Consider the following 142,985-nt stretch of genomic DNA (forward strand, 5'->3'; position numbering starts at 1 on the left):
GCAGGTCACTTCACGTACCTGGGCCTCAGTTTCCTCATCTATTAAATAGGGGAGTTGGTCAGAATAATCTCCGTGGTCCCTTCCAGTGGTGACACTTTACAATGCTATGATATTTGGGTTTTCTTTTTTTCTTATTCTCTCTTTTTTTCTTTTTCTTTCTTTTTTTGAGATGGGATCTTACCCTGTTTCCCAGGCTGGAGTGCAGTGGTGTGATCATAGCTCATTGCTGCCTGGAATTCTTAAGTTCAAGGGATCCTCCTGTCTCAGACTCCCAGGTAGCTGGGACTACAGGTGCACGCCACCACACCCTGCTAATTTTTTAAGGTTTTTTTTGTTTTTTTTTTTTAGAGATGAGGTCTCACCATGTTACCCAGGCTGGTCTCAAACTCCCGGTTCAAGCAATCCTCCCACCTCAGCCTCCCAAGATGCTGGGATTACAGTCATAAGCCACTGCATCTGACACACTTAAATTTTTTACCCCAAAACAAATAAAGCCATGGTGGCAGGTCTGGTAAGGGTGGAGAGAGGATGCCAGGTTTGCAGGGAGGTAAGGATTGAGCCAGGGAGGGCCTGGGGCTTGCAGTGGGTATGCATGTCCAGGGCAGTGTGGGTTGAGAGGGGCTGCATCCTGCTGAGGCTGTGGTAGTGGGAGGTCACCAGGGTTTGGGGGCGTTGTGGGAGGCTGAGAGGACAAGGTCCAGTTAGTGGCCTCCTTAAATTTTGCTTTTATAACTGAGTGTCCAGCAGAGCCTATTGGTGTGTTTTCTTTGAAGCTGCAGGATGGTCAAAACTTTAAAGTGAAAAACAAACAAACAAACAAACTTTAAAATGGCTAGTGGTATTTTTTGTCTGGAAGTAGAGGCTGAATTTTTCTCTGATGGAAGGGTCCCCTGAAGAGAGAAACCCTCCAGTGTCCAGGGTCTTTAGGGAACTTTGAGAACAGAGCCCCAGTCTCAGAATGGAGATCTGCCACTAAGAGGAATTGGGCAGGGGTGCACCTCGGGTTCCGGGAGCCTGATAGGCATCAGGAGCACCTGGGGGGCGTCCGCACTGTGGGAGGGGGCACAGGCCACCCCAGCAGCGTGGGAGCTGGCTGAGGGTCAAGGAGAGTGAAGGCCTATTGGGGTGACCAGTGGTGGGACATGAACCACCAGCTCCAACACCAGACACATCCAGCGTCCGGGTTCCATGTTTTATTTTCTATATTGTATGTTCCTTCCATATCCTAAGTAAAGTTGTGGGAACTGTTACCCCATGGTCTTAGCCATGCTTTGGGGAATTGAGAGAGGTGGTCTGACAGGGAAGGAAGGCAGACGGAGAGCTGCAGAGCTTGGCAGAGCTGGTTAGGAGACAGCAAGAGGTGAACTGCAGGCCTCAGAGCAAGAGGCTGGCAAGGGACGACCAGAGGAAATGGATTCTCACACTAAGGACATCCTAGAAGCTCAGGGAAGAAGAACCTCAGTCAACCAAGCAGGCTGGAGTTCTCCTTCAGGGGCCTCCTCCACATTTTTTGCCCCCCAAGTTTGAGATGTGGGGCAGGCCTGTCCCACGCAGGTGGGCCATGCTGGAGGACAGGGCAGGAGGAGTCTGCTACAGAAGGGGTATCAGCAGGACCCACGGCTGCAACCCAGGAAGTGGACCTGTTGCCTGGGAACATTCCACAGAGCCCAGCCGGCCCGTGTCCCAACATGCCTGGGACCGGGTCTGGGAGCCGCAGCAGCCAGGCCTGGCTCTGGAACGTCAACAAAGTGACAGCAATAAATAATGGTCGGGGAGGTGTCCGGAAGGACAAATCCAGGCAGCTTGTTTGGCCTTCAAGGTTCTCCAACCCCACGTACTCAGGACAGTCCTTGGAAATGATAACACGTTTCCCAAATCCGGTTTGGCTTGCCCGTCCTAGCCTCTGGCCCTGGAGCCCCGCAGGCCTCCTCCTGCCTGCTGTTGACTCTGTGCTGGTGTGGTCCTCACCACCAGTCTGGGAAGCTGCGACAGGCCCCATGTTTGCTGCATTCTCTCCCAGCCTGTGCTGACCGGCTGCCTGGGCCTTCTTGTTTTCCTAAAGGAACGTTTTTACATTAAATTAAATGTTCTCAGTAAAGTCTTTTTCTGTCTGGCCCTGTTTCTCGCTGGAGCGGTCAGAGGGGCCATGGAGGAGGATTGGGGTGTGAAGGGCCCCTCACTGCACTCCCTGGATCCCTGCCACCGGCCCAGCCCCCGCGGCCTCCCGGCCAGCCTGGCCTCACACAGGCCCCTCACATTCCAAACTGCCTGCCTGGTTTGTTTTTTTAAGAAAGCAATAACCGCAGCACATTTGCTGTGGTTCTTTATAGCTTTCCATATGTAGAATTGCTCTTTCTCTCTTCAGTTTTTCCAATGCTTTTTTCTTTTAAATAAATGCTCATAAATTTTGCTGGTGTAAAGGATGAAAAAACATACCTAAAAAGAGCAGTTTGTTGGAAAAAAAAAAAAGAAACCACCACCAAGCAGTATGTTGAAAAACGGAGCTGCTGTTTAGCATTATATACTTCAGAAAAGGGGGGAAAATGTTCAGGGTTTATAAAAAGGAGAAGGCTCTTCTGTAACAGCTCTACAACTTGCATGTCTACATCTTGAGCTTTTATTTGATAAACTTAAACCCCCGCCATCAACTCTCTGGGCTTGCTGAAGGCTGAGGAGACCCAGAGGGGTGGGCCCTCAATCTGTGGTGGAAGGAAGCCACAGTGGGGCTGGGACTAGAGCACCCCCCTGGCTTTAGTCCTCTCCCAGCTGTTAAATTCACGTGGGGCCTTGTGCAAATCTTGTGATCCAGAGGCCCCTGTCTTCACAACTGCAAAAATGAGCGGGTTGGGCTAAAACATCTGGAAAATTCTATGGCTTTAGGATTAAGTCCTTGATAAACTAGAGCAGGAAACAGATTCTGAGGCCTCTTCAGATCCTCCCTGCCCCTCAGAGAAGCTGCTACAGATTCTGCTGGCTCCTTCCAAATATCCGTTCTTCCCTTCCTCCTTGCCCACAGAACTCCAGTTTTCTTTGGGGCAACAATATGCCCAGGTATAGAACAATTTCCCAGTCTCCCTTGCAGTTGGGCATGGCCACATGACACAGTTTCAACAAATATAGTGTAAGGCAAAGTCTCTGGACCCGCCACCTCTGCTGGCTCACTTGTTTGCCCCTTGCTCTTCCTGCCTGGAATTCCATCACAAGGGAGGTAGAGCAGCCATCTTGAAAGTAGAGGTCAAAATAGAGCAGAATGGTGAAGCAGAAGAGATCAGAAGGGTCTGGGTCCCCAGTACATCCAGGAGTCACTGTCCAGCCCTGGACTGCCCACCTCACATGGCTACTTGTTATATGACAGAAATAAAACCCCTATCTGGTTAAGCCACAGTAAGGTGGACTTCTGCCACATAAAGTGAAACCTAGTCCTAATTTTACTAGGCTGAGGAGAAACCGTCCTTTAACAAATATAGAGAATCTTCTGTGTGCCCAGTGCTGACAGGTGCAGAGAGAGTGAGCAACACAGACACAGCCCCTGCCCTCATGTAGCTTACACATGAGGAGGGTGACAGACAGCAGTAGACAATTAGTTATTTATTATCATTGCATTGTTCTGAAGGAAATAAATGAAGTATTGGAAAAGAGAATAACAGGAGAAGCTCTACTTCCAGTGGGTGGTCCTAGGATTTGTGAGGAAAGGACATTGAAGGAGGAGAGAGGGAGGAAAGAATGTTCCAGGAAAGCAGCACACACAAAGCCACCAGTGGGGCCGCTGGACAGGAGCATTGGTGTTGAGGGAACTGAGAGGAGCCGGGGAGGTTGGAGCTGGTGAGCAGGGAGGCAAGAGGAACTGGCACAAGGCAGGAGAGGTAGACAGGGCCACCAGGTAGCACCTTGGGCTTTTTAAGAAAAAAAAAAGGGGGCCGGGCGCAGTGGCTCACGCCTGTAATCCCAGCCTTTGGGAGGCCGAGGGGGACAGATCATCACCTGAGGTCGGGGGTTCGAAACCAGCCTGACCAACACGGAGAAACCCCGTCTCTACTAAAAATACAGAATTCGCCTAGCATGGTGGCACATGCCTTAATCCCAGCTACTCAGGAGGCTGAGGCAGGAGAATCACTTGAACCCGGCAGGCAGTGGTTGCGGTGAGCCAAGATCATGCCTTGGGCAGCAAGAGCAAAACTCCATCTCAAAAAAAAAAAAAAAGAAGACCTCTGTCTGGACAGCAGTTTCAGCCTCAACTTTTGTGAGCTTGATGGCTGCTCAGAGATCTGGCCAAGCTGGCTGTGAGAACAAGTTCCTCGTCCCTGATCCTGCAGAGCCTTGGCCATGAGTCGGGTTCAGGTCCTGAAAGCAGATGATGATCTACCAGCCTGCAGGTCAGTCCCAGCCCTGCCACTCAGGACCTGTGTGCCTTTCAGCGACTATCCTCTCTGAGCCTGAGTCACTTCCTTGTCTGAAAATAAGGACAGTAATAGTCCTGCTTCTGAGAGCTGTGAGGAGGCGACGTGTTGAATCCCCTAATGCACTTGGCACTGTGCCTGGCACATTGTAAGTGCTAGAAAAGAGTTTATTTTGGCTGTTACTGGGAAGCTCATCAGAGTCCAGGCCTCCTGCCCCTAGGCCAGTTCTTCTCCAATTTGGCATTCGAATCTCCTAGGCCCCACCCCGCAGAGACTTGGATTTAGTAAGGCTGGGACTAAGCTCCAAGGTGATGTGATGCCTGTGGTCTGCAGACCACACTGCTTTAGGCTAGGGCCAAGGCAGCCCCCAGGAAGTACTCTAGAGAATGACTGGCCTCCCTCTGTGGCAGCCACCTCCAGCCCCAGTGCACAGTGGCAGAGCTGGGAGACCCAAAGCCCAACTCCCCCCAGGCTGACTGGAATATATTCTTCCTGGGAGGCAGGGGAACAGGGATCAGTGGGTACTTGAAGATACCTCAGAACTCCTTGGGCAGTTGGTAAAAATGCAGATTTGGAGTGTCTAGCCCCAGATATTCTAATTCAGTCTGGAGATGGAACCAGATCCCTTCCTGTTAAACAAGTATCCCTGGATTGTGCTGCAGATGGGCCACTGGCCGCGCTTGGGCAAATGGTTACAGTGGTTTTGGAGTTCGACAAACCCAAGTTCAAATCTTTCTCAACAATTTTCTCTCCACGTGGCCTTGTATGACTTTTAAAACATCTCCAAACCTTGCTTTCCTTACCTAAAAAAATGAACTTATTAATACCAGGAATACCCTCCCCAAGAGGATGAAATAAAAACAAAAATATTTGTATAGAGAGCATAAAAGTTACAATCACAGACTCCACTGTGCAAAGGTATAACTTGCTTTGTTTACCTCTAGCTTATATTAACTGAGCCCATGACCTCGAATTTCCACTAGCAGCAGAAAACTTTGGGTTGGAAATTCTAGCTCACTCAGACCAATCCTAGCTTTAAAAAAAAAAAAGTCTCCTGTGGGAGACTTCAGCCAAAATCAAGATTTTCTCCTCCTCCACTGCTGGTTGTTCCCCTGAAGATGATCTGGGTTGTTCAGGGGTTAATTACCCTCACTTCCTCAGGGCTTCCATGTGGCACAGCTGGCCTTGGGCATCTGCATGTCCAGCCAGTGCCTGCTGTGCCACCATGGCCACTGGCTGCACAGTCCCGGCTTGGCCTTCCGGCCTCTGTCCTAGGCCTCCTCACCTGCCAACCTTGTTTCTTTGCTCAGAGCTCTCCACAGCTGCACCACTGAGAAGTGCTTGGCCCCTATGGCTGCCTCTAATCCTCTGTCTAGTCTCCTTCTTCAGCCATTAGTCATTTGCTGCTTAGACACCATATTGGATATGAACCTTACTTGGGGTTTTGATCATCTCCCATCCCCTTCTTCTACCAAATAGCCCAAGCACTATCTCCTTTCACAAGCTGAATGGAAAGGGAGGCTAAGTTAATATATACTAGAGATAAATAAAGCAAGTTACACCTTTACACAGTGGAGTCTGTGATTATAACTTTTATGCCTTCTACACAAATATTTTTGTTTCACTCTGTTTTCTTCTCTGTCTCCGTGTCCTCCAGGGGTTGGCTTGTGGTCATCCAGTTTCACTCACACACACACACACACACACGCACACGTACACACGTGCACACACATGCACACACACATGCACACACACACACACGCACACACAAACACACACACAGCCTGGCTCTTGCAAATGCAAGTCTTGCTCTCACGACTAATGTTTCTGCCTCAGATTTACACAACCTCATTTGGCTCTTCCTGTTTCTAGGGGTTATCTGCCTTCCTGAGGGCAGAGCAAACAGCCCCGCTATCCCTGCTGCCCAGTACAGCCTGCCAGTCCCATCATTTCCCAGAACGCAGCAGGCGGAATGAAGAGGCAAAAGGTACAAGGAAGCCTGGGGCTGGAGGAAGGTGCCTCTTCAGTATCTCACAAGAGTGCCCCTTTAACTCTCTTGGGGGAAGTGCCTACTTAACACAGCTCAGGGATGACAACCAGGATGGTGTCGGTGATGATGAGGATGAGGAGAAGCTCTTCTTCCTGGATATGCAGTGCTTTGATGTGCTGGCTCTGACTAGCTCTGAGCCTGTGTTCCCAAGACCAAGGGAGCCTTTGAGGACACCTCAGGGGGAGCAGGTCATAAACCAATGACTCATTCGTGTTGGGTTATGGGGTGAGTGGTAACTTCCAAAATGTGTTCCTGCCCCCTCCCTGCATGGGAAGTGAAGCCAACCGAGGCGGAGATGGCCTGTCTGGGACAACCTTTCCCTCAAGGTGGCAGAAATGCCCCCATCAGAAATGCTCTCCTTTAGAGCAAACATTGTCCCCTCCAGGGGCATCTTAAAATGTAAATATGCTGGGACAATGTGTGCCTTCTCTGTTCCAGGCCCTGAAAACACTGCAAGAGGAGAAAAGCTACAGCCTCTACCCCCTTATTTTCCTGAAGGTAGCATGGAGAATAAAGAGGCTTCCCCCACATTTCAGGCTCCCCCGGGGAATGAGAAGAAGCTCTCTCGTCCCCTTGTCAGTGCTGAGCCCATAGGGGTGGTAGCCAACATGAGAGGCAGCGAAGCCTGTTCAAACTTGTATTTATTTTCTAAGAGGTCAGGATGAGGGCATGGGGATGGGGATGCATAACTTGGGTTTCAGGAGGAGCCGCAGACCTTGGGGAGAAGGATGGAGCCTCCCGCCCTGCCCTCAGTCGTGCTGCTAGTAAGGGTGATTCAGGGTGTGCTCCATGATGGTCCGGAGCGCCATCCACGTCTCCTGGGCCGTGGGGATGATTTGTGTGGCGGGCAGCAGGAAGCCATAGCGCCCAGTGTCCCGGAGCTCAAAGCTGAAGGCATACTTGATGCCACTGTCGTAGGCCCAGTCAACGGTGATCCCACTGGCCACATCTAGAAACAAAAAGTCCAAAATGTGACTCCAAAAGGAAGAAGGGGATGTGGCTGCAAGGTACAGAGGCATCCTGAGTGGAAAGTGGGCCCTGGAAGCCAAACCCCCACCCACCCCAGGCCACACCGGGCTTCCTGCCCAGGCCTCAACCGGGATCACAGCCATGCACCCAACCCATTCTCTACTCCTGCAAAAGAAAACTCCTGCAGGCTACCAGGCTTAGGAACCTTGCAGTAAGCCAGGCATTGGGAGCTGTGCACAAAAGCTGCCAAGAAACAGCTGCCTGGGTACCACTGTTACCCTTCTATCCGGTTGGGAGGCAGCTTTGGGCCAGCCCAGCTAGATCCATAGCACTGCCCTGCGGCCAACCCCAGGTGGATGTGGTGTCTGAAGCAGGGCAGGGGAGGCTCACTCACAGAGGGTGGTGCTGATGCTGCCAAAAAAGTACTCGATCCCGTGGACCTTATACAAGGCCTCCACCGCATCCTTGGCAAGATCGTACTGCAAGATGACATCGGCAGGGTGAAAGGCAGGGGCTCCCCAGGGCTCCCACACATTTCCCCACCCTCACCACCTGGTGAGAAGCATGGATTTAGGAGTCCTGGAAATTGAAGGTGGAGATGGCCCTTGTGAGAAGGGAGCACAGCATCTCCGGCTTTGAACTTGATCACACATGAGAACAGCAAGCTCCCCCACCCCTCCCCTGCACCATGGGGTCTATCAGTCCAGACCCTTGTATTCCGAGTAACAATCTGAGCCCTCTGGGAGTATGACAGATATGGATTTTCCTGAGAAGGGGTCTCTTCTCCCCAGGCCCTAAGCAGCCAGTCTCACCAACTCCCTCTGATTTGAAACAGGCTCCAGAGATCGGCCGTAAGGGTACATGAGCATCTGAGAGTAGCTGTGGATGGAGATCAGAGCCTTGAAGTTGCCATGGGCTGTGATGAAGTTCACTATGGCAGCCACCTCTGGCTCCGACTGAGGGGAGGGCCCATGATAAGTCTCTGAGCAGGGGTTGCTGTTAGAACCATTTCCTGGAAGTAAAATAAAGCCACCCAAAGAGTCGAATCCCCATGTGCGACACAGATGGCGCTCACAAAATACCCATGTGTTCCCCTGCATTTCCCAGCCTCCTTTGCAGTTTGACTGAGGTCATGTGACTACTTTGACCAATGAAAAGGTGAACAGAAATGACATGGCACTTCTGGGTTGAGATTGTTAAGAGCAAGTGTGACTTCTCCATGTTCTTTTCTGTCTGTGTGGCTGGAAGCAAAAAAAAAAATTCTAGATAGAAACAGCCTCCTGGATCCCTCTCTCACTGCTAGAAGAAAGCTGCCAAGGAGAGTCATCTATTCATATTGGACTTTGTGCACATGAAAGACAAACTTTTGTTGTGTCAAGCCACTGAGATCGGGATGGATATTTGTTACTGCTGCAACCTCTAGTCTAATGTCAGAGGACTGCAGCCACACCATACCCTGCAGTTCTGAAGCCCTGCAGGGAGCCCCCTCGGCTTGTCCTGTAGTCCCTTTAGGAAGGTGCGCCTGGCTCAGAAGTTGCATCCAGAGGAAACTGTGTCTCTGCGCCAACCCTGGCTTCCCCTACTGAGCAGCAACACCTTTAGGCTGATCCTTCCTGGGTGTGCCGTCAGTCGAGGGCTCAGACTCAGTGTCAGCTCAAGCTTTGCCACAGCCATGGCTCCAGGTGAGCCATGAACTTGGGGTCTGGGGATATGGGAAATCAATGTGGGAGAATAGTTCTGCATAGTTGCCTGAGGCTGTTCTGGGAGCCAGAGGTGCAAAGAAGTCTTTGAAAATTCTTCTTGGGGACTTAAGATGAGGGAGCGAACAAAGAGGAGCAGGGCTTTTATTCTTTTCCCAAGTTCCATTTGTTCCCATCTCCCCCCGATTCTTTGCCCTCACCCCATCTCTCTCTTCCTCTTCCGCTCCTCCTCTGCTTTTCTCTTATTCCCGAGGGGAGGGTTGGGCTGCACTGAGCTGGTCAAGACTTTGTAGGCTAAGGACACACTTGGAAGGAGTCCTCCCAGTTTCTCCTCTCACTCCTCTTCCCTGGAATGGTGGCACCGTCCAGAGATCAGGGATTGCCTCAACTTCTGAAGTCTCCTGAGGAGGCCACAGCATTCCTCTTGACTGCTGGGGCAGGGGGCTGGCCCATGGACCACTTCAGATGATGCTCTAGGAATGCAGCACACGGGTCCTCCCCAAGAATGCACGGGAGGCCAGGCACGGGTGGGAGGGATGGTCTACAGGTTACTCGTTACACAGCCATTCAATTAAGGCAATAACAAAATCATAAATAAAATCGTGCAGCCTGAGTCACCAACCCAGACACACAGTCTTGCTGGCCCCAGAGAGGCCCAGGGAGCGCACCCTCTCTCGGTGTGGTGGTCCTCACCTGGGATGAGGACCCTGGTTAGAAGGGGAGGTGCCAGCAGACCTAGGGGGTGAAAGGCAGCCCCCAGGCTGGAATCAGCCCAGCTAACAGCGGCCTTGTTTATTGTGTCTGCCAGGAGCTCCTGCACCTGCTCCACTTGATGAATGACAAACAGCAACAGATGCGCAGAGCGGGGGAGGTTGAAGGCTTTGTCTGCCTTTGCGGCCCACGCACAGAAAGCCGTTCCCCTGCCAACAACCAGGTGGCTTTGCCCAAATATGGAGAAACACTTCAGGCCATTAGTTCTGGTGTGAGCTAAGCAGAATAAACTAATCTTCCCCTGGCCAAATGGGAATTAGCTGCCTGCATCTCTGACGCTCACAGTCAAGGTCCTCTGAGTCTGCCTGTTTCACAAGTACCTGCTAATGGATTCATTAGTTATTTATTTTTCCTTCTCTAAAAATGTAATTTGTAGCAAGGGGAAATCTCTGGAAGGACATGGTAAATTATTAAAAACAGTGATCTTTGAGTGGTGGGATTATGGGAGCTTTTTGCCCCCTCTGGGCTTTTTTTCCATAATTGTTTTGTACATTGTGTGTATACGGATTTTTTTTTTTCCTGTGGCGAGACCCACAGCGGTTATTTTCTTTAAGAGGTAATTTCTCTTTCTACTAGCCAGCCTATCTTGGGGTGCATGGGCACTCACTCCAGTCAGTGCTGAGGGGCCTCATGGACGCCCCCGCTGAGGCAAGCGTCTGTTCATTTGGAGGTGGAAATGCCTAATTTTGCATGGTCTGGTTCCCTTACACAAGCAGTTAGAACCCCCACACTCTGGGCCAGGGGCCTCACTCTCAGTGCTTAGGGGCCATCCTTATTTTTCAGTGAGAACAGACTCCAAGAAGCCAGATTTTTAAAGCAATGGGCATCCAGATTTAAATGTTCTACCTCCTTGGTTTGGACACCAGCCTATAGGTCTGATTATCAACAGCAATGACACCGTCCCTGTGGAGCCAAACCCTGACCCCGGTGAAGTGCAGATTCCACGTCTGGGGGCCGAGGGCTGTGTCTGTTCTGGAATCTCTGTCTTAACTGGACCCATCAAATTGTCCTGCCCATCAAATTGCTGTATTTCCAGGGTCCATGGACCTGTCTCTGAGCTTTCTGGAGGCCTCAATTTCCCAATCTCTGTGCCCCTTGCATGGCAAGGGAGATAATCAGGGAAAAACACACAGGGACTCAGGAGAAAGCTGCCCCCTCCCCCTCACTAGGATGAGACAGCTCTGCAAGTATGCACCAGGGTCATAAAGTAATGGGTCAAAAATAAAAACCAGGCTCAAGCCAGCCTTGATGATAAAGAATTTGCTCGAGGCCGGGCGTGGTGGCTTACGCCTGTCCCAGTACTTCGGGAGGCCTAGGCGGCTGATTCCCTTGAGCCCAAGAGTTCAAGATCAGCCGAGGGAACATGGCGAAACCTTGTCTCTACAAAATTTTTTAAAAATACAAAAATTGGCTGGGCGAGGTGCCTCATGCCTGTAATTCCAGCACTTTGGGAGGCCGACGTGGGTGGATCACCTGAGGTCAGGCGTTTGAGACCAGCCTGACCAATATGGGGAAATTCTGTCTCTACTAAAAATACAAAAAGTAGCCGGGCGTGGCGGTGGGCGCCTGTAGTCCCAGCTACTCAGGAGGCTGAGACAGGAGAATCACTTGAACCCAGGAGGCAGACGTTGCAGTGAGCTGAGATCACGCCACCGCACTCCAGCCTGGGTGACGGAGAGAGACTCTGTCTCAAAACAAAAACAAAAACAAAAATTAGCCGGGCATGGTGGTGCACACCTGTGGTCCTGGCTACTTGGGAGGCTGAGGTGGGAGGATCACCGGAGCCCAAGAGGTCAAAGCTGCAGTGAGTCATGATCACACCACTGCACTCCAGCCTGGATGATAGAGTGAGACCTTGTCTCAAAAAAAAGAAAAGAAAAAAAAGTGGGTCATTCTATTGGACTCTTGAAACTATTGCCCTGGCCTCCCCAAAGGGCAGATTTCAGTCCTAGCTCTCAGGGAAAGAGCTCAGAGGCATTTCTTCGTGTTGTGCTCCCTTCAGGGCAGGGCTAGGGATATTTTGGGAGCACCGTAAACTCTGGATTTTGAGCAACAAGCAAGGCTACTTAGTACCTCCTTTAAGCCTTTCTCTGTCATATTTAGGATTTGACCCATGTAGTTAGTCCTCATTTCAGGAGCTGGAGGCTCCCCTAAATGTTTCCCATGAAGGTTTAGCACATGTGTACATTCAACACACACACACAACCTCTCCCATACCCACGGCAGTCTGAGATATGTGCTTGCCTGTCCCTGGCCGTGACTCATGCATATCAGCTGACTACATTGTCCTGTGCCTCCCAAGTTGAGTCAACATAATCTGACTGAGTGGGAGAACCTGCCACGGGCCAACACCTCTTCTCCAACCCTGCCCCAGGACAGCAGGTTGCCATACCTCCAAAGCCCGACTTCCAATTCCTGTTGAGATCCACACCAATGCAGAAGATTCCAGGTCTGATGGACTTGTTCTTCCGCCATAAGCGGTTCTGGGAAAGCCCAGGTCAGGTGACCTCATTCACTGGGCCCATTCCCAGGAATGGGAGCCTCTGATATCCTGGCCTATAGGGGTAGGGGACCCTGGTGGGGCAGGGAGGAGCAAAGGGAAGGAATTGCCAGGACAGGAAGGAGCTGGCATGGGGCTGGGCCAAGGATGCAGCTCAGATACTGTGTAGTTGAAGTCAGGGTCTGGGGAGAGGCTGGGCATAGGCTGCCAATAGTGGCCTTCCCTGGGCAGCAAGAAAGAGGTCAGAGGGCAAGAGGCTGCAGGTGCAGTACCTGAGCAGCCTTCCTGCCCTTGGTGAGGACTTCTGCAAAGAGGCTCTGAAGGGGCTGGTTCCCAAAGTACAGTGACCTTTTCTCCATCCCCCTAGAGCTGACCCCCTCTTCCATCCTTCCCAGGTGCCCTCACCATGCTGTGGGTAAAAGCAAACCCATCAGGGTTTGTGACGAGCTCTATAAAGATGTCCATGGCCTTCAGTATATCTGTCAGGACACGGTCTTTGCCATAATCACTGACAATCTGCAAGAAAGAGTGAGGAGGGATGGGAGGCCCCACTGGTCTCCTAGGAGGTGGCTCAGGACATTTGCACAGCCAGTGGCTGCAGGAAAGGGTGGCATGAAACCCCTTAGGTATATCTTTTATGCAGAACCAAAGGCTTGGATTTTAAACAACTAGAAGGCAGGGGATCAATGTGGGCTCTGTGCTGCAAAAGGTAAGAGTGCACGGTGGCTGCCCCAAAGGGCAGGAGGGAGACAGCACCCTGAGTGTAATTGTTCAACTGGAGGCACCCTTAAATAGTAAGTCGCTGCCCCTAGTTACAGCCCCCATCATGGGTGCACCTTGGCTACAGGTCCATGCTGACCTTATTGGCAGTCCAGATGCCGGTGGCATGGGTGATCCACTCCCGGGAATGAATTCCAGTGTCAATCCAGATGGCTGGGTGCCGAGAACCTCCAGTGCTGAACTGAGAAAAAGAATCAGGCCCTAAACACAGGTTTGAACTCAGACAGCTACTGCCTCTGGGCTACCTGGAAGGAGGCCCCCAAGGCATCCTCACTGCCTGGGGCAGCTTTACGCACTAGGTAAGAGGGTGTGTGTGCAGGTACCTGTCCGTGTGCCCCAAAATGCACATTTGTGAGGGCCTTTGAAAATATGGTGGTGCCCTTGGGGAGCAAAGTGATCCATCCAGAAGCACAGAATTTCCCAGGATTGAAAGTATCTTAAGACCAGGGTTTCTCAAACTCTAATGGGCACATGAGTCTCCTGGGGATCTTATTCCAGTGCAGATTCTGACTTAGTAGGTCTGGGGAGGGTCTGAGGTTTGGCATTTCTACTAAGCTCCCAGGTGATGTTGATGCTGCCTTGCAGGGGCCGTGCTTTGAGTAGCAAGGCTTCAGACAGCATTAGAAAGAGAAGACCACGGCCCCTGGAGAAATGGAAGCAGGGACAGGTTAAGTCAAATCCCAAGTTAGGTGGGTCCACTTGGCTGTTCAGAAGAGCCCACCAGAGAATTGTTGAGAGCGGCAGCAAGCACCTGTCCTTCCTGACAGCTGATGCTAAACGCCCCGCAGGGTCCACACTCCTGGGTGCCCTTTTGGGCTCAAACTAAGAATTGCTTTCTGATGGGCTCTGCATTCACCTCTCCTACTTCCTTCATGACCCAGGGAACTGCAGGGTGCTGAGTTTGCTTGATTTCTGTTCCAGTGGCTCCTGTGAAGGGCTGGGAGGCTTCTCTATAGACTCAGGCATATCTGCAGGGCTGTCTGAGCCAGATGAACTCATTAGCAAATGGGCCCTCTGTGTACCTCTCTTCCCATTGAACGGATGAAGCAACTGAGGTAATAGAACGCCAACTCACCCACACTCACATCCCAAGTCCAGGGCGACAACTGCCACTCTGCAGCCCCAGCTCCTTAGCCATCCTCCCACCTACTTCCTGACCAAGGACAGGCTAGGTCACCACACTGTCACCTCTTCATACCTACAAGGGTGGATCTCTGAATGCGGCAACCCCAAAGCTTATGGGTCACCTGGAGACAGGAGTAGACATATTGTCCTTCTCCCTGAAACTCCCGCCCAGCCACTGCCCCACATGAGCTCAATCTTATGCCAGAGGCCCTTAATGTAGAGTGCGCAGGTTGACGCTGTTGGCTTTTACCTTCAGGACAAGAATGGACCGGTTTTCAAAGCTGTTGCCAATCTGAATTTTTGAGACAATATCGGAATGCTCCGTTACAAAGTTGTCAATCCAGCTATATATCTAAAAGGAAAGACACGTGTAAGATTGGCAGTTAAGCAGGAAGTGGGATGAACACCAGGGACTCTCTGAATGTTCTCCCTGCCCTTTCCCACTCTCATCAATGGTTTCCTACCTCCTCAGAGGGTCTAAAAGAACCAGATAAAGAATTGCAAAAATAGAGCATTCCCTCAGAGCTAAAGGAAGTGAGTTGTGATCTTGCTGGATTCCCAGGCTCCTTGCTCTGTGCAGAGCTATGCCTTAGCCTGGGAGAACAGTGTGTGCTGAGCCTGCTCAAATCCCCAGGCTTGACCCACATGGCTCTCTCTGGTTGGAAATTCTCTCTTGCCTCCATTCTTTGGCCCATTCAATCCATTTGATAGATCTCACAGACCTTGTAATGATGTTTTTATCTTCTTGCTCTTTTTAGACTGTAAGCCCCTTGAACGCAGAGTTCTTGTTTTATTTATCTTTGTCATCAATAAATAGTGCCAGACTGTATTATTTCATTCTCATGTTCTTTCAATACATGTAATTAAATTAACAAATATATGAAAGAAAATGGATTCTCTATTGCATGACTTGTGAAGTGGGAAAAGTGATGATGATAATAGATGAATGATATCAAGAATGTCATATCCTTGACACGCAAAATGAGAAGTGTGCCTTGATTTCCTTTCTGGAATGGGCATCCCTGCACCCTCTGTGTACATTCTCCTTTATAAACAAGTTGCTTGCCCTGGCTGACTGCAACTGTGATCATGAACTTTCTCCAAGTGAAGGCACCTCTCTTTTATTCTACAAACATGACTGTCCAATGTGCCTGGCTTCCTGCCCCTCGTATTATATACTCCAGCATGGCTGGGACCACTGAACACCAGGACTGGTCACGGAGAGGCTGAGAGCCCTAGGTCCCTAACTGGAGGACTGGATATGTGTAAGAGTAAAAGAAAGAGGAAAGAAACACAAAAGGTGGCTTCACAGTCAAGGACAGGTTTATTTTAGAGAAATCAACCTGAGAGGGGTTTCTGGAAGATTTTTGTCCTTTTTTTTTTTAACTATAAGCACTGGAATTAGGCAGTTTTTTAATCAAAGGGAACTTAGAATGGTGGTGTTTGTTCAAGATGGCGATGCTCCTGCTCTGTCAAGATGAGGGTAGCTTCTACCTGCTCTATTCTGGCCCATAATGGGTCCCTGACTTAGTGTTCTGCCTAGTAGACCCATTACTCTGCTCTGTACCTGCCTAGGGCTGTACAATTGAACTACTGTCCCCTCTATCTGAATTCTGGCTTCTGGACATCTTTGAATATGACTCTCTGCCTAAGAGACCTTGAACTAATGTCTGTTGTACAGTCCCCAAGTGTCAGTCACAGTTTTCCATAACCCTGGAGTCCTTCACTAGTTTCTGCATGAGTCAGGAAACCCTAAGGGGACCAAAGATACAAGAGAGCCCAGAGCTTGACTGGCCAGACTTACCTCCTCCAGGGTGTGGTATGAGGAGTAACTGAAGCTGCTGGTGCTGCGCTCCAGCCGGCGGGATTTCGCCATGGCCTCTCTTTCCTCATCCAGCAGCACCTGGGTGATGGGGAACACATATTGGAAAAGAAGGGGAGAGCTGGGCTGCCTATGCCTCTTCTGAGCCCTGCCTCCGCTGTCTGTTCATAAAGACAGCAGCAACACAGGAGAATGAGCCACCATGAGTGTGAACTGCACAACAGAAGGAAGGTCCAGATTGCTGGGTAATTATTCTGCCTGGCAAGCTGGCAGTCATGCTGCCATTTCCCAAATGAGCACAGGGCAAGGAGTCCAGAGAGCTGGGTTCTAGGTCTGCCTTTGCCACTAACTGGCTGTGGAACTTGCTGTGGCCTTAGTTTCCTCAGCTTGAAAATTGGGAAAGCAATATCTGCCTTACCACCTCATAGGATATAATGTAATAATGGATTTGAAGGTGTTTTTGGGGGAAAAAAGAGTGCTCACAGTCTACTGCCAACATTGCTTTTGCACTTAATAAGCACTCTGTTGAGTCAGGACCCAAGCCAAACCATGCGCACTGACCCCGTTGGGGGAAGCAGAGGGTTCCTCTGACCCCCAACATTAACTCCACTTCCAGGAAATAGCCTAGACAACTGGTATGCAAGCCATTCAGAAAGCCAGGCATGACCAAAGTCAGTCTAAATAATTATGATTAATGTGCCAATGGTCTTTCACTTACCTCCTAAACACAAGTCCGGGTGAGTCAAAAGCAATGTCCTTGGGTATCAACGTGGAGTTAGCATTCAAGCTTTACATGGTACTTCCCGCTGCCCATACAGAGGGCAGTATAATGCCTGGCTGGGTTAACCACTCACTCGCTGCTCAGACCACCTACATAATCTTGAGACATTTTTCCCTGCTTGGGTCACAGTGAGATGAGCTAGTGTCCTTCACCCAAGCTCATGCCCTTATAATGGCATCCAGGAGCCAAAGCACCCCAGGATTCAGCACAGACTGTCCAGTGTGGGAGGTACTCAGGTCCTCTGCCACTGAAGATGCTGAGAAAGCATCTTCATTAACCCAAATTGCCCTTTGTTTGCAGCACTGGGCCACAACTAAGTCTTGCCGATGACTTATTTGGGGCTAGAACCTTAGTTAACCAAGCTTCATCTTCATGATCTCACTTGATCTGGTCAGATGACCTGATAACAGAACAGAAATGAGCTATTTGTGTTTTAGAGCTAAAGCAGATTGGAGTGGTAAAGGGACATAGAGGCAAAGATAACAAGTGGCAGAGGTGAGACAAGAACCAGGCATTTTAGTCCATACCCTTAGGTTCCTTAAGGCCAACTATCAAAACTAAAGGCCAACAGTAATAACACATATACAGGGTGGGCATGGTGGCTTACGCCTGTAAACCCAGCACTTTGGGAGCCCAAGGCAGGAGGATTGCTGGAGCCCAGGAGTTTGAGACCAGCCTGGGCAACAAAGCAAGACCTCATCTCCACAAAAAATTAAAATTAAAAAACTAGACAGGCTTGGGGACGCATTCCTATAGTCCCAGCAACTTAAGCTGAGGCAGGAGGACTGCTTGAGCCTGGGAGTTGGAGGCTAGAGTGAGCTATGATTGAGAGTGACTTATGATCATACCACTGTACTCCAGCCTGGACAATAGAGCAACACCCTATTTCTAAACACACACACACACACACACAAACGCACGCATGCACAAAAACACACACATACACAGATATGTTTATGTCTGTGTGTGTCCATATGTGTGTGGACAGAAAGAGCATGTAAATGTTAACAACAGCTAAAAACTCCATTCTTGCAATTTGAAAGTTTTTTGCGATAATGAAAAATCAAGGACCCCTGAGAAGAACCCAAGAACCTAAGACACTAAAATGACAAAAATATAAACCAAAATGTTCACAATGCCTGCTAAGATAGAAGAAGGCGGATTTGAAGTAAATTTTTTCTATCCTGTATTTTCACATTTTGGCAATGTGCTTATATTACTTCAATAAGTAAGAACTTTTTTTTTTTTTTGAGACAGAGTTTCTCTCTTGTTGGCCAGGCTGGAGTGCAGTGGCGTGATCTTGGCTCACTGCAACCTCTACCTCCCGGGTTCAGGCGATTCGTCTGCCTCTGCATCCCCAGTAGCTGGGATTACAGGCATGCACCACCACGCCTGGCTAATTTTTTGTATTTTTAGTAGAAACAGGGTTTCTCCATGTTGGTCAGGGTTTCATCCATGAGGTTGAACTCCCAACCTCAGGTGATGCGCCCGCCTCAGCCCAGAACTTTTAATAGCAAAACCAAAAGCCCTAATGGCTGCTGTGGCGTCTTCCACCCCGGTCAGGAAGAGCAGCCTCCCCGCCCCACCTGCCACGGATGAGGCAATGCCTAATGACTCACTCATCCCCGAGGCCTAGTCGGCTTGCTCACAACGCTCAGGTTCATAGATTTCAAAATGGGACTGGAAATTGATGTTTGGGGCTCACTTTACTTTTGAGCACCGACTCCATGCAAGGCAATTACAGTTGTGATATTTTCCAGCTGCACTGGCTGGCCAGGGGCAAAACTGAGATTGCTGGGTAAGTTAGACATGGCCGGAGGAGCCCGGGGCCTCTCTGGCCCTTCGCAAACATTTCTGGGAAGCTCTAACAAAAGGAATTTGTCTTCTCAGGAAGCCGACCCAAATCACAACAGCCTACCATGACCAATGTGTGCCTGATGCCATCAGCTGTGACGAGCAGCTGCAAGGAAGAGAACAGCCTGCCAGCCTTGAGGACAAGGCAAAGGGTTTCCAAGGATCTGGTGGAAGCCTGAAGTGGGGGTGAAAGTGGAGGACAGGGAGGAGAAATCGGGAAAAAAAGGACTAGAGGACCCAATTCTCCCCACACAGCCTGGGGCACCCACAGGAAGACAGGACCCAGGAGATTGTCCTTTGTTCCACATAAGAGCTTGAAGGCAAATGGGAAGTTAGCACCAAACTGCAAATAACTTTCCAGACACCCTCACAGCCTTGTGAATGGAGGTGACACCCTCTTTCAAACTGGAAATTCTCAGGCCTCACAGCGGGCCCCACTTCTCCAGGAACAGGAATCTGCCTTGGCCTGGAAAATGCAGCAGCGTTTGCTCCATTCCTGGGACTGAGGGAAGGGGGTGGGTGACCGAAGAATGCGGTCTGGCCACAGGCTGAGGAATGCCTAATGACAGCCCTGTCAGGCTTCTCAGGAAAAAATAACAAAACACAGAAACCAACCAACTCAGAAGTAAAAGCCATCTGCCTCGCTGGAAGCCATAACCTGACAGGGAAAGCAATACCTTGGTGTGAATTAATTTACGATGAGTCAGGAAGGATGGGGGCCCTAAGGGAAGAACAGCCCTCCCGGGTTGGGCAGGGGAGGAGGCAGTGGGGCCCCAGTTCCTGTGAGAGCAGGATCTCTCACAGCCGAACCCCAGCCACAGATGCAAAATGGACACAGCTCCTGAAAACAGAGTGGGCTGGGGGCTCTGGGACAGCAGCCGCTGCCTCTCCTCCCCAGTTCCTGGCCTTCTCTTCCAGGACTAACATCTGCAGTAGCAGCTACGTGGCCAGTAGCAAATCCAGTCCTGTGGCACTGGACGTTGGGGGAGGCTGCCCATCTGATGTTTTCAGAATGGACTCCCTCAGAGGTCAAGGCCAAACCACAAGGCTTCCCTGTCTAAAAGGCGAAGTTAAAACACCACACGGACAACAATGATGACCGCTGAGGGGACAGGTGGCTTGAGAGTGGAGTCTGAGGGTATAGGACCTAGGTTAAACCCTGATCCTGTCACCAATGCCATCAAATTACTAACTTCTCTGTGCCTCAGTTTCCCCTTTGTAAAATGGAGGTCATGTTATCACATACTTTAGCATATACTTTAAAATGTTCTCATGAGGGCCAGGCGCAGTGGCTGACACCTGTAATCCCAGCATTTTGGGAGGCTGAAGCAGGTGGATCACTTGAGGCCAGGAGTTCAAGACCGGCTTGGCCAACATGGCGAAACCCTCTTTCTACTAAAAATACAAAAATTAGCCGGGTGTGGTGGCGGGCGCCTGTAATTCCAGCTACTCGGGAGACTGAGGCAGGAGAATTGCTTGAACCCAGGAGGCAGAGGTTGCAGTGAGCAGCAGTTGAGTCACTGCACCCCAGCCTGGGTGACAGAGCAAGACTCCATCTCACACACAGACACACACATACAGACAGACACACAGACACACACACACACCCCAATGTTCTCATGAGGATTAGAAGGGCTAATACATGCTAAATGCTTAGACTTTTGCCAGGCATGTAGTAAATGCTAGTGAATGTTAGCTATGAGGAGGAGGAGGAGGGTGATAATGATAAGGAGGATGATAATAACTTTGGGGTGACTCCAGGGCTCTGTGAGGGAGTATTACAAGGCAAGACCAGGAAGTCTGGGTTCTCCAGAGGTAGGATAGCTTCTGTAGGACTTGGAGGGCAGAAAGCCCCCACTAATGGTCATCTGGGTGAGTCAGTCGGCACCTGCCTTTCATATGGCCCAACAGAGGGGCCTGGTTCCTCTTCTGTCCCTACCCCCATGACGCAGCCAGGCTCCACCTCTCCCAGGGTCTTGCCCATCACTGCTCCTGTCATCCCTGGCTTCTCCTGCAATCTTCCCTGTTGTCTTCTTCTCCTCTCTGGAGCTGCCACTCACCCTCAGACCAGCCAACAGCATTTCTACCTTTAAAACTCTGCTGTTCAAGCCAGGCATGGTGGTGCATGCCTGCAGTCCCAGCCATTCAGGAGGCTGAGGCAGAAGGATCTCTTGAGCCCAGGCGTTCAAGGTTGCAGTGTGCTATGACTGTACCTGTGAATAGCCACTGCACTCCACCCTGGGCAACATAGAAAGACCAAAAAAAAAAAAAAAAAAAAAAAACCTCTGGTGGTTCATGCCTATAATCCCAGAACTTTGGGAGACTGAGGCAGGTGGATCACTTGAGGTCAGGAGTTTGGGAACAGCCTGGCCAACATGGTGAAACCCTGTCTCTACTTAAAAAAAAATAATAATAATAATACAAAAATTAGCCAGGTGTGGTGGTGTGTGCCTGTAAGCCAAGCTACTCAGGAGGCTGAGGCATGAGAGTTGCTTGAGCCTGGGAGGCGGAGGCATGAGCCGAGATCATGCCACTGTACTCCAGCCTGGGTGATGGAGTGAGACTCTGTCTCAAAAACAAAACAAACAAACAAATAAAAACTGTACTCTTCAGCTAGCAGATAACAATTTAAAGAAGTAAAGAATTAAATTATATAGGCAATGAGAAAATGGTAAATGTCAAGAAGAGTGAAATGGGAAGGAAAGAGGAAGTTGGGGAAGTGGGGAAGAAGAAGGGTACAGTTTAAAACAAGATGAGCAGTCTGGTGTGGTGGCTCACACCTGTAATTTCAGCACTTTGGGAGGTCAAAGTTGGCAGGTTGCCTGAGCCCAGGAGTTCAAGACCAGCTTGGGCAACATAGTCAGACCCCATCTCTACAAAAAACAGAAAAATTAGCTGGGTGTGGTGATGTGGGCCTATAGTCCCAGCTACTTAGGAGCCTGAGGCAAGAGGATGGAGTGAGCCTGGGAGTTCGAGGCTACAGTGAGCCATGATTGTGCCACTGCACTTCAGCCTGGATGACAGAGCGAGATCTTGTCTCAAAATAAATAAATAAAATAAAACGAAAAGAAAGCCTTATGACCATTGCAAGGGCTTTGGCTTTTACTCCAAATGAGTTGGGTTTTAAGCAGAGGAACAACATGCTTGAATTTGCAATAGTTTTAAAGGACCCTTCTGGCTGCTGTTTAGAGACTAGGTAATAAGGAGTCAAGGTGGGGAAGTGGGGAGAGCAGTTAGAAAGCGAATGGAAGAACCCAGGTGAGCGACGAGATGGCGCATGGGCCCTAGGGGCTGGTGTGGGATGTGCTAAGATCTATCCTGAAGGCAGCGATAAATCTGTTGTTGATGGGGGGGTTTGTGGAAGGGGTCAAGAATGGCTCCCAGCTTCTGGTCTGAGTGACTGGAAGGATGGTGTTGCCATTTCCTGAGATAGAGAGGGCTGTGGAGGCACTGATGAAGGGCCAGGGGAACTTGGTCTGGACCTGGAAAGTTGGAGATGCTCATAAGACCCCCCGGTGGAAACACTGAGTAGGCGGTTGGATCCAGGAGAGGAGGTGCGGGCTGGAGACAGAGCACAGAAGTCCTGGATGCCAGGAGAAGAGACAGACTCCAGGAGGCAGAGAGCCACCAGTTGTGCTGTTGGAAGAGGAACATTGAGAGTCGGCCATTGGGTTGGATTTGGAAGTTGTGTGTGACTTTGTCGAGGGAAGCTTTGGTGAAGTGAGGGGATAGGCAGCCTGCTGGCGGAAAGGGATGGAGATGACAGGGAGAGTCAGTATTTTCAGGAGTTTCACTCTATGGGGAAGCATAAAAATGGGGTGATGGCTCAAGGGGAGAGGGAAGGGATCAAGAGAGAGTTTTTGTAAATGGGAGAAACAACTCTATTTGCATGGTGATGAGAGTGATCCACTAGGGTGAGGGAAATTGGCAAAGCAATATTTACACCCAATTGTATTCTGCTCTGGATGGTCAGAGCATGGGTGATTTTTGTTTTCTCCTTGTGCTTTCCACTATTTTCCAAATTATCTAACATGAATATTTATTAATTTTGTAATCAGAAAAAAAGCCATTAAAAGCCACAGAGCTGATTGCTCAAGTGAAGCTTTTCCATGGTGACTCATCCTAGGGGGAAAAAAAAAAACCAAAGGGCTGAAAAGAACGAGGAGGTGAAGAAAAATTAAATGCAAATAGAGCTCGCTCGGAATCAGATAATTTCTTGCCTGGCCCACTGCAATTTCCTCACCACCCTCCTGCCTGTCAGTCTCTCCCTGGCCCTGTCCCCAACTCGACACTGTCACTGTCAGGGTGGTTTTTCTGAAAACCACCAGGTTTTCATGCAAATCTGATCATGTCAAAGCATCTCCGGTGACTCCTCCCTAGTTTTCGGGATAAAATCCTGACCTTGTCACATGGTGGAGGGCACTCTTTGCGATGGGGTCTGGCTTCATCGCCAATCGGGGTGGGGGCCCCCCTTCCTCTGGCCAGCCCCCCTTACCTGCTCTTCAGCGCACCGTAATTACCGCCTTCTCAGAAGCGCAGCGTGCAGTGCCTCTTGTATGCGCTCCCATAGCAACCGCCCTCACTCCATCAGCCCCTCATCCACTCCATTGTAACCACCGGCTTACTCCCCTCCATCCCTGACCCCCGCGACCCTCCGGCTCTCCTGGATACAGGGCCAGGTTTTTTATCTCTGTGTTTCCAGCCCTTTGCCCAATGCACAGCACACAGTAGGGCTCTCTGTGTCTGTGAGTGGAATGAATGGCCCTGCCTCATGTTTCTCAAGCATCCCGCTGATCACAGGGCAGAGGGAGGGAAAGATTCCAAAATCTCCCCTGCCTCTGGCCAAAGTGAAAACCAGCATCGAGGTTTTCCAGCCTGGTCCTAGCCACCAAACACGACCACTCCTCTTTCCTTTCCTCCTCCTAATGAATGTCCATTTGTTCCTCTGACATTTATCAAGCCCTAATGAAGCAGCAAGTCCTATAGTGGGTGCTGGGGTAGGAAAATGGATACAGAGCGTGGAGCTGAACCTTGGCTGAGGGGAGGGGGCCAGAGGAACAAAGACCCACATGTGAATAAGGTCGTTCCTGTCCTGAACTCCCCAACTGAGCAAGTCATTCAGCAGACAACCACCGAAGGCCCACCCTGCAGGGGACATTGGCAAGTACTTGGCTGAGGGGATCCAGAGGACAGGGAGAAAATCACGCCCGTGCCTCTGTATCTGAAATACAAGACTGGACGCCAACAACCTGAGGGGTGCAAAGCCCTTTCAGTCCTGTTAGCAAATCTCAGCTTCCCTCCTCCTGGACCCCTCCCCATCATCAACCCCTCAACACATCAACACACCAGCCACCCCCACCCCCAGCTCCCTCTAAGCCAAAATATGATCTCAAGTATGGCAGTGAGTGCTTGATCCCTGCAGGAAGAGCGAGTTGGTGAAAATCCTGCCTGGCTGGACCAAGGCTAAGAGGTCAGAGCATTTTCCTGAAAGGGAGGGCAAAGCCCTAGAGGGACTCGGGGCTGCGGATGTGGGGAGAGGACAGGCTAAAGCCAGTGGGGGAGGCTCAGAGGGGACTCTGGGGCAGTCCCTGATGTGCAGAAATCAACAGAAAGTTTTTAGAGACCTCTGTGTGTCTGTTTGCCAAATGCTGTGGAGTTCCCAGGGTGGGGCTGAACCAGGGAAATGGAAACTTCAAAATAGAGGCCTGGGCTAAAAATGAGAATTCAGTTCTATTTCTTTTGATGTGGTAGCCTCTTTTGTCTGTGGGAGTTTCCCCATTTTTGCTTGTGGGGGATTTCATTAGAGAAATATCCCACCCCCACATGTTGAGCGGGAAACAGATGTGCCTGATGAGGGATAAAGGTCTTTGAAAGGACCAAAGTGCCCCAGCCCTGTGCTCGCATGGGAATGGAATGCTGCCTGATGCATTGATCCCCTGACATACAGTGTCAAGTGTGTGTGCTCCGGGAGGCTCTGTGTTCCCACACTCGGAGCACTTAGGGGAGATTAGCACCGTACAACAAGGTTGGGAATGAATCTTTATGGATACACTTCCACAGGTACATGGCCAGCAGCAGCAGCTGCAGAAAGATGCAGCCAGGGAGGCTTAACCAATCAGTGGTACCCACAGAGATCTCTAGGAAGGAGGCTGTGCTGCCAGCACCTTTCAGGGGCTCTTTAAGATATCCTGGCAAATAGAACAATTGAAACAGAATTTCATGATGTTCAGAAAAGACTCAGGGAAAGCAGCAGGGAGACTGGGGTGTCCAGGCTGAAGGCTGCCTTTGTCCTACCCAAGAGCGGTTCTGCTCTCCCAAAGTGGTTCCTCTGGGAGAATCCTGCCTGGGGGAGATGCCCTGTGCAGACAGCCATGCGGTGGAGGTCAGGGGAAGGCAACCACACCAGTGATCTCTCTGCTTCTTTCACCATTTCCCAATCCTCTGGAGTAAAGCCGTTCCCCTAGGCATGGGATGGCTGAGACACAGCGGGAACAGGAGGGAGTGGTCAGATAAGCAAAGGAAGAAGTTATCCAGGGGCACCTTCCCACGGTGCCCCTGGGAAGACCCCAGCTACATCCTCCTGTCTCCCTTCTCCACGCGCCTTTGCTGTTTATTGCTGCAAATCCCTCCCCAGGAGGGCTCATCACAGGCGTCCTCTCCACTCCCACACTGTGAGTGCTTCCCCCATGAACTCTGTCCTAGCTTCAGATTCTGAGAAGCGTGTGGCTCACTTCCTTCCACAGCATGTTCACAAACACACCAATGGGGACCCAGAAACCACATGTCCGCTTTTAGCCCCGAGAACATCTCCTCCATATTGGGCCCCAACCAGAAAGGCAGGCACAAGGCAGAGCCCTTGCTGGGGCAGGGCCTCACCTGGATGTCCTTTATCATGATGCTGTAAGCAAGGCCATGGGACTCCAGATAAGCTTTGATGTATTTCAGTTCAGAGAAAGGAACTCTCATATCCACGGGGAGGCTGGGCCTGGCTGGGCCACGCCAGAAGTCCACCTTGTTCACCAAGGAAAGAGAGACAGCTGCATTACTCCATGTCCTTCCACACAATCCTGTAGGTGACCCCAGAGATCCAGAGAATCTCTCAGCCAGTAGAGACCTTTTTTCTACATAGGAGATGGGGACAGGGGTGTGATGTCCCAAAACCTCCCAGTGGATGCCTGAAACAGCAGATAGTACTGAATCCTATATAGACTATGCTCTTTCCTATACATACAGACTTGGGATACAGGTTTTTTGTAATTTTTAATTTTTGTGGGTACATAGTAGGTGTATATATTTCTGGGGTATATGGGATATTTTGATACAGGTATACAATATGTAATGATCATATCAGGGCAAATGAGGTATCTATCACTCAAGCACGTATTCTTTGTGTTACAGACAATCCAAGTACTCCAAGTATACTCTTTTAGTTATTTTAAAATATACAATTAAATTATTATTGACTATAGTCACTCTGTTGTGCTATTAAATACTAGATTTTATTCACTCTACGTTTTTGACAGACCTATAATAAAGTTTAACTTATAATTTTTTTTTTTTTTTTTTTTTTTTTTTTGAGATGGAGTTTCACCCAGGCTGGAGTGCAATGGCATGATTTCAGCTCACTGCAACCTTTGCCTCCCAGGTTCAAGCCATTCTCCTACCTCAACCTCCTGAGTTGCTGGGACTATAGGTGCGTGCCACCACGCCTGGCTAATTTTTGTATTTTTAGTAGAGACGGGGGTTTTGCCATGTTGGCCAGGCTGGTTTCGAACTCCTGACCTCAGATGATCTGCGCACCTTGGCCTCCCAAAGTGCTGGGATTGCAGGCATAAGCCACCGCACCTGGCCCTAACTTATAAATTAGGCACAGTTAGAGATTAAAAACAGTAACTAATAATAAAATAGAGCAATTAGAACAAATGCCAGCATCACTAGCCTTACACTTTGGGGCCATTATCAAGTCGAATAAGGGTTAGACAAACAGAAGCACCGTGACACAGCGACAGTCGGTCTGATGACCCAGACGGTCACTAAGTGACTCGCGGAGGGGAGCGTGGACAGCGTGCAGGTGCGAGACTTCATCACACTACTCAGAACAGTTTGCAATTTAAAACTTATGAGTTTTTTCTTTCTGAAATTTTCCATGTAATGTTTTAGGTTGACCGTCAACCAGGAGGGACTGCCATACACTTAAAAGGGCCCCAGTTCCATAATGAAACCCTAAGGCTGAGCGGAAAGACTGCGACAAACAAAATCCCCAAGGCACTGAGGTTCTTTCCCTAATTTCAAGCCCTGTCACCTCCACACCTCACTCACACTCATTGCAACTTCACCTGGATCCAGAGAACCTCAAGAGTCCTAAAGAGTCCTCAAGATGAGGCCGCTCATCATCTGGGACATGAACACGGACAAGGGCCCTGGTCAGGAAAGGGAAGGATAATTGCTCCCATCCCCACAGAAGTAGGAGGGGCCGGATCTGGGTCCCTAGGTCAGCCTTTTGCAACACCTATTTTTCAATTAGTAAAATGGAGAGAATGATCATAAAACGTCATGAGTCCCAGTCGACGGGACACTCAGACAAGTAGGAGCAAGGGCTTTGACCACATCCAGAAATATCTGGTGGTTCCAGTGGCCCCCCAACAAAACCCTTCTATGTAATAGTCAAAGTCAACAAAAATGTTTTCCATTGTGAAAACCTGCAGAGGACAAGTGTTCTCAGAAAAGATGCTCAGGCTGACAGGGACAAACTCAGATAAGATACAGGTTTGCCAAGCTAAGCCGTTTCACTCGGGAGGCCAACGTGTCCAATCTCCACGCGACGTGGCATCCCACCCAGAGACACTGTGTTCCTCCCGCTCCCCCCGCCATCCGTGTGGCTTTAGGAAATTCCTGCCGTTTGGAGATCAGTGCCCTGACGGGTTGTGTAGCAGCTCCCTATCCAGGAGAGATTGGGTGGCTAGAGGAGACACGGCCTAAAAAGGCAGCCCAAATTTCTGGGCAAGTGTCCCTGATTTTTCCTGAAGAGGAGCCACATGTGATTTCCCACAGGTCTGTGCTCTTTGCAGGGACCTCAGGAGGGCAGGTTTGGGGTACAGGGGGGCAGGACAAGGAGCTGAAGGTGTGAGCCACTGCGGAGGGAGTGGGGGGTGTCCTCAAGCCTGAGGAATCCTCACCTTCTGGGGCTTCAGGCCCTCCAGATCCCTGAGAAGTGAAAGCTGCTTCTCATCCTTGGCCAGGACTCGAAGAACCTGGTCCCTAGAAAAACACAGGGAGGGGCGGAGGAAGCTGTGGAGAAGGATCCCTGGAAGGCTGTGTCACTTGGAAGGTACAGAATGGAGCAGAGGCCCTGCTGAAGGCAGAGCGTGAAGGCCGGGAGGCACCACACGAGAGGAGGCTGAAGGAGCCCTGAGCAGCCGGGACTCGCAGGCAGCTCTGAGAAGCACATGGTCCTTCAGCCTAGAGCCAATGAGCTCTCCAGCCCCAAGGACAGACCACCCCAGGGGCTAAATAAAGCCTGTCAGTGCTACTGCTGGACTGAAGGCCAAGCTAGGGGAAGAAGGAAGGGAAAGGAATGGGGACGGGGGCAGTGTGTCAAACGAAAGGAATGAAGGGGAGAAAGGAGTAGACACAGGGGCTGGGGGGACCAGTGGTGACCCCAAGGGCTCTTCGCATGGGGGCCCCAAGGCCATGGTCTGTCTCAATGCCCAGGAGGTGAGATCAGATAACCTCACCCCACCTGACATGGAGGAAGCTGAGCTCCTTCCCTTCCCGATGGAGGTGGGCGGGAGGTGGCGTAACCAAGAGGCCTGTGGTGTGGGCTCTGGGGTGTGACGCCGGGGATGGGGTTGCTGCCCTCACAGGCTGGCTCTGAGACCGTGGGTGAGGAACCCCTCTCTACGCTTGCTGTGTCTCCCCTTCTCTACTGTGGAGCGTGGTGGGGCATCCACCTGTGGACCTTGGGGAGGCTCAAAGTACATCCACAGAGGGCCTGGCGTGTAATACTGGAACTTCCTGTCATTCAAAGGAGGACGACACCCACATCCATTTTTGGTAGAGGTACATAGTCTTGTGGGGGCTACAACTTCCTTGAGAATCAGAGGAAAGCTAGGCATGCTTCCTCCCTGAAGAAGCCCTTGTTGTATATGAAAACTGTTGCATGTGGTTTCAGGGGATTCTTGGAGCCCCGGGGGCTTCCTCCTGGACTCTGGATTAAGAACTCTGGATTTGGGGAGGACCACCAACGAGCCAGCCCTGGAGCATGAGAGTGGGAGGCTGCAAAGCTGGAAGTGAGTTCAGGGCAGGAACCCACATCCTGACTCTCTGCCTTGATCAGGCACCAGTGGGGCAGCCACCTCCTGCTGGGACATCCAGTCCCCTCCTCCCAACCAGTCCTCCCTCCCGCTGCGGAGCAGCCACTCACCCTGTGAAATTCATTTGGCCCAAAGCTGATGCCAGGATCAAACTGAAGACCAGGAGTGTCTGCCTGTCCATGGGGGATGGCCCAGGGCGCGTCCCTCCTGCAGGAGTGCCCTGCATGCGTCTTCCTCCTGGTGAGCTTCAGGGGCTTTCCTTGGGCACCATGGACCGGGCTTCAGGACAGCACAGCACCTAGAGGCTGGAAGGTCCGGCCTGAGAATGAGCATTAGGCTGTCTGGGGCACCCAGCATGTGGCTCCCACATGCCAGGCCTTGGGAGAGCTAGGGCTGCCCTGCCCCAACCCCGCACATCCTCTCCTGGGAAAGGGAGAGGGAAGAGAGAAGGAGGAAGACAGGCCCTTAGCTTTTCTTTTCTCTCAGGAGGTTTGCCAGGGCAGCCCCTTGTGAGCATCAAAGCCTCCAGCTCTGGAGAAAGACCAGAGTAGCCAGCAGCCCTGGGACACCCTCCTTTCCTCCCTCCTCTATAGCATCCTCTCTTTTGCTCTTCTTCTCCCCCTAGCCCACTCATGCTTTCCCTGGGCCATATCCTCCTTACACATAAGGGTGTGGACGCCGTTGAAAGACCACTGGGCTTAGAGACAGAGACTGGGTGCTCACTTCCCGTCTAAAATATCTGGGGCAGCTGCCCTAATCTCTAAATCTCAGTTTACTCATCCATCAAATGGGGTAAATCATACCTCCCCTCCCTACCTCACAGGGTTTGGAGGGGTATAGATGAGGCAACTTGAGTGAACTGGCTTGGTAAAGCCTGCAAAATGCAATGTATTATTATTTCAAAGGCATTAACTTTTAGTCACAGCCACATTTGAGATCAGTCCTCCAGTGGCAATGGGGAGAAGGGGAGAGAAGAGAATGGAGAGGAGAACAAAGGAAATAACTATATATTGTATGAGAAGGAATTCAATCAAGATTCCCTTTTCTCTGTCTTCAGGTGGTCATCATTGTGCTAGCACAGATAGTGGGTTTTCTGCTACACATGAAGGTCACCGCAGTCATTATTATAGTTCTCCACAGACAGCAGAGTCAATTTCTCAGTCCTGCTGAAGCCCCACACAGTTCCCTTTATAGTGTGGGAATAGCAGGAGTAAAGCAGGGGCCAGCACACAAAGCAGTCATCTTGGAAGGAGAAAGTGAAAGATGATGCCTGAATGGCAAATGATGAATCTAACAGAAAATCCACAGGGGGTGGGGGTAAGGCAGAGGCTGAATCCAACCAAGTCGGTCAGCAGAGGACGTCAACAATAGGCCACTTAACTGTCACCGGCGATTCTCAGAAGCCCCCTCTCCCCATCCATAGTATCTCAGAATGGCCAATTAACTGGCTATGTGTCCAGAGAAGGCAGCTCTTTTATCGACAGAATGCCCTGCTCCCCCACCAACCTGCCCTACTCCATTATTTTGTAGTTCAGCTGTTCAGACTCTCCTAGAACCCTGGCTTTGGGGACTCTCAAACAGTAACATTAGCAAAGGGTTTAAGGACGTAGAAAAGAAAGCAGTTATGCTTTCCACCCAAGTAACATTCAGCTTCAGTAGCAATGGAGATAAAAGGGTGTATTGCTAAACAATAGCTCAGGAGTTTAAAAGGAAATAAACAGAGATAGTGCTAGTCACCAAAAGTACCCAGCGTCTTCTTGTTCAAAAACATCATTTTAAGCCACCAATAATGAGGCAACTATCCTTGTACTTGGCTTAAGGGTGGGAAAAGAGACAGAGAGTGAGAGAGAAAGAATAAGAGCAGAAGAGAGAGAGAGAAGCAGTTAGGAATTTTTGAGAATTCTATGACACAGCTTCCAATAGAACTTTCTGTGATAATAGAAATGTTCTATGTCCACACCCCCCAGTAGGATAGCCTACTTGAAATGTGGCTAGTGTGATTGAATACTGATTTTGGAGTTGTATTTAACTGTAATTAATTTAAATAAAATTTAAATAGCCACATGTGGCTAATGGCTACCACATTGGACAGCAGAGTTCTCTGGGAATTCGCCAACACTGAAAGCACCATCTCCAATGGCTGGATTTGTTTTTGATTTTGCTTCCTCTAAGTTCATGTTGGACGGATAATGTGCTGACATCGTAACAAGGTTTGAGGGTGATACATCTCACACACGCATGCGTGAGCACCCAATTATCATGCTTATGAACTGCAATTATCAGCTTATGGCTAGATTTGAAGCAGAGACACATAGCTATGCTTGACCTAAGGTTGGCTTTTCACTCATAATTAATTACTCACCTAATCATTTACTCAGTAAATGTCCACTGAATACCTACTATTTTCCAGGCACTTGCTAAAATCTGGAAGCAAAATAGAAAGCAACACATATCTGGCCCTCCCATTTCTAAAGGGGTAAGTAGACAATTAATTTAAATAGCATGCAGATAATTGGTGATTGGAGCCCATCTCACTCCAGATAAGTGTAAAACTGTAGCTGGTGTTTGTGCTACAAGGGAAAGGCACATTGTACCATGAGGACGGGTAACATGGGCTCCATACAGACTGAAGGAGAGTTTCCGTAAATTAGAAATTTTATTGGAGGACTTTTATTTCCTGCAGGTAGGTAGGTTAGATACCTAAGCAATCCTGCCCAAATGAAAGAACTCAAATGCAGGATAAAATATTTTGAGTAACAACTTTTTTAAAGCCATCGCTGGGTTGGCACAAATACAAGAATCTACAGATCCCCAAAAGGAGGAAAAGCCAGACAGACACCAAAGAGGTAAGCAAGCTTTGCCTCAGAGAACTTCTCAGAATGCTGGTGTTCTTGATTTTCCTACTGGATGCATGTACCATGCATCTAGAATCACCTTCCCTCTGCTTCAAATCTATCTTTTCAAACCTTCCTTTAGTGAAGGTTTCTGTTTTTACTTATTTGAAAATTCTTGGCCAGGTGTAGCAGCTCACACCTGTAATCCCAGTCCTTTGGGAGGCCAAGGCAGGAGGAACCCAGGAGTTCACTTGAGTCCAGGAGTCCAAGACCAGCCTGGGCAAGTCAGGGAGACCCTATCTCTGCAAAAATAAAATAAAATTAGCTGGGCATGGTGAGGCATGCATCTGTAGTCCTAGCTACTCGGGAAGCAAGCAAGAAGATCGATTGAGCCCAGGACTTTGACGCTGCAGTGAACCATACTCCAGCCTGGGTGACAGAACAAAAACCTATCTCAAAAAAAAAAAAGAAAAGAAAGAGAAAAAAGAAAGAAGGAAGGAAGCGAGGGAGAGAGGAAGGGAGGGAGGGAGGGAGGAAGGAAGGAAGGAAGGAAGGAAGGAAGGAAGGAAGGAAGGAAGGAAGGAAGGAAGGAAGGAAGGAAGGAAGGAAGGAAAGAAAAGAAAGAAAGAATTATTTTGCTCTCATTCTTGAAAGGGTTTTTGGGTATAGAAATTCTAAGTTGATTACTGTTTTCCTTTCAACACATTGAAAATATTATCTCCCAGTCTTCTGGCTTCCATTTTTGTTGCTAAAAGGTAATCAGTTGTTGACTTACTGTTCTTCGGAAGGTGACCTCTCTTTGTTCCTGGTTTCTTTGAAGATCTTCTCTTGGCTTTTGATGGTCCACAGTTTTATTATCATGTATTCTTCAGATGCACCATCACATGTCCAGGTATGGAATTTTTTGTTTGTTTTGTCTTGCTTGAGAATCATTTGAATTCCTCTATCTGAGTGTCACTCGCTTTCCATTATTTTCCAAATTTCTCAGCCATTATATTTTTAAACATTGCCTCTTCTCCTCTCTGTTACCTTCATCTGAAATTTTTGACTGGATAGATGTTAGACCTTCTCATTCTAGCCCCCAAGAATCATAACCATTCTGTTATATTTCCATTGTGTGGTCTCTCTGGGCTACATTCTGGATAATTTATCTGTAAAAAATATTTGTGTCTTTATTCCAGTCACCTGATTTTTTCATTGGCTGAGTTTAATCTGCAATTTAATTGATCTGTGAAGTTTTACATTTCAATTGCTAAGGTTCATTGATTCTGCAACCTTTTTTTTTCACGTTTTTAACACTGCTAAAATCAAGATACATCTTATAATTGGTGGCATCTTGCAATGATAATCAGCAGTATTGTTGATGGCACATAAAATTATGGTGCATCTTATAAAATCAATCCTGTAATATGATATTCATTTTTTATTTTTGGAAGTTCTATTTGATTTTTTTTTTTTTTTTACTTAAGCCCAAATGACTTGAATTTCTTATCTATTTTAGAATTGATTATTTCTTTAAACGTATAAGACAGATATTTTATATTCTGTGTCAGATAATTACAGTTCCTAGATATTTTAAGTCTATCTCTGCCGCGTATTCTTTCTGCTGGTTCTCACTCATGGTGCATTTTCTTTCATACCACGTATCTGTGAACCAATCATTTTCCTTGAACATTTATCTGTGAGAATTCCTTGAGGCCTGGGTTGAAGGTGGGTTCTTCCAGAGAAGATTTGCATTTACTTCTGTAAGTTGCTGGGGACACTACCAACCTGAGACCACTCTAAATTAAATAATTTAAGATTTTTTTTGGACTGCATAGTTACCATAAATTTAAACCACAGACTCATGTTGGGGAGCTTACTTGTAGTTATGAAATCTCAGGCAACATTTTTCCCAGCATCATCTAACAGCAAAGTTTTAAGTCCTGGACAAGAATAGTATGTTATCTGCAAGTGGGTCATCAGAGTTAAAGTGTCTTCAGGTCCTGGAATTGTTGGGAGAACGGAGAGATATTGACAATTTTTTAGATTTTGGTAAATATGCGTGTTCAAATAGCTAGAGCAACAACTAGAAGAATAGGCCCAGTGCACACAACTTTCAAACAGGTAGAAAGGATAAAGATAAAAAGAGATGAAGGAGGAAACATAAACCAGAAAAAGATGAGGAAAAAAGATTTACAAAAAGGAATTTTTAAAAGTAGAACATAAAGATACTCCAGAGCCTAGAAAAAAACCAAAGTAGAACAAATTGAAAGGGCATAAAAAGAAGAAACTTGCCTAATAATAATAGTAAATGTAAATGGATTCAACTCTTCAATAAAGGACAAAAATGATCAATATGATTTATTTAAAATCCTAGCTATATGGCCAGGCGTAGTGGCTCAGGCCTGCAATCCCAGCACTTTAGGAGGCCGAGGTGGGTGGATCACTTGAGGTCAGAAGTTCAAGACCAGCCTGGCCAACAAGGTGAAACCCCGTCTCTACTAAAAATACAAACATTAGCTAGGCATGGTGTGGGAGTAATCCCAGCTACTCAGGAGGCCGAGGTGGGAGAATTGCTTGAACCCAGGAGGCAGAGGTTGCAGTGAGCCAAGATCATGCCACGGTACTCCAGCCTGGACGACAGAGCAAGACTGTCTCAAAAAAAAAAGGAAAGAAAAAAATACTAGCTATATGGTTTCACAAGAGGCACTCTGAAAACATAAGAACAAAGAGAGACTCAAAGTCAAGGATGGAAAAAAGATATTCCAGGTAAATACTAATAAAAGAAAGCATGTAGCCAGGTGCAGTGGCTCATGCCTGTAATCCCAACACTTTGGGAGGCCAAGGAGGGAAGATCACTTGAGGACAGGAGCTCAAGACCAGCCCCGGCAACATAGGGAGACCCTGTCCCTACAAAAAGTAGAAATAAGTTAGTCAGACATGGTGGCATGCACCTGTGGTCTCAGCTACTCGGGACATCTCTTCTTAAAAAAAAAAAAAAAAATCAGGAATAATTCTAACAAGCAATGTGCAATCCTCCCTGTTCTGAAGTAAGCAGGTATATGCAAACCTGCCCCCAAAGTCTTAGGAAGCTGAGAGGTCCAAGAAAGAGGCCGACAAATCTGTTTTTAAGAAAGAAACATTTAATAGGGACTTAGAAGCAGAAGTCATGTCTGTGTATCAGGTATTGGTGAGATAAGCTTGTGATTCCTGCACCACTACCCCTGAGACCCATGGCCCATACACCACAGGGACAGGATAACTCCGAAGGGATTTGTAGGACAGTTGAAGGGTGATAGTATCAAGGCTGTACCAACCCCAGGGCAGGATTCACGGCAAGCACATACTCCACACAAGGAACAACAGACAAACTGGAAATCCTGAGGCCTTCCCCGATCTGGGGGCAACCAGAAGTCAACATGGCAGATTAGCATCCAAGATGGAGTTGCTTTGGCCTCCATGCTTCCTGGAGACAATTATAAAACTACTGGAAAATGCTAACATTCCAAACAAATCTAACAGTATACTCTATTCTTAAACAAGAAAACTCGATGTCCTCACGCCACTGTGCTCCAACCTGGGTGACAGAGTGAGACCCCATCTCTACAAAAGTTAAAATTATCCAGGTGTGATGGTGCGCACCTGTGGTCCCAGCTACTTGGGAGGCTGAGGTGGGAGGATGGCCTGCACCTGGGAGGTAGGGGCTGCAGTGAGCTGTGATCACACCACTGTACTCCAGCCTGGATGACAGAGTGAGACCCTGTCTCAAAAAAAAAAAAAAAAGAGAGAAACTCTTGCACATGTCACCAGAACATATGTACAAGATTGGCTGAATAAATGGAGATGTCATACAACGGAATACAAAGAGCAGAGAAAAGGAGTCAACTACAGCGCCATGCATTCACATGGTTGAACCTCAAAAAATGTAATGTTGAGCGAAAGAAGCGAGTCAGAACACACTGTGTTTCCATTTACATACATCCACAAAACAGCATATTGTTTAGGAATAAGTCCTTATGCAGTAATTATAAGGAAAAGAAAGAAAATTAGTAGCATGATTAGTGGTTTTGTCTAGAAAAGGAAAGGAAAGGGAGTACATTTGAGGGGCATGTGCAGGCTACTCGAATAATGTTGCATTCTTGTTCTTAAGCTGAATGATAGGGTAAGAGTGTTAATTTTTTTTTTTTTTTTTTTTTGAGACAGAATCTCACTCTGTTGCCCAGGCTGGAGTGCAGTGGTGTGATCTTGGCTCACTGCAACCTCTGCCTCCCAAGTTCAAGTGATTCTCCTGCCTCAGCCTCCCAGTAGCTGGAATTACAGGCGCCTGCCACCACACCTGGCTAATTTTGTATTTTTAATAGAGATAGGGTTTCACCATGTTGGCCAGGCTGGTCTCAAACTCCCGACCTCGGGTGATCCGCCCGCCTCGACCTCCCAAAGTGCTAGGATTACAGGTGTGATCCACTGTGCCCGGCTGTTAATTTTCTTTTTAACAGCCACTGAAGTTTTATACAGGATCTTGTACATATGATATACTTCACAATAAAACATATTTTAGGCCAAGTGTGGTGGCTCACACCTGTAATCCCAGCACTTTGGGAGGCAGAGGTGGGCGGATCACGAGGTCAGGAGATCGAGACCATCCTGGCTAACACGGCAAAACCCTGTCTCTACTAAAAATACAAAAAATTAGCCAGGCATGGTGGCGGGCGCCTGTAGTCCCAGCTTTGCGGGAGGCTGAGGCAGAAGAACGGCGTGAACCGGGAGGTGGAGCTTGTGGTGAGCCGAGATTGCGCCACTGCACTCCAGCCAGGGCAACAGAGCGAGACTCCGCCTCAAAAAAAAAATCATATTTTAAAGGAAATACGGGGAAGTTAATTTACTTTTTATAGTGAGAATCAATCAAAAATGCCCAAAACTGAAAAATCAAGAAGTAGCAATATAAGCACTTTACCTAGTCTTACGAATGTTGAGCATCAAGGCTAGAAGAACTCAATGTGGTTATTGCCAGAGAGCAAGACCGGTGAAGAAAGAGAGGAGCAGGACTCTGTTGCTTCTTATAACAAGTCTTGTAGAACTCTGACTCTTCATACGATGGCTGAGTAACCCTTTACATTAAAGAGAAGTTGTAAAAGTGGCATTTAATACCTAGAGTAGTCCAGCTCATAGAGACAGCAAGCAGAATGGTGGTTGCCAATGGGCAAATGGGAAGTTATTTAATGAGGATATAGTGTCAGTTTAGGAAGAGGAAAAAGTCCTGGAGATGGATGATGCTGATGGCTGCATAGCAGTGTAGGTATACTTAATGACGCTGAACTCTACACTTAAAAACAAAATGATACATTTTATGTTAAGTATATTTTATCACATACACAAAATTAAAGCTAAAAGCACCCAGCCAAACAGTAGCATTTGAGCTGAGTTAGGTAAGATGTGAAGGAGTTAACTCGACAAACCGTGATGGGGAGACTGCAGGAAATTTGATTCTAGCCCTGAATCCCGTCCTCGTTAAAGGCATTAATTCCCATGTCTGGCTGGGGACCACCTGGGGGTCTCCAGAGATCGAGTGAGGTGCTCCAACATCCGCAAACAAAACTTCCAAACTAAATTATGTTTTAGTCTTCAAAAGTCCCCTTTGGGTGTTTTAGGAAAATAAATACATCGAGTGTAATCTTTAAAAAAAGAACAGCAGGATCATCATCATTCCCTTTCTAAAAGGATTCTTTGATTATTGAGAGGATTTGCCACTGTTTCTTAAAATGAAAGCTCCCCTAGTGCAGTCAAAATGTGATTTAATTAACAAAAAAACAGGCTTATCCCACCTTTCAGAAATATGCCAAGCAGGTGCTTTCAGGAAATGGAATATGAAAAATCCAAGAAAACAATGAAACGCCTAAAAGGTAGGTTAATGCTGCTCTGGATTAGAGGTTCCAAATTTACTTGCTCATGCAAAATCCCAGTCTGCGGCCACCCACCGCAGGGAACCCGAGCCTACTGACCACATCTCCCCAGTTTAGCTAATCATGCCTTTTGCCTCCATCACACACCATAGATTCTAATTCTTTACAGGCATTGCGAACACAAAACAAAGTCTTCGTGGGCTGGGGCTGTGTCATATTCATTTGCATCATCCCAGGAACTCTTGGTATAGCCAGGCCACTGCCCAGGACCTATTTGTTGACTGATTTGTGGATTCACTCATTCCAATGACTCCCCAAAGCTTAGGGAACAAACCTTCACATCCAGGACCTTCACCTTTGCCTGCTCCACTCAGCTCTGCCTCTGTCAGTCCAGAGCTCCTAAACCTTTGCTTTGAGCTGCTCCCCATGTTTAGTTACTGGACCTCACTCTCACCACCCACAACCAGGGACCTGCCTCCCCTGGTGTCATCCTCAAATGCAGGCCTCTAACACCAAGGTCTTGCCTCCCTCTCCTCCAGGACATACGTTCCTGCCCAGATATATGCCCAGAAGTTGATGATAGACTATTGGGCAACCCTCCGCCACATGGCTGCCTCCATCCAGGCACCCAGTTGGCCTCCTCTCAACCGTACTACACCCACTCCTTCCCTGCCAGCTGGATTTCTGGATGGAGGCCAGACCCCCCTACCAGCCACAGGGCAGTAAGAGCTACGGAATGGCTGGCCAGGACATGTCACTTGCCAAACTCCTCAGAGATACTGCAAGGAAGTGGGCTGGGGCTGGGGGCTCCCTGGGTGGGTGCCTAGTGTCTGGTCATCTGGGACTTAGCTATTGACTACCATGAGGTGCCCAAGAGCACAGGCTGAGGGCCTGCTCCCAGCGAGAGCGTGGGTTGGTAGCCTACAGGCCAAGGAAGGGATGCAGCTGCAGCCATGGCCAGCCCGTTGGGCCTGGAGAGCCACCTGGACAGCCCTGTGTGGAGCTTTCCAAGGCCTCACCATTTAGAGGAAAGGTAAAGGTGACCCACATGCTTTCCCTGCCCAGGGTCCAGCAAACTTTTTCTGGAAAGGGCCAAAAAATAAAGATTTTAGTCTTTGGGGTCCAGAAGGTAAGATAGAGCAACTGTTCTCACTAAAGAGTCTGTTTTTTCCTTTAATTAAAAAAAAAAAGAAAAAGGCTGGGCGTGGTGGCTCACGCCTGTAATCCCAGCACTTAGGGAGGCGGAGGTCAGGAGATGGAGACGATCCTGGCTAACACAGTGAAACCCTGTCTCTACTAAAAATACAAAAAATTAGCCAGACGTGGTGGTGGGCACCTGTAGTCCCAGCTACTCAGGAGGCTGAGTCAGGAGAATGGCATGAACCTGGGAGGCAGAGCTTGCAGTGAGTGAGATCACACCACTGCACTCCAGCCTGGGTGACAGAGCAAGACTCCATCTCAAAAAAAAAAAAAAATCATAGAGACGGGGTCTTGCTGCATTGCCCAGGCCAGTCTCGAACTCCTGGGCTCAAGGGATCTCCCACCTCAGCCTCCCAAAGTGCTGGGGTTACAGGCATGAGCCACTGTACCCAGCCTAAAGAGTCTTTTTTACGTTTAAAAAATGTAAAAACCATTTTTAGCTTGAAGGCTATGGAGGCTAGATTTGATCTGCGGGCCGTAGCTTGCCTACCTGGTCTGCTTGAAGAGGCAGGCATTCGTTTATGAGATTATTCACATCTATTAGAGAGCTCAAGGTAAATCGGAGTCAAGAATTAGAAGCATTTTCAATCAAATCCAGTGATTTCCAAAGTGAGGCATTCATTCCTACCAGGGGGTAAAGGAAGGAGCTATTAAGACTTATAAGCTCTATTTTTATCTCATTCTTTTTATTTTAATTTTTATGTTTTACAAAATATATAATATGACTACAGTGGCATTTGTACAGAATGTATAAATACATAGTTACATATGTTGGGTGTGACAAGCTAGATTTTTTAAAAATTATAGGGGTGCAGGATGAAAAAATCTGAAGAATTCTGCCTAGAGTTCTTACGTCAATTTATTTTGTAAGCTTGCCACCACTATGCTTTTGTTTCTATAAGTACCTCTTCTTTCACATATTTCTGGGTGGCAAAATCTGATTTTTAAAATTGAAATTTATTTAAATTCATGGTGATAGATATTGCAGAATTTAACAGTCCTTGAAAGCTATGTATTAGGAAGCAAAAGGCTATTTGCTGAGCACCACCGTGAGCGAAATTCTGCCTTTGTAACCTCATGTCTGGCTGGGGAAAGTGGGCAAAAGTTCACTAGTTTTTGATCAAATTCCCCCCCACCCACTTTTTTTTTTTTTTTTTTTTTGAGACAGGGTTTCGCTCTTGTTGCCCAGGCTGGAGTGCAATGGTGCTATCTCAGCTCGCCGTAACCTCCACCTCCCGGGTTCAAGCGATTCTCCTGCCTCAGCGTCCAGAGTAGCTGGGACTGCATGTGCCAACACACCCAGCTAATTTTGTATTTTTCAGTAGAGACGGGGTTTCTCCATGTTGGTCAGGCTGGTGTACGAACTCCCGACCTGAGGTGATCCCTCCCACCTCATTCTCCCAAAGTGTTGGGATTATAGGCGTGAGCCACCATCCCCTGGGCCAAAGTTCACTTTCAAATAACACTAGACTACTTCACATGTAGAGCAGATAACCTCGTAAGGAAGTATTCCCAGTTTTTTTCTCCTGCCCCTTATGACATTGTTGAAATTTATTTCACTTATCCATATGTTATAATCACATAATACATTGCTACTACTATTGCTTTAAACAAATAGTTATCTTTTAGATAAATTAATAAGAAAAATAAGTTATTTTACTTTCATTTATTCCTGCTCCTTCCCTTTCTGTATGTAGATCTGAATTTCTGACTTATACTATTTTCCTACTCACTTAAATGCTTCTTTTCTTTTTTTTTTTTTTTTTTTTTTTTTTTTTTTTTTTTGAGACAGAGTCTGCATCTGTCCGCCCAGGCTGGAATGCAGTGGGCTGCCAATCTTTCGACTCCTGCAAGCCTCCTATCCCGGGGTTCCGCCATTCTCCTGACTCCAGCCTCGAGTAGCTGGGACTACAGAGGCGCCGCCGCCACGGTCCGGTAATTTTGCATTTTAGTAGAGCGGGGTTTCACCATGTTAGCCAGGATGGCCTCGTCTCCTGACCTCGTGATCCATGCCACCTTCGGCCTCCCAAAGTGCTGGGATTACAGGTGTGAGCCACCGCGCCCAGCCCCTTAAATGCTTCTTTTAACATTTCTTGTAGAGCAGATAGGCTGGTGATGAATTCCCTCAGTATCTGTCTGCGAAAATAGTTATCCTTCACTCTTTTTCTTTCTCTATTTTTTTTTTTTAAGCAGAGTCTGGCTCTGACACGAGCTGGGGTGCGGCGTTGCAGGGCTGATCTTGTCGCTGCAGCCTTGCTTGCCTCCGCACATCACTGGGTTCCAGCCGTTCCTGCCTCCGGCATCCCTAAGTAGCTGGGATTTACCCAGTGTAACACCACACCCAGCTAATTTTTGTGCCATTTTTGGTAGAGGCGGGGTTTTGTTGGCCCGGGATGATGGTCTCAGACCCCTGACCTCAGGTGATCATCCTGCCTCAGCCTCCCAAAATGCTAGGATTACAGGCTGGAGCCACCGTGCCCAGCTGAGCCTTCACTGTTGAAGGATAATGTCACTGGGTATATAATTCTAGGTTGGTGGGTTTTTTCTTTCAACGTTTTAAATAGTTCACTTCACTTTCTTTTCTTTTTTTTGAGATGGAGTCTTGCTCTGTTGCCCAGGCTGGAGTGCAGTGGGGTTTCCAGTTCACTGTAGCTCCACCTCCCGGAGTTCACGCCATTCTCACCTCCAGCCTCCCAGTAGCTGGGACTACAGGCGCCACCACCACGCCCGGCTAATTTTTTGTATTTTTTAGTAGAGACGGAGTTTCACCATGTTAGTCAGGATGGTCTCGATCTCCTGACCTCATGATCCACCCACCTCGGCCTCCCAAAGTGCTGGGCTTACAGGCGTGAGTCACCGTGCCCGGCCTCACTTCACTTTCTACTTGCTTGCATAGTTTCTGACCAGAAGTCTGCTGTGGTTTTTATTCTTGTTCTCTATTGGTAAAGTGGTAAAGTGTTCCCTCCGGCTCTTTCAAGACTTCAATTATTTTTTTTTTTTCAGTTTAATTATGTTATGCCTAGGTAGAGTTTCTTGGTATTTATCTTTCTTGGTTTTCTCTGAACTTCACAGATATGTGTTTGGTATCTATTAATTTTGGAAAATTCTCAAGCATATTACTTCAAATATTTATTTGGCTCTGTTCTCTCTTCTGCTCCTGGCATTCTAATGACGTGTACATTATACCTTTTGAAATTGGCCTCCAGTTCTTGGGTGTTCTGTTCTGGGTTTTTTCATCCTTTGTCTTTTGCATTTCAATATGAGAAGTGTTTTCCCCCCTTCAGTTTCACTGATGCTTTCCTTGGCTGTCTCTGGTTTACCAATAATGAGCCCATCAAAGGCATTCTTTGTTTCTGTCACAGTGTTTCTGATTCATAACACTTTCCTTTAATTCTTTCTTAGAGTTTCCATCTTTCTGCTGCTTACATTACCCGTCTGTCTTTTCCCTTAGAACACTTAACACATTAATCATTGTTATTTTATTTTTATTTATTTTACTTTTTTTCTAGAGACAGGGTCTCACCATGTTGCCCAGACTGGACTCAAACTCCTGGGCTCAAGCAATCTTCCTGCCTCAGCCTCCCAAGTAGCTGGGACTTAGGCATGAACCACCACACTCAGCTCTAATCATTGTTATTTTTTATTCCCTGTGTGATAATTCCAGAATCTGTATCATGTTTGAGTTTGGTTTCTTTTTCTCTTCCGATAGCTTTTGTTTTGTTTTGTTTTGTTTCTCCAGAGACAAAGTCCTGTTCTGTTGCCCAGGCTGGAGTGCAATGGTACTATCATAGCTCACTGCAGCCTCGAACTCTTGGGCTCAAGTGATCCTCCCCGGTAGCCTGCTGAGTAGCTGGGACTACAGGCATGTGCCACCACACCCAGCTACAGACAATGTTTTTGATTTTGGTTTTGGGTTTTGTTTTGCCTTTTAATATGCCTTGTAAATTCTTTTTGAAAGCTGGACATGATATATTGACTAATAGAAACTGAGGTAAATAGGCTTTCAGTGTGAGACTTGTATTAGTCTGGCTAGGAGTTGGGCTGTGCTTAATGTTTTCTGTAGTTATTGGTGCCAGAGGCTTCCAGTTCCTCAGGGATCTTTGGTTTTGTCTCCCCAGCTGTCTTTTGGTTTCCCTAAGTACTCCTCCTCTGAGAAAGTCAGCATCTTCCAGTTCTTTCAGCTTTAACCCAGTTTCATTATACCTCTTGGTGTGGTGGTAGGATGTAGGAGGAGAAAAATGTTCTATCATCTTATGATTATGAGATGAGCAGGTCTCTGGGCTGTGACTTTCACAAGTGTTTCTTAGTTTTTTTCCCCCTCTCTTGGGTGAGATAGGAATATCACAGGGGACTGGATTTGGATAATTTCCCTTCCCCCAAGTAGATAAGGCTCTGGTAAAGTCTTCTCCTAGCAACGTAGGCCTTTGTTATGAAGAACACTCTGGGCATTTCAAAATGGTTACCTTTCCTCCACCCTGCCAGAAACACCAGAGATTTTTTTCTTGGTTCTTCCTTATGAGAACCTGGTGGAGTTCCTAGAGGTAAGATCCACAAACAAATTGGGGGAGCCCCTAAGGCTACAGGCCCCCGGGAGTTTCTCAATCTCAAGCACGTTCACACTCAGCCTCCAATTGCATCAAAATTACCATGTAAGTGTTTTTACCAGCTTATGGCTTTAACAGTCTCTGCTCCAGGTACACAGATCACAGCTGTGTACCTGGAGCAGAAGGTTGGCTTCTCTCCAGATTTGGGGGTGGCAGGTGCCTTGGGAGTTCAGTTCTCTGATAGGTCCGAGAAAAGTCATTAGCTTTCAGCATATTCAGCTTATTTCTTGTTGAAAGAGTTTCCAAGTTCTTTACGTGTCAGCACTAAAGCCATAAGTCCCCAAATCTTTTATAATAGGCAGTGAGCCTAACTGCCCTTTGCTCTAGAAGGAACATTACTTTTATTATAATGGACAGTAAAGAAATCTGTCCTTCACTCCAAAGGGAGATATTGTCTATCTTTCAAGGTTGTTTGTTCTTCTAACATTCTTGAAAAGATCATCTGGAATTATCTAGATATGCAGAAATATAAAAGGCCCAAGGAGAACTGTCTCTCAACAGATGTAAAAAACACTGGGAAAATGGTGCCGGAAATAGAGTTTAAAACGGTTGTCCTCAACCTTGGCAGTCCATTAGCACCACCTGGATGGATTTTTATAAAACCAATGCCCAGAGATTCTGTTTCCATCGGTCTGGGGTAAAGCTCCAAGCGTCAGTAGTTTTTAAAAGCCCCCGTGTGATTTTAATGTATAGCCAAGGTGGAGACCACCTGTCTAAAAGTTGATGAGGTGAGATATAATTAATAATATATTTTTTACCTCAGTGCTTCCCAAGCTTTGCTGTGCATGTGAATTACCTGGAATTATATTCAATGCAGACTCTGATGCAATAAGGTCTAGAGGAGGGCCAGAGATTCCGTTTCTGACAAGCTCCCTGGTTTTGCCTGATATTGTCATTCTGTTTGAGCAGCAGGATTTTGGCTCACTGGAAACAGACTTCTCATTATAATCTGTGTCTACTGCTAGACTTGCATCCTTAAGGCTTTATATAGATATACATACATATAGATAGATAGATAGATAGATAGATAGATAGATAGATAGATGATAGATAGATAGATAGAGGTGTGGATATGTTCAGGAATGTATCATGTAGGGAAGGAGAAGGTAGCCTGACTCTGGAAGATGATTCTTGCAGTAACAGTAAGGCCCACATGTATACATGTGTAACAAATCTACACATTGTGCACATGTACCCTAGAACTTAAAGTATAATAATAATAAATTTAAAAACAAAAAACAAGGAAGGCCTATCCTTTCCCAGGACCACAGAAATACCCTAAGCATTGAGACCATGAGAAATTTGAGAGATGCTTCAGGATGTTGAAAACAAAGATTTAGAACACAGGGCCGTCAAGTCCTAAGTAACAACTTCCCTCTGAGCCTTACATTGCTCAAGTATCAACAGTAGCTGTTGGTGAAGAGTATTTGGATCCAAGTATCAGAGAAATAAAAAGTAAAATCTTAGTATTGCTGGAGTAAAAGCCCTTTCCAGTATGAGTGACCCAGAAGAACACTGATCAATGTTGTTTCTATTTCTTCTATTGGGAGTAAGGGAAACAGCTCTGGCCATCCTCCTCCCGATCTCCTGATTTAATTTCCAAAGGTTATGATGCGGTTGGCCTCCATGACGGCAGAGCTGGCGTCTGGGCCTTCCCATCTCTCTGCAGTGCTGGCAGCAAGAGGGAAGGAAATACCCTCTTCCAGGGCCGGCACTGCTCATGCACAGGCCTTCCCCGGCCCAGCAACATGTCCACTTTCCAGCTTGAATGAGTCTCTTTCTGGCTACACGTATCTTTCATCTGTTTTCCAGAGTAAACAGAAGACTCCTAGATAGGAGTCAGGTTCCAGAGAGCCCATAAGGACCTACAGAGACATGTCTGCTAAATATTGATTGTATTGGTGGTCCTGGGGCAGGAGGGAGGGAGGAAGATCTAGTGCCTTCTTTAATGTCTCTTAACCAAGTTAATACCTGTCCACCCGCCAGCTGCCTCTGGAAGCATTTTAGAAATACCACTTCATGGCCGGGCGCGGTGGCTCACGCCTATAATCCCAGCACTTTGGGAGGCCGAGGTGGACGGATCACGAGGTCAGGAGATCAAGACCATCCTGGCTAACACAGAGAAACCCCATCTCTACTAAAAATACAAAAACAAAATTAGTCGGGCGAGGTGGCGGGCGCCTGTGGTCCCAGCTACTCAGGAGGCTGAGGCAGGAGAATGGCGTGAACCCGGGAGGCGGAGCTTGCAGTGAGCCCAGATCACGCCCCTGCCCTCCAGCCTGGGAGACCGAGAGAGACTCCGTCTCAAAAAAAAAAAAAGAAAAAAGAAATACAACTTCATAGTGAGGAGACACGTTATCCTTTCCCACCGAGCCTGGTGTCTCTGAGTTTTCTAATACAGATTTGCTGAAATGGGAACAGGAGGTCTTTGCTTTTCCTAACCTCTGTGCGTCTCACATCCATCAGAAAGAACAATGCAATGGCGAGGTACTCAGAGCTGAGGGAGGAAGATTGCTGCAGCCTGTGAGCTAAGCCGAAAGAATATCCCGGGCTTCTTTGGGATCCGATGTGGACTTGGTCCCGCTGCAGGTCCTCATTCAATACCTCTTTATGATGCGCCATTGTGTGCTTAAGTGCTGAGGATTCTCAATGACTAAGACCTTGGCTCTGCCCGTGAAGGGCTTAGAAGCCCAAAGCCGAGGTTAATGGTAAAGCTAGGCCGAATTGCTTAAATACTCAAACAGAATACATCTATTTGCTTGTTGAGAGAAGTGAACATATTGTCATCCAAGGATGTGAGAGGCTAATAAAGATGGGGATAGGTGGTTCCACAGGCCGTGAATCCCTATGAAAAGACACAAAGTCCCTTGGCTGAATGCGGTGGCTCACATCTGTAATCCCAACACTTTGGGAGGCCGAGGCGGGCAGATCACGAGGTCAAGAGATCAAGAGCATCCTGGCTAACACGGTGAAACCCCGTCTCCACTAAAAATACAGAAATTAGCCGGACATGGTGGTGGGCACCTGTAGTCCCAGCTACTTGGTAGGCTGAGGCAGGAGAATCGCTTGAACCCGGGAGGCAGAGGTTGCAGTGAGCCAAGATCACGCCATTGCACTCCACCCTGGTGACAGAGAGAGATGCTGTCTCAAAAAAAAAAAAAAAAAGACATAAAGTCCCTGAAGGTTGGAAATAGTCTTCAGCCCATTCCAGATGTTTTGCATTAAAATATTAGCCATAACTCTCCTGATGGCAATCCTGAGCCCAGACCCATAGTGGGAGAGCCTATAGGAACAGCAGGATGCCCCTCAGCCGGCGAGGGAGACCTGGCTTTTGCTCTCTAAATTCCCTCTCATCAGTGCAGAGTTGAAAACTAAAAGGTTTCAGGAGCCAGGCACAAAATACAAAAGTGTGAGACCAGAGGGACTGCAGGAGCTATGTGTATTTTAAAGGCATTCAAATTCAAAACCAAAGTCAGCAAAGCATCTCCTGCCCTTTTGCTACCTTAGCAATAATCTGTAGAGCCGCTCTTGACAATCTGCCTCGCCATTTCCATCGCCTTAAGTCTGGGCATGTCCCTTTGCCTCTTCAACACTTCAACTGCCTCAACAGTTAAATAAGGATGATAATACCCAGCCTGCATCTATCACCGGGTAATTGTGATAATTTAATTATCCAATAGCTATAAAGCACTTTAAAACTATAAATCACTATAAAGCTGCAAGCAATTTAACCAATACCAAGCCTTCCTTATCTCTGAATATTTAATTTATGCTCTGTCTCTCTTAGAACGTAGGGACATACATTCCAATATATTTTCCAGACTTCCACTGATAATATTGGTTGGAAAAAGTACCTTTTTCCTGTTGCCCTGACTTGTTGAGAGCGTGGCTTCTGCAACTGTTACCCGGCTGTCCTGCAGCAAATCATATCAACAAATATTTACTAGCTGCTGAGCTAAGCCTTGCAGGAGATACAAAAAAGCATGAGATTCACTTTCTGCACTAAAGGAGCAAACTGCCCAGCTGAACCACAGAACCTGTGTATTCTAGAGACGAAAAAAATGCCTGTGCTCCCTGGATGCCCCCAATATACCTGAAGCTTTACTTCAAATACAAGAAACAGCTGGTGTTCGTGATTTAAGGCTCAGTACAAATAGCAGAGAGAATTTATTTTACAAGCTGCCTGGGTTGGCAAAATTCCAGAATTCATCAAACAGAAAGATAAGGATGATGTGATAATGATAAAAATGATTCTGCATAATTAGTCTTCCTATAGTAACATAAGAGAAGCGCAGTCTACATAGGACATTCCAGAGTTGGAACATGCCCTCAACATCACCCAAAACCGATTTACAACAGGGCCTTTCCAAGACCTGTAAAACCCAGTGAGCCTTTATGTTTGACGTGGTTGTGTTTGGAAGCTGGACCTGCGAAGGTTTCAGGCAGTGATCCTTTGTCTTAATCTCATAAAGGAAACTCGATATCTATAGAACCTGGGGAAAATCCCAGAGAAAGAACCCCAATATTTCCAAACCCAAATAATAATAAAAATTACTTAACATCCAGCTAGTGTTTTTCCGTGATCTGTTGAGATCTTTGTTGTTACATTTCATGAACAATCTGAAGCAAATAAGTCTCTCACTTTAGGGAGAATGCTGAAGACCTAATTTATAAATGAATTTCCACCACTCAGTGAGAATAATTCTTTTTTGTTTGTTTGCTTGTTTGTTTTTGAGACAGGGTCTCACTCTGTCACCCAGGCTGGAGTGCAGTGGTTTGATCATGGCTCACTGCAGCCTCGACCTCCTGAGCTCAAGCCGTCTTCCCATCTCAGCCTCTCAAGTAGCTGGGACTATAGCCACCACACCTGGCTAATGTTTGTATTTTTTTGTAGAAACAGGGTCTTGCCCTTTTGCTCAGGCTGGTCTCAAACTCCTGGGTTCAAGCAGACTGCCCACCTTGGCCTCCCCAAATGCTGGGCTTACAGGTGTGAACCGCCAGGCCCAGCTGAGAATAATTCTTTTACTTTTTATCTTTTTTTTTTTTAATTTCACTTTAAGTTCCAGGATGCATGTGCAGAACGTGCAGGTTTGTTGCATAGGTAAACGTGTGCCAGCTGAGAATAATTCTAACACATACCAAGAGGTATGTGCCAGGTAAATATCTGAATGCTTTAATATTCGCTTAGTTAATTCTCTTGATAAGTCATTGCAGATACTGTCGTTATTCTTCTAAAGATGAGAAACTGAGGAGCCCAGAGGTTATCTCATGGGCCAAAGTCATGTGGGTTGGTGAAAAAGTTGGTCCATTCCACAGCTTTCCACCACCTGTGACCCAGAATACAGAAGTGGCTATGGTCTACTCCCTGCCTCCCAGGGGCTGCAGTCCAATGAAGGGCTCTGGTGTCAACTGGACAACAGCTAATGCCAAAGATATCCCTCATTCTGTCAGCTACTTCACAAAGATCTTCTTTTGGTCCCCAAGAGAATTGGGTGCAAGACCTGGAGGTGGCTAGGAGAAACCCCTCCTCCCCAGTACTGCAAAAAAGAGAACTCAAGACATTTTTCCCCATTATTGATAGATTATACTTTTTCCATCCTCATTGATGTCTTACTGGTGGAAAATTCCCTACAGACTGATTTGATGAGGTATGAAAGCCTTTCAGACTTAAATGTGCTTCAGAAATGTAAGTCACTACCAGGCATGGTGGCTCATGCCTATAATCCCAGCACTTCGGGAGGCCAAGGCAGGAGGATCACTTGAGCCCAGGAGTTTCAGACCAGTCTGGGCCACATGGAAAGACCCCATCTCTACAAACGATTTTTTTTTTTTAAATTAGCCTAGCTACTCCAGAGGCTGAGGTAGGAGAATTCTCGAGCCTAGGAAGTCAAGGCTGCAGTGAGCTGTGGTGGTGCCACCGCATTCCAGTCTAAGTGACAGAGGGGAGATCCTGTCTCAAAATAAAAAATCTAGCCCACTTTTTTCACATGTTTTGGGGAAGTAAACAAAGAATACAAAGAATAAAGTTAAGAATAGTTTATATTACTATCTTCCCTAGCTTTCCAAATCTAGACAGGCTCCGCTACCACCCATCACTCTCCTGACAGCAGTCTGTTTTCTTTTATTTATAGCAGCTCTCCTCACCCAAATTAGCTTCTTAATTTAGTTACTTGAGTACTTTACTTGAGTACTTCCAACTACAGTGAAATTTCATGCAATAACAGATTTTATCTTCTTGTTTGCAATAATAAAATAATAACACTGTCTCAAGAGCCAGGTGTCGTGGCTCGTGCCTGTAATCCCAGCATTTTGGGAGGCTGAGGTGGGAGGATGACTGGAGCCCAAGAGTTTGAGGCTACAGTGAGCTATGATTGCCCCACTGGACTCCAGCCTTGGTGACAGAGCCAGACCCTGCCTCTAAAAAAAGGAAAAAAACTGTCTCTGGCACGTAGTAGGTACTCAATAAATCCATGTTGAATAGTACAATTTTTGTTTAAAATTAGTATCTTTATAAACATTTTTAAAATTGTTTTTCAAGTCCATAGAAATAGATTAATTACAACCCATGGTTAGTGACACACCCTTCATTGATCTATGCATGCTCCTCTTTTTTTTTTTTTTTTTTTTTGAGACGGAGTCTCGCTGTGTTACCCAGGCTGGCGTGCAGTGGCGCGATGTCCGCTCACTGCAACCTCTGCCTCCTGGGTTCACGCCATTCTCCTGCTTCAGCCTCCCGAGTAGCTGGGACTACAGGCGCCTGCCACCACGCCTGGCTAATATTTTTTTTGTAATTTTTCAGTAGAGACGGGGTTTAACTGTGTTAGCAAAGATGGTCTCGATCTCCTGACCTTGTGATCTGCCCGCCTCGGCTTCCCAAAGTGCTGGGATTACAGGCGTGAGCCACCACGCCCAGCCACATGGTCCTCTTTTAATTATTTATTTAGCTACTTAATTAGGTTTTTTAAAAAATCTTATAATAGGCTGAGTGCAGGGGCTCACATCTGTAATCCCAGCACTTTGGGAGGCCAAGGCAGGAGAATTACTTGAGGCCAAGAGTTCAAGACCAACCTAAGCTGCATAGGGAGACCCTTATCTCTACTTCAAAAAAAAAAAAAAAAAAAAAAAACAAAACGTAATAAACACCTGAAAAAAAACAGAATCTAAAACAAAAGCTAAGGTTCATCCTCTAACCACAGGGCCCTGTCTCTCTCTCATCCTTTACCTCTCTCCATTTGAAGGAATCATCATTCAGGAATCCCAGGTTCTTCATTTCCTGTGGTCTTAGTCTCCCTAGAAGCAGAACCCGAGATGGAGATTCTTATGCAAGTGATATGAAGGGGAGTGGTCTCAGGAGGCGAGTGAAGGAAACAGGCGGGGCACAGAAAAGGCTAAGCAAGGATGACTTGCCTGAAATCGTCTGGAGCTCTAGCCCAACCCCATGGGAGCTCGGGAACATTTGTTGTGCCAAAGTGTGGATCTCACCTGGAAGCAAAGAGCTAGCCATGTGTACTCCTGAGCCAGTCTGTCATGGGTAGACATTTGGGAGGATGGTAAAAGAAAAGACAGGTGTGCAGCCTCCTGCGTGAGGCAACCCCCATTTGGCCAAGAGCAATTCTCTAGAGGGGGACGTAGCCCTGAACATTGGCAGGCAATACTTAGCTGCTGGGATCTGTGCACTCAGCCAGGAAGTGGGGTCTGGACATGTCCACTATGGCTTGCTTCTCTTTTTATATAGTTTCATCAAAATTTGTATATCTTCTTTAAAAGTATGCATGTATTTTTTGTCAGGTGTTTGGATCTTTCTATAAAGGAAATCATACTAAATTTTGTTTTGACTATTGTATAATAATCTCACAGTATGTGAATGTACCACACCTTTTCACCCATTCTCCCACTGATGGTCTTCTGAGTTATTTTTAGGTTTTTATGATTGTGAACAATGTTGCTATGAACATTCTCATATGTCTCCTCTTGTACAATTGCAAGAATTTCTTGAGGTCATGCCTAGGGTGGAATAGCTGGATCATAAGGTGTAAACTTGAGAAGATAATGTCAAACTGTTTTGTAAAGTAGTTTTACTAATTCAGCTGCCCACCAATAAGGTATGAGACCCTGCCACTCACATCCTCTCCAACTTTTTGATTTTTGTAAATTGAATGAGTATAAAACGGCATCCCATTGCAGTCTTGATTTGCATGTCCTCAATCACTAATCATCCTTTTATATGTTGATCAGATATATCTGCTTCTTATTCTCTTTTTTTTTTTTTTTTGGAGACAGGGTCTTGCTCTGTCACCAAGGCTGAAGTGCAGTGGCGGATCATAACTCGCTGCAGCCTCGAACTCCTGGGCTCAAGCAATCCTCCCACCTCAGCCTCCCAATTAGCTGGGACTACAGGTGCATGCCGCCACAGCCAGATAATCTTTTTCCTTTTCTTATAGAGACATTGGGGGCGGGTTCTTACTATGTTGCTGAAGCTGGTCTCAAACTCCTGGGCTCAAATGATCCTTCCGAACACCTCAGCTTCCTGAGTAGCTGAGATTATAGGTGCTTTCACCACACCCAACTAATTTTTTGTTTTTATTTTGTTTTTATTTTTGTTGAAACAAGGGTCTCACTTTGTTGCCCAGGTTGGTCTCTAACTCCTGGGCTTAGGCAATCTTCCCACCTCAGCCTCCCAGAGTGTTGAGATTACAGGCATGCACCACCGTGCATGAACTGTGCTTCCTCTTTTGCGAAATGCTTGGTCAATTTGGCGCTTTTTTCTATTGGCTTATCTGTGCTTTCTTTATTGATTTGTTGAAGTTCTTCATGCATTCTTTGTCTGTTGTGTGTATTAGGAATATAGTGAACATCCTCTCTTGGCCTTTAACTTGTTTTCTCCCTTTCTATAGTATCTTTTAATGAACAAAAGCTCTTAATTTCATTATGGTATCTGGCATTTATGTCTTGTTTAAGGAATCTTTCCCTTGGCCGGGTGTGGTGGCTTACACCTGTAATCCCAGCACTTTGGGAGGCCAAGGTAGGAGGATTGCTTGAGACTTGGAGTTCAAGACCAGCCTGGGCAACATATCAAGGCCCCATCTCTCTATAGAAAGAAATAACAATAAAATTTTAAAATTAATCTTTCCCTTAAGGAATCTGAAGGCTAATCTCAATCCGAAGGGAGTGACCACAATTAGGCCCAGGTTACAGGCCAGCCACAGAGGCAAGCTTGGTTATGCTCACCAAGGCACGGCCCTGTCTGAGGCAGCCCTAACCAGCCAGCACAAGTGACCAGCTGGCTGACTGGCAGGTGTGCTCTGGCTACAGAGCTGGATATATTATGCTATTAGAGCTGGGTGCTGTTAAAAATTCTAATCATAGACTTTAATTAACTTTCCTTGCTCTGACGCCCGCTCACTAAGCAACCTTCTGATTATAATTTGGCTTCCCATGTATCTTGCCTACAGGGAGAGAATGTACTGCTCAGGCCGACGTGAGGATCCAATCCACTCAACAGTTACATGCCACGATGTAAATTAATAAATTCGCATTCTGATTTTATCATCTGCCTCATCTGAGGTCTATAGGCGTGAGTCAGCATCCCCTAGTTTAATCAACATGGACACTGAGACTATCAAGCTTTTGAGCTGAAAAGCTAAGAACTAGACCCAGGACCACAGTGAAATCACCAAGGTAACATTGCCCTGGAGGCCCCTTGGCCTCATGAAGGAGGACTTCTTACGTGTCATGCAATACAGACAGGGATTAAAGTCGACTTCTGACATTATAAAGAGTTGCATATTCAAAACCATGGCTTGGTTCTATTCAGGTGAAGGCAAAGAATAGAAGATGATCATGAAACTCACATTGAATATTTATTGGCTTATAAGCACACACCAGATGCTGTACAAATCCTAGGGAGGAGATTAAGATTTACAGAAATGTTTGGAAAAAGCAAAAAAACAAAAACAAAACAACAACAACAAAAGGACAGATGGTACGTGCTGAGGTGAAATGAAACAAGAGGCAGCTGGTTGATGAATTCTTGCTCTACTTAGGGACTCGCGGTCCAGGATACAAAATAGACAGACAAACACACACACAAACCAGGACAAGGAAACACAGGATACACCACAGCACAAACGGAAATGTGCCAGGGTGGTGAGATTATCCAGGCCAGAGGAGTGATTTAGGACCTGTAAGATGAGGCCTAGATCTTTGAAGTGAGTTCAAAAGGCAAAGAGGAGGTGAGCCCATTAGGACAGATGGGGATAATCTCACCACCCTGCAATTTAGATGGTCACTTCACCCAGCCTTCCTGGGTGAGCAGTACCTACAGTGACACAGATCCCCTCCCGCCATCCTGGTCACACTGAATAATAAAGGGAGGAGAGGGGTAAGAACTGTAGTATGTAGAAATTCTCAGCGCAGGGAAGGGAAGTGAACTTCTACTTTGTATTCAGGCCTAAAAAAGGAGGGGAGGGGCCCAGCACGGCGGCTCATGCCTGTAATCAGAGCACTTTGGGAGGCTGAGGTAGGCAGATCACCTGAGGTCAGGAGTTTGAGACCAGCCTGACCAACATGGAGAAATCCTGTCTCTACTAAAAATACAAAATGAACCGGGCATGGTAGCATGCGCCTGTAATCCCAGCTACTCGGGAGGCTGAGGTAGGAGAATTGCTTGATCCCAGGAGGCAGAGGTTGCGGTGAGCCAAGATCGAGCCATTGCACTCCAGCCTGGGCAACAAGAGCAAAACTGTCTCAAAAAAAAAAAAAAAAAAAGGACAGGAGGGAGGGAAGAGACCTTCACTGATACCCCTGTGAGATTTGCTGCTCAAAGGAAAATATTTTCCAGGAAGACTGAGAGAAATTAAAGGAAATTCTATGTCATCTTTAAGACCCACCTGAAGACAAGCAGTGCCTCCCACAGTGCCACCAGAGCAAGGTCATTGGCTTGGCTAGATGTGGATGAGGCTAGAGAATCATCTCAGATTTTCTTTGGTTCTAAAAATGAGGTAGAGAGAGACATGCCGCCCAGGAAGGGGTGATGCTAAGTGCAGCTGCCCAGCCAGCAGGGTGGAAGGAGAGACAGACAAAAGGCTCATCAAAAACAGCGGGACGAAAATTGAGCAGGCTGGCAGAACCACTCCTTGCAGGGACACTGCCAGCACACAGGACTCCAGGGAGATGGCTGGAAAGGGGCAGGCCTGTGTGCTCTACAAACCCAGAGGGCTCTGACTCACACGGGAAGGAATGGCCTCCTTTAACAGTGGCCTCAGTGGGTGCATGTGTGGGTACAAATAAATGTAGACAGAGCGGGGCTGTCGCCTAGTAAAGGTTGTCCCGCACGTGCTCCATGATGGTCTTCAGCCCCAGCCAGGTCTCCTCCGCAGTGGGGATGATCTGGTTAGCTGGCAGGAGGAAGCCATAGGTCCCGGTATCTCTCAACTCAAATGTGAATGCAAATTTGATGCCATTATCATACGCCCAGTCGATGCTGCTCCCACTAGCTGGATCTGTAAGTCGGAGGACAAAACACTCTTGAAGCCCAGTTCCCTCCTGGGTTAGACGGGAAGGGGCCAAGAACTCTGCCTGCCTAGGGTTCCTTCAGGAATCCAGAGTTTGATCCTCAAGTCGTCAGTCCAAATCATCAGCCTGATCCCTATGTCTCAGACCATCCTGCATTGGCCTGAGGTGCATGCTGGTCTCAAACCAAGAGATCTGAAACCCTTACTCCCGCCTTATTACTAACTTACTGTGTCCGTCCTGTTGGTCCCTCAAAACCAATCTCTATAGAGAGAGAGTATAGCAGGCAGCCTCCAAGGTAGCTCTAATGATACTTGTATCCTAGAAGTCAAGTCTTTGTGCAGCTCCCTCCTACATTAAATAGGGCTGACCTCACCAGTGTAACTGACAGGATGCTGCAGAAATGAAGCCGTGTGACTTTCAAGGCCAGGTCATAAAAGACACTGTGGCTTCTGCCTTGCTGTCTCTTGGATTACTCACTCTGGATAAGCCAGTTGTCATTTGGTTTTGTAAGGACATTCAAGTAGGCCTCTACAGAGGTTCATGGTAGTGAGGAACTGAAGTAGTGAATGAAAAATGCAAGCTGATATGGTTTGGCTGTGTCCCCACCCAAATCTCATCTTGAATTGTAGCTCCCATAATTCTCATGCATTGTGGGAGGGACCCAGTGGGAGATAACTGAATCATGGGGGTGGTTCCCCCATACTGTTCTTGTGGTAGTGAGTAAGTCTCATGAGATCTGATGGTTTTATAAGGGGAAACCCCTTTTGCTTGGTTCTCATTTGCTGTTTGCCTGCTGCCACGTAAGACATGTCTTTTGCCTTCTGCCATGATTGTGAAGCCTCACCAGCCACATGGAACTGCAAGTTCATTAAACCTCTTTTCCTTTATAAATTACCCAGTCCCAGGTATGTCTTTATCAGCAGTGTGAAAACGGACTAATACACAAGTCTTAGGTTGACTGTGACCCTGGAAGGCATCTTGACTGCAGCCTCATGAAGGATCCTGAGCCAGAGCCATCTAGCCAAACCACTGAATTCCTGCCCTACAGAAACTGTAAGAAAAAGTATGTTGATTGTTTTAAGCTGCTAAGTTTTAGGATTTTTTTTTTTTTTTTTACCATTACAAAAGATAATGGATACAGAGAAGGCAGCACAGACCTTGGGACTTCCCTTCACCAAAAGGCTTATGAAAGGCAAGAGGCCCATTTTTCTGCTTCTTCTCAAACTCTACTAGCTCAGAAATTGCCTAACAGTGCAAAATATAGATAATTCTTTTCTTGTTTCTTTTTGAGACAAGGTCTCACTCTGTCACCCAGGCTGGAGTGCAGTGGCATAATCACAGCTTATTGCAGCCTTGACCTCCTAGGCTCAAGTGATCCTCCCACCTCAGTGTCCCAAGTAGCTGGGACTGCAGGCACATACCACTATGCCTGCATAGTGTATGTAAATAGATACAAATTTATCTATTTGTAGAGATGGGGTCTTACTATGTTGCCCAGGCTGGTCTCAAACTCCTGGACTCAAGTGATCATCCCACCTCAGCCTCCCAAGGTGCTGGGATTAAAGGTGTGAATCCCATGCCTGGCCTGGATGACATTAAATAATAAATCAATGTCAATAGCAGCTACCATTTGTTGAGCATCTATCATGAGCCAGGCATTATATCAGACACTGCACACTTATGATCTCCTAATCTTTAAAAACTCAGTGAAGTAGGTTTTATTGTCCTTGTTTTACAGATGAGGAAATCCAAGCTCAGAATGGATAATTCACCTAAGGAAATACAGATGGAAAATGGCGGAGCTGCAATCTAAACCCAGGTCCATCTGATAATAAAGCCCAGGCTCTCCTCAACCAGTGAGTATAAAACAAGCCTGTCACCTGGAAATATGGGTCTTTTGGCTTTTCTGTGGTTCCTGAGAGCTGTGTGATTCCTGAATAGCATTTGTGATTTTTCTAGGGATGCTTCCAGTGAGACGCCGTGCTCCCTCCCTGTGTGGAGGGAGCCTTTCTCTACCTCAAGAAAATACTGAATGAAAAGCAATGGCACCAGAAGTTTCTAGAAGTTACTTATATGGCAAGTCCAAGTATTTGAGAACACATTTGAGATTCAGGAAGGAGGCAAAAAGGCTTCTGCCGAGCAGTCAAAATGACAAAGTTTGTAAACTTCACTTTATTGGGGTCCCTGCTCAAAGTCTACCTACTGTTAAAAAAAAAGGGGGGGGGAACACGCTATTAACACTGTTCTGCACACTGTATTTTTCAGTTAACAACTGGTGAGTATTCCCTTTTAGCGCACATAGATCTACCTCATTCGCTTAAGGACTGTGTAGTGCTGCATTGTGTGAACGCACCAAATGGTATTTATCCTGCATTCTCTATACAGACATTTTAGACACTTACAAGGGTTGGGGCTCAGAAAGTGATACTCCAAAGACTGATGTTTTGACATGCTGAGAGCCCTCAGAAGCCACCTCCAAATCAAGGTCCCTCTAACTTCTTATTCCCCATACCTGCCCCACTACCAAGCACAGGGAGGGACTGTCTCTGTCTTTGGAAATTTCCTCATCTGACTGAGAAAGTGTCTTTCCAAAAGAAATGCAATTGTCTTAAACAGCCTCCCTAGAGGTCTCATCAAATAACCAAGAAAGATAAACCACCAGAAGAGATGAGACTGTGAATCATCACCACACCCAGACAGACTTCATCTATTCTTCTGAGGACAGCTCCAAGAGATTGCCTGGAGGACTTTATCTGCTTAATAAGACAACCTTTGTTCCTGTGCAGCTCCGCCCCTCACCTTCCTGTAATGTCTGCCTCCCACCTCCCCAATCCATACATCTCCTCCCTCCTGTATGAAAAAGGGTGCACAAGCTTCTGTGCCCCATCGGGTTATTGGGTAATCATTGTCTTGTGATTCCCCTGTGCACACTAAAATAAAATTTTTTATGCCTTTTCTCCTATCGATCTGCCTTTGGTCAGTTGATTTTTCAATGAACCTTCAGAAGGCAAAGGGGAAGTTTTCCCTTGGCCCCTATACATGTCTTCTGTGACTACAGATAATGCTGTCATGAACACCCTTTCTTCCCCCATGTCAGATGGGTAATGCACTAACATTGTAACAAGATTGGAGGAAGGCATATGTCACACATGAGTGTGAAAACCCAATCACCATGCTTACGAACTACAAAAAGTATATGGAACTGCCTTATCCATGAGTCAGATGAACCCAAAGAACTTGTTTCCCAGCCCTTCCTGGAGCAGAATCAGTGAAGAGGAGGGGAAAGGATTGCTAGAGGCTGTTGGCCTGAAGCAATACAAGCTACTGCTGACAGTCTGGCAGGAGAAAGGAGACATAAAACTCTACAAAGCAAACACTGGAATTAAAGAAGCAAAACAGGCCGGGACCATTTAGCAGAAGGTCCAAGCAGTCCAAGATGGCAGAGTAGGCCTTTAGCATATATGAACTGGGGTGGAGAAGTCCACTTAACCATGAAGAAAGGGGCTTAAATCTCTTCTCCATGCTCCGTTTTAGAAGGCAGAAGAGTGTAAAATCCATTTTAGAATTATTTTCCTCTAAAATGGCCATCTAGGAAAAGGTCCAGCACTTGAAAGGGCAAACGTTGACTGTGTATGTAGCACACACCATAACCTATGGCGTTGGATACAGTGCTATTGTACAAAAATTGATTGCTTTTTTTGAAAAACAAGGACAGACAAGGCCTGTAAAGAATATGGAAGATGGGCTCTTAGAAAAGGTGGACATTTTGGCAGGGTGCCGTGGCTCACGCCTGTAATCCCAGCACTTTGGGAGGCTGAGGTGGGCGGATCACCTGAGGTCGGAAGTTCAAGACCAGACCGACCAACTTGGAGAAACCTCGTCTCTACTAAAAATACAAAAATTAGCTGGGCATGGTGGCACATGCCTATAATCCCAGTGACTCGGGAGGCTGAGGCAGGAGAATCACTTGAACCCTGGAGGTGGCGGTTGCGATGAGTGGAGATCACACCACTGCACTCCAGCCTGGGCAACAAGAGCGAAACTCCGTCTCAAAAAAAAAAAAAAAAGAAAGAAAGAAAAGGTGGAAATTTTATGTCTCCTGGACAGCCCTCGAGAGAGCCTTCCTCCTCTTCTGTTGGAGGAATCCGATGAGTATCTCCCAGTTTTGTAAGTTTATGCTGCGGAGGAGAGAGAAGAATGATGCAGGAGGACAAGGCCATTATTTAAGCTGGTGTTTGACCCAAAGGCGGGGACCCTGGTGATCCCCAAAGATCTTTGGAGAGGACGTCCTCAGAGGGCACCTACCAAGTCTCTTTTAACTGTCTTTGGCCCCTCACTCCGTTCTAATTAGGCAGAGGATGGAGAAACTCTCCAGGTGTGTTGTCTGAAGAGTTCCCACTTAGCAACACTAATATCAAGAAACCATGAATTATTAATGGATTGTTGCTGCAATTAGCAACACAAACACCAATATCATCTGATGGCATCTGAAACAGAGACAAGACTGTTGAGATGGAGTCCAGAGGAGGGCCCGGGGGTGGATGGAGAATCTTCCTGAAAGAGGGGTTCTGAAGCGAAGCCAGTTGAGGATGAGTCCAGTTGGAGGGGAGAGTGAGTGGAGAGTTGAAGAGGACAGAAACAGCAGTGAGTTTGCAGGGGTTCTCAGGGTGGATCACCTATTGAGACACCATTATAGAAAAGGCAATAGAGGGGAAAGAAGGGTGCGGTGGCTCACACCTGTAATCCCAGCACTTTGGGAGGCTGAGACAGGCAGACTGCTTGAGCCCAGGAATTTGAGATCAGCCTGGGCAACATAGTGAGACCCTTTCTCTACAAAAAAAATACAAAAAATTAGCTGGGCATGTTGGTGTATGCCTGTACTACCAGCTGTTCAGGAGGCTGAAGTGGGAGGATCACCTGAGTCTGGGGAAGTCGAGGCTGCAGTGAGCCAAGATTGCACCACTGCACTCCAGACTGGGTCAGAGAGTGAGACCCTATCTTACCAAATTTAGAGAAAAAAAGGAGGGTACCACCTTAAGGGGGATCAGAGTTGCACCTGCCATGTTTATATAGCCATGCATCACTTCACAATGGAGGTGTGTTTTCATCATCATGCAATGTATTTACACAAACCTAGATGGCATCGCCTCCTGCACACGTAGGCTATATGGCGTAGCCTATTGCTCCTAGGTTACAAGCCTGCACGGCATGTTACTGTACTGAACACTGTTGGCAGTTGTAACACAATGGTGAGTATTTGTCTGTCTAAACAAATCTGAACATACAAAAGGTACAATAGGCCAGGTGCACTGACTCATACCTGTCATCTCAACACTTTGGGAAGCTGACAAGGGAGGATTGCTTGAGCCCAGATAAACATCCCTTCAGGTATCTTTTTTTTTTTTAATACAGGGAATTTTTTTTTTGAGACGGAGTCTCACTCTGTCGCCCAGGCTGGAGTGCAGTGGCCGGATCTCAGCTCACTGCAAGCTCCGCCTCCCGGGTTCCCGCCATTCTCCTGCCTCAGCCTCCCAAGTAGCTGGGACTACAGGCACCCGCCACCACGCCCGGCTAGTTTTTTGTATTTTTTAGTAGAGACGGGGTTTCACCGTGTTAGCCAGGATGGTCTCGATCTCCTGACCTCGTGATCCACCCGTCTCGGCCTCCCAAAGTGCTGGGATTACAGGCTTGAGCCACCGCGCCCGGCCCCTTCAGGTATTTTCTTCTCACAGTCTACAAGATATGCTCAGCCATAAGGCGTTCACCTCCATTTCATCCTCTCCCATGCAAGCCCTATATTCAATACTCTTTCAACCTTCTCTCTCTCTTCATAGATGCTACCCCCCAAATCCCGCCACTCTTTTATCTTCATTTTTTCTTTCTTTTTTTTTTTTTTTGAGTAAGAGTTTTGCTCTTTTAGCCCAGGCTGGAATGCAACCTCCGCCTCCTGGGTTCAAGCGATTCTCCTGACTCAGCCTTCCAAGTAGCTGGGATTACAGGCGCACACCACAATGCCCAGCTAAAGTACTTCAGTAGAGACGGAGTTTCACCATGTTGGCCAGGCTGGTTTCAAACTCCTGACCTCAGGTGATCCGCCCGCCTCAGCCTCCCAAAGTGGGAGGACTACAGGCGTGAGCCACCACGCCCAGCCTCAACACCAATTTTAAACCCCAACTAACACTCGTGCTCTGATCTAATTAAAAGTTCTCTCACCATGTTTCACCACCTTACTTCCACTCACATAAAGGGAGCCCCAAATTAGTTTATAAATGGCAGCACATCAAAAAACCCTCCCTCCAAGCAGGATATGCCATCATTAAGGGATAACATAATGATACCCACTCTCTCCACCTAAAAGAGTTGTAGAGGCTGCCCCCTTGCCTTTGGGCACATCCTCCAAACAAACAGAATTAGTTGCTCTAATAAGAGCACTAACCCTAGCAAAAAACACACAAGTTAATTTATACACCGATTCTAAATATGCCTATAACATCATCCATTCCAATGCCCAAATTTGGAAAGAGCAGGGCTATCTCATGGCCGAGGGAACTCCTATCATTAAGGGAAAACGAATCCATCATCTACAGGCAGCTTTACTTCCAGAAAAGGTTGCAGTTATCCATTGCAAAGGACATCAATCAGATAAAAGCCACATTTCTTTAGGGAACCGTGAGGCTGACTATTGAGCAAAACACGTCTCAACCAATCATCGAATTCCCCAATACCTATTTCCCCTCATACAACATATCCCCTCCTTTTATCCTAAACACCAAATACAGCAACTAGTTACACCAGGGGCACAATTGAAACCCCCATACTGGCTCATACAAAACAAATTAGTCCCACCTAACCCTGAAAAAAACAACTCTTTTATGAGACATTCACAATCTTTTCCATAGTAGCCATTCCCCTCCACAACATTTCATAAGTTCTCATATACACATAACCCCAGATATAAAGGAACAGTTAAAAGCCATTCCCCATCAATGCTCTATTTGCCAGAAAGCATCACCCTATTCCAACACTAAACCTCTTCTTTCCCAAACCATCAAGCCAGGGGACACCTTTCAGGACAAGACCGCAAATTAATTTTACCCATATGCACCAGGAAGAAATGCTCAGTTTCTTTTAGTTCCGGCTAATACCTTTTCAGGATGGGTGGAGGCTTTTTCCATCCAACAATAGAATTTCTATTATTGCCTCCAAATTAATAACAGAAATCATCCCCAGGTTCGGGGTGCCTCTTTCTTTCCAATCTGATAATGGCCCTGAATTCATTTATCAAATTACTCAAACAATTGCAGAAGCCCTGCTAATGACCTGGAAGCTACACATCCCCTATCAACCTCAATCTTCAGGAAAGGTTAAAAAAATGAGTAACATTCAGGCCGGGCGCGGTGGCTCAAGCCTGTAATGGGCGGATCATGAGGTCAGGAGATCGAGACCATCCTGGCTAATACGGTGAAACCCCGTCTGTACTAAAAAATACAAAAAACTAGCCGGGCGAAGTGGCGGGTGCCTGTAGTCCCAGCTACTTGGGAGGCTGAGGCAGGAGAATGGCGTGAACCCGAGAGGAGGAGCTTGCAGTGAGCTGAGATCCGGCCACTGCACTCCAGCCTGGGTGACAGAGCAAGACTCCGTCTCAAAAAAAAAAAAAAGAGTAACATTCTAAAAAACACCCTCACCAAGTACTCACTCCAAACACATACAAACTGGGTTACACTTTTACCTTTGGCCCTTCTAAAAATGCAGGCACTCCCACCTAAACCTCCAATGCTCAGCCCCTTTAAACTCAAGTCCAAAAGACTACTCACCCCTTTTGTTCCACCTCCGAGTCAAGGCCCGCCTCTACCCACCCCTCTCATTTCCCCTCTTCTACATACCATCCGCCATTTTATTTGGGAATATGCTGACAAATGCCTGCCACAACCCGTAACCGACTCCTCTAATCCCTTCCTACAGCCAGGAGGCTGGGTTCTGGTAAAAGATCCCAGTCCTACCCCCAATTCCCCCCCTCACACCTAAATGGAAGGGATCTCACCAGATCATCCTTACCACACCCACAGCAGCAAAACTCCAAGGACTCCCCAACTGGTTTCATTATACTTTTCTCAAGAAAACAGACTTCCCTTCACCACATACCCAAACAACCAAGTCTAAAACCCCTTCAGCCTTTTCTTATGTCTCCATAGGACCCACTTCCCTTCACCTCACCCGAATCCCAAAGAAAAAGGAAGAGAAATCCACGTAAGCCACTTACGTCTCTTTCTCTCCCAAACTTTTCATCGCTTCCTAACCAACCTCATTACAGCCCTTCAGTGGTACCCTTACAAAATTCCCATTCTGCATCCTGATCAGCTCCTTACTGTGTTGTGGGACCTATGGCTTCAAGGAACTTTCCAGGACTTTACTCCTACCCAAATAACTTTCTTCTCTTTTTGCTTGTTTCTTTCAATATAAATTCCCTAATCACATCAACCTCACCAATACAACCACTCCTCGCTGCTCTCAAACTAGAACTCTCTATAAACCTTACACGATCCCTCTTGCTGCAAGCTAACTGTTCCTTTGCTCCAGAATGCTGAATGTGCTTATCGCTGTCTTCCCCAGCTTACACAGCCCTTCCTACACCCCTTCATGACCTTTTAACAGGAAACATAACCTAATTTATAAACTCCAAAAAGGAGCTTCCTTTTTTAAAAGAGCTGACACCCTGGTCAGCGATTATCCCACTTCCAGGACCAATCAGGCCAACAAATTATTTCAAACCTATTACAACTCCCTACAACACCTCAAGCCCCAAGGCCCTCCCATTAAAGGGCCCATAACTAAACACACCCCCCTTTTACTACAAGCCTCACTTTGCTTTTCAGCCTCTAAGGAAAATTTTCCTGTAGGATCCTTAACACCTAACCAATGCAACCACACTATCATTATTAAAAACCCCTCTGACCATCAAACTAATGAAGTTGACTACCAAGGATCACCAGAAGCAAATGGAGCATTTCTGCAACCAGCTCGTTTTACAGCCTCTCCCTCAACTAATGCCTCCGGCCCAACTTGTGTTGTCCCTGGTGCCCACCTTTTTCCATGGTTGTATATCAATGGTGCAACGTCCAACTGCATATTGTGTAAAAAATAACTCTTCCTATATCTCTACTATAGTGGGTGTCTCCCTGGCCTCCTCCTTGTCCACCTGGAGTAATGAACCACAGGAAAGAAACAGTACCCTATCTTTAATTCACTTGTTTTCTTTCCATATCTCCATCTGTATTTACAATGAAGGCTTGTTCTTTTGGTGTGGCACCAACACATGTCTTTGTCTCCCCACCAACTAAACTGGAACCTGTGCCCTAGTTTATCTTTCTCCCTCCACTAAACTAGTTCCTCCTAATCAAACTTTACCCATTCCATGTGTCCAATAGGTTTTAAAAAAGAGGGCCATCCATGTCATTCCTTTGATGGTGGCCTATAAGTGTAACCTCTAAACTTGGATTGGGAGCAGGCAGATCGGCCACCTCTTTAACATACTTTAAAAAACTCTTTCAACAGAACTACAGGGTTCTTTTAAAAATATAGCCCAAAGCCTTATAAAAGCCTAAGACCAACTAGACTCCTTAGCTGGAGTAGTTCTCCCAAATAAATGGGGATTAAATCTTATAACAGCTGAAAAAGGGGGCCTCTGCCTCTCATTGGGTGAGAAATGTTGCTTCTATCTCAACCAATCAGGCGTAGTAAGAAACACTGCTGAAAAACTTTTAAAAAGGGCTAAAAAGCTAAGGAACAGCAAAACAACCAAATAAATTATTGGTTTGGAAACAAAATCATAACACAGGCCATCCCATTCCTGGGCTCTCTCCTAATAATATGCCTAGGACTAATGTTCTTACCCTGCCTAATCAACCTTTTTCAAAGATATTTAACTGACAGAATCATGCCTATCTCACAGACTACTACCCAAAAGCATCTACAGATAGCATTACTCCTACAGTCAATCCGAGACCAAAAAACTCTCCATGCTCCCCTCAGCAGGAAATAGCCAAAAAAAAAAAAACATGACGCCCTTTGTCCTTTTATAATTATAAGGTCTGGATTGACAGAGCAGGAGCATCACCATCTTGGGCAAACACCACTATTTTAAGTTCCCCTTGATTAAAAATCAGCCCCAAACATCAGCCTAATGGGTAATGTCAACATGACCAGAAACATTCCAACTCTAAGATAAACCTCCCCTCCGACCAGATATTCCAACCCTGAAATAAAACTCTCCTTCACACAGAAACATTCTGAGCCTGCGATAAGCTCCCCCTCCCTAAATCCTTAAATACCCTTAGTCTGTAAGAGAGAATACTCCTGACTGAAATCAGCCAGAAGCCCCTCTCAGGTTTATTCCCAGAATAAACCTGTCTTTGACTGTTATGCTGCTTTTCATGTTTCTTTCCTCTTTTTTAACTCTTACAAGAAGAGGGCTTGTGCAGGAAAACTCCTTGTTATAGTAACCATCAGATCTCGTGAGATTTACTCACTATCATGAGAACAGCACAGGAAAGACCTGCCCCCGTGATTCAATTACCTCCCACCAGGTCCCTCCCACAATATGTGGGAATTCAAGATGAGATTTGAGTGAGGACATGGCCAAACCATATCAGATGGGGTATTGCTATGTTGTCCAGGCTCAATGTTTGTTCATCTCCTTTAGGAAGATGAGGGAGTCTCCCCCAACTCCATTACCACCATCAGTTTACCAATTGAAAGGTGGGTTTCTCTTGAAAATGGAGGGATGGGCATGAGGAATTTTTGATATGATGTTGATGAAGGGGACTGCATGCAACAGCTGTCACCACACAGGCATGACGTAGTTCAGTCTATTACTAACAACAAAAACAATCAGATGGCAAGTAAGTCTAACAGCTCTCCTCCCATTCCATTTCAAGTTTCCTCTCAAAGTGCTTTCTAAGTAACTCATAAATAAGTGAGTACTTACAGACAGTGGTGCAGGTGGGACCCACTTGGTACTCAGTGCCCGACACAGAAGCCAGAGCTTTGGCCGCACGCCTCGCCACCTTGTCCTGGGAAGGGGGAACGTGGAGTGAGAAAAAATGGATCCTGAAGCTTGACCTTCCTCAGCTGCTCTGCTCTGGGATGGTTTGGAAGATTGATTCTCGGCCCCTCTCGTGATTTCCTTTCTGGTCCCTTCTTTCCCCTTCACCCAGTGCCAAGGCCCAACTGTAAACTGAGGGAGGTGGCATGGTTCCTTCAACTCCTTCTCCCACCACACACCCAGTTCTTGACTCTCAGTTTGGGGGAGGAGATGAGGAGGGAAGTGGAAGCCTGTGCATTATGTACTCAGATTGGAAGAGATGGGGGGTCTGGGGCTACTCACTGACCCGCTAGGAATCTAGTAAAGGCACCATCTTCACCTATCCTGAGAAGGGGGACGTCACTCATACATGAGGGAAGACCAAGTATGTTCAAGGGAAAGCTCTCAAAGAGTTGGGTGTTGCAGAGTAGAGGAGGAGAAGGACCACCATAGGCGAATGGTCCCTGTGTAGAGTGCCTGCCCGAGAGGCCAGCTGGGAGTCGGGGAGCAGAATCAAGCCCACAATTTGCCATGAGCCTGGGAGGGGCTGCATCTGCCCGAGGTTTAAGGGCTGGCTATGGCCCTGGGCAGCCACCTGCAGTCACCCTCCAGATGTCAGGCCTGCTCCTGATGGCCCACGTTCTGGACAAGACACAGAGCATCCCAGGCCGTGGCCTTCACCCTCCTTAAACTCTTCCTTCACTAGAGTGAGGAGCTCTCCCCATTGCTCACCCGGGTGCCACCCACAGTCCTTGGTAAGCAGCGGGTCCACAACACATGGCAGTCAGAAAAACAAGGGAGAAGGAAAGGCGGGGCAGGCATGGTTCAGGGAACTCATAGCAGACACAGAAATAAAGAGCACTGTCTTCCTGTCCCCAGGAGATGACAGCGTATCCCAAAGGGCAGGGAGAGAAGACTGGGCCTTCATTGAAACATGCCCAGGCTCCTGGACTCTCCCTATAAAGCTGCAGAGCTACCACCTTAGCAGCGTCAGGAGGGTCAGGCAGGCCCCAGGCTGGGTGGGAGGCAGCTGTGACTCACCAGCTCCTTGGCATCTGGGGCCTTTTTGGCTGAGTATCCATATGGATACATCAGCAGCTGCGAGTAGCTGTGCAGGTCGATGAAGCACTTGAAATTCCCATGTTTTTGGATGAAATCTACCACCGATTTCACCTCCACTTCTGAATTGGCATGGGGTCCATGGTACACTTCGGAGCAAGGGTTGTCACTGGCTCCCTTTCCTGTTGGGGATAGCCCAAGAAGAAACATTAACTCATAATCCGGGAACACAGAAATGCAAGACATTCCACCTAGAGAGGGGCCAAAGGTATTGGGAATGGGCAGGCCACGGTGAGACGGCCCAGAGCACCTAGTCCACGGTGGGTGTGGACTGCAGAGAAGGCACGGAAGAGGGAGGGTTGGGTGTTGGGTCTGCTACAGCTGAGGAGAAAAACTGTTGGAGTTGACCTTGCCTTGTACCAACAGCAGTTGTCATAAATAATTAATAGCACCCTTGAGAATGAGTTGTAATTAATAAGTAGTCTAGATAATTAATACGAATACCAATAAATAATGAAAATGACTCCATTTATTCTGGTGTCAACTTATTCTCTTGGTTCAGATCTTAAAGGCCAAGTGTGCCAGAAATAATCGATTGTTGTGGCTAAAATCTCTTGATTATTTGACAGGTTTTTAGAAACACTGCCTTCTGTATTACTTCATAATGTGGTTCCCTTGGGTTTCTGGGGTGTGTGTGTGCACACGTGCGTGTGTGTGTGCGTGTATGAGTGTGACTGAAACCACCCCAGTGGTGGGAATATCTGACTTAACTTTGAAGCTCTGAGTTCCCACATTTGTATCAGTTCCTTTCCCACAGTCATTATTTTCCCCCACTGGTTTATGTGGTATTTCTACACAAGTAAAAGAAGTACATTAAAAACAAACCATCAGGGCCGGGCACAGTGCCTCATGCCTATAATCCCAGCAATTTGAGAGGCTGTGGTGGAAGGATCACAAGCCCAGGAGTTCAAGACCAGCCTGGGCAACATGGCAAAACCCCACCTTCACAAAAAAATACAAAAATTAGCTGGGCATTGTGGCGTGTGCCTATAGTCCCAGCTACTCGGGAGGCTGAGGTGGGAGGATCGTTTAAACCCAGGATGTCGAGGCTGCAGTGAGCCGTGATCATGCCACTGTACTCCAGCCTGGATGACAGAGCACGACCCTGTCTCAACAAAACAAAACAACCAACCAACCCCATCAGCACAGCCATGGAATAGTGAAAGGGAACTGTCTGGATTTGGAATTGGAAGGTGAGTTTAGATCAGAACTCTGATCACCCATGTCATCTTGAGATTGTCTCTGAGCTTCCACCATCTCATTTCAGATCATAAAATTCACTCTCTAGGTGAGAAGAATAAATATGATAAATATGGGAAGGTACTTGGTACACAGTCGGCACTTTTGTGGAGGGTGGTTTTTAAATTGCTGGCACTCAGAGCCCAGGTCTCCTAATTCTCTTTCCCTTTCCATGACAGCCAGCTGCTAAGGTTCATATCTACACATCTAAGGGTACTGGAGTGGAATTTTCAAGCATGGTCTTGCCTATTGGGGTGACAGTGCTAATTCCTCTCTTCTGAGTTGCTGCCAGGAGTCCTTCCACCCGCTCAGAACTTGCCCAGGCAGGGCTGGTAGGGTCAGGGATAAGGAAGGTTCCCCGTTTTGTATGTCTTAGAAGAGGGCGTTTTTAAAATATTAGTGCAGATGACAATCTCAATGTAAGATGGTCTGTCCCACCATTCTCTCAGGAGGACAGACATTACTATCATTCCCTTTCAAAATTATAAAAATACATTTTAAAAAACAACAAACAGGCCGGGTTTGATGGCTCATGCCTGTAATCCCAGCACTTTGGGAGGCTGAGACGGGCAGATGACCTGAGTTCAGGAGTTCAAGACCAACCTGGTCAAAATGGCAAAACCCTGTCTCTACTAAAAATACAAAAATTAGCTGGGCATGGTGGCATGCACCTGTAGTCCCAGCTACTCAGGAGACTGAGGCAGGAGAATCATTTGAACCCGGTAGACAGAGGTTGCAGTGAGAGTGAGCCAAGATCCTGCCAATGCACTTTAGTCAATGGAGCAAGACTCCGTCTCAAAAAAAAAAAAAAAAAAGGCTGGGCTCGGTGGCTCATGGCTGTAATCCCAGCACTTTGGAAGGCTGAGGCAGGTGGATCATGAGGTCAGGAGATCAAAACCATCCTGGCCAACATGGTGAAATCCCATCTCTACTTAAAAAAAAATGCAAAACGTAGCCAGGCATGGTGGTGGGCGCCTGTAGTCCCAGCTACTCAGGAGGCTAAGGCAGGAGAATCACTTGAACCCAGGAGGCGGAGGTTGCAGTGAGCCGAGATTGCGCCACTGCACTCCAGCCTGGGCAACAGAGCGAGACTCCGTCTCAAAACAACAACAGCAACAAACAAAACACTAAGTCAGAGCCTAAGGAGTGCTCCTCAGTTTCTCAGTGACGCAGCAATGGAACCAGAGTGGAAATGGGCTCTGTCCTGGCCAGCTCAGAGCACTGGTAGAACAGGCAAACCCAGGGACAGCAGGATTTGAAAACTGTCTCCCCACCACCTACCTGCAAAACTAGCGTTCCAGTTTCTATTTGGGTCAGCACCAACGCAGGAGCTTCCAGGATTTAGGGACCGCGTCTTCCTCCATAATCGGTTCTGAAAAAGCCACCAAGGAGGGGACAAACAACCCCAGGCAGATCAGAGCACTGAAGAGGGCTAAGGTGGAGGAGACAACACACAGGCAGGGCAGGCTGCTCGCAGTTCTGCTGTGAGGGCCCTGGGGCTCCGGTGCTCACTGAGCAGTCGCCTCTCCTCCCGCAGAGAGAGGAGTATTTCCCCTTCTGGCTCTAAGAGAAGGACTTCTTCCAAATGTACTGATGAGACCTTTATGTGCTAGAACCAGTCAGAAACTACCTGAAACCACTGAATCATTTTTGGCTTTGGTAGAAGTGGGACAAATGGACACTATATGCCTCTTTGATAACAGACGTAACTGGAAGTGCACAGCCCGTTTCTTGCTTGCCTAAAAAATTCCCCTGAATCCAGTCAGGCTCTAGACCCGGCAATCTGTGAATAGGAAATACCGCAGATAAGGGAACAAACTAAATGGCATAACGAAGAAGCCATCAGCCAAATTCAGAATGTGAGACACTGTACAGGGCAAATGACTTGGCTTCTCCCCTAAATGAGTGAGACTTTTAAAAGGTGTGTGTGTGGGTGCTGTTGTAGAATGAAAGAGACTGCAGAGACACAGCACCACGTGCATGCGCAGACCTTGTTGGGTCCTCACTTGAACAAATTGACTCTTAAAAACACTTTTTTTTTTTTTTTTTTTTTTTTTTGGAGACGGAGTCTCGCTCTGTCACCCAGGCTGGAGTGCAGTGGCTGCCATCTCGGCTCACTGCAAGCTCCGCCTCCCGGGTTCACACCATTCTGCCTCAGCCTCCCGAGTAGCTGGGACTACAAGCGCCCACCACCGTGCCTGGCTAATTGTTTTTTATTTTTAACAGAGGCGGGGTTTCACCGTGTTAGCCAGGATGGTCTCAATCTACTGACCTCATGATCCGCCCACCTCCGCCTCCCAAAGTGCTGGGATTACAGGCGTGAGCCACCGCGCCCGGCCTCGACCTCCATTTTTAAGATAACTGAGGGTGGTGTTAGATGATATGAAAGAACTTCCATTATTCCTTTAAAAGTGATAGTAGCGCCACGGGGTTTTTTAAGGTTTTTTTGTTTTTTTGTTTTTTGTTTTCCATCATCAGTTAGAGATGCATACTAAACTAGTTTAGGGTGAAATAACATAATGTGTTGAATTTGTTTTAAACACGTCAGGAAAAAAAATGTGTGGGAGGGTAAGAAAAAATATCCCCTGGTGATTCTCAGCTCTGAGGATGACTAGAAGAAGAAATCACAAGGAAGCTCATAAGGTGCACATTTGTGGTAATTCTCTCCAAGGTCAGACAATTAGTGGCAAAGCAAGGAATTCAACAGTCTCCAAGCCCAGCCCATTTGGGAATACTCACTTGAGTTTGAGTATACACATATCCATCAGGATTGGCCACAGGCAACAAGAAAATATCCATTTTTTCCAAGATGGAGGTGATAGCTGGATCCCTCTGGTAATCAGATACAATCTAAGCAGAGACAATATGCTTGTCAGCTATCCCATAGCAGGATGGGTCATTAGGGCTGAACCATGTATCTTCTAAAGATGCCCGGCATCCAGCTAGAATGGATGCTCCTAGAACAGCATCTAACCTCAAAAGCCTCCCTGCCACCCTCAAAGGCTTTGCTCTCTGCAAAGCCCTCTGAGCCCTTCAAATCCTGGAGAGACACAGCTGCCTGGGGACATGGCTGCTAATGACATCAACTGCAGTGAGTCCTGGGGTACATGCTTTATTCCTTCCTTCCAGGAGGAGGGAGTCACACGTCGTAATAGTTTGTAGGAATTTGAACCTCCAATGAAGAGGGAGGGAAGATGTGTCCTCCACATGCAACCCTCCTCTCCCAGCAGCCTTTCTTTCTTTCTTTTTTTCTTTTTTTTTTTTTTAAGACAGGGTCTCGCTCTGTTGCCCAGGCTGGAGTGCAGTAGCATGATCTCAGCTCACCACAACCTCCACCTCCTGGGTTCAAGGGATTCTCCTGCCTCAGCCTCTTCAGTAGCTGCCCTCCCAGCAGCCTTTCTAGGAGATGGAGATGGCAATGAGGTCCCCAAGGGCCTGTGGGGCCTCCGCGGGGTGTTGCTCCACTCCCTTTCTGTGGGGTGGACTGCGCTCAGAGGCTCAGGCCCACCTCTGCTGCATATCAGCTTGTGCACCAGCAGGAACGCAATCGTTTGGCTGCAATAAGCTGACCAAGGGGCTTTGACCATTTGCTTCTCCACTCTGAAAAGGCCCCCAGCCGACTGGGTCTTAGCAGAGCACCCTCCCACCTCGTGACCCAGGCCCAGCTACATGGCATGCTTCAGGGGCACCCCGGGCCCATCAGCATTCTTGGCTAATACCAGGCGACATGACCTTCCTTGCCGTCCAGATTGCAGTGGCCTGGGAGATCCACTCTCGGGAATGGATGCCTGCATTCAGCCAAATGGCCGGCCGCCGTGCGCCTTCCCCAGTGCTGAACTGCAGAAGGGAGAAAAGGCTCAAAAATGACCGCCTGCCCACATCTCTGCGCACTTCTCCTCTCTCCAGCTCTCTCCCATTCATTTAATTCATTTAAGATAATTCAGAGACCAAATGTTCCTAAGGGCACCATCTATTTATCGAGCTTATCCGTGACCAGGAAGCTTAATTGGTTGGCTGCGGGGCCAAGCTGCAGCTCCAGGCAGCCTGAACCTCTCCAGCATTCGGAGTAAATGGGAGGGGGAAACAATCGTTACTGTGTTTTATGATGCTGGTGCCATTAGAGATAATGTTATGTCTCTTGAAAGACCTCAAATGGTATCCCAACAGCGAGAGACACAAGGGTACACAAACCAGGCTGTTTCGGTCGATAAGATAAATGAATTTGGTTTTAAACTAAGAAGAAGCGGGGCTCGCTATAGCTCTTTGTAAATGGCAGTCATGAATCCTGGCTCCTGCCTTTGCCATAGTGTTGGGCTCCCTTGGGTCAGAGCTTGGTGCTAATGAAGCCAGGGTCTCCATCAGATTGGCAAAATATTTAAATGTAATTATCCAGCTCCGTGGCAGGTCTCCTCTCCCACTGGTAATTTGCTTAGTGCCACAAGCCTGAGTTCTTTGGGACTTACATGAAGCTGAGGGTTTGGCAAATTCTTAGCACCTTCAGTGTTCCATGGGTTATATGCCCAAATTCCTTCTTATTCATTCAGCTGGATTTTTATGTAATTTATGTCATTATCATAGTTCTTTACCTCTTTTGCCAATATAGTCTTGAATCTGTTAGAAATATTTGGAAATTAGGCTTTGTGCAGCCAAGGATCAGAGGCTGTGCTTAAAATTACACCAACCCTCGAATTCACTTCCTAGGTTGATTTTCCAATAAGTACCCCCTGCAAGCAGAATGGAAGTCAGGCCCATCCCAACTTGTCCTGCTATTTACAGAGGTGAGAATGAAAGTAAAACACTCTGTCCCATCTGAGAGCTTTCTGGAATACTAATCGCCTCCCTCTGATCCTGTCTTTCAGCCAAAACTTGGATGAGATGTGCTCCTTCTAACTCCCCCTACATTAGACAAAAGCAGGGGACTCTGTCAGACCAAATTCCAGCCCAGGTACAACGTGTCCTGATCTCGCTTTCCTCCCTGAAGGCAAGGAGTTCAAAAAGCTGCCCTTTTCAGAGGTCTGAGGCTGGGTCCTGGACATGAGGACCCAGGAGATCCTTCCAAATGCTTGTGGCCTCACCTTCAGTACATACATCGGCCGGTTTTCAAACGAATGTCCAATCTTCACCCTCCTCACCAGGTCAGGAAAGTCTGCGGCAATGTTGTCCATCTCGTGGTAAATCTGAAGCATGAAAGAGCGAACCCAGGGACATTTTAAAAATCTGCTCAGCTCTGGCTGGGTATCTGTGATTTACTTTGTTGGTCTTAATTATCTCTTCCGGGACTCTAATCTTGGAGTTGACCATATTATCAGCATGGAAATGCTGATTATGAGAACTGCCTGAATAGTCCTTTTCTGCAGTTTTCTAGAGAGTAGCACACTTTATTTGTTCACAAAATTGTAGTCCACTAAACTAGAGTAGAGCGGCTTTTGCAATATTGCTCTAACACTGTGTCCTTTGTCACTGTACTAGACTGGACAGTCAAAGACAAGGGGCCAGGCGCAGTAACTCACGCCTGTGATCCCAGCACTCTGAGAGACTGAGGTGGCAGGATTGCTTGAGGCCAGGAGTTTGAGACAGCCTGGGCAACATAGTGAGACGCCATCTCTATAAGAAACATTGAAAAATAAAAATAGTTCATAAAAAATACGGAAGAGGAAAGACATTTAAAAATTTAAGAATAAGATTCTTAAAAAAAGAAAGAAATTTTAAAATTTAAGAATAATAATAAAATAAAATAAAAACAAGCCAGGTGCAGTGACTCATGCCTATAATCCCAGTACTTTGGGAGACCAAGGTGGGAGAATTACTTGAGCCCAGGAGTTCAAGAGCAGCCTGGGCAAAGTAAGGAGACCCCCCAGCTCTACAAATAATGAAAAAAAAAATAGCCGTCTGTGGTGGCGTGTGTCTGTGGTTCCAGCTACTCGGGAAGCTGAGGTGGGAGATTCATTCAAGCCTGGGAGGTTTAGGCTACAGTGAGCTGTGAATGCACCACTGCACTCCAGCCTGGGCAACGAGTGAGGCCCTGTCTGAAAAATAAAAAATAAAAAGAAAGAGCTCCAAAGCTCTTAAACCAGTACTCTCTAAAATTCTGTGATCACTTTCTCTACTCAAAAATAATAAAAAATTAGCATGCACCATATATATGTACACACACACACACAATGATACAAATATACTGTGTGCATTATTAAACAATTGAAATGGTTGTGTTAATAATAAACATAAACATATGTAGAAATATAAATAGAAGTTGTAATCGTTTCTTCCTTCATCCCTGTGGACTATCTTGCTTATACCCTGTGGATACATGTGCGCCGCTTTGGAGATAATTTATCTAAAGGCTTTGAGAGTGCAAGTGAAGAAAGGCAAATAAATGGCTAATAATACCCTTATTTGCTTTCGGGAAAAAAGTTCAATTTAAATAGAATTTATCCATCTTAGTTTTCAAACCACTTGAGGGCCAAAAGAAAATAAACAAATGTATTTGTTTCGGCCTTAAGACTGGAAGAAGGAACTATACAGAAGAGGAAAATGTGTAATTAATATAGAACAAAGTCAAGCTTAAAGGGTTTATCAGACTTGCTGTCGATATGGTAGACTGAGCAGAAGCAAGAAACCACCTCCAAATACATAGGCAAACCAGGTAAAATACAAGGAAAATGATTCACAGCCAAGTTAAAAAGCTAAACAAGAGGAAATTGTAGGTGCCAGAAACAAAGAAGGAACTAACTAGGAGGGTAGAGGGTGGGAGATGATGCCACAGAACACCATCTCTGCCTTGGGTGCTACAGGCTTAGGCAAACCTGGACTAGGAGGGGAGCCATAGGACCCAGCATGGCACAAGGAGCTGGAACCTGAGAGCTAGGAATGGGCAATTTGGGCCACAAAAAGGGCCTACAAATTCTACCCATTCTACCCACTGACCCTAGAGAGTGGAGGAAAAGCAAGGATAGCTGCCTTGAGCCTTGGGAGACACTCACTGCTTGGGCCACACTCACTGCTTTCAAAACACCAAGCTGTGTCCAGGTGTGGGGTGCAAATTCACATTGTCCACCACTGCCACAACACAGACAATGGCTTTGGAACCAGAAACTCTGGCAGAGACCAACATGAAATTCCCACTAGAGACCTAAGAAAGACTAAGTAGTTATATGATCCAGTATGAGCTTTTTTTTTTTTTTTTTTTTTTTTTTGAGACGGACTCTGGCTCCGTCGACCAGGCTGGAGTGCAGTGGTGTGATTTTGGCTCATTGCAACCTCCACCTCCCAGTTTCAAGTGATTCTCCTGCCTCAGCTTCCCAAGTAGCTGGGACTACAAGTGCCTGCCACCATGCCTGGCTAATTTTTGTATTTTTTTTAGTTGAGACAGGGTTTTACCATGTTAGCCAGGCTGGTCCTGAACTACTGACCTCAAGTGATCTGCCCACCTCGGCCTCCCAAAGTGCTGGGATTACAGGTGTGAGCCACCTTGCCCAGCCTAGAATACGAGTTCTTAAAAGCTGTTTTTAGGAAGAACTGCATGTGACTGAGCTAGGATGGTGGTGGCACAGTTATCCACAGCAGAGAGCTTCACAGTGAAGACAAGATTGCTGTAAAGGGTGCCTCAAACCAGAGAAACCAGAGGTGAGCACGTGAGAGATGGTGAGCCTCCAGCAGCCGGCAGGTGAGGCGATGGCCCCTCCAGGGTCTTGGGTGACATTTGCAACTATTTAGCTCAGTTGGCGAGGGCCCCATGTTCATGAGGCTTATGTCACGAGCTTGATCCCTGTGTGGGCTCTGAGCTCTGCTTTCGTCCATGGCCTGAGACTGAACTCCTAACTTTATCCAGCTGTTTTGCAGATGTATGTCACTGGTCTCAAGAGGGATCAAGGGTCAGAGCCGTTGGAAGTGTACGCAATAAACAAAGCAACCGACAAGCATGGGAAAGAAGTGGAAATAGTCAACCTTTGAAATCCTCCCTCAAGAAGAGAAACAACTTGAAGTACACGCCTTGTGAAATGCATGCCAACAGCACCATGTCTGTATATCAAGAAAAACATGTATTGAGGTACACCAGAGGGAACACTAATTTAGATGTGGGGGAGTGTTCCTGAGCTAGTTGTCTGCAGATGAATGGAGACACTGAGGGCTGTAAGAGAACTGTACTGCATTCATGGTACAGTTCTATTCTACAGCCTCTCTTGATTTCTTAAGTTCCAGTATCCCAGGAAATTTTTCTACTTCAAGTTTTTCATTTGAAGGTTTGGCTTACCTTGAAAGTCAGCCATCTGTATCAAGTGGTTCCTAACTAAACACAGCACCAAAATGCATGATGGAACAACTATATACATTATAAGTAGTCATGATAAATGAGTGGAAATATTTGGTTAACCTTGGAAATCGCCGCTTGTCTACTTGCCTGGAATAAGTAACATTTTATTCTGAGTGAGTGAAATAGAGGGGTTATGGTAGGGTAGAAGAAGTTTGAATTACAAGGACTAGAAATGATTGCAATTATTTTCATGGTGTTCTGAAGGAGTTGCTTAAGGAAAGAAGGATGGTTGAGGGAGGAAATAGCCAGGCTGTATTTCATGACACTCAGGTGCTGGTAGGAGTTAAGCAATCCAAGAATTAGACAGGAATTGAAGTGTACACATCTTAGCCCTTCAGTGAGTGGATACTGTGCTGAAGACTAATGTCTCCTGGAAGTAAGGAGAGAGGTTACAAAATTAAGGAGGCAGAGAACCTTGATCTTAACCCACTCTGAAACACTTACAGCTTTCAGGGAATGGTAAGCCCCGTAGTTGAAGTTATTACTGCGCCGTTCTTGCCCTTCATTCTGTTGCATTTCTTCATCTTCATTGTCTAAAAGGGCCTAAAAACACACAGCAATGTTGTGAAGTGATCCACTGCAGACGCAGGTTTTACGTTTTTTCTGCCATATCTTGGCATATGGGTCAGCCAAGATGGCGGCCCCTTCAGCCCATCAAGCAGCACAAATGTCAAGATTTAAAAGGGGGTCAGATTTCTTTCATATCTTTATAAAATTTTACTTCTTGGCTGGGCGCGGTGGCTCACGCCTATAATCCCAGCACTTTGGGAGGCCGAGGCAGGCAGATCACGAGGTCAGCAGATCGAGACCATCCTGGCCAACATGGTGAGACCCTGTCTCTACTAAAAATACAAAAATTAGCTGGGCGTGGTGGCGCATGCCTGTAATCCCAGCTACAGGCATGGAGTGAGGCTGAGGCAGGAGAATTGCTTAAACCAGCAAGTTGGAGGTTGCAGTGAGCCAAGATTGCACACTATACTCCAGCCTGGTGAGAGAGAGAGACTCCATCTCAGGAAAAAAAAAAATTTTTACTCCTTGGTGCCCAATTTACATGGCCTCATTCAAAATCCACTTACTCCCTGGAAGCAACATATGTGCTCTTTGGCTATTCTATAGTATGAACTCTCTAGACATGAGCCCGCATCTGGTATCCAGTGCCTCTGAAATACACAGCTTGGGGAACCATTCAGAAACAAAGAAATTCTTATAACCACTCATACTTTGAAGGTTCCTGGCAGATGTCTGTGACATGTGAGGATGATTAATAAGCTCATAGCTGCTAATGCCATCAGGAAGCTCCCGGGCCAGATCACCAATTAGTCCATAACCCACCTCGGTGAAGGAGAGAGCATGAGCCAGATACAGGTTGTGAGGCCAGAGGATGGCGTTCCCTCTGCTGGGGCTATCCATGACATTCCCCCTGTCTCCAAGGGTGCCTCTGTGGCGGGTCCCCCACACCCTCCCCCTGCTCTGCTCTTGCCACTTGACTTCAAAGAAGAAAAGAAAGAGGGACTTATGGCTTAATGGCAGATCTAGGATATGCCAGGCACTGTTAGACATTTTACATACATTTAATCCTGAATCTTCTCAACAAATCACATGACAAAGGTCTCACTATCACCATTTTACTGATGAAGAAACGGAGGCTCAGCGGGTTAATAACTTGTCCAAAGACATAGCACACAGCACTAGTAGTTAGCAAAATCAGGATTTGGATCCAAATCTGTGTGGTTCCCTGGCCTATTTATGCCCTTTCTACTACAAAATGTTGTTCCTCTAACAAGTCACTGCACTTTACTTCCATTTGCCTCCATTTCCTCATCCATAAAATAGAAAAGGATAAAACCAGAACTTGCAAATCACTACGGTCTACTCTGGACTGGCTGCCTGGTCCTATGCGAGACCAGGAGGCAGGGGGCATAGTCTACCTACCTGCAGGTCCTCAATTGCCACTGCATACTCTAAGCCCTGGGATCTCAGGAAGGATTTAACTGCCTGCAGACTGACAGATGGGACCAGGACATCCACAGGCCGATTGAAGGTGGAGAGAGATTTCCAGACATCGAGCTGAAGGGAACAGAAATGAAACCAGGTTAAAGGACAGTTCAGGTAAAAAGTACAATTAGCTCATTCTTCTAGAACACTGCCAAAAGCCAGGGTGATCCCTGAGAGGCTGGGCTCTGCCCAAGGTCAAAGTTTGCCCGTTTCACAATTGTGTCTGATCGGACCTGCCCAACAAGCAGTATCTGGCAGAGACCAAGCATCATAAGTGGATGGCAGCTAGAAGGATGGGGCATATACTGTTCAAGCATCTCCTCTCCCAGGACACCACAGCTGTGATGTCAACTACAGTGCTCCCTTTCTCCCATTGGCCCCCTCAATTGTGTAAATGGCCAGTGGACTCACACGGGATTATATTCAGAGACTCCTCAGAAATAAAAATAATAATACCAGTAGAGCAAGAGTCTTCTCCTACCAAAGTTAGAAAACACTCAGGAGAGCTAAAAAGAAGCAGATACCTTCAAGTTGTTTGAATTCACTAGTTGACTCAATTTGCTGATCTCGTCTCCATTTCTGACATTAATCCTAAAAACTTGGTCCCTGGGGAAGAAGAAAAAAGAGAAAAAGAGCAAAAGATAATGATGAGCTTTCAGCTGGCAAAGAAACCCCAAGCCTCCTATCCCAGACGCAACCAGGCCGAAAGAAAGGAAATGGTCTAGTCTTTGGTTTTAATGTATGGCCATTAAAAATGAGGCTACATGGCAACTATGAAAAAGTGCTTATGGCATAACTTTAAGGGAAATATTAAGCGAAAGAGCAGGACACAAAATTGTATGTATGCCATGATTATAAGTATGGAAAAAGCAGATGCATTGGAAGAAAAACAGACAGCGGAAATATACCAAATGCTGACAGCCCTTATGTTCGGGTCGTGGGATTATGGATGACTTACTTTTTTCCCCCTTGTATCTGTTTTCTGTAATGTGGTCATATTACTTTATAATGAAAAACATATATATTTTACAGGAAGGAATGTGCCTGAGTTACACGCAAAGCTAACTCAAGACATAAAGAAGCACTTCTTCACTGTCAGGGCTGAGGACGGAAACCCTGGCGGCACCTCCGTGCTGGAAAGAAAACAGCATCTCCATGCTGGGAGGGTGAGCTGTGCCCTCTTAAAACACAGGCGAGGCTGGTGCTCGCTCAGTCCCTTCCAGCTCCAGAACCCCATACAAAGGCTCGTTTGGGTGGAAACTGACTATGGCCCATGGTGCTGAGGCTGGATTTGGGATCCACTCCTCCCCACGGGGAGAGAGGGTACCCTTAAAGGACACAGACGGGGCCGGCCAGTCTCAGTCCCCTTTGTCGTTTGTCCTGAGCTTGCTTCATATACGTGATTTAGCTTCCGCAGTGGCGGCAGGGGTAGCGGGCCCCCAAGGTCCTGTGTGTGGGTGGGAGAAAGCGGGGCCTGAAAAGCTGCCTTTGTGCTCTCAGCTGGCTGGGGGAGACAGGGGAGCCATTAGGCTGTTGCTAGGTGACGGCCCCAATGAATCCGCACTCGATGCTGTCACTGCGTCATCCCTTTGACACAAGTGAATGCAAAGAGAGCGCTGTGACTCAAGGACCTGTTGAGAGTGAATGGCTGTCACAGGGAGCTGAGCGTGCAGCCCCACGGGGCAGCTCCTCAGCCGAAAACCGGTTTCATCCAGATGGCCCTTCAGGGTTTTGCTGGGTTCTGGAAGGTTCTAGGGGCTCTCCAGTGGGTCTAGGCCAGCCTCAAGGAGTCAAGGTCCACTACAGAGCCGTTCCTGCTGCAGGTGGCTGGCCAGGAGGAGATGCCAGTGCCGAAGGTTCCGTTTCTCCTAACCCACCTGGTCCCCCCACAGGGTCCTGGAGGGGAGCAGGTAACTGCACCCTGTGGGCACTGCTGAGGGCCCTGAAGAGATACCACTGGGTGGGCAGGTCTCAGTCTGAACCCTACAGGCTTGCCAAGAGTTGAACCTGCCGCCCTCGGAAGATGAGGCATCAAACCTGATCTTTCCCCGACCTCGGCAAGCACTCTTGAAAAAAAGGCACCAATGTAAGACAGAATGGAGCCAGGCACCGTGGCTCACACTTGTGATCCCAGTGCTACAGGAAACCAAGGTGAGGGAATTGCTTGAGGCCAGGAGGTCAATATCCTCCTGCACAAAATAGTGAGACTTTGTCTCCACAAAAAAAATGAAAAACTGTTAGCTGGGCGTGGTGGTTCACAGCTGTAGGCCAGCCACTCTTTAAAATGGCAATTCTATACTCGGGAGACTGAGGCAGGAGGATTGCTTGAGCCCAGGAGTTCAACACTCCAGTCTGGCTGACAGAACAACACCCTGTCTCAAAAAAAAAAAAAAAAAAAAATTGGGGCTTCTAGAAAGATCTTGTGTGGTGACATATTTATTAGCACAATTAGGCATGTGTAAAATACAGCACTGGCTACAACAATCACAAAGAGGAAAGGGAGGAAGAAGGAACAGGAGGAGAAAATAAAGGAGGACATAAGAATAAGAAGCTCTTTGAGTATGAAAATCATGTTACGCATTCATCCAACACATGCGTTTTCATTTTTCCAAAGTGGTGACTTCACAACAAAACTTGTGCACATTCCTGGGCACAGTCCAGGACAATGGGACACCGTGTCTCTGCCTGGCCCTGAGGATGATTAAATCCACAAACCCATTTCATCCTGCTCTAACCAGCCAAGCTACAGAGGTCAAAGAAATATCTGTAACATGCAAAGCGGCAGGGCAGAAGAGCAGGTGCAGAGTGGAGCCCATTTCATCTGTCTCTTCTTCACTTCTCCCTTCCACCCCACCTCGGACCCAGCCCAAACTCACTATGTACTTTTGTATGCTTTTGTACATGCTGTTCCCACTGCCTGCAATCCATCCTTCTTCTCATCTGTCAGACCCATCTAGTCCCATCTAATCTTTAGGACCGACTCACATCACCCATGAAGCTTTTCCGGACCAGAGGAGGCAAAGTCCTAACAGTCTTCAGATAGTGCTGAACATTGGCAGTGGTGGGAGTGAGTAGCAATATCCTTTTTTTTTTTTTTCAGACAAAGTTTTTGCTCTTGTTGCCCAGGCTGGAGTGCAATAGCACGATCTCAGCTCACTGCAATCTCCACCTCCTGGGTTCAAGTGATTCTCCGAGTACCTGGGATTACAGGCATGCACCTCCACACCTGGCTAATTTTGTATTTTTAACAGAGATGGGGTTTCTCCATGTTGGTCAGGCTGGTCTCAAACTTCCGACCTCAGGTGATCCACCTGCCTCGGCCTCCCAAAGTGCTAGGATTACAGGCGTGAGCCACTGCACCCGACGGTAGCATTATCCTTGTGAACAGAAGCACAGCAACACCCGAAAGCAGGGAGGACGTTGAGGGGTGCCATGTGAAGAACAGCCTTTTTCTTGCCCTCACTGTTCTTGTCTGTATTTGGAAAATACCCTTGTCAGTTCATGAGACTCAAGATGGTGGAGCACATCCTATCTCCACTATCTGGATATTCACTCAAAGACTTGAGCTCTTTCTGAAGATGGAAGATTGGCCCAGGAGTCGGATGTGTTGGGATTTACAGGCGGCCATGTCTGCCCCTCCTGCTCCACACAGGTGTTCTCGCAGCTCCTCTTAACTCGATCCTCTCCAATAGGCAGGGCGTCCGGCTGCTGCCAGTGCAATGGCTGGCACCCCTGCTCCCTCACCCTCACAGGCATCTGTACTTTGGACAGTCAATCCTCACTTTGGTGACTGAGCATCTATCCCTCCCCTTTCACCATGCTGGCAGCCAAGTGGCCCATTCTTTGTGCCTTTCTCATCTGCCTCCCTAGCCAGGCTTAGCAGCCACCACAAATAACATTAAGAGATGGTTTCACAGAACCCTTAGATGCCTGCCAACTACTGCTGATGCTATAACCAGCTCTGCAAATGGTTCCTGTTCTCTGCCTGCCCGGTTCCTCTAGGCATCCTGGCCATTGTCCCATCCGGAAGATCTCTGAAGACCAGGGCAGAAGACTCCAGTAAAGCAAGAGAGACTGGGGAGATAGGTGAGGCAGATAGAAGGAAGTGGAAGGGGTGGTGGGTGGTGGGGAGAACCATCATCCTTATCTTCAGCAGCCAATCCAGAGCCTGGTTTCCCAACCACTCGAGTGCTCAGAGGCCAGCTTCTCCTTGCTCTAAATGTTCCCTTTGCTCTAAAAGCTGGGTGTCCGGGACATCTCTAGAGGGCCCAGGAAGAATTCCACTACCTTTGCTAGGTTTCCTACTGTGGCGTGAGAACAGATTTGGGGATGAGAATGACACTATCAGTTAAAACCATCTGCAGTCAGCTCAGGCACACAGCTTTTTCTGTGCAAAATTCCTGCAGAGAGCATTCTAGGGCCTGGCCCAGCTGTCGCAGCCCAGGTGCCCACCGCATTGCAAGAGAGGTCTGTATCTTGCGAAATAGAGATCTTTCAGTCACATGAATAGCTGCAGTGGGAGCCTGACAGTTCCATGCGTCAGCCCACACGGCAGTAAGTCTAGTCACTACACACCTACTGCTGAGCCACCTGTGGGAAAATCATCCCTGGCCACCTGCTACGCCTAACCCCTCTAAGCTGTTTGGCAATAGAGACACAGGTGTGAACAGAAGACATCATCATAAAAATTAGTCAATCTCATATAAGTAATTACCTCAGAAAACAACCCCAAAGTCTCATTAGCCAGATAGTAAAATAGAAAGTAAACTAAGAGATAGATCCAAGAGATACAGGATTTTATTTGGAGACGAACTTGTGTTACAGCAAAAAGAGTCTTACGTTCAGAGTTCCAGCTCCCCTGCTTCCCAACTAAGTGGCCTTGGGCGTGTTCCTTAACATTTTCAAGGCTGACTTTTTTTTCATGCTTAAATGGAAGAAAATAACACCCCTGCCTGGCAAAGTTGTTGCGTGATCCAAAAGATAATGTACATGAAAGCTCTTTGCAAATGGCAAAGTATTATGCAGTAATGAGTTATTGTAATTCAGTCTTCTAACAGGGCACCATGGTATCCCTTTTATCTCTCCTACCACCCGAATGTCCTCTCCCCTGCAAACCTCAAAGCATTCTGCGTGAAGCGTGTTGAGCATGTGTGTGTGTGCACACACATGCGCACACACACACACACGGGGTACAGGCATGTGTCTCTGCATGTCATTTTCATAGCTGTGTCTAGGCAAGACCTGTGAAATCTCCACGTCCCAGAAGCCAGTGAGAAAGCACCAGCTCAGAAGGGGGTATAGCTCAGGGGTAGAGCATTGAACTACATACAGATCAAGAGAAAGCACCAGCTCTGCAAAGCCTTCGCCATTAGCAAAGAAGTGAAACCAACAAGCTTGAGACCCAGGGTTTCCCTTTAAGCATGGCGGAAATTGGAAACAAACCATTTCTGGTAACCGGTAACTCTTAGTAATTAATAACGTAGCTCTTAGTAATCAGTAACTCTTAGTAATTAATAAGGTAGGAGTAAGAAAGCAGATGCCTGGAACTGACCTTATAAATAAGAACTAGGCAGAAAAAGAACTGGCAGGAGATGAGGGAGCTGGGGAGAGACTGCAGTGATCATCTAGTCCTGATTTCACAGATGAAATTGGGTCTCAGAGAAGAGAGTGGACTTGCCCAGGATGACACAGGGACAAAGCTGGAACAAGAGCCCAGGCTTCCTTCCTCCATGTGAGCTATGATCAGCCATTCATTTTCAGTTCCATTTGGCTCCCATATTTCTGAAATAACCAAATAAGAAGAAGTCCAAAAGGAACTTACCCAAAAAATTTTTCTCGGTCACAGATGCTGGACCCAATGAGGGCCCCAATGAACAGTGTCCACCTCATGTTCCCGGGGAGTCAGTCATACAGTGGCTGAGTCAAGCTGTATTTATAAAGCGTCTGAGAGTGACTCAAGTCCTCAAAAATGCTAATGCGATTCCCAACCACCCTTGCAACTCTGACAGTGTGACAGGCAGGCCTCACCAATGCCTCTCCCATTCCTTTCAAGTGATAAAGGTTGAGCCTCTCCATTTACAAGGTCAGGAACTTGCTCCAGGAGCTGAAAAAGTCTGTGCCAAGGGTACCATATTGCTCATCCCTTGGCATTTAAATAGTGTTTTTTCAGTGAATAAGAAAGTTCCACAGTGTTGGATGGAATTTATCCTGATAGGAGAGGTCAGATTATAAACCTGGCATAGAGTTACCTCTAGAATAAAAAAACAGAAAAGTTAAGACTATCAAAGCAACCCTGAGCTGGCTCCAAGACCACATGCTTGACAAGCCCTGCCAGAGAATTTCACCAGGGCAGGTCAGGATGAGGAAAGAGGTTTGTGGCCTCTTTTATGGATCTGAAGCCTAATTCTTATGACCCCACTAACAAAATAGAACTGTATCGGGGAAATGATATACAAAGGATGTTTTAATCTGAATAAATTATCAGTGTTCCTTGGCGTCTGAACTATAGGGAAGGCTTAATGGTTTTATCAATAATAAGATTTTCGGCCGGGCTCAGTGGTTCATGCCTGTAATCCTAGCACTTTGGGAGGTCAAGGTGGGCGGATCACGAGGTCAGGAGATCGAGACTATCCTGGCTAACCGGGTGAAACCCCGTTTCTACTAAAACTACAAAAAATTAGCCGGGCGTGGTAGTAGACACCTATAGTCCCAGCTACTCAGGAGAAAGGCGTGAACCTGAGAGGTGGAGCCTGCAGTGAGCTGAGATCGCACCACTGCACTCCAGCCTGGGCACCAGAGCAAGACTCCATCTCAAATAAATAAATAAATAAATAATAAGACTTTCTTATACTTCCTAGACTGTGGGTCTGGTATCCTTTCCACCAAGTCACAGCTGAATAAATGGAAGACACTCATGGTCTCCATAACGTCTTCAGGGGCTCCGGGACTTTTGAGTCTGTCCTGGGAGCCCCAGTTCCCACAGCCTTTCCCATCCCACCCTCCCTACGGTCTACATGCTTTCCACACCCACACAAGGGGAGTGGACACAACCAAGGGTCACAGTTGAGAGAGTTAAAGAAAAACTATCCTGACATGTGTTAAAATGTAAGACCTAATTCAAGATTATGATTGGGACCATGGTTCTTTCAATAGGAGAGACTTATTGTGCTTAAACTGAACACAGCAAAGAAAACAGAGAGGATCAGTGGGATTACTAAGAGAAGACATCGAGGTAGGGGGATTCTTGCTAAAGGCAGGCCAAGGACTTATACATCAAAGGTGGGGATGAGGAACTTGATCGGATATCAAGGTGGGAGGGATGACTTTGCAGGATCTTTGTTCAGCCTGGCTTAGCCAGGGCTCGAGAACCAGCCTAGTCAAAAAGAGGGTGCAGAATCTCAAGTGCGGTCCCAGAGAGAGCCTTTGTCAGGAGCTGTGGAGTTAGGGGCCATCATCTCCTCTTGCTCCCTCGGGGTCCTTCTGTCCTCGCAACACTTAAACTGAATTCCTACACCCACCCTGTCCACCACAAAGCGTGGGCTCAGTGTCACTGAGATCAATGTCAGCTTTGATGTTAGCAACAAGAACAACTGAGACCCAAATCTAAGAGATGTGAAGTGGAAGAATCAAGGACCCAGAATTCTAGGCAAGCTGAAACTTAGTTCTTACCTTTTTCTCCCAGGGAAAATCATCCACATGAAGAAAACCTAAATCCCCAATAGAAGTCAATATCTAAAGAGAAACTGTGTGCAACCTGAGACCAAGGCTCGACAGGGGGGCAACCAGGAAAAAGGAATGTCGTTGGCTTGGGTCCCCACCAGTTTGTGTGTTTGTTTTTTTGAGACAGAGTCTCACTCTGTCGACCAGGCTGGAGTACAGTGGTGCGATCATAGCTCACTGCAGTCTCAAACTATTCGGCTCAAGTGATCCTCCCACCTTAGCCTCCCAAGTAGCTGGGACTACAGATGTTTGCCACCATGACAGGCTTTTTGTTTTGTTTTGTTTTGTTTTTGTAGAGATGGAGTCTCACTGTGTTGCTCAAGCTGATCTCAAACTCCTGATCCCAAGGGATCCTCCCACCTTAGTCTCCCAAAGGCTGGGATCACGAGCCTGAGTCACCATGCCCTGCCCCACCAGTCTTCATAAAACAGCACAACACACCAGGAAAGGAAAAACCAAAGGCAATGATGGAACCAGGTATAGCACCTGGGACAAGGCCTGGCACAGTGCAGTTGCTTAATGAGTATTTACTGAATAAATGAACTTGAAAGTCCATTGCTAGCCCTAAAATGCTACACTCTTAAGATGAAGGGGCTGACACATGCTACACCGTGGATGAATCTTGAAAACATTATGCTAAATTAAAAAAAAAAAAAAAAATGCCAGCCACAAAAGGACAAATACTGTTTAATTCCACGTATATGAAGTACCTAGAATAGGCAAATTCATAGAGACAGAAAGTAGCCAGTAGTTGCCAGGGGCTAAAGGGCAACAGGAATGGAGAGTTATGGTTTGATGGGGAAGAGTTTCCATTTGGGATGATAGGAAGTTCTGGAGATGGATGATGGTAATGGTGGCATAATGTTGTAAATGTACTTAATGCCACTGAATTGACTTAAAAATGGTCAAAATGGTAAGTTTTATATATAATTTAACACAATAAAAAACTGTCAAATGGGGCCTGGCACGGTAGCTCATGCCTGTAATCCCAGCACTTTGGGAGGCTGAGACGGGCGGATCACTTCAGGTCAGGAGTTCAAGACCAACCTGGCCAACGTGGTGAAACCCTGTCTCTACTAAAAATACAAAAATTAGCTGGGTGTGGTGGCAGGTACCTGTAATCCCAACTACTTGGGAGGCTGAGGCAGGAGAATTGCCTGACCCTGAGAGGCAGAGGTTGCAGTGAGCCGAGATCGTACCATTGTACTCCAGCCTGGGTGACAGAGTGAGACTCTGTCTCAAAAGAAAAAAAAAAAAAAAACTGTCAAATGATGTTGGGAGCACTCTGCTCAGAATGGATTTTTTTTAATATTATTATTTATTTATTTATTTATTTATTTATTTATTTATTTGAGACGGAGTCTCACTCTGTCACCCAAGCTGGAGTGCAGTGGCACGATCCTGGCTCACTGCAAGCTCCGCCTCCTGGGTTCACGCCATTCTCCTGCCCCAGCCTCCCGAGTAGCTGGGACTACAGGTGCCTGCCACCGCGCCCAGCTCATTTTTTGTATTTTTAGTAGAGACGGGGTTTCACCGTGGTCTTGATCTCCTGACCTTGTGATCTGCCCACCTCGGCCTCCCAAAGTGCTGGGATTACAGGCGTGAGCCACTGCGCCTGGCCTAAATATTATTATTTTTAGAGATGAAGTCTCCCCATGTTGCCCAGGCTGGTCTCAAACTCCTGGGCTGAAGCAGTCCTCCCACCTCAGCCTCCCAAAGTGCTGGGATTCCAGGTGTAAACCACCACACCTGGCCTCAGGATGGATTTTTAAAAAGATGAAGGGGTACAATGCCATGACTTGCTGTGTTTGAGGGCAGCAGAAAATGGAGAAACAGTGCTCCCAGATCAGGCTTAGAAAAATAAACAATACAACCCAAGGTTGCTTCAAACCAAAGAGATTTTAATGGCTCTTGTTTCTTCCTCAGCGCCCTAATAGGGGTGGTCTCGCACATGCTCCATAATTGCCTTCAAGCCAAGCCAGGTCTCCTCAGCTGTGGGAAGGATCTGATGGGCTGGCAAGAGGAAGCCATAGCGCCCTGTGTCTCTCAGTTCAAAGGCAAATGAGTACTTGATGCCGTAATCATAGGACCAGTCAATGCTTCCTCCACTGGCTTGGTCTGAAGGGCAAATGAGAATGAAGTTTAGTTACACGACTCCCACCAGCCTTCACAGCAATGGAACCTCTATATTAAATTCTACCTTCATAGGTAAGCCAGGCCCCTAGGTGTGAACTGTAAGAGGGGGAAGAGTTTAGTAGAGGATCACATTTATGAAAAAATACAATAATTTGAAAAGCAAAAGGTGTTATTCAATGGACACTGAACTGAGCCTTCCTTTGGTGTTCTTAGGAGCCTCTGGTTTTACCCACGCCATCCTACGTGGCCTCTTCTCCACCTTAAGTAGGCCACACCACTTCCTTCTTTAGAAGGTACAGACATGGTTTTCTCTCGTGGGAGTGGAGGGATTATAAATGCAGTAAGAGGTTCGGTCCCTATCCTCAGGGGACTTTCAGCATTAAGGGTGGGGCAGGCTCTGCTCTGCTACCAAGTCGCATGTCCGGCACATCTGTGTGGTGGGTTCAGCCAACACAGTAATGTGCACCTGAGATCTGTGTGCCTGCTGATGTGACAGATGATGAAGGAAGATGGCATTAACCTACGAGTCAGTCATGACTCAGAAAAGCCTAGCAATGGACCAGCCCTGTGGCCCCTCCCAGGAAGGGCAGCTAGAGGTCACAGGAGGACTTGGCGAGGGCACAGATGGTGGAAGAATTGAGCTGGAAAGACCAGGGAGGTTGTACCAGAAAAGAATAGGGCTAGAGGTTAATATTGTAAATTAATATTGTCAACTCCCATGAGTTTTGTCTTTGCCTTCACCCAGCAGAGCAGCTTGGAAATTAATGCCTGGTAAATAATAAATACTAAATGGTTGCTGATTTGAACTGAATCTTCCCTGGACCAAAATTACCCACTCACACCTTTTGGTGTGGCTACGTGACACGGCCAACCACACTAAGAGGTCCACTGTAGACAGAATACTGGCCTCAGATAAAATCCCAACCCTATAAATCATTATCTGGGTGACCTAAACTAAGTCATTTATTTCCAGATGCTTCACCTGTTACATAGGGATGATATTACTACTTGTTTCACAGGGCAGTGAGAATTAAATAGCATAATGGTTGTGATGACACTAGTTGGCTGTGTCCTCAATGTGCTAGGCTCTATGTTAAACTGGGCCATGAATCTCTAGGTAGGTACTAACATTATTCCCATTTTACAGATGAGGAAACTGAGATTAAGAGATTAAGTGGCAAGGTGTCGTGGCTCTCTGCCAACACTTAGGGGACCAAGGCAGGAGGATCACTTGAGCCCAGGAGTTTGAGACCAGCCTGGGCAACATAGTGAGACCCTGTCTCTACAAAAAAAAATTTTTTTTTAATGAGCTGGGTGTGGTATCGCATGCCTGTGGTCCCAGCTACTCAGGAGGCTGAGGTGGGAGGGCTGCTGGAGCCCAGGAGGTCCAGGCTACAGTGAGCCATGATCCTGCCACTGTACTCCAGCCTGGGCAGCAGAGTGAGACCCTGTCTCTAAAAAAATAAATAAAACAATAAAATAAAAACAGAACTATTAAGTGAAGGAGCTAGGATAACGTATGTAGAATAAGCATTCAATAAATGTCAGTTATGTTTACAACTATCATTGTCAATAAATGACCAGGATGCAATCAAAAAAGTTAGGCCACATTAAGGATCGGAGTTACCCGTGGGAGAGCATTCACCAGGAAACGAACAATCGACGTTTATATAGTACTTTAGAATTAGGGAACACTTGTATTCCACATATCTTTTGAACCTCTCAACAACCTATTTCACAGATGAAGAAACCAAGGGAGAATAAGTGACTGGACCATGGCTACTTCGTTCCAAAGCGGCAGTGCTATAACTCAAACCCAGGGCTCTGTACCCAAGCCCTGTGTTCTCTCCCCACTATGCCTGTCTGAGAAAGAATTCAAAGAACAACTTCTGGGCCAGGTATAGTGGCTCATGCCTGTAATCCCAGCACTTTGGGAGGCCAAGGTGGGCAAATCACCTGAGGTTAGGAGTTCAAGACCAGCCTGGCCAACATGGTGAAACCCCACCTCTACTAAAAATACAAATTAGCCAGGCATGGTGGTGCGTGCCTGTAATCCCAGCTACTCGGAGGGGGTTAAGGCAGGAGAATTGCTTGAACCTGGGAGGTGGAGGCTGCAGTGAGCCAAGATCGCCCCATTGCACTCCAGCCTGGTGACAGAGCAAGACTCTGTTTCAAAAAAAAAAAAAAAAAGAACAACTTCTGAACCAAACACCTACTGTAGCACAGCTCCTCAAAGCCCCTTCCAGATGGGAAGCTGCCCAGGAAATACCTCACCCACTACAACCATATGGACATCTTTTGCGTGGAGTGAGGCAGGTGTTCTGCCCCGAGCTGCATACTGACCCGGGGCAGGAAGCAAAAAGTGCTGAATTAAAACTAGTGCTTAGAGGCAGAACTTGTCCCAGCTGGAATGAGGCCAGGATAAGAGTCAGCTGTGGACAATGATGCAGCTAGAACTTGCCGGGCCATTCACAGTCGGGCTCCAAAAGATCATACAGCAAATCCTACACCTGTCCAATATCTGCTTATTGGAAATAGCTTCCATTTCTGTGACCTCACCAAAGAAAACATACTAAACGTCAGCTTCCAAGGTCTATCTTACTAGTAAATACCTCCAGATAAGATGGATGAAAAGCTAGATTCCTTGTAATAAAATAGCTGAGACCTATGTAGGGGTCTCGGGGATACACAATGCTATTCGGCTGAGACTCTGAACTCCAGCCTCCACTCAAAAGCTGCCAAGCAAAGGCACTCATTCCTCAGTCTTAAGCTGCCATCATGTCTCAAGCTGGGTCCATCCTCTGTCCCCACTGCCACCACTCAGAAGGCCCTTCTCCCTGGGGGTATCCCTGATCAAAGTGAGGACAATCCCATGTAGAACATGGTTAAAAAGGTCTCAGCAACTGTAAGCAAATCAGTCTTCCCAGAGAACTGCCTTAAAAATATGTAACAAGAGGCCGGGCGTGGTGCCTCATCCCTGTAATCCCAGCATTTTGGAAGGCTGAGGAGCGCAGATCACGAGGTCAGGAGTTTGAGACCAGCCTGACCAATATGGTGAAACTCTATATCTACTAAAAATACAAAAATTAGCAGGCATGGTGGCGCGCGCCTCAGCTACTCGGGAGGCTGAGGCAGGAGAATTGCTTGAACCCAGGAGGAGGAGGGTGCAGTGAGCCAAGATCACGCCATTGCACTCCAGCCTGGGTGACAGAGCAAGATTCCATCTCAAAAAAAAAAACAAAAAGTAACATGAGCGCCAAAGCTGTTCATTCCAATTAACTTGACAATCTTGCCTCAGGAATATACTCCAAAAAGATCATCTAAGAGAAAAAGGAGTTTATACAAACATGTTTATAGTAGCACTATTTAGCAAAAAGATGAAACAATCCAAAGACTCAGTAATTGGGATATAGCAACATCATGGAATAACAAAAAACTAGAATGTAAATTCATAAAACTATACAGGAAATGATGTTAATTTTAAAAAGCTGAACATACCGGTAATCCCAGCACTTTGGGAGGCCAAGGTGGGTAGATCGCTTGAGGCCAGGAGTTCAACACCAGCCCAGCCAACATGTCAAAACCCCATCTATACTAAAAATACAAAAATTAGCCTGGCATGGTGGCACACACCTGTAATCTCAGCTACTTGGGAATCTGAGGCAGGAGAATCTCTTGAAGCCAGGAGGTGGAGGTGGCAGTGAGCCAAGATTGCACTACTGTACTCCAGCCTGGGTGACAGAGCGAGACTCTGTTTCAAAAAAAGAAAACCACGACTAGCAAGGGTGCATTCCCATGATTCCTGCCATCACCCCTCCTATGGCTGTGGCTACATCCAAGCCCACAACACATCCAAAGACATGCTTCTCTCATTCCATCCTGAGCCATAACTTCTGCCCACCTCTGCCTGTCCTCCTTTCCCCAGCTCTGGAACCTCACTGCACTGGTCATTTCTTCTCTCTCCTGTATCTTCCACCTCTCCCTCTTTATTTGTTCTTTCCCACAGTCAATAAATACATCTCTTATCTCAAAAAGAAAAAAGGCTTCCATTCTGCTCTCCTTCCCTTATCCACTCTTCTGAAACTGCTCTGGGTAAAGGTCACCAGTAAACTAGTGATGAAAATTCAGCGGAAAATGTCCTGTCCTTATCTTAGTTGACTTTTCATGGCCTTCACCATTGTTGACCACCGCCTCCTTTTCAATAATTACTTTTCCCCTGCTTTCTGACATCCAGGGTTCTCTGCCTTTCTGCCTAGCCCTTGCTGCTAACCCCTTCTGCGGCTTAACACCTTGCTCCCTGCTTTGCCCAGGGTTCCTCTCACTCCAAATGTTCTCCCTGCTCTACTGGTCCAACCACCCACTCTATACCAACTCTTCCCAAATCTCTCTCTCCACAGAATCCCAGGGCATGTAGTCCAAAACCTACAGGCCATCTCCATTTGAATACCCTACAAGGAGCTCAGCCTCAATATGTCCACAGTTGAACTCATTATCTTTGCGATCTCACCCCTCTTTCACCTTCCTGGACTTCTCCCTCAGTGACTGGCACCACTCAATGACTTTCAGTGAGGATCTCTCCCCATCCAATAAATGACAAAACTTCTTGGCTTTACCTCCTAAATCCCTTCCATCGTCACTGGCCCTGCTGTAGTTTGGGCCATCGTCTCTCACCTGAACTCCTCCTCTTCCTATGGGATGTCTCTACTGCAGTCCCTCATCACTCCATCCACACTGCTGCTATGTTTTAGCTAAACACAATGCCTCAATTCCCTCACCGTCCTGCTGAAAACCCCCCAATGGCTTTTAGAATCCTCTGGGTTAAACCTAAACTCCTTACCATGGCACACAAAACCCTGAACTTCCCCAGCTCCCCTTTCTCCCTCTTTCATTTCAGCAATCTCAACCTCCTTGTAGCTCCCAGAACCCATCATGCAGTTTTATACTTCTATGCCTTTGCATATGCTGTTGACTGTGAGAATGCCTCATCCTTTTTCTCCTTCTCTATCTTCCTGGTGATCAGTCTTTACAACCCTACCCTCTTCCTACATGAAGTTTTTCTGCTTCCGTCAAATCCCCCGACTTTCTAATACTTCTGTACCATGTATACCCTACTATTGCACACATAATACAAAAGCTCACTTGCCTTCCTGTTCATCTCTTCTATTAAAGAGTTCTTTGAGGGCACATTATGTCTCCAGTGCTTGGCATAATGCTTAACATATAATAGATGCTTAATTTAAAAGTCTGTTAAGCAGAATGGGTGGTCAGGCGTGGTGGCTCACGTCTGTAATCCTGGCACTTTGGGAGGCAGAGGCGGACAGATCACCTGAGGTCAGGAGTTTGAGACCAGCCTGGCCAACATGGTGAAACCCTCTCTCTACTAAAAATACAAATAAATAAATAATAAATAAATTAGCTGGGTGTGGTGGTGGGTGCCTGTAATCCCAGCTACTCCAGAGGCTGAGGCACAAGAATCCCTTGAACCTGGGAGGTAGAGATTGCAGTGAGCCAAGATGGTGCTACTGTACTCCAACCTGGGTGACAGAGCAAAACTCCATCTCCAAAAACAACAACAACAACAACAACAACAGAATGGGTGCCTATTAAAGGCATTGGTTTCCAAAGGATCCTTGGGCATGGAAGCACTAGGGAACTCCGGGGGATGGAACTGTGTGGTCCTGAGTTTCCAGCTTTGTCCATAAGGAAGGGACCGTGCCTTTGAAGGACTCAGAACCTGCACAAGCATGCTCTGGGATTTCCCAAAGCACTGTAGTCGCTTCTTGTTTTTATCTCAATCCATTGGGGAAGAGGAGGACCTAGAAAGTCTGATGGCAGGCTCCCCAGACTTATTCCTCACACTGCCGCTATTCCTGACTTCTCCTCCATCTTCACATACTCTGCATCAACACATGCCTGCCAACAGAGTCTATCCACAGAACCACCTGGGTCCTCTTCAAGAGTCACACCCATTCTGTCCCCACAGTCCATGGAATTCTAAGGGCATGAGCCCCTCTTAGCCAGGAAAGGGAAGATAATAAAACAGCCAGGTCTTAGGCCAGGCACAGTGGCTCATGCCTGTAATCCCAGCACTTTGGGAGGCCGAGGTGGGCAGATCACCTGAGGTCAGGAGTTCGAGATCAGCCTGACCAATATAGTGAAACTCCGTCTCTATTAAAAATACAAAAATTAGCTGGGCATGGTGGCACACACCTGTAGTCCCAGCTACTTGGGAGGCTAAGACAGGAGAAGTGCTTGAACCCAGGAGGTGGAGGTTGCAGTGAGCCGAGATCATCCCACTGCATTCCAGCCTGGGCAACCGAGTGAACTCCATCTCAAAAAAAAAAAAAAAAAAAAAAACAGAGCCAGGTCTTGATAAAGGCTCATTTTTAGATAAAGAAATTCTACAGAATGAGAGTGAGCTGTAAGGATCTGAACAAGCACAGGAGAGGGCACAAAACATATACTTAGGGAGTCCTTTGTTCCGGCCATCACACAGTAAGTATCTCATGGAGGAGACTAGATTCACTGAGGGAAATTGGGGAAGTTTGGGTTCCATGCATGAAGACCTATCCCTTTCACATAAAGGCATGTAAAAGTTTTGGCCCAAACTCACACAGTGCCTGCCATCTTAATGGGTCATTCGTAAAAACTTCCAGCACACTGGATACTTACAGATGACAGAGCAGATTGGTCCCACTTTGTACTTGGTGCCATGCAGGCTTGTCAGAGATTGGGCAGCCTTTTGGGCCACTTCACTCTAGAGTTAGAGAACCAAAGAAAGGTAGACAGATAACACTTGTCTCTTGGGAGATCAGCTGCCCAACAGCAGAACATAGAATGCTCTAACTTAATGCTCCAGTTAATTGAGGTGAAGGCACAATACCCTTTTTATTTCAACCATTTTCACTGAGAAGTAAGCACAAGTTCACTTCTATTGGCTTTGAAAACACAACATGAAGGCCTCATTGTCTATTTGATCATCCTGGTGTTTGCAACACTCACGGATTCATTATTTTGCCACCAGTTCTCCCTGGTGAGAGGTGTGGCTAGAAATAGGGTAGATTTAAGGGGTCTAAAGAGAATGTGGACTGACCCCAGGACATATGTGGGAAGCTGACTTTTCTTTTACTAGATCCCTGCATTGGCTTATTTCCCTATGGCTGTCTCTTTTTCCAAGAAGTAGAGCTCAGAAAAATATTTTCCATTATTTGAGGCTTCCAATTTTGACTGATTGAGGCTTTACTGTCCTTGTCAGGGATAAATGTAAGGTCTTGAACTTGGGTCCAGGAAAACAACTGTACGATTACCAGATGGGGGAAAGCTGGCGTGGTCAAATCCTTGGAGAGCCTGGGGGTTACTCTTGTCAATGAGCCCGACATGAGTCAACATTACAGGGCTACGGCCAAAAAACTAATGTGATCCTCAACTGAATTTGCAGAAGTGCACGGTCTGGCTGAGGGTAGTTATGGTCACACTCTGCTCTGTGCTGGGTAACCCACAACATACATTTCACATTCACTTCTGGGAGCTACCTGCTATAGTTTGGATGTTTATTTCCCTCAAGCCCCATGTTTAAATCTCATCCCCAATACTGGCGGCAAGGCCTAATGGGAGGTGTTTGGATCATGAGGATAGATCTCTCATGAATGGCTTGGTGCAGTCCTCACAGTTAAGAGTGAGTACTTGCTCTATTAGTTCCCTCGAAAGCTGGTTGTTAAAAAGAGTCCGGCACCTCTCCACTCTCTCTCTTGCTTCCCCTCTCACCGTGTGATCTCTGCACCATACCAGCTCCCATTTGCCTTCCATGAGTGGGAAGCAGCCTGAAGCTCTCACCAGATGCCCAATCTTCCAGCCAGCAGAATCATAATCCAAATAAAACTTTTTCCTTAATAAATTACCCAGTCTTAGATATTTCTTTACAGCAATGCAAACAGATTAAGACACCACCCTTGAAGAAGCATATTCAGAAAACAACAACCAGAATAGTAAGGGAACTTGAGCCCATAATATGAATGCTTGAAGGAATTGAGGTTATTTAGAAGAAATAAGAGCTAGAAGAAGCAGGCTGGTGGTCTTCAAGTAATAGTGGATTCACCTCTTAAAGGGAAATAAGCTTGCTCAGTAGAACCAGATGATAAACCAGGGCTGATGGGTGAAAAACACAGAGATTTTGCTCTCCATAAAGAAGAACACTAACAACCTAACAACCTTCCCCGACAGAATAGGCTCCCTTGAAGGCAGGAAGCCATCTAATCATAGCCTAGATTGACTATCTGCGAGAGGTTTGAGCACCAGGTTTAGATAATTTAAGGTCATCTAGGTCTTAAAAAAGAACATTTTAGAACATTCTTTTTCCCTGATATGACCTTGAATGGTAACACTCACCATCAAAACCTCACAGAGCTCAAATCTAACTGATGAGATGAAAGGCACACTTGAATGGGAATAATATAGCCTATTTCTGTGTGGGGCTGCCGACAATAATCTACTCGAAGGTAAATTGACAAAAAGGTTCCAATTCTGGGCTTATTTCTAACATATGGGTTTCACAAATCCAGCCTAAAAGCCAAATTGGAAATATTTGCACATTCTTTTTAGCTGGGGATAGCTCTTGCTCAATTGTGAACAGCCTCCTGAGATGTCACCATCTGAGCTAAGGCTGGGGCCAGTTGGCTTATTCCTGAAACAGGAAGGGTGACAGAAGGTATCAAGTTAGGGAAGTGAGTGTTTTACCCCCAACATCATACACCAGTGCATCATCATGGTAGATCATAGAGCCAAAGTCCCCAGAAAAGTATAAGACAAGTTGCTGAGAAGCAGAATTGCTCAGCTTAGAGCATTTGACTACCAATCCAAGAGTCTCATATCCAAATCCGAGGGCTTTTTCCCCCATATGCAACAAAATAGCATGTTCTGGGAATCTATGCTCAAACCAGGCTGCTGCTCATCTAGATTAAGGTAACAATAACTTCATGAATTCTATTTCCCAAAGAAACTTAGTTTAGTAAAGTTCAAAACCAGTCTTTCAAACCTTTGGCTGCATATCATAATTTTCTCTGTGTCTGACTTTATGTCTCATTCATCGTTGTAATGGTACACCTCCACCTCAGGGTATGACTTTATGCCTGAGACTTACTTGACCACACAACACACGTTTGTTGCTGGGCTGAAATTAAGTTTCAGAAACTCACCAGCTCATCAGAGTTATCTGGCTTGGTACATTTGTACCCGTAGGGGAACATCAGCAGCTGGGAATAGCTGTGGAGGGTAATGAAGGCCTTGACTTTTCCATGACTCTTGATGAAGTCCACTATGGATTTCACTTCAACTTCAGAGTTGGCACTGGGTCCATGGTATGAATCAGAGCAAGGGTTGCTGCTGGCTCCAGGTCCTGGGGAGATGCGGAAGTAGCCCAGTGAGGACAGCGAGCTCTAAGAAGACACTGTAGGGAGGAGGTCACCATGCATCACTAATTTTCTCCTCTGGAAGTCAGGGCAAGATTGTCATTGTGTTAGATCAAGTGTCTTCCAAAGGTTATAGTCAGAAAGCCTAACTGAAGTGATTCTGGACACATCTCTTCTTCAAAAAATATGGTTTCTCTATACAGTAGAAAGAGCCATCTAATTAGATCATCTCCTCTCTGTAGGAGTTGTTGGAAGAAAAGCTAGATTTAATATTATAGATGGAATTCCTGCATTGGGTGGGAGTTTAGCAAGTTCATTTTCTGGGATCTCATCCAATTCTTAGAGTCCAAGAGTAGAAGATTCTATGCTCTGTAATTCCAAGGCACAAAGCCACAAATGCAAGGAACCTCTGACACCCTTTCTGCAGTGAGGAAATCATGACTACATTTGACAAGGCCACCTTTGGCCTTGATTGTCTCAGCAACTAGAGTGGTTCAAGACCCCTGAAATGGGTCCATTGTAGGCCTGGCCATTGTAGAGAAACTTCCAGGGGATGAGTAGGGGTTAGGATTCCCTAGGCTCCCCATGTGATACAGACAAAATGTCACCTTATTTTAAAATGATTTAATGAAAATAATATTGGGGAGGATTGACATTGAACTGTGGGCCATGGCTCAGTATTGTGCTTTATTTTTCCCCTACAGTAAAAAAAAAAAAAAAAAAAAAAAAAAAGAACTGTAAAAGCAATGAATGAAGTTGCCACTCATCCGTATCCTGTAGCAGTTCTCTAATATGTCCTATCTTAGTTCCATAACTCTAATTAATTAATTTGTCTTACAAATACGTAGTGATTGCCTTCTGCGTTGCAGACACTGTGCTAGCTGTTAGGAATACGTCAGTGAAAAAGACACAGCTCCTGACTTCAATCTTATCATAGCATAGTGAGGGGGAAAAATTTTTAATTCTATGGTTAGTGAGACATAAGGGGTTTTCTCCAGTGGCTGAGGGCATAAAGGAGCCCCTAACTAGCCTGCCACGTAACTCCAAAATGTAAGAGCTGTCACAAAGCCAGGGCAGCAAGCTCACATTTTATATTTGAATCTGTTTTGAAAGTCAGTTTCTTCATCCTGTGTGTACGTACTTCTTTTTAGTTTTCTTTCTCGAAGCATCCATAGATGATGTAATGCTTCTCCTTGGAATAGATCCTAACCCCCTCTAGTGGCTGGCTCAGGGCTTCCCGAGTCCTCCTGCCATTGCGCAAAGTCTTGCTCCGGCTGCACAGAAGGCTAACCGGGCAACAGCTTGTGGGAAAACCAAGATGTGAGACAAAATATATTAAATGCTGCTCAGTGCTCTGTGACAGCACTGTGCTCCTGTGAAGGGAATTTAGTTAAGTGTTTTTCAAAGAGGTTTTTAAATGGCTTAAATCCTGGATGGGCTTAGCCAGCTGATGCACTGCAGGGCCATCTGAACCAGTTTGTGGGCCAGACCACGGGTTGACCATCCCTGGGGGCAAGTCCCAGGGCTCACCTCCAAAACCTGCATCCCAGTTCCGGTTAGGATCCACACCAACACAGAGGCTTCCAGATACCTTGGACCGGGTCTTCCGCCACATACGATTCTTTCAGATCCCACCCAAAAAGCACATGGAAAAAAAGAAAGAGGGTCATTCAGCCTGATCAGAAGGTTCCTTTAGAATTCTGTCAGTTTCCCTAGTTCTCTGGGATACTCCTTTCCCTTGGTTGGGGCGGTGGTGGACAGTCCTCATACAGGTTCTGCTAGGAGTTTCTCTGCCATTTCACCAAAGTGAGACATGAATACACCCCCAGCTCCTCAAATGAACCTGCCAAACACGTGTCATGGAACCCTAGTTCTGTCCAAGGCCAACAGCAACAACCAAAAGCAGAAGGGAGGGTTCTGTGATGAGACTATTTGGGGGAAAATATAGGGCTAACTTGGTAAACTTTCTTCAGAACTTCTAAGGATTGTTAATGCCTTGTTTTTTATGAACTTCTAAGAAACGGATATGGTGGGTGGTGTTTCCTAGACTTGACAATGGAACCCTTGATTCATATGGTATCTCATGGGATGAGTACTAGTATTAGTATGAGTTTCTTTGAAAATGTCTTTGAAAACGCTACTGTAGTTAGCTCTCTCTAAAAATAAACTTGAAGCTGTCATTCATTTTGAATATATGTGGGGTCACAGTTGCTACAATAGTGTATTGTAATGAGATTTTAAGGGGGAAAAACTACGTAACTCCTTTTAGTGATATTACGGAGGATTTCTCCCACAGATTTTAAGTAAAATGCTAGATGCACTGTACTGCCCACCTAAATCCTGCTGCAATCTAATTGTCAGCAGGTAACATCCGCCTCCTCTTTTCTATCAATCCTAACACAAAAAACGCAGAGATAATTGGAACAAATCTCCTAGATGACTCACGGTGAACACTGAGCTCTAATAGCCCAGCCTAACAGCTGAAATGGGCTCTGGCTGAGGCAACATGTAAAGACATCATGCGTTGGAATAAGAAGTGATTATAACCACTTCTCTATCCCTCATTTCTGGGCGACTACTGAGAAATTAGGCATTCCATTTAGAGTAAATCAAGAAAAGAATGATTACTTTTATTTTACTTTTGAAGTTCCTACATATCTGCTTAGGTCCTTGTTGAAGAAGGAAAAAAAATCCAGGCTTACTTTGGTTTGAGAGAACACGTATCCATCAGGGTTTGTGACTGGCAGGAGGAAGATATCCAGGGTGTCCAGAACGGAAGTGATGGATGGGTTCTTTCCATAATCAGAGGCAATCTGAGCAAAGACAAGATAGATGTCAACCTCACACACCCCTTTTGTCAGGAACACAGGACAGAACAGTAAGGGAGTGGTTTTTTTCCAGATGTGAACCGGGGATCACTATTGGTCAAGGAAAGTCTTCCAGGCACCCAGCAGTACGGTCTCCTGCAATGTTAATGTGTTGAATATGCCAGCGCCTATACTTTTATTTCTAGTCAGAATAATTTACTTCTATTGAGTAAAAATCAGATATCATGTATCTACTCTCTTTCAAAAGCAGCAACATTCTTCCTGTTCATTCCAATGAGACATTTTGCAATAGTGAGCAGTGATATATGTGACTTATGTGGACCTATGCACCAAAGAAATTTTGTTTGGTATTCCTTAATCCCCTACATGGGCTAACTTTCCAAAAGAACTCACAACAAACATCAGATTACTTAAATATGCAGAGACATTGCTAAAGACACAGAGAACCAGTTAAATTCCATTTGGGGAATTACATTTTTACTTGCCATCAACTGCAGTTGAGTTGAAGTTTCTGCCGGATTAAAATTTATTCATTTCCTGTGCTCAGCCATCCTAAGGCATTATTATTCAACTGTTAAATATCCATTTCATAATACCCTAAAGGTAACCGCATTTTAATTGAAGGGAAAAATGTATCAGTCGGTATGCACGTGGTTGCACATGCTTGAATGATCTGATGTGGATTGATTTCCTCTGCTCATGAATTAACATTCTGATTTATAGCATGTCATTTTTGAATTACTTAAGAAATACCAGACTAGGTCACTCCTAGCCCCAGGTCCTGACTCTAATGCCAACAAACTTGTGGAAGACAGATCTTACTACACCTTACCTTCAAAATCAAATTTGAGAAATTTTCAGAACAACCCAAACACCCTTAGCCAACTCCACTTTGGATCTGTGGGTTAAACTGTTCTTGCACCTGTTTGTATTTTCCAGCTGACTCCCTTTCATGATTTTTTAAATTTCTAGTACATCACACCTCAGCCCTCAGGGTTCCAGGCAGCAAAGTGATTTTTCTCTAGTCGGTTCTTATGCTGAAATCTGGCTCCCAAGGGTCCTCCCTGGCCACCCGTTCCATCTCTTTAGCTTACTGAGTCTTTTTTTTCCCCCTCTCTCTCACTCAACAGCAATCACCACATCGTGGTGTCTTTTAACAGAGCGCACACTGGGCTGCCCAAGGGGAGGAGCCTGGGGTGCTGGATGGGGCAATAACAAAAAAGGCTGGATGGGTTCATTGCCAGCCCGTGTGACAAGAGAAGGGTTTTGGCTGAGAGCGCCAGCCATCAGGACCACTGGGACTGTCATGGGTTTCAGTGGGCCTGACCCCAGAAAGGTAAAATAAGCGAGGAATGTTAGGCAAAATGACCTTATTTGCTGTCCAAAGTGCCGTTGCTTGTGTAACCCACTCTCGAGCATGGATCCCAGCATCCAGCCAGATAGCTGGCTTGTCTCCTCCGGTGCTGAACTGCAAAAGCAAGTGTGGCAATGTGAACGGCTCCACTGCCGTGGCACCTGGTTGCCTCCTCTCTACCCCAGATCATCCTTCTTTGTCCCTCTCTCTGTTCTTGATGTGATTAACAGAGAAGGAAATACAGACAGTGATGCTGTCGACTAACTCTCATTTAAGGAGAATTTTCTTTTGTCCCCTTCTTCGAATGCAAGTGTAAATGCAGACTGAGGGGCATAGACAATTCTCCTCCGATGTTTGTAAAAAATCATTGGAGATAATGACAGGAAAATATCTTCATATGCTGAAAATTGGAAAAAAATGGATTACAGGATTTCATTTTTATTTTTAAAGAAACTAGTTCATTTATATACCCACATACATATGAGAAAAAAGGAAAAGGAGAAGGAGGAAGAGAGAAAAGGAAAAAGAAAAGAAAGAAAAAAGTAGAAAAATATACAACAGATTGTTTTTTGTCTGTTTGTTTTTTTTGTTGAGACGGAGAACAGATTGTTAATAGCTATTATCCCATAGTTGTGGGATTAGAATTATGAGGATTTTTTTTCTTTTTTGTTTCCTTTGTTGCTCTATTTTCCAAATGTGTGCAATAATAGTGTTTTATTATAAAAATGCTTGTGATAACCTTCTGAGACCTTCATAAAAACATGATAGCAAACCTCTGGAGGTACTTTCCAGAGTTTAAATTTTATGATCTAAGTGACTTAGTTTTATTTGAAATAGTGGCTTTGCCAATTGGATCAGTAAATGGGGAGGAAAAGATTATTTTTGCACCATCAACTTCTATCTCTGTGCTGCATTCTAAACACAGCAGATAAGGTAAATGAGAAATGCAAATCCTTGCTAAAAATTACAGTTCATGGGTTCTAAGAGTTTTAGTTAAAAGTGTTTTGTGCCTTTTCCTCTAAAGAGCTCAAACGTAAAAAGCAGGGAACTTTCAAAAACACAGTATCTTCCACCGCTGAACCACCGGGAAAAGGGAAGGCCAGGGAAGACCACGGTGGAAGAGACTCTGGGGTTTTCTGACCAGTTGGTGGGCGGGGGGTGCGGGTAGAGGAAATAAAAAGAAAGAAGGCAGGTAAACATTAGCAAATGTATCCCTGTGGTATAAAGCAGGCAAATCACTCCTCTCAGGCCTGCTTTGGGAAAAACGCTCTGGAGAAATCCATCTGTCCCAGTTAGTCAGTTGGTTCCCAGCCATAACGTTTCCAAATTTAGCGAGGAGTTGTGACATTACCTCTTTTTGATTTTTTTTTTCTCTTAACAAACTCTTTCTAGGAAATCTGGGGAAACAATTTTCACTGTTTTTGAGGACAAAGTGCAAAGCTTGAAATTATGTGCACAAAGACGGTCAGAGGTTACGAGATGGCGTCAAACCCTAACCTCTTTCCATCTATATCCTTTTTCAAAAGATCTTCATTCAGGGCATTTGTCTTTGCGGTTTAGGGTTTAGTTGTTCTGCATACGACCAGAACTCTTCTTTAAAAACTAAAAACAAAAAAAAGAAAAAAGGAAAAGAAAAAGAAAAAATGCAGCTTAGGCAATTAGTGCTTTTTCTTTTTTAACTGGTGTGCCTGTGTGTGTGTGTGCGCGCGCGTATGTGTGTGTGTGTGTTTAAAGAGGAAAGAAAAAAAAAGAGAAGGGGAGGGGAGCCAGAGAACTCCCAGCTTGATGAATTACAGCCCCCAGCCCCCAACCTCCCCCGGCCCGCACCTCCCCCTTCCTCGGCTCCTATTGGCGCGATTGCCCCGGTTCCCCGGGAGCTCATCTCTCAGGACGCGAGCATTAATTCACTCCTGCAGACCTGCGTCAGCTTGCGCAGGAACAGAGAGAAATAAAAAGAAGGGGGCGGGGGTGGGGGAGTGGATACTCAAAACCAGCAAGGACCGGTTAGGAGGAAAAGAAAAAAAAATAAAAAGTAATAAAAAGGAGCCGCTCTGTAGCACAAGCCGGGACTGTTGGCTAGCCGGGGAGGAGGGGGATTCTAGAAGCATCGAGAGGAAGAACCGCCCCTGCACCGTGTACCTTAAGCACGTTCAAAGGCCGCTTCTCAAAAGAAGAGCCAATATTCACTTTGCTCACTAGACCAGGGTACTCAGCCACGAGGTTATCCATTTCTTGGGAAATCTGAAATGTTTCAAGTGAATAAATAGACATTTGCGAGTGAACCATCTGTTGCATGAGATCTGATCCCCTGGTGATTTTCCCCATTCCCTTGGGACACAGCGGAGGGGGCAGCGCGGCTCGAGCTATAGGGTCGGAGGGTTTGGATCCAGCTGAGTGCTGCTGAGTCCATCGGCGTCTGCGGGGGCTGCAGTCCAGCCGGCCCTTTGCAGTTTTGTGCAAAGCAAAATGACACACTTCCCTGGGGTACTTGTGGCTTTTGGCGACCCCAGCCCTTTGGTGGGGTTTCTCGCCCTTGCTAGCAGAGGAAAACAAAAGGTAGTGCCCCCTCAACCCCAAAATGGATGTACAGGCGATCGCTACAAAATGTCTTCCGGCTAAATCAGGCCCGGGGACGATGGGGTTTCTGCTGCAGACGCACTAAGGCCACCGGCTACTCCAGCTCCTATTTTCAAGGCGACTGAAATATTGTGCATCTGGGGAGCCCTAACTATGTCCCTTGCTGGGATTGAGACGTGTCCGGGTGCATTTGGAGAGCTAGCGGGAGGAAGTCAGTCCCTCCAGCTGTTGCCAGTATTTGCACTCCGTAGGAGACAGACATCAGTTTGTCTGGGAGGGAGGGAGGGCGTCTTGTTTGCTCCACTTCCTTTTCTTCCTTATTCTCTGTGCTGGTCCACAGTTCCCTATCTGAAACCCTTGAGGCCATATATATTTCAAATAAGACAGTTTTTTCAGGGGAGAATTTTAGGAAGGTAATAGGAAATATATATTATGTATTACACATGGGACGTTGCTCCGTATTCAAGCACATTAATATTTCTGGCAGTGAAACAAATGAGCAGTGAGGCAGTTCAGGTCAGATTTTGCTCCCAAATGAGTTCAGGTCAAATCAGCTTTTCCCATCAAATAAATTAGGAGAAAAAAAATGTTTAAAGCTTTTTGCATTTAAAAACTGCCAACTTGGAGACTTGGTGCCTACCAGATACCTCTTCTCTGGCTCTTTCCTACTCCCCATGCCACCCCTTAGCCCTACAACCACCATCCCCTCCGGCCCCTTTCCATCCCTCGACTCTTAAGTCATTGCAGATAGAGTCCCGTGGGCCTGGAGAAGGGCTCTGTGTCACAGCACTGCCCAGGATCCCCACAGCAGCATGGAGCAGCCGATGAAGGAAGGGGATAGTCTCCACAGAAACAACAAAGCCCAGGAAAGACAGCAGAGACTCCATGAGGGTTTGCTGCCATGAGGTCTTACAGAGCACATTCCTGGGAGGCAGAAGAATAGGATCTGGAGGCAGGGAACCTAAGGCCAATTCAGGCTGACTCCCTAGAACTACATCAAAAAGCAAACCCCAACTTTCTATGCCCAAGTAACAAAAGGACCAGGGGCTACTCCCTTTGCACCTACCCCCCCTCCTCTTTCTGGCGTGGCAGATGAAAAATTGAAACTACCTCTAATTGGTCCCCTCCTGCAACCAGTCAGGTTGGTTGCAAGCCAAGTCTTCATTTGCGTAGGAGTATAACTTTGTAACTTCACTTCAGCCTCTGACTGGCTGCTTTCTGCAACCAATCAGACTGATCGAAGGCTACTACTGCATTTACATACGGCGTACACCAAGTAACCAATGGGAAACCTCTAAAGGGTATTTAAATCCCAGAAAATTCCGTAATGGGTTTTTGGGCCCCTATGCTCGGGCTGCTCCCCACCTGTGGAGTATACTTTTGTTTTCAGTAAATATCTGCTTTTGTTGCTTCATTCCTTCCTTGTTTTGTTTGTGCGTTTTGTCCAATTCTTTGTTCAAGACGCCAAGAACCTGGACACCCTCCACCAGTAACACTTGGATGGAAGTCAGAGGCGTCAAAGGTTGTCCCTGATTCCATCATCAGTGGCAGCCCGGAAGCACAGCTTTCACTTGGCTTTGTGTCCCCATTGCATCGTCAGTGGCAGCCATGATGGCTTCCCTGGCTTTGTGGGCAGCACAGGTCAGAAGTCAGCAAGGGGGCTTAGGGCAAGATCACCAGCCTGAGGGGTCTGCTTGTGGGTACCCTTTAGACACTCCACAGTGGGTAGCCGTTGAGATGAGCAAGTGGATTTCAGCTCCTACAGTAAGCAAGAGTGGGTGCGAAGCCAGTGACACTGGTACTGGCTGTGAAATCCTAGGGAAACTTAGAGAAATTAGAAAATAATAGAAGAATAATTTCTAGGCCATTAAGTCACCACGTGGAAGTATGAGCTTTATCCCTAGAGGAGAGAATGGCCCCTCTGTAATGTTCATTTTGAAACACCTACCTCTTCCAGGGTATGGTAGGCACCAAAATTGAAGTTACCACTCCGTTCTCTTCTCCTGTTAAAAAGCATTTCTTCATTCTCTTTGTCCAACAGGACCTAAGATAAAACAATTCTATCTATGATTGGTTTACAGCAATGTATTTCAGTCTGTAGTTGTGAAGGAAAGGGTAACACTCGGGTCCCCAGTATCAAGCTTTCCTCTTCTTGTCCTGTAGGCTTTGAGGTCATGACTTTCCCTTATTCTGGCCCCACTGTGAAAGGGAATGGAGCATTAATGGGACTTCCTACCAGCCAGATGCTGCAGGTGTGCCAGGGTGGATTTGCAGGCATTGTCTTATGGCTCATCTTACCTTTCTGGGAGCTCAGGGCCTGAGTTAACCTCTAAACAAAAACTAAATCAGGCTAGACTTGGTGGCTCACTCCTGTAATCCCAGCACTTTGAGAGGCCGAGGCGGGCGGATCACTTGAGGTCAGGAGTTTGAGATCAGCCTGGGCAACATAGTGAAACCCCGCCTCTACTAAAAATACAAAAATTAGCTGGGTGTGGTGGTGCATGCCTGTAGTCCCAGCTACTCAAGAGGCTGAGGCTGGAGAATCACTTGAGCCTGGGTGGCAGAGGTTGCAGTGAGCCGAGATTGTGCCACTGCACTCCAACCTGGGTGACAGAGTGAGACTCCTTTTCCTTCTTCTGCCTAACACCCTTTGGTTTGTACTTTATATTTCATGCTGTAGCCTCTCTTTTGCCGTTTCCCTTAAATTCTTTGTTACAATATTCTGCATGTATTCTGCATGTGCCAAATTCAAAAAAGAGAAAGACAGTGCCCTCCTACCCACCTTGCAAGGGGAGCCCAGACTGCTGGAAGGTCCTAGTGGTACCCACAGGTCCCTTCCCTGCAGAGAGTACTCAAGCATGAAAGAAGATGGAACTGAACTGACGTTCATGTGGCCCAGCAAGCTGCAGGAAGGTGAGTCCGTGGCATAATTACCTGCACATCTTCAATCATGATGGAATAGGCAACTCCCTGGGACTCCAAGAATGCTTTGACTGCCTGAACGCTGACAAAGGGAACTCGGATGTGGGCTGTCTCCCCTGGGGTGCTGGGTGATCTCCAAAAATCAAGCTGAAAGGGATAAAAGTCCAAGCCAAGGCAATGAATGGGCTATTCTGGGGAATGGACAGGTCAGCACTGATGGATTTCTAGAAATCAATTTGCATCAATTTTATCTTGAGCCCACAAGTTTTGGAATCATTGTGAAATCACTATGATATTGCAACAATGGTGTTTAAACATCCATGTGTCAGCAAATCCATTATATTGTTTCCTCTGCCCCTATGGCTAGATATTAAAACTGGCAGAAGGAAAAGATTATTAATACGATGGCAGTTTTTTTAAGCTGGGATTCTAGTGATCCAATTCATTTAATAATAGGATATAAATACTATAAATTATTTTACAAGGGAAATATGCACTAAGGGTGCTTAATTTTTGAAAATAACTTTCACATTTGATATCTCCTTTCGTTCTTACAATAAACCTGAGAGATAGAAGAACGATATATTTATTGCCATTACTCTGAATGAGAAAATGAGACACAGGGAAGGTAGGTGACTTGCCCAGTATCCTGTAGTTGGGACCAGAGCCCAGGTTTTCAGAAACCCAGCTGCATGAGTTAGCATTTCACACTATGTCATGGGAGTCAGAATACAGTCCAAAATAGATCTCAATCATGTTTAACAGTATTCGTTCTGGGAACAGAAACTCGCACTAGATCAAATACCTGGAGATGTTCTTGAGCCTCCAATTGTAGCAGATTTTTAATTTGTTCTTCATTGCTTGGTACAATCTCAAGAACTTGGTCTCTAAAGAAAATTAACCACAAATGTGACCTTAAAAGCAAAACCTGGACACTTTCCTGTTGCTTTCTGCACCTGTTAGTCTCTGTGTATAACAGGTTAATGCAACGGTCAATAATCTCTGTGACAATCCAGAAACTAATAAATAGTATACTAAACCCACATTGCCAGAATGAGAAGGTGATAGAATGGCATTATTTCTTCCCAGGAAATGTTATCTAAATAATAATGAAGAGGTGTACCTGCTCCTAGCAGGAAGCCTGCTGTTAAAGTTACCTTTCCCTTAGCTAATGAATCAAATAGCACCTGCTGCTCGTGGAGTGTTAGCTTTTAATACTTGCCTGTTCCTGTTGTTCAGAAGTAAGTTTTTAAAAAGTGGAATAATTTGGTGCTTGTAAGAGGAAACAGTTCATATGTGGGTAGACCTAAGGGTTTGTTTTTAATGGTTTTGGGGTTTTGTTTGTTCCTTGTTTTTGTCAACTGAAAATGTATCAAGGTTCTATCCCCAAACTCCATTTATGTGGCCCAAACATGGGACATGGCCAGAGATAGTTGGGACCTTGACAAATTATGTGCCGTGCCTCTCTTTATACACACACACATACATAGGGAATGAAGGGTGAACAGGAAAGAGAAATCTCGAAACAATCAAGCACATATCTTTACGAAGAGTTCCCTTGGTGACAGAGCTTCGCCTTCTAGCCTTTCTCCAAGTAGGCAGACTCCCTAAGTCATTGTCCCAACCATTTGTAAAGTGGGGAAGGAATCAATACAATGAACCATGTACAGGGACCAGAATATGGGTCTTCTGAAACCAAGCCCCATGCAATTTCCTACGAATTCCAGTGGAATACAGAAGTGATGGAACATGAGCTCTTTGAGGCTCATCTGCCACAAATGGTCTGAAAATTCTTCCATTTAAGTCTCATTATTTTTGGTTAATGCATGGACTCCCAGGAGTCCTCCTTTAAAATGGGAAGGCACTGAGAAAAGTAATACAATAGGCTCATATTTCCTGGTGTGTGTTCCGAAGAATAGTAGTTCTTTGAGTTACTCAGAGACAGAAAAGAAGGAAGGAAGGAAGGAAGGAAGGAAGGAAGGAAGGAAAGAAAGAAAGAGGGAGGGAGAGAGAAAGTGATAATTTAAAAAAAGGGTACATGCTGCAACCTAGATCCCCTCTTACAGATTTATAATGCACACTGATTTAACCAAAGCTCCTAGAAATCCTATAGTTTGTTTAACCCTCTGATTCCCACATTTATTTGACCAGTGGCTTTTTGGAACCAAACTTATTTGACTGTTTTCTTAGTTCCCTGGACCACTCTTCAAAAAATGCTGCCTAAAGCCCTTCATAGAATCATGAAGCAAAGTACTTCGAAGCAAAGATGAGTCCTCCAAAGCCAGGAGAGGAGGAGTTGAGCTGAAATCTATAGCCCTGGCCTTTCTACTTCATGAGGTTCCACCGCCTAGTTGCTGAATCTAAAGATCGGGGGGTAGGGGACAAGGGCTAATGTGAATGGTAAAGCCCAGAAGAGCAGGAGGAGGTGGGAGAGTAGCCTTGACACCAGCTGAGTTACCTGAAACAAATGGCTACACAGCTGTATTTTCCTTGATGTCTATCAAGCCTACAGTCTGATCACTGGAGGGAAAAATGAGTAAGGACAGAGAGAAATAGGGTTATGTGTGTTCAGTTTTCCCTTTTGTCTTTCCCTTTAAGTGTCATTCATCTCTTTTTTGATCATCCACTCCTATTTTTCCCACTATCGACTTATCCCCAAATCTAAGAGAACTTCTCTGAAAACACTGAACACTTATACCCATTTACTCTGTAACAATCAAAGGCTCCATCAATCAGGTGAGTAAAATTCAAAGAAGCACCAGAAAGCATAACTTACCCCACAAATGTTTCTAGACAGTAGATATGCCCAAAAAGGGCACCAAAAAACAAAAACAGGATCGACCTCATGGCCATGGGTTTTCCTGGCATCCAGAATTCAGAGTCCTTCCTGAACTTTATTTATAGGGATGGCAGCTGAGGGTGATGTGCTGGCCCTCTGAGAACTCATGTGAATTCCCACATGAGAAAATTCCCACCTGCATGTGAAATACTCAAGGTTGTAGACATCCACCTGTGTGATATCACCAATCTGTACATTTTCAGTTCCTAGGATAACAAACTTTGATGGAAAGAGACCAAAATTGCTAGAGCATACCAAGGGCAGTATAGGTATGATTGAGAACATAAAATGCCACTAGCTACCCTGCGATAGAAGCCAGATTAATAGACCTAGAGGTTAGTCTTTTCTGGGTCTCTGACAAAAAAAAAAGGCCAGAGCATTTATAGTAATTACTCAGGCATCCTGTCTATCACATTCCATTAGCTTACTCATTTGTTTATTTTTATAATGTTTACCTTGAAACACTGCAATCACTCAGTTCACATCTGCTGAGTGTCCCTGTAGATGTGACCCATTCCAATCCTCACTCTATATTAAAACAAAACAGAAGGCCCTTTAATATTCAATTTTGCACTGTCTCAAAAGTGATCCATCTGCATTTACACCAAATTGATATCCCTCTTTCTGTGCTTTTTCTCAAAATGAAAATGTCTTTCTGATGACATTTCCTATAACAAGCAACAATGAAGTTGCTTGTTATAAGAAGTATGAATTAAAAGGAAGTGTTTTCTTTAATCATCAATAATTCTTCCATCCAAAGAAAACCATTTGGCATATATCTTTAAAAATTTCTTTCTCTGCTTTCGAGTTTTTTTCTTAAACAAAGATTAGACCATATCGCGTATACTGTTCTTTAAACGAAGGTGATCTTTTCTTGTTCATAAACATAGATCTACATTAATCTGACTTTATTCTTCATTGCTTAAGAAGAAAATACACCTGTTTATTTTTAGAAATCATAGTTTATTTAATTTTAGCTGTTCGTACACATTATATTAAGCCTAGAAAGACTCAACCACAACAAGCAGCAAGGAAATTTTCGTCTGTCCTCTGTGTGTCAAATTTATCTGCACACACTTTAAATCTCTGGGTTTGCATTCTCAAATATCTGCTTGAAGGGGAAAGATATATACACAGTGTTTCTGATTTCAAGAATGACTGGATTAACTTGATTTTTCATTCTCCTGGGAGTCAGAGAGAAGACAGAAACCAAAAGGCAGAGGCCGTCATTCATCCTCATGTCCCCAGCATCTATCAAATAAACAGGAGTTCAATAAATTGGAAGTATATACTTGGAGAATAAAAGCTTCCTGGAAAAAATGGAGTTTTAGGCTGGGCACGGTGGCTCACACCTGTAATCCCAGCACTTTGGGAGGCCAAGGATGGTGGATTATGAGGTCAGGAGATCAATACCATCCTGGCTAACATGGTGAAATCCCATCTCTACTAAAAATACAAAAAATTAGCCTGGTGTGGTGGCACATGATACACATCTGGGTTAAGGAGGAAACTTGGCCCAGTGGAGCAGGGACTTGACCCTGGGAGTGGTGGGGAAGGTAAAATACCAGAAGGTGGGCTAGAGGGCAAAGGATCTCACAATCCATACAGAGGAGTTTGCTCCAGATGAAATGGAGAGCCTTGGAAGGTTTCTGAGCGGGTAACTGATTGATGAGGGCAATGCTAAAAATTGTGAACCTTGCAGGATGGTGCCTGGCAGAGATCTTCTAAGCAGGGAGCCAAATAAGAGCCACTTGGGGAAACCCAGATTTAGGATGATACCTCTGGACTTGTGGATGGCAGAGGAAATGTCTGAGATGGGCTGCTGAGACCAGCTCAGTCGGGGAGACCCTAACCCAGTGGTGCTAGAGGAATTAAAAACACACACACAGAAATATAGAGGTGTGAAGTGGGAAATCAGGGGTCTCACAACCTTCAGAGCTGAGAGCCCCAAACAGAGATTTACCCACATATTTATTAACAGCGAGCCAGTCATTAGCATTGTTTCTATAGATACTAGATTAACTAAAAGTATCCCTTATGGGAAACGAAGGGATGGGCTGAAATAAAAGGATGGGTTTGGCTAGTTATCTGCAGCAGGAGCATGTCCTTAAGGCACAGATCACTCATGCTATGTTTGTAGTTTAAGAACTCCTTTAAGCGGGTTTTCTGCCCTGGGCAGGCCAGGTGTTCCTTGCCCTCATTCCGGTAAACCCACAACCTTCCAGCGTGGGCGTTATGGCCATCATGAACATGTCACAGTGCTGCAGAGATTTTGTTTATGGCCAGTTTTGGGGCCAGTTTATGGCCAGATTTTGGGGGGCCTGTTCCCAACAATGGGCTTGAAGAGAGATTTCAGTGGAAGAAACATGAGCCCATGGTGAGTAATTGGTGCATGACTGGATATAGAAGCAGAAGGTGGGGGAAGGAAGTTCCAGCCAGTGTTAAAGGAGGGACAGGTAGCCACCTCCATGGCTGCCCCCACAGCATCTCCCCATCCATTGTGACACTGTGTGAAGTTCCACTGTAAGAATTTGTTTTGATTATCTCCCCTACTGCTAAGCTTTCAAAAAGAAATTTCTGCAGAGAAGTGCTACTCAATGATTGAATCCACTCTAAGTGCTAGGAACATGCTAGCTCTCTTTCCTTCCTGGGAAGAACAGTGGAGGAGGGTGTTGAGCCTAGAGCTATAATGGGAGTCCAAAAGATGCCTTGCCCCCACCTCACTCCTGAGTCCAAAGGACTCAAAGATGATGCCTGAGTGACAAAAATAAACATTCTCTGGATGGATGTGTCAAGTAAAAATTATAGAAAGCCATTGTTTTGGACCAAGCTTCCATACCAAACCCCAGCAGACCAGACTAAAAATCAAAGCAGAGCCACCCATGCTAAGGACCCAAGATAGGTTGTTAACTGACCTGAGAAATCAGGAGAAAGAGATAACAGGCAATTGCCCAAACAGGCCCGTTTAAATCTTCAATAGGCATGATAATGAAGTTCCTTTGCTTTAGTCCTTACACAAAAAATGTGGCCTGAAGTCACCTGAGTTATTTTTCTATTGTGGTGTCTCACTGTCCCCACCTTAAAAGAAAAGTAGCTTGGAAAGACTAATAGTCTTTGTTTTTTGCTTCTGTGCTATCCAGCCCGTCTTTGTCTGTAAGGCCAAGCCCTTCTGCTTAGCTCATGAGAACACTCACTGTATTTTATGGGATGAAGTGTTGCCCTATTCTAGAATCGCAAATCAAGCCAATTGAGATCTTTAAACTGAATTTGATGTACTTTTGTCTTTTGAATGGTGAAAATTGTAATTTTAAAAAATAAATAGAGGAAGTTAGAGAAGGAGAAAGCACAAGCCTTCATAGGAGGTTGTAGGAAAAACTTAAGAAAGCTGTTTTCTGTTTGTGACAATATAAACTGATATATATCAGAATAGGGCATCGTCATTTCTACCTCCTCACCACTATACAAGCTGGGTGAAATCTATTTTTTTAAACAGTCATATTGAGGTGTACTTGACGTATAATAAACTGCATATATTTATTTTTAAGTTTTTATCATTCTCTTAAGAAACTCAGTCTATAAACTACATATATTTAAGACATGCAATTTGATATGTTTTGACATAGGTATACATCCATGATGAAATCATCACCACAATCAATATCACATATCACAGATCCATCATCCCCAGTAAAATCTGTTTTTGAGAATCACTAAGAAAATCTCCAGCCGGAAAGAGATCATTGAAGCCTCCTTGCTTTGCAGAGGGGGAAAGGAGGCCCCGAGAGGAGAAGCGACTTACACAAAGCGTCAGGGCTCATCTGGGCTAGAGCAGGCACCAGGAGCTCCAGCCTCAGACCCTGGTTCACTGTTCCGTCCAACTAACCAAGGTAATTCTACTCGATTCTAGGAAAAGACCATGTTAGACCAAATGCTTCTTCATCAACCTATCCCCCAGGAAGCTGTAATTCAGAAAGAGAAAGATGATAGCTCTCTTTAGAGAAGTGTTTTAACAGCATATCACTCCCTATGAAGATGATGTTAGGCACACTTCGCCTTTCTCGCCCTTTAACCCCAGAAGGTGAGATAGCCTAACAGTAGGGTGAGTAGGTCACTAGATGGGGCCATAGGAGAAAGAACCACAGATTGAAGCCTTTGGTAGAGTTACCAGACTCTAAAGCACTTCAAACTCAAAACTCTGAATGCCTTTGCCTGTAGAAACATGGTTATTTGTAGTACTTTTTGTCCCCCTGCCTTGGGTTTATTTGTACAAATAGCACTGGGGGACATCAGCCCCATGCAAATGGCAGCCCAGGGGTCACACCAGTCCTCTGTCCTCATATTGGCAGACAGAGGTCTCTACTCTGAAGCATTTGTGAGAGCCTGGACACCTTTTGGAGTCTAAGCTAGAATTGAAGCTGGAGCTGCAGCCTGAGCCTTGCTTTGATACTTGGCCTTGGCTTTTGGCTGGCAGAGTCTGAGACCCTTGGCAATGCAGGCACAAGCACAATTCCCAAGCTGTGTTGCAGAATTTTTGCTCCTCAGTTCAGCTAAAACGAGGTTCTTGTCACACAACCAGGAAAGATTAGGCACGCAGACACATTGAAGGGTGAGTAGAGTGGAGTTTACTGGGCAAAAAAGAAAAAACTCTCAGCAAAGTGAGAGGGGGTCCTGCTAACAGGCCCCCACTTCACAGATTGATTTCAGGCCGCCACACATGAGCTGAAGAGGCCAGGTTCTTCCTCCAGCACAAGGTGTGAACTTCCCATGGCACCACCCCATCCTCCCAGTGCACAGGCAGGTCCCTGGTCCATTGCGGGCAGGTACAGACAAGACCCTGGGCAGGTTCCCCCATCTGCACAAAAGCATCTGATGTAAACACTTGTGGGGCAGGTCAGAGATTCTCCAGGGACCCCTCCCCATATCTGCCTCCTACATCTATTATTTCCCCCTCTAAAGAAGTCCATCTAACTGCCTTTAGAATAAAGATTAAGATAAGGATAAGGATGAAGACCGATCTTAACTGCTTCATGCTGACAGGAGGTGCTGTTTTGGGATAACGGCAGTGAGATCTCCCTCAGAGGCCTATCTAAGGGTCCCCAGGAAAAGGGGCCATTGTCCAAGTCCCAAGTTGCATGATCATTTGGAGCTTGAGGGCCTGAAGGTGAGAAAAGACAACCTGGGTTATTAGAAAACATGTCTCAAAATGAAATAAGGGAGGGTAAGGACAACTCAAAAACCACAAGGCTTTTCACCAGTTTGCACAAGAAGAAGCAGGCCAAAAGCCCGACTGATAATAAAAAGCTTTTACCCTTTTGCCAGCATGTCAGGCTTCTGGTTTCTCTTTCCCCAAGCCCAGTCCTAAGTCAATGAGTTTAAGGTTTGGAAAATTAACTTTTTCCAGTTTGGAAGAGGTATCCAAGTAGAAGGTATTGTAGTACAGAGACACAATTACCTATCAGTGAAGAGAGCACAGAGGAGGGAAAAGGAAAAAAGAAGGTTTTCTTTTTTTCAAAGGAGCCCCAGGGCTTCAGGATGCATTTGAAAGGGGTACAGACTGAAGATGAATGGCTACTCATTTAGAAAGAGGGGAGCGAGGCATCCCAGGTTCCTTTCTCTTCCTAGAAAATATCCAGGGTACACGAGAGAGAAAGTGAGGTGTTCCTCCTGGCAACTGTGATATGGGTATCAAAGTGGCTTTCACACATGTTAACAGGGGGGCCTCGGGGGTGAGAATATCCGCTCTTACCAACATATGCCATATCTCCTCTGCCGTCAGTAGTCTTCGAGTTTTCTAGACCTCATTTATGCCACGGATACTAGCATAACCTTTATCCATGAAACAGGAAGCTTGGCTTAATCAGCAGGACTCAGTCACACTCTGCTGTGCCTTTTAACTTCCATTATCATCTACCTCTGGATCCCTCAGATCCAGTTTTATTTCCTAGGGCTTCAACCCGAAGCTTGGAGTTGAGTTTGGGACAAAAATGTTTCTCTGGAAGGGGGAGGCAGTGTTGCATGGACTCCTTATCATAAATTGAACACTAAGGTGAAACTATGGAATTGAGCCATCCTCCAACAGGGAGAGAAAAGGATGTCCTGTGACATGCCCAGATAATTGGTGGCTATAGTTATGCTTGCTGAGATTTGCGTATGTGGGGCTTGGCTTTAGTTAACTCCCTTGGTCTTACTTTCCCAAAAAGGAAACCTCCAGCTGATGGACATTCTATTTATTCCCATCACCTGGCAGAATTCACAGGCTAATTGCTCAGAACTAGAATATTGATCCAGATTTTTACATCATCCACCCCGTTTGTTCCTTCCGAGTTGCAGCCAGGGATTACTGGTTAGTTCAAAAGAATAAGCACGATTAGTATAAAATGTAGGCAAGAACTTAAAAACAACTAATGAGTCTAGAATTTAATGACAAATGTATGATAAATTTTAAAACATAATTTCTCTCTCTTCGGTCCTCATTTTGTTAAAAACATACCATGATAGGACTGAGTTGTTTGCAAATAGACTTTAGTCTAATACTTGGCCTGATTATTTGCATAAAATAGCCCTTTTAGACTGGCTTTGATGAAACTCTGTTCCACAAGGAATCTCACATAGGACTTTCTAAAGCTGAGCCCAGGCATGGGTTTTTACCTTCAAATACCCGTGAGTTGGGTAAACTCCTCCCTTCTTGAGGTCCCAAGAGCATGTGGTTCCTGGCCTGTTGGAATGTGACATTACTCACCACAGGTTAGGAACCCTGTACAGGGACTGTGAAGACAAGGTATGAGGCCAGTTTTCCCAAGGGGCTTTTATCAGCTCTGCAAGTTGAACTTGACCGTTAAAGGGAAGCATACTCATCCAGTCAAAGCTTTGGTAAAACAACCAGTTTCTCCAATCGCATCCTGTTGCAAAAGAAAATGGATTCTTATTGCACTAATGGAAACTATATTGCCATAAGTTAAGAATACTCACAACTAGTTTCCAAATCCTGGGCCTGGCGTGGTGGCTCATGCCTGTAATCCCAGCACTTTGGGAGACCAAGGTGAGTGGATCACCTAAGGTCAGGAGTTTGAGACCAGCTTAGCCAACATAGTGAAACCCCATCTCTACTAAAAATACAAAAATTAGCTGGGCATGGAGGCAGGTGCCTGTAATCCCAGTTACTCAGGAGGCTGAGGCAAGAGAATCACTTGAACCCAGGAGGAAGAGGTTACAGTGAGCTGTGATCACACCATTGCACTCCAGCCTGGGCAACAACAGCAAAACTCCATCTCCAAAAGAAAAAAACCAAAACAAATTCCAGAGAAGCCAGGCAGAGAAAGAGAAACAAACATGCTCCAAATTTTGTTCACAGGAATATAGCTTACTTAATTATTAAAGGCCATAAATAGTTCAAAATAAGTATCCTTGACTTTGAGAAAATAAGGATCAGCAAATGTTCCAAGCAAAAGTCAAAAAGATTCCTTTAATTTTCTATTAATGTAGTCAATTCGGTTAATTCTTGTTTTGCTTGATATTCATGAACATTTCAGCTCTTCATGAGTTCTGTGCGTTTTTCCTTTATTCCAATGTCATAATTTCCAAAGTTATCAGAAACCTCCATTTGAGAGCACCTGTCAAAGTTCTATAGCTGATTATAAATCATCTTTTGAGGAGGATCAAAACAAGACAACCATGGTCTGTGAATAACAAAATGTCCAGGATAGTTATCGTCAGAAACATGATTGACAAAGAAATTTGGTTATCCCCGTGATTTACAATACATAACAACCTTAATTGTGATTGATAGCATATACTTAGACATTAGAATTTTTTAAATCCCATATAATTTTGGAACATGTATTAATATTATGTCCTAAAATATAACTTGAAGAAGATTAAACATCATTTTGGGAATCCCATGTACCTAAACATGTCAGCTAATCCTGTTTACCTCTCTTCTGAATGCTCCAGGGTCCCTCTGTAGCATCCAAAAGCTAAGTGTCAGGAAAGACAATTTTGAAACTGAAGTTTGATTTTTGGGAAGCCTGTTAAATATGTTAGAGATTTAAAACAGTTGATGTTATAAAACAGAATTCCAGATTACCATAAGTTATTTATTTTGCCAAAATGGTGACTCAAAAATTTTTTAAAAAGCAAAAAACTTTTATAACTCTTTTGAATTTAGTCAACTTTCACACAGAGAATTTATTTTGCAAGATCAATTTTTTAGAAACCTTCCATAACTTGTTTAAACTTTTAGCTTTATCTTAGCTAATTCAAAACAATCCTTTAACCCCAGGCAAAAATTTACATTTTGACGATATCTGCATTTTACCAATAATCTTTAAGGCTGTTTTTATTTCTCAAAGATTAAAGTCACATGAACTAAAAGGTACTATAGCTTTTATATTCCCTTTAAAAACTATTTGATCCAAGTGTTTATCCTTTTTTAAGTCAATAAGTTAGAGCTCTTTTTATAGACATCACATACACAATACATGTACTACTAAACAGAGAGGTAAAAGAAAATCCAGTAGCCATACGTTTGCCAATCTCCTAAATGGATTATTGGCTTCTGGGTGGAGCCTTTTAAGAACAAGGCTAGGAAAATATGCCATTTTTAGGGCCTAATACACAAATACAGCTGGAAGGCAAAAACAGATTTTGAAAGGGATCCATCTGCCTTTAATTCCCAGGGATCCATGAGGAAAACAGAAGTCTCTCCCCTCTCATGCTTGTGTTAAGAGTGGTAAGGCAAATGAAGAAAAATATTTCAGTTAATAAGAAAAAACCTTTTTCCAGCAAACAAGATTCAAGAAGAGAAAAACACAGCTGGGCGTGAGCCACACCTGTAATCCCAGGACTTTCAGAGGCCAAGGTGGGTGGATCACCTGAAGTTGGGAGTTCAAGACCAGCCTGACCAACGTGGAGAAACCCCATCTTTCTAAAAATACAAAATTATCCAGGCATGGTGGCACATACCTGTAATCCCAGCTACTTGGGAGGCTGAGGCAAGAAAATCACTTGAACCCAGGAGGCGGAGATTGTGGTGAGCTGAGATCATGCCATTGCACTCCAGCCTAGGCAACAAGAGTGAAACTCCATCTCAAAAAAAAAAAAAAAGAAGAGAAAAACTTAAAGGCTTTTTAAATATACTCATAACTTGGATATCCACTTTTAATGAAGATGAGCACTCTTTAAGAAAGTCCTTTTAAATCCCTTGTTATCCAACTTTAGCCGTGCCAAGCAGCCAATATTTCTGACAGAGAAAGGAAAATCCAAGGCAGTTCATGGAGGGGAAAAGAATCAACAAATGACAAGAAGTCATGTGGATGTCAAACCAGAAAGAACTCATTCCCTAAGCCAGGATTGAATCTAGGCCGCCATTGTAAAATGGCAGATGCTAAAATAAAGCATTGCCTTGTGGTTACAGGTCACACTTCCAAAGATGTAAAACAAGATGGAGAGCTGCAGCAAAGTTTGCTGCTGACCATACGGAAAGGTATGCAAAGCACACCAGATTGGCTACAGCTTAAGACAAACCTGGCAAATCCTTTTTCATAATCAAAATTTTACAGAGAATATTAGCTGTGTTAGTTGGGGTCCTGGCCTAGTAAAATGTTTTCTAAAAAGGAAAAAAAAAAAGTCTCACTTAAAATTTAACTTCTGACCTGGTAGAGAAAAAGAAAACAAAGCAAAACCAAAAAAAAGCTTAAATGCAGGGCTGTGTTAACTGCCACAGGGTGGAGAAAAGAAAAAGATGCCTTTGGAAGAACCTTTTATTCTTATGCATATGGATTCCTGCAACAGGGAGAGATACTTAATTGCTGTCTGATGGAGCTGGCCCCCTAGGCCAGGGAAGGGGAAGACTCCATGGATGCACAGCCGGGCTGGCCGACGTGCTGTTCAGCACCCTTGGGAGCCCCAGCCAGGAGGGGAGCAGGGAGCTGCTATTCGCCCATCCATCCTGCACGAACTTGCAGTCACTGAGGTCAGGTGGTGCACAGTTTCCTTTACCCTCAGAAAAAGTCTGAGGACAAAAAGGCTTAGAAGCAAAAGGGAAAAAGATGTTTTGGTTCACATCTTACTCACCCTTCCTCAAGTCCCTGTTCAGGCACCAAAATGTTGCAGAATTTTTGCTCCTTAGTTCAGCTAAAACCAGATTCTTGTCACAAGACTGGGAAAGATTAGGCACATTGACTGGTGAGTAAAGTGAAAAGTGTTGAACGAAAAGAAAAAAAACCTTTCAGCAAAGCAAGAGGGGTCCTGCTAACAGGCCCCCACATCACAAAATGATTCCATGCCACCACATGAGCTGAAGAGGCCAGCCTCCTCCCTGTTGCCCAAGGCGCGAAATTCCCATGGCTCTACCCCATTCTCCCAGTGCACAGGTGGGTCCCCAGTCCATTGCAGGCATACACAGACAAGACCATGGGCAGGTTCCCTCATCTGCACAAAAGCATCTGATGTAAACACTTGTGGGGTGGGTCAGAGGTTCTCTAGGGACCTCCTTATCTGCCTCTGCATCTATCACTTGGGGTGATAGATGCAGACGATTGAGCTCACAGCTGATGCCCTTTGGGATCTTGGGCTTAACCTCCTCAGGCTTTACAACGGCCTTGATAACCTTGGCACGTGCATCTTCTTTAGGACCTTCTTGTTGTGCTTCTTGTAAAAGCAGATGTTCCTCAGGAATATGGGGTCCACCCCCTTAAAAGATGCATATCTTTGTGATGAGGGCCTCTTGATGCCATTTCTGTGCCATTTTCAGGACTGGTTGTGTATGGTATGGTTATTGGACTTGGCCATGTCTGCACCATAACATGTGACTCCCGAAGGGATTGATACTAGAAGAGAAAAGCTATTTGTAATAAAATGAGTTCTACAGCACTGTTAATAAACTATTAATGATACGTTTCAAAAGATTATGAATTAAATAGACATTGGTACTCTCACAGGGAAATACATAAAATCATGGTTGGCAGAAGTAGGATGAACCTGGGAGGCAGAGGTGCAGTGAGCCAAGTTTAATCAACCAAACTTTAAACAAAATTTTTCATTACAGGAAGATGAAGGTTGTATCAGTTTCTTCTTTCTCTGGAACCATGAACAAGGCTCAATTCTCTGGAGCCACGAACATTTAAAACCTTATGGGATTTTTTTTGTTTGTTTTGACAAATGTACCATGGCCATGTAAGATGTTAATATTAGGGGATCCTTGGTAATCTAGTGGCTGGGAAAAAAAATTACAGGTAGCTGGGTGAAGGTATACAGGAACTCTCTGTATTATACTTGCAACTTTTCTGAAAATCTAAAATTATTCCAAAGATTATTTCACAATAGAAAGTTTATTTTATAAAATAAAACCTTCTGAAAAATCACATGCCAAAAACAATGAAAAGGCAAATAATGTACAAGGGGAAATATTTACAGCATGTATAATAAAGGGTTAATAGCCTTACTATGTAGAAACCACCTACAAAATTCTATAAGAAAAATCTTGTAAAAAATAAATAATGAGTCTCTGTTCCAAGATGGCCAAACAGGAACAGCTCTGGTCTACAGCTCCCACTGTGATCAATGCAGAAGATGGGCGATTTCTGCATTTCCAACTGAGGTATCTGGTTCATCTCATTGGACTGGTTGGACAGTGGGTGCAGCCCATGGAGGGCAAGCCAAAGCAAGGTGGGGCATTGCCTCACCTGGGAAGTGCAAGGGGTTGGGGGATTTCCCTTTCCTAGCCAAGGGAAGCCATGACAGATTCTGCCTGGAAAAATGGGACACTTCCGCCCAAATGCTGTGCTTTCCCCATGGTCTTAGCAACCGGCAGACAAGGAGATTCTTTCCCGTGCCTGGCTCAGCAGGTCCCATGCCCATGGAGCCTTGCTCACTGCTAGCGCAGCAGTCTGAGATCGACCTGCGAGGCTGCAGCCAGGCTGGGGGAGGGGCATCCGCCACTGCTGAGGCTTAAGCAGGTAAACAAAGCAGCCAGGAAGCTCAAACTGGGCGGAGCCCAATGCAGCTCAGCAAAGGCTACTGCCTCTATAGACTTCAACTCTGTGGGCATGGCATAGCTGAACAAAACGAAACAGACAACTTCTACAGACTTAAAAGTCCCTGTCTGACAGCTCTGAAAAGAGCAGTGGTTCTCCCAGCATGGCATTTGAGCTCTGAGAATGAATAGACTGCCTCCTCAAGTGGGTCCCTGACGTCTGTGTAGCCTAACTGGGAGACACCTCCTAGTAGGGGCTGACAGACACCTCATACAGGCGGGAACCCCTCTGGGACAAAACTTCCAGAGGAAGGATCAGGCAGCAATATTTGCTGTTTTGCAATATTTGCTGTTCTGCAGCCTCCGCTGGTGATACCCAGGCAAACAGGGTCTGAAGCAGACCTCCAGGAAACTCCAACAGACCTGCAGCTGAGGGACCTGACTGTTAGCAGGAAAACTAACAAACGGAAAGGAATAGCATCAACATCATCAAAAAGGACATCCACACCAAAACCCCATCTGCAGGTCACTGACATAAAAGACCAAAGGTAGATAAAACCACAAAGATGGGGAGAAACCAAAGCAGAAAAGCTGAAAATTCTAAAAACCAGAGTGCCTCTTCTCCTCCAAAGGGTCGCAACTCCTCACCAGCAATGGAACAAAGCTAGAAGGAGAATAACTTTGACAAGTTGACAGAAGTAGGCTTCAGAAGGTTAGTAATAACAAACTTCTCCAAACTAAAGGAGCATGTTCTAACCCATTGCAAGGAAGCTAAAAACCTTAAAGAAAGGTTAGATGAAGTGCTAACTGAATAAACAGTGTAGAGAAGACCTTAAACGACCTGATGGAGCTGAAAACCATGGCACGAGAACTTCATGACGCATGCACAAGCTTCAATAGCCGATTTGATAAAGTGGAAGAAAGGGTATCAGTGACTGAAGATCAAATTAATGAAATAAAGTGAGAAGACACATTTAGAGAAAAAAGAGTAAAAAGAAATGAACAAACCTTCCAAGAAATGTGGGATTATGTGGAAAGAGCAAATCTACATTTGATTGGTGTACCTGAAAGTGAAGGGGAGAATGGAACCAAGTTGGAAAACACTCTTCAGGATATTATCCAGGAGAACTTCCCCAACCTAGCCAAGGCAGGCCAGCATTCAAATTCAGGAAATACAGAGAACACCACAAAGATACTCCTCGAGGAAAGCGACCCCAAGATACATAATCATCAGATTCACCAAGGTTGAAATGAAGGAAAAAATGTTAAGGGTAACCAGAGAGAAAGATCAGGTTACCCACAAGGGGAAACCCATCAGACTAAAAGTGGATCTCTCAGCAGAAACCCTACAAGCCAGAAGAGAGTAGGGGCCAATATTCAACATTCTTTTTCTTTTTTTTTTTTTTTTTGAGACGGAGTCTTGCTCTGCCGCCCAGGCTGGGGTGCAGTGGCCGGATCTCAGCTCACTGCAAGCTCCGCCTCCCGGGTTTACGTCATTCTCCTGCCTCAGCCTCCCGAGTAGCTGGGACTACAGGCGCCTGCCATCTCGCCCGGCTAGTTTTTTATTGTAATTTTTAGTAGAGACGGGGTTTCACTGTGTTAGCCAGGATGGTCTCGATCTCCTGACCTCGTGATCCGCCCGTCTCGGCCTCCCAAAGTGCTGGGATTATAGGCTTGAGCCACCGCGCCCGGCCTCAACATTCTTAAAGAAAAGAATTTTCAACCCAGAATTTCATAGCCAGCCAAACTAACCTTCATAAGTGAAGGACAAATAAAGTCCTTTACAGATAAGCAAATGCTGAGAGATTTTGTCACCACCAGGCCTGCCTTACAAGAGCTCCTGAAGGAAGCACTGAACATGGAAAGGAACAACTGGTACCAGCCACTACAAAAATATGCCAAACTGTAGAGACCATCGATGCTATGAAGAAACTGCATCAACTAATGGGCAAAATAAACAGTTAACATCATAATGACAGGATCAAGTTCACACATAACAATATTAACCTTAAATGTAAATGAGCTAATTGCCCCAATTAAAAGACACAGACTGGCAAATTGGATAAAGAGTCAAAACCCATCAGTGTGCTGTATTCAGGAGACCCATCTCACATGCAGAGACACACATAGGCTCAAAATAAAGGGATAAAGGAAGATCTACCAAGCAAATGGAAAGCAAAAAAAGGCAGGAGTTGCAAACCTAGTCACTGATAAAACAGACTTTAAACCAACAAAGATCAAAAGACACAAAGAAGGCCATTACATAATGGTAAAGGAATCAATTCAACAAGAAGCACTAACTATCCTAAATATATATGCACCCAATACAGGAGCACCCATATTCATAAAGCAAGCCCTTAGAGATCTACAAAGAGACTTAAACTCACACACAATAATAATGGGAGACTTTAACACCCCACTGTCAATATTAGACGAGATAGATGATAGAGAGACGAGACAGAAGGTTAACAAGGATATTCCGGACTTGAACTCAGCTCTGCCCCAAGAGGACCTAACAGACATCTACAGAACTCTCCACCCCAAATCAACAGAATATACATTCTTCTCAGCACCACATTGCACTTATTCTAAAATTGACCACATAATTGTAAGTAAAGCACTCCTCAGCAAATGTAAAAGAACAGAAATCACACCAAACTGTCTCTCAGACCACAGTGCAATCAAATTAGAACTCAGGATTAAGAAACTCACTCAAAACTGCACAACTACATGGAAACTGAACAACTTGCTCCTAAATGACTACTGATTAAATTAAAAAATGAAGGCAGAAGTAAAGATATTCTTTGAAACCAATGACAACAATGACACAACATACCAGAATCTCTGAAACACATTTAAAGCAGTTTGTAGAGGGAAATTTATAGCACCAAATTCCCACAAGAGAAAGCAGGAAAGATCTAAAATCAATGCCCTAACACCACAATTAAAAGAACTGGAGAAGCAAGAGCAAACAAATTCAAAAGCTAACAGAAGGCAAGAAATAACTAAGATCAGAGCAGAACTGAAGGTGATAGAGACACAAAAACACCCTCAAAAAAATCAATGAATCCAGGAGCTGGTTTTTTGAAAATATCAACAAAATTGATAGACTGCTAGCAAGACTAATAAAGAAGAAAAGAGAGAAGAATCAAATAGACACAATAAAAAGTGATAAAGGGGATACCACCGATCCCACAGAAATACAAACTACCATCGGAGAATACTATAAACACCTATAGGCAAATAAACTAGAAAATCTAGAAGAAATGGATAAATTCCTGGACACATACACCCTCCCAAGACTAAACCAGGAAGAAGTTGAATCTCCGAATAGACCAATAACAGGCTCTGAAATTGAGGCAATAATTAATAGTCTTCCAACAAAAAAAGTCCAGGACCAGATAGATTCACAGCCAAATTCTACCAGAAGTACAAGCAGAGCTGGTATCATTCCTTCTGAAACTATTCCAATCAGTAGAAAAAGAGGGAATCCTCTCTAACTCATTTTATGAGGTCAGCATCATCCTGATACCAAAGCCTGGCAGAGACACAACAAAAAAAGAGAATTTTAGACCAACATCCCTGATGAACATTGATGTGAAAATCCTCAATAAAATACTGGCAAACCAAATCGAGCAGCATATCGAAAAGCTTATCCACCATGATCAAGTTGGCTTCATCCCTGGGATGCAAGGCTGGTTCAACATATGCAAATCAATAAATGTAATCCATCACATAAACAGAACCAGTGACAAAAACTACATGATTATCTCAATAGATGCAGAAAGGGCCTTTGACAAAATTCAACAGTCATTAATGCTAAAAACTCTCAATAAACTAGGTATTGATGGAATGTATCTCAAAACAATAAGAGCTATTTATAACAAACTCACAGCCAATATCATACTGAATGGGCAAAAACTGGAAGCATTCCCTTTGAAAACCAGCACAAGACAAGAATGTCCTCTCTCACTGCTCCTATTCAACATAGTGTTGGAAGTTCTGGCTAGGGCAATCAGGCAAGAGAAAGAAATAAAGGGTATTCGATTAGGAAAAGAGGAAGTCAAAGTGTCCCTGTTTGCAGATGACATGATCGTATATTTTAGAAAACCCCATTGTCTCAGCCCAAAATCTCCTTAAGCTGATGAGCAACTTCAGCAAAGTCTCAGGATACAAAATCAATATGCAAAAATCACAAGCATTCCTCTACACCAATAACAGACAAACAGAGAGCCAAATCATGAGTGAACTCCCATTCACAATTGCTTCAAAGAAAATAAAATACCTAGGAATCCAACTTACAAGGAATGTGAAGGACCTCTTTAAGGAGAACTACAAAATGCTACTCAACAAAATAAAAGAAGACACAAACAAATGGAAGAACATTCCATGCTCATAGATAGGAAGAATCAATATCGTGAAAATGGCCATACTGCCCAAGGTAATTTATAGATTCAATGCCATCACCATCAAGCTACCAATGACTTTCTTCACAGCATTGGAAAAATTTACTTTAAAGTTCATATGGAACCAAAAAAGAGCCCGCATTGCCAAGACAATCCTAAGCAAAAAGAACAAAGCTGGAGGCATCATGCTACCTGACTTCAAACTCTACTACAAGGCTACAGTAACCAAAACAGCATGGTACTGCTACCGAAACAGATATATAGACCAATGGAACAGAACGGAGGTCTCAGAAATAACACTACACATCTACAACCATCTGATCTTTGACAAACCTGACAAAATCAATAAATGGGGAAAGGATTCCCTTTTTAATAAATGGTGCTGGGAAAACTGGCTAGCCATATGTAGAAAGCTGATTACACCTTATACAAAAATTAATTCAAGATGGATTAAAGACTTAAATTTTTTTTATGGTTTTAGAAACCATAAAAACCCTAGAAGAAAACCTAGACAACACCATTCAGGACATTGGCATGGGCCAGGACTTCATGACTAAAACACCAAAAGCAATGGCAACAAAAGCCAAAATAGACAAATAGGATCTAATTAAACTAAAGAGCTTCTGCACAGCAAAAGAAACTACCTTCAGAGTGAATAGGCAACCTACAGAATGGGAGAAAACTTTTGCAATCTACCTATCTGACAAAGGGTTAATATCCAGAATCTGCAAAGAACTTAAACAAATTTACAAGAACAAAACAAACAACACCATCAAAAAGTGGGCAAAGGATATGAACAGACATTTCTCAGAAGAAGACATTTATGCAGCCAACAGACACATGAAAAAATGCTCATCATCACTGGTCATCAGAGAAATGGAAATAAAAACCACAATAAGATACCATCTCATGCCAGCTAAAATGGCGATCATTAAAAAGTCAGGAAACAACAGATGCTGGAGAGGATGTGCAGAAATAGGAACACTTTTACAGTGTTGGTGGGAGTGTAAATTGGTTCAACCATTGTGGAAGACAGTGTGGCAATTCCTCAAGGATCTATAACTAGAAATACCATTTGACCCAGTGATCCCATTAATGGGTATATACCCAAAGGATTATAAATCATGCTCCTATAAAGACACATGCATATGTATGTTTGTTGCCGCACTATTCACAATATCCAAGACTTGGAACCAACCCAAAAGTCCATAAATGACAGACTGGATTAAGAAACTGTGGCACAGGCCAGGCGCAGTGGCTCACGCCTATAATCCCAGCACCCTGGGAGGCTGAATCAGGCGGACCATCTGAGGTTGGAAGTTCAAGACCAGCCTGACCAACATGGAGAAACCCCATCTCTACTAAAAATACAAAATTAGTCGGGCATGGTGGCGCATGCCCGTAGTCCCAGCTACTCAGGAAGGCTGAGGCAGGAGAATCACTTGAACTCAGGAGGCAGAGTTTGCAGTGAGTTGAGATCGTGCTATGGCACTCCAAAACTAGGTCTAAAAAAAAGAAAAGAAAAGAAAATGTGGCACATATACACCATGGAATACTATGCAGCCATAAAAAAGGATGGGTTCATGTCCTTTGCAGGGTCATGGATGAAGCCGGAAACCATCATTCTCAGCAAACTATCACAAGAACAGAAAACCAAATGCCGCATGTTCTCACTCATAGGTGGGAACTGAACAATGAGAACACTTGGACACAGGGCGGGGAACATCACACACTGGGGCCTGTCAGGGAGTGGAGAGCTGGGGGAGGGAAAGCATTAGGAGAAATACCTAATGTAAATGACGAGTTGATGGGTGCAGCAAACCAATGTGGCACATGTATACCCATGTAACAAACCTGCACATTGTGCACATGTACCCTAGAACTTAAAGTATAATAAAGAATTTTTTTTAAAAACCTACAAAAAAAGAAAAAAAACTTAATTCTTTTGGATTGAAATTACTTCTATCAAACTTCATTCATTAAAAATCGCTTGTTTCATTTGACCAACCCTAAAAAAAATGAATAATGACAAAAATAAGCAGCTGTCTCTGTCTCTGTCTCTCTCTCTCTCTCACACACACACACACAGAGAGAGAGCGAGAAAGAGAGAGAGAGAGAGAGAGAGAGAGAGATGACCAAACTCTTTTTTAAGTTCAATACCTGCAGTAATCACAGAAATGATATTTAAAAAAATAAATAAGATGCCTTTTTTTTCATCAATCAGGTTAGTAAAGCTGTTAGGTTTTTTGTTTTGTGTTTTTTGTTTTGTTTTGTGTGTTTTTTTTTTTTTTTTTTTTTTTTGCTGTGGTAGGTTGTTTTTGAGGGGGGTTTCTGTTTGTTTGTTTGTGTTTGTTTGTTTCTTTTGAGACAGAGTCTTGCTCTGTCACACAGGCTGGAGTGCAGTGGCACGATTTTGGCTTACTGCACCTCTGCTTCCCAGGTTCAAGCAATTCTCCTGCCTCAGTCTCCCAAGTAGCTGGGATTACAGGCACATGCCACCCCACCTGGCTAATTTTTGTATTTTTAGTAGAGACAGGGTTTCACCATGTTGGCCAGGCTGGTCTCAAACACCTGACCTCAAGTGATCTGCCCTCCTTGGCCTCCCAAAGTTCTAGGACTACAAGAGTGAGCCACCATGCCCAGCCAATGTGGTAGGCTGTTTTTTGTTTGTTTGTTTTTAATACTACGCAAAGTTGGTGAGGGTTTGAGGAAATGAGCAGCAGAGGAAGTGTGTATACTCTTACAGCTGTTCCAAGAGTGGGATTTGGCAATTCAAAGACAAAAACTTACAGATATGTCCTTCTGTGCCTACTATTCTACTTTCAGGAATTTATTCTAAGGAAAATCACCATGGATACACACAAAGATGTACCTAGGATGTATGTTGTTTAAAATGATGAAAAATTAGAAAAATCCTACTGTCTTCTAATTGGCATTTGGTTAAATCAAGCAGAGCAAATTCACACCAGAGATAAGGCTACCATTAGAAATGATATATATAAGAGCCAGCCAGGCATGGTAGCACATGCCTGTAGTCCCAGCTACTGGGAAAGCTGAGATGGAAGGATCCCATCCCTTAAACCCAAGAATTCAAGTCCTTCCTAGGCAACATAGCAACAAGACCCTACCTCTTTAGGGGAAAAAAAAAAAAAGTATATAAGAATGCTAAGAAATCTGGCCGGGCAGGGTGGCTCACACCTGTAATCTCAGCATTTTGGGAAGCCAAGGCAGGAGGGTCATGTGAGCCCAGGAGTTTGAGACCAGCCCTGGCAACATAGCGCTACAAAAATTACAAAAATTACAAAAATTAGCCAGGCGTGATGGCAAGCACCTGTGGTCCCAGCTACTTGGGAGGCTGAGGTAAGAGGATCCCTTGAGTCTAGGAGGTCAAGGCTACAGTGAGCCATGGGCATACCACTGCACTCCAGCCTGGGTGGCAGAGAGAGACATTGTCTCAAAAAAATAAAGAAGGAAAGAAGGAGGAAAGAAAGAAAGAAGGAAGGAAGGAAGGAAGGAAGGAAGGAAGGAAGGAAGGAAGGAAGGAAGGAAGGAAGGAAAATACTAAGAAATTTAAAGATGTGAAAAGATGTTCACAGAATATTAAATTGTTTGGGGTTTTGTTGTTGTTTTTAACTTTTAAGTTCAGGGGTTGATGTGCAGGTTTGTTAAATAGGTAGATTCATGTCATGGGGATTTGTTGTACAGATTATTTTGTCACCCAGCTATTAAGCCTAGTACTAATTAGTTATTTTTCCTGATCCTCTCCCTCTTCCCACCCTCCACCCTCCAGTAGGCCCCAGTGTTCTCCTCTATGTGTCCGTGTGTTCTCCTCATTTAGTTTCCACTTATTAAATATAAGTGAGAACATGAGGTATTTGGTTTTCTGTTCCTGCAGTAGTTTGCTAAGGATAATGGCCTCCAGCTCAATTCAAGTTCCTGCAAAGGACATGATCTCATCCTCTTTTTTATGGCTGCATAGTATTCCATGGTGTATATGTACCACATTTTCTTTATCCAGTCTGCCATTGATGAGCATTTATGTTAATTTTATGTTTTTGCTATTGTGAATAGTGCTGCAATGAACATGCAAATGCGTGCCTTTATGGTAAATGATTTATATTCTTTTGGGTATACACCCAGTAATGGGATTGCTGGGTTGAATGGTAGTTCTGTTTTTAGCTCTTTGAAGAATAGCCACACTGCTTTCTGCAATGGTCGAACTAATTTACCCTCCCACTAACAATGTATAAGTGTTCCTTCTTCTCCACAACTTTGCCAGCATCTGTTATTTTTTTACTTTTTAATAATAGCCATTCTGACTGGTGTGAGATGGTATCTCATTGTAGCTTTGATTCGACCTTCTCTAATGATTAATGATGTTGAGCTTTTTTTCTTTTTTTTTTTTTTTTTTTTTTTGGAGAAAAAGTCTTGCTCTGTCACCCAGACTGGCGTGCAGTGGCGGGATCTCGGCTCACTGCAAGCTCCGCCTCCCAGGTTCACGCCATTCTCTTGCCTCAGCCTCCCAAGTAGCTGAGACTACAGGCACCCGCCACCTCGCCCGGCTAGTTTTTTTTGTATTTTTTTAGTAGAGACGGGGTTTCACCACGTTAGCCAGGATGGTCTCTATCTCCTAACCTCGTGATCCGCCCGTCTCGGCTTCCCAAAGTGCTGGGATTACAGGCTTGAGCCACCGCGCCCGGCCTGTTGAGCTTTTTTTCATATGCTTGTTGCCTACATGTAGGTCTTCTTTTGAGAAGTGTCTGTTCATGTCCTTTGCCCACTTTTTAATGGGGTTATTTTTTTCTTGTAAATTTGTATGTTCTTTATAGATGCTGGATATTAGACCTTTGTCAGATGCATAGTTTGCAAAATTTTTCTCCCATTCTGTTGGTTGTCTGTTTACTCTATTGATAGCTTCTTTTGCCGTGCAGGAGCTCTTTAGTTTAATAAGATCCCATTTGTCAATTTATTTCTTTTTTGTTGTTATCAATAAGGCTTCCAGTCAATGTCATTTTTTTGTTTCTGTTGCAATTGCTTTTCATGAAACTTTTGCCCGTTCTAACATCCAGAATGGTATTGCCTATGTTGTCTTCTAGAGTTCTTATAGTTTGAGATTTTACGTTTAAGTCTTTAACCCGTCTTGAGTTGATTTTTGTATAAGGTGTAAGAAAAGGGTCCAGTTTCAATCTTCTGCACATGGCTGGTCAGTTCTCCCAGCACCATTTATTAAATAGAGAGTATTTTCCCCATTGCTTGTTTTTGTCAGCTTTGTCTAAGATGAGATGGCTGTAGGTGTGTGGCCTTATTTGTGGACTCTCTACTCTGTTCCATGGGTCTATGTATCTGTCTTTATAAGTACCATGCTGTTTTGGTTACTGTAGCCCTGTAGTATAAAGTCAGGTAGCATCATGCTTCCAGCTTTGTGCTCTCTGCTTAGGGTTGCCTTAGCTATTCAGGCTCTTTTTTGGTTTGATATGAATTTTTAAAGTTTTTTTGCTAATTCTGTGAAGAATGTCGTCAGTAGTTTGATAGGAATAGCATTAAATCTATAAATTGCTTTAGGCAGTATGGCCATCTTAACAATGTTAATTCTTGCTATTCATAAGCATGGAATGTTTTCCATTTGTGTGTGTCATCTCTGATTTCTTTGAGCTGTATTTTGTAGATCTCATTGTGGAGATCTTTCACCTCCCTGATTAGCTGTATTTCTAGGTATTTTATTCTTTCTGTGGCAACTGTGAATGGGATTGCATTCCTGATTTGACTCTCAGCTTGACTGTTGTTGGTGTATAGGAATGCTACTGATTTTTTATACATTGATTTTTGTATCCTGAGACTTTGCTGAAGTTGTTTATCAGCTTAAGGAGCTTTTGAGCTGAGACCATGGGGTTTTCTAGATACAGGATAATGTCATCTGCAAACAGGGATATTTTGACTTCCTCTCTTTCTATGTGGATGCCCATTATTTCTTTCTCTTGCCTGATTGCTCTGGCCAGGACTTCCAATACTATATTGAATAGGAGTGATGACAGAGGGCACAGAGAAAAATCTACCAAGCAAACAGAAAACAGAAAAAAGCAGAGGTTGCAATCCTAATTTCAGACAAAACAGACTTTAAACCAGCAAAGATCAAAAGGACAAAGATGGGCATTACGTATTGGTAAAGGGTTAAATTCAACAAGAAGACCTAACTCTCTTAAATATATATGCACCCAACATAGGAGCACCCAGATTCATAAAATAAGTTCTTAGAGACCTTCAAAGAGACATAGACACCCATGCAATAATAGTGGGAGACTTTAACACTCCACTGACAGTATTAGATCGCCCAGGCAAAACATTAACAGAGATATTCAGAACCTAAACTCAGCACAGGATCAAATAGACCTGATAGACATCTACGGAACTCTCTACCCCAAAAACAACAGAATATACATTCTTCTCATCGCCACATGGCACATACTCTAAATTCAATCACATAATCAGATGTAAAATGCTCCTCGGCAAATGCAAAGGAACTGAAGTCATAACAACCACTCAGACCACAGTGCAATTAAAATAGAATTCAAGACTAAGAAAATAGCTTAAAATTATACAATTGCATGGAAATTGAATAACCTGCTCCTGAATGACTTTTGAGTAAATAATGAAATTAAGCAGAAATCAAGAAGTTCTTTGAAACTAATGGGACTGACTTTTGGGTAAATAATGAAATTAAGCAGAAATCGAGAAGTTCTTTGAAACTAATGAGACCAAAGATAAAACACACCGGAATCTCTAGGACACAGCTAAGGCAATGTTAAGAGGAAAATTTATAGCACTAAATGCCCACATCAAAAAGTTAGAAAGATCTCAATTTAACAATCTAACATCACAACTAAAAGAACTAGAGAACCAAGAGCAAATCAACCCCAAAGCTAGCAGAAGACAAGAAATAACCAAAATCAAAGCTAAACTGAAGGATATTGAGACTTGAGAAAAAAAAAGATCCAAATAAAATAAATTAGAAAAGACAAAGGGGATATTACCACTGACACCACAGGAATACAAACAACCATCAGAGAATATTATGAACACCTCTGTGTACACAAACTAGAAAATCTAGAAGAAATAGATAAATTCCTGGGCACATACACCCTCCTAAGACTGAACCAGGAAGAAATCGGATCCCTGAACAGACCAATAACTAGCTCTGAAATTGAATCAGTGATAAATAGACTACCAACCAAAAAAAGCCCGGACCAGATGGATTCACAGCCAAATTCTACCAGATGTACAAAGAAGAGATGGTTCATTACTACTGAAACTATTCCAAAAGCTTGAGGAGGAGAGACTCCTCCCTAATTCATTCTATGAGGCCAGTATCATACTGAAACTAAAACTTGGCAGAGAAACAGCAAAAAAAGAAAACTTCAGGCCAGATGAACATTGATGCAAAAATCCTCAACAAAATACTGGCAAACCAAATCCAGCAGCACATCAAAAAGCTTATCCACTACGATCAAGTAGGCTTTATCCCTGGGATGCAAGGTTAGTTTAACATATGCAAATCAGAAAATGTGATTCATTACATAAATTTAGAACTTAAAGACAAAAATTATATGGTCATCTCAATAGATGCAGAAAAGGCTTTTGATAAAATTCAGTACCCCTTCCTATTAAAAGCTCTCAATAAGCTAGGTATTGAAGGCATATCCCTCAAATCATAAGAGCCATCTATGATAAACCTACAACCAACATTATATACTGAATGGGCAAAAGCTAGAAGCATTCCCCTTGAAACCCAGAATTAGACAAAAAAAATTTTAAGGAGTTTATAAAACAAATGATGATTATTTTGGAAGGAAATACACCAAAAAGTTAACTCAGTGATTTGGCTATACAAATTACCAAAAATTCTGTGTGGTGAACAGCAATTTTAATTTTTTTTTTTTTATTATTAAAAAAAATAGAGATGGGGTCTCACTATGTTGCTCAGGCTGGTTTCAAACTCCTGGCCTCAAATGATTCTTCTGCCTTGGCCTCCCAAAGTGTTGGGATTACAGGCATGAGCCACCACACTTGGCCAATTTTCTTCGTTTTGTTTACAATTTAAGTAGAAAGAAAGTAAAGGTCAAATCTCCTACTGAAGTGATAAGGGAAACCACAGATTCCCAGCATATTTTCTTATACTTCGATTCCATCCTGGTTTGGCTTTCTAGCCTGGCTTTCCTTTTGATCTATGAGTTTGTGATTTGGGTTCACCCTAACACTCCATTTTCCTACTCATCCATCATCTTTTGGGTTCCCCAGAGCCAACCACCCTGGTGGCTCTCTGCTGCCCCCTCCTGCCCCCAGCAGACAACCACTGTGTCAGTCCCCTAGTCCCAAGTTACACCGGGTTCCCGCCTTGTACCAAAGACAATCTTGAGTCTAAAATTCCATCATGAAAATTCTTTTTTATATTAAGTCAGTTGGGAAGAACAAATAGATTCCACAAATAATTTGCTGTCTGCAACACCAAACACAAAATCCCTCCACGTATATTAACTATTTGTCCTGCTCAGGAGGAGGTAAACAGGGCCATCCATGGCCATGTTGTGAAGGTGTGTCTTTTCACCCTTCATCAGTGTGCTACTCATGATGACCTCAGTCCGGGATCTATGAATGGATTCTTCATTTATGGAGTTCCTACTGTGTGACAGGCACTGTTAAGTCATAGAGCTCCAAAGATGAGTAAGAGATTGTATCTGCCCGGAGCTCAATGTCTAGACCACAGCTGTCCAATGGAAGGTTCTATATCTACACTGCCCAACATTGCAGCCACCAGTCACTTGTGGCTGTGGAGCACCTGAAATGTGCAAGTGTGACTGGTCACACTAGTGATGTTTTAAATTAATTTTAACTTACGTTTAAAAACTGAAGCAGAGCTTTCCCTTTAAATACATACATACCTTATTGCTTTGGTAGAACACATTTTAACTGTTGAAAATTTAGCACCCAAATTGAAATATGCTGTAAGTATTTAAAGTATTTAGTGTAGATTTAAAATATTTAGTGTAGAAATTAGAATGTAAAATATCTCATTAATAATTTTATATCCATTACATGTTCACATGATAATATTTTGGATATATTGGGTTAATAAGATATCGCATTAAAATTAATTGCACGTGCTCCTTTTAAAAATGTAGTTACTAGAAAATTTAAAATTACATATGTAGCTTGCAATAAATTTCTATTGGATAGCATTGGGCTAGAGGGGAAAAAATATATCTGAACAGTCTACTTGTATCTTAATAGGTTCCTGGAAATGCATAGGAAAGCCTAATGCATAAAAGTGAAACAATAGGGCCGGGCACAGTGGCTCACTCCTGTAATCCCAGCATTTTGGGAGGCCAAGGCTGGTCGATCACTTTAGGTCAGGAGTTCAAGACCAGCATGGCCAACATGGCGAAACCCCTATCCGGCCGCAAAATAATAAAATACGGCTCAGCTTCAATGCGGGAAGATGCCTGTAATCTCCAATTCATTTCAGAGGCTGAGGCAAGAGAATCATTGAACTCCGAGGCATGAGAATAAGGTGCGATCAAGCTGATCACACCTGCCTGGGAGATGGGACTCTAATCCCCAAAAAAAAAAAAATTAAACAATAGACTACCTGATACAAATAAACGCGTAGCTACCAAGAGCCAGATACAAAATCATAAAACACCCACTCCCCACCAGCATCAATAACCTTTTTGCCTCCCATGCTTATAAAAAGGAATCTAGGGCACATTAATAACAATTAAAATACTAGATACTACTTAAGAAAGCCAAAATATTCCTGAGATAATTATTACTGCCTGACTATATATAAAGCATTGCTGCTATTGGTTATTTCTTGAGATGGAATCTTGCTCTGTTGCCAGGCTGGAGTGCAGTGCACGGGTCCGTGGGCTCACTGCAACTCCACCTCCCTGGTTCACAAGCAATTCTCCTGCCTCCTCAGCCTCCCGAAAGTATGCCAGGGACTAAGGTGGCCCAAATTCCCACCACGCCTTCAGCTTAATTCTTTTTTTGTATTTTTAGTAGAAACGGGTTTCACCATGCTGGCCAGGCTGTTCTGAACTCCTGACCCTGTGATCCACCCGGGCCTCGGCCTCCCAGAGTGCTGGGATTACAGGTGGAGCCATTGTCATGAGCTAGTATTACATTTAATAACCCCCTCTTTACATATATGTATCCTATTGTCTAATTTTGGAGGACTGACACACATGTCATAATCATGCAACACTTGTTCTATTCTATGGAATGAAGTGTTGCCTGATCCTAGACTTGCAACAAAGCCACAGACTCCTTAACCCCACTCTGTAATCATGTCTTTTGACACACACTTCTCAGTTATATAGGAGGTTCATGATGATACCCCATGGCTTGGGTTAAAGAATTCTGTATACATAACCTTTAATATTTGCTAAATGTGCAGACCTTAGCCTGTAGGAGCAGAGAGTACAAAATCCAAACTTAAATCATATTGAAAATACTTTGCCAGTACTTAATGCTTAGAGTATGTACCTGTGAATAGGAGGGAGGTAGGAGTTTTGGGCTGAGGAAGGAAAACTAACTGTAAATGCAACTGGGAAGGTTGTGGCCACTGGGAGGAAGTCTCCAGACTGACAAAAAGGAGGACATCTTCTTCAGGGAGGGAGAGCCTCCAGGGCTACCTGAAACCCCCTTCTGGCTACCAAATAAAACACTGAATTCCTGGGGTTCACTTGAGCCATCTGTGTTAGATCTCCCTCTGACCTGCTTTGGTTTGTCTGAAGTTCTTTAAGGGACAGAAAACGCTTTTTTCTTTTTCTTTTTTTGAGACAGAGTCTTTGCCTGTCACCTAGGCTGGAGTGCAGTGCCCCTAACTTGGCTCACTGCAGCCTCCCTGGGTTCAAGTGATTCCTGTGCCCGCCTCCAAGTAGTTGGATTGAGCAGGCATGCACCCACGATACCTGGCTAATTTTGTATGAAGCTGAGATGGGGTTTCAAATTTGCTAGCTTGCCAGGCTGGTCTCAAACGCCTGACTCAAGGATCTTCCTGCCTTGGTTCTTCAAAGTGCTGGGATTACAGACGTGAACCACTGCACCCAGCCAGAAAACCTTTTGTTACACAATTAAAGACAAGGTGTAGAATGCATATTCAGAATTGGATTAATATTTTTATTGTGAATGAGGACAAATAATCAATTATTAGCAAGATTCACGTGGCTGGCAGCAGATCCTTCCCTTCTTTGATGAGGAGAGATTGAAAGGGGTAGAGAAAGATGGTATCAAGGTGAAGGGAGCCTCTTGTAGACTGACCACCTACACACACTTGGTTCTCTGCCTGAAAACAGACGCCAAATCTTCAAATACATTCTTAAAACCCTCTTCAATTTTAAGACCAACCTAAAGGGCTGGTCTTTCTAACCAATCTCTGTGACATTTTCTGTGGCTTTCTCAGGAAAGCTGGGTTCTTGGTTCAGACCCCTGTTGTAGCATTGATCTCCTTTTATGCAACTGACTGACAGCAGTCTCTCCTCTCGTCTGTTTAGTGTTAAAATAAATAGAGTTTTTGGATATTATGCATTGACGCCACTAAACCCCCAGAATTTTGACTTTTGTACTTGAGCTCATGAATGAACATTTCAAATGACTGGATTGTTTAGTTCCAACAGCACCAGTATCTCTGTGCATTGGTATTTGAACATGATTTGAATATATATACATGGAAAAAGAATGTGTTGATGTTAGTTGTAAGAAGAGTAAGTCATAAACATAGTTCAATTGGGACAAACTTGGAAATCATTAGACATGCTGGAAGGAGTGCATTTTAACAATGATCACATATTTGGGCTTAGGCCTGTTGATTCTGTTTGTGAAAAAAAAAAATTAAAGAACACATATAAAATGTCAAAAAATATATTCCTGAAGAGTATATCTGAAAGGTGACATGAACTAATTCTTCATATAAAAATTAATTCCAGATGGAACAAAATTGAGAGATAAAACAAGGAAACCATAACAGTACTAGAAAAAAAAGCACTTGTAAAAATTTTCTTAATCTCACTCGAAAGTAGGAAAGACTTTTTCAAGCATAATATAAATAAAATCCAGAAGCCTTGAAGGAAAAGACTGATATTTGGACTTCATAAAAATATTTAAACTTCTGTAGCACGAGAAAAAAAAAAAACTCAGTAAACAAAGTAAAAAGTTGAAAAAAATGTTGGAACACAAGCCTAATTTTCCTCATATATAAAGAGCTTTAAAAATAAGATGAAGTGCCTGTAGTCCTGGCTACCTGGGAGAGTTAGGCAGAAGGATCGTTTGAGCCTAGGACATAGAGGCTGCAGTGAGCTAAGATTGTGCCACTGCACTGCAGCCTGGATGACAGAGTGACACCCCATCTCAATCTGTCAATCAATCAATCCATAAGATAAGATAAAGCCAAATAATTTAGTAGAAAAATTGTCAGAATATATGAATAGAAAGTTCACAGATGAGGAATTCCAAATAACTAATAAATATATGAAAAATGGTCAACTTTACAAATAAATAAATACAAAATAATGAAATATTTTTCTTATTTTAGATTGGCATAGATCCAATTTTTGATGATATCAGTATCAGGAAGATGTGTGAAGCAGGTCCTCTCAAAAGCATTGTTGGTAGGAAAGAAAATTGTTACAATTTCTTTGGAGGGCAGTCTAGGAATACTAAAAATGTTCACACTCTGTGACCCAGCAATTCCACTATTCAGAATGTGTCCAACAGGCCAGCGTGGTGGCTCATGCCTGTAATCCCAGCACTTTGGGAGGCTGAGGTGGGCAGATCACTTGAGGTCAGGAGCTTGAGACCAATCTAGCCAATGTAATGAATCCTCATCTCTAACAACAACAAAAATACAAAAATTAGCCAGGTGTGGTAGTGGGTGCCTGTAATCTCAGTTACTTAGGAAGCTGAGGCAGGAGAATTGCTTGAATCAAAGAGAAGGTTGCAGTAAGCCAAGATCGCATCACTGCACTCCAGCCCGTGCCGACAGAGTGAGACTCTGTCTCAAAAAAAAAAAAAAAAGAATTCATCCAACAGAAATATCCTTTTAGTAGCACACACAAAAAATTAGATACACAGCTAAGGACATTCACTATAGTATTGTCTGTGCTTAGGTTTCCAGGTTCTCAGAGTTTGTTTTTCAAAAATGACATTTGTGTTATGTTGTTTTCTGATTAGAAGCACCCATGTGCATTGTAAGAAATTCGAATAAAATGGTTATGCTAAAGTAGAAAGAAAATTCCATCCCCAAAGATAATTACTACTAACAGCTCAATGCATATTATTTCCAGACCATTTTTGTACATAAATACATGCAGTAATCTGAATTTAAGCTTTCCAAATCATATAACCACATTCAGATAAATATTTTGAGATATGATTTCTCCTCATCCAAATGCCTGCTATGTGCTATTCAAAACCTATGAACTGAATACATCGGAAAAACTAATATCTTTCACTATCTGAATTCACTTCTCAAACTTTATCTCTTGGTGTCTCAATTTAGAAATAAATATATTTGAGATCCAAGGACAACTGGATAGACATTTTTTCTTCTACAAATTTAAACTGTAACATGCACTATTCAACAGCTTGCCTTTCTTTCCTTACAAATATATTTTATACATCATTCAATGTTAGTTCAGAAAGATCTATCTCAGCTGGGCATGGTGGTTCACGCCTGTAATTCCAGCATTTTTTTGGGAGGCCAAGGCAGGAGGATTGCTTGAGTTCGGGAGTTTGAGACTAGCCTGGGTAACATGGCAATACCCCATCTCTACAAAAAAAAAAAAAAAATTAGCTGAGTGTGATGATGCACACCTGTATTCCCAGGTATTTGGGAGGCTGAGGCAGGAGGATCACTTGAGCCCAGGAGTTGGAGGCTGCAGTGAGTTATGATCAATATCACTGCACTCCAGCCTGGATAACAGAGTGAAGCCCTGTCTCTAAAAACAAATAAAAGTAAAAAAGATCTATTGCATTTCTTTTTAATGGCCGCATAGTACCATTGTACAGCTATAACATAATTTAACTGGTTTCTTATTGATGAGTATTTATTGGTAGCCTAAGTATATGTATTGACATGGAAAATGCCCAAATATTTTTAAGTTAAAAAGTAAATTGGACCGTATGTATAGTCTATTTTAAAAGGATGAGCTGGTTAATATATACACAGAAAAAAAAATTCCGGTGAAATATACTTCCAACTGCTGTTTGTTTATTCAGAAATGAAATCTCACTCTGTTGCCCAGGCTGAAGTGCAGTAGCACAACCTGGGCTCACTGCAACCTCCACCTCCTGTGTTCAAGGAATTCTGTCTCAGTCTCCTAAGTAGCTGGGACTACAGGCGCACGCCACCACACCAGGCTAATTTTTGTATTTTTAGTAGAGACAGGGTTTCACCATATTGGTCAGGCTAGTCTCGAACTCCTGACCTCAGGCGATCCACTCACCTAGGTCTCCCAAAGTGCTGGGATTACAGGTGTGAGCCACCATGCCCAGCCCCAGCTGCTAACTATCATCAGAGGTACAGACTGAGACAGGAGAGGGGGACAATAATCATTTTTTTTGGGGGGGGGTTATATTTTTCAGTGATGTTTGAATGGTTTTACTATGAAAGTATTATTTTAGAAGCAGAAAAAAATAAAAGCCCACAAAGGTATTGTCAAGGAACAATATTTCACCAAATAGAGTTTTAAAAATCTGATCAGCTTTTGTTAGTGATTTATGAATTGGGCAGCATCTCATCTATGAAACAGAAAGGTGCTTTGGTGAGCTGAGCAGAGAGGGTTGGTTATATAGGCAGAAAAAGGCTGAAAAGAGCAAAAACAAGGAGCAAAAAGGACATTGATCATTTCAAAGTTACTTTCCTTATAGGGTTAAAGCAGAGGGGATTTTCATATCATGCCAATTCAGGTTGACTGGCCCCTTTGGATTAAATGCTGTGAATCTCTTGTTCTTTGGAAAACCAGTTGGTTTCTAAATTTAGTTTGATTATGTGGCACCTAGCATGAGTGACTCCATTCTGGTTTGATCTGATCTGTTGGGGCCTAGGGCAGGAGCTCAGTCCAAAACAATGACCTCCTACAAATTTTATTTAACGGCATATACATGAATATTCTTTGTAATATACTTTGAAATAGTGAAAAATTGGGTGCAATAAATAAGGGGTTGGTTAAATCAGTATACTCACATTGTGGAATACAATTGAGCTCTCCCCAAAATACAATATAATCCCACACAGAGAAAAATAACCAACATGGTAAAACCCCATCTTTACTAAAAATACAGGCACGCACCTGTAATCCCAGCTACTCGGGAGGCTGAGGCAGGAGAATCGCTTGAACCCAGGAGGTGGAGGTTGCAGTGAGCCGAGATCACGCCATTGCACTCCAGCCTGGGCAACAGAGCAAGACCCCATCTCGAGAAAAAAAAAATTAAATATTAACTCACATGATCACAAGGTCCCACAATAGGCTGTCTGCAAGCTGAGGAGCAAGGAGAGCCAGTCCCAGTCCCAAAACTGAAGAACTTGGAATCCAATGTTCGAGGGAAGGAAGCATCCAGCATGGGAGAAAGATGTAGGCTGGGAGGTTAGGCCAGTCTCATCTTTTTGCATTTTCCTGCCTGCTTTATATTCTAGCCACACTGGCAGCTGATTAGATGGTGCCCACCCAGATTAAGGGTGGATCTGCCTTTCCCAGCCCATTGACTCAAATGTTAATCTCCTTCAGCAATGCCATCACAGACACACCCAGGATCGATACTTCGTATCCTTCAATCCAATCAAGTTGACAGTATCAACCATCACAGAGCTGAAGAAAGCAAAGACAAAGAACAAAGAGTATATTCGTTACTTTTACACCCAACAATAGAAAAGTAACCGATCAGTCAATGTCAGGTTACTTCAGGTTACTTTTTTTGTGTAAGGTTTAGAGGGCAGA

General features: G+C 45.2%; 3 protein-coding genes, 2 long non-coding RNA genes and 2 other non-coding genes across 12 annotated transcripts; 2 read left to right on the forward strand and 5 right to left on the reverse strand.

The window, feature by feature from the left end:
• Positions 1 to 7,070: 7,070 nt before the first annotated feature.
• Positions 7,071 to 38,520, reverse strand: CPA5 (carboxypeptidase A5). 5 transcript variants are annotated; one of them, XM_021936273.1, is made up of 12 exons: positions 36,833 to 38,520; positions 29,173 to 29,367; positions 27,926 to 28,007; positions 25,626 to 25,760; positions 16,097 to 16,195; positions 14,543 to 14,644; positions 13,247 to 13,348; positions 12,793 to 12,903; positions 12,280 to 12,370; positions 8,229 to 8,428; positions 7,811 to 7,895; positions 7,071 to 7,396 (listed from the first exon to the last, which is right to left on the reverse strand). In XM_021936273.1, the coding sequence occupies exons 2-12, from the start codon at positions 29,286 to 29,288 to the stop codon at positions 7,209 to 7,211; spliced, it is 1,311 nt and encodes a 436-aa protein (XP_021791965.1). In that variant the 5' UTR covers positions 29,289 to 29,367; positions 36,833 to 38,520; the 3' UTR covers positions 7,071 to 7,208. The 5 variants fall into 5 exon arrangements, with proteins under 5 accessions (XP_021791965.1, XP_021791963.1, XP_021791964.1 ...); XM_021936271.2 differs by lacking the exon at positions 36,833 to 38,520 and adding an exon at positions 30,800 to 30,962 and having other exon boundaries at positions 29,173 to 29,360; XM_021936272.2 differs by lacking the exon at positions 36,833 to 38,520 and adding an exon at positions 30,800 to 30,962.
• Positions 30,984 to 50,906, forward strand: LOC108585166. Of its 2 annotated transcripts, none has more exons than XR_001901207.3 (3): positions 30,984 to 31,908; positions 32,685 to 32,788; positions 46,049 to 46,109. It is a non-coding gene; the product is annotated as an uncharacterized LOC108585166 (long non-coding RNA). The 2 variants fall into 2 exon arrangements; XR_001901206.3 differs by lacking the exon at positions 46,049 to 46,109 and adding an exon at positions 50,821 to 50,906 and having other exon boundaries at positions 30,995 to 31,908.
• On the reverse strand, positions 31,239 to 31,342 carry LOC116274816. Its single transcript, XR_004183589.1, has one exon. It is a non-coding gene; the product is annotated as a small nucleolar RNA U13 (small nucleolar RNA).
• Positions 50,907 to 54,286: 3,380 nt separating the features above from the next.
• Positions 54,287 to 85,464, reverse strand: CPA4 (carboxypeptidase A4). Its single transcript, XM_003896596.4, has 11 exons — positions 84,662 to 85,464; positions 79,365 to 79,446; positions 78,778 to 78,912; positions 77,290 to 77,388; positions 73,610 to 73,711; positions 72,267 to 72,371; positions 71,274 to 71,384; positions 69,816 to 69,906; positions 67,218 to 67,417; positions 66,081 to 66,165; positions 54,287 to 55,083 (listed from the first exon to the last, which is right to left on the reverse strand). The coding sequence occupies exons 1-11, from the start codon at positions 84,727 to 84,729 to the stop codon at positions 54,896 to 54,898; spliced, it is 1,266 nt and encodes a 421-aa protein (XP_003896645.1). The 5' UTR covers positions 84,730 to 85,464; the 3' UTR covers positions 54,287 to 54,895.
• LOC108585167 lies at positions 56,073 to 58,017 on the forward strand. The gene is made up of 3 exons (XR_004183121.1): positions 56,073 to 56,159; positions 56,835 to 56,952; positions 57,056 to 58,017. It is a non-coding gene; the product is annotated as an uncharacterized LOC108585167 (long non-coding RNA).
• On the reverse strand, positions 58,188 to 58,292 carry LOC116274809. Its single transcript, XR_004183583.1, has one exon. It is a non-coding gene; the product is annotated as a small nucleolar RNA U13 (small nucleolar RNA).
• A 2,975-nt stretch (positions 85,465 to 88,439) lies between the features above and the next one.
• CPA2 (carboxypeptidase A2) lies at positions 88,440 to 111,990 on the reverse strand. The gene is made up of 11 exons (XM_031665157.1): positions 110,557 to 111,990; positions 108,586 to 108,667; positions 107,793 to 107,927; positions 106,807 to 106,902; positions 104,421 to 104,522; positions 102,297 to 102,395; positions 100,802 to 100,912; positions 99,630 to 99,720; positions 97,887 to 98,086; positions 95,368 to 95,452; positions 88,440 to 88,677 (listed from the first exon to the last, which is right to left on the reverse strand). Exons 1-11 carry the CDS (start codon positions 110,646 to 110,648, stop codon positions 88,490 to 88,492), a joined length of 1,281 nt encoding a protein of 426 aa, XP_031521017.1. The 5' UTR covers positions 110,649 to 111,990; the 3' UTR covers positions 88,440 to 88,489.
• Positions 111,991 to 142,985: the final 30,995 nt, after the last annotated feature.

The sequence above is a fragment of the Papio anubis genome, chromosome 4, assembly GCF_008728515.1.
Source record: "Papio anubis isolate 15944 chromosome 4, Panubis1.0, whole genome shotgun sequence".
Taxonomy (NCBI): Eukaryota; Metazoa; Chordata; class Mammalia; order Primates; family Cercopithecidae; genus Papio; species Papio anubis.

Coding starts and splice junctions, on each gene's coding strand:
- CPA2 (XM_031665157.1), bottom strand. CDS start 110,648: ATGCCAGGAAAACCCATGGCCATGAGGTCGATCCTGTTTTTGTTTTTT. Junction 100,913..102,296: donor CACTTTGGACAGCAAATAAG/GTCATTTTGCCT, acceptor GTCTTTGCTCAG/ATTGCCTCTGATTATGGAAA. Junction 99,721..100,801: donor ACGTGTTCTCTCAAACCAAA/GTAAGCCTGGAT, acceptor GGGATCTGAAAG/AATCGTATGTGGCGGAAGAC.
- CPA4 (XM_003896596.4), bottom strand. CDS start 84,729: ATGAGGTGGACACTGTTCATTGGGGCCCTCATTGGGTCCAGCATCTGT. Junction 78,913..79,364: donor TGAATTCAAACAACTTGAAG/GTATCTGCTTCT, acceptor TGTTCCCTTCAG/CTCGATGTCTGGAAATCTCT. Junction 77,389..78,777: donor TGGCAATTGAGGACCTGCAG/GTAGGTAGACTA, acceptor GTGTGTTTTTAG/GCCCTTTTAGACAATGAAGA.
- CPA5 (XM_021936273.1), bottom strand. CDS start 29,288: ATGCAGGGCACTCCTGCAGGAGGGACGCGCCCTGGGCCATCCCCCATG. Junction 25,761..27,925: donor AGGGCCTGAAGCCCCAGAAG/GTGAGGATTCCT, acceptor TTGGTGAACAAG/GTGGACTTCTGGCGTGGCCC. Junction 13,349..14,542: donor GGTCCATTCTTGTCCTGAAG/GTAAAAGCCAAC, acceptor TCTTTTTCTCAG/TTCAGCACTGGAGGTTCTCG.